The 141,972-nt window shown below is 45.7% G+C and overlaps 8 protein-coding genes across 12 annotated transcripts in view; 4 read left to right on the top strand and 4 right to left on the bottom strand.

Moving 5' to 3' along the window:
- Window positions 1-20,256: 20,256 nt before the first annotated feature.
- Window positions 20,257-34,018, top strand: LOC8025804 (protein SPT2 homolog). The gene is made up of 9 exons (XM_002399232.5): window positions 20,257-20,466; window positions 21,329-21,449; window positions 22,656-22,732; window positions 24,106-24,342; window positions 25,151-25,981; window positions 26,542-27,133; window positions 28,257-28,401; window positions 29,269-29,340; window positions 33,311-34,018. Exons 1-9 carry the CDS (start codon window positions 20,407-20,409, stop codon window positions 33,423-33,425), a joined length of 2,250 nt encoding a protein of 749 aa, XP_002399273.4. The 5' UTR covers window positions 20,257-20,406; the 3' UTR covers window positions 33,426-34,018.
- Window positions 34,019-36,345: 2,327 nt separating this feature from the next.
- LOC8025806 (ethanolamine kinase 1) lies at window positions 36,346-53,687 on the bottom strand. 4 transcript variants are annotated; one of them, XM_042286553.1, is made up of 10 exons: window positions 53,397-53,687; window positions 51,296-51,609; window positions 49,829-50,094; window positions 43,388-43,531; window positions 40,793-40,798; window positions 39,240-39,382; window positions 38,212-38,295; window positions 37,934-38,091; window positions 37,256-37,329; window positions 36,346-36,654 (listed from the first exon to the last, which is right to left on the bottom strand). In XM_042286553.1, the coding sequence occupies exons 2-10, from the start codon at window positions 51,452-51,454 to the stop codon at window positions 36,576-36,578; spliced, it is 1,113 nt and encodes a 370-aa protein (XP_042142487.1). In that variant the 5' UTR covers window positions 51,455-51,609; window positions 53,397-53,687; the 3' UTR covers window positions 36,346-36,575. The 4 variants fall into 4 exon arrangements, with proteins under 4 accessions (XP_042142487.1, XP_042142485.1, XP_029825394.3 ...); XM_042286551.1 differs by having other exon boundaries at window positions 53,407-53,687; XM_029969534.4 differs by lacking the exon at window positions 53,397-53,687 and adding an exon at window positions 51,845-52,156.
- A 238-nt stretch (window positions 53,688-53,925) lies between these two features.
- Window positions 53,926-55,671, top strand: LOC8025807 (succinate dehydrogenase assembly factor 2-A, mitochondrial). Its single transcript, XM_042286444.1, is given in 5 exon segments — window positions 53,926-54,011; window positions 54,155-54,321; window positions 55,282-55,345; window positions 55,348-55,393; window positions 55,507-55,671. Coding segments are annotated over 5 exon segments (429 nt in total). The 5' UTR covers window positions 53,926-53,969; the 3' UTR covers window positions 55,617-55,671.
- LOC8025808 (KRR1 small subunit processome component homolog) lies at window positions 55,481-66,319 on the bottom strand. Of its 2 annotated transcripts, XM_029969536.4 has the most exons (11): window positions 66,081-66,319; window positions 65,486-65,685; window positions 63,536-63,670; window positions 63,332-63,457; window positions 62,173-62,256; window positions 62,028-62,084; window positions 61,279-61,449; window positions 60,687-60,764; window positions 60,037-60,142; window positions 56,879-56,928; window positions 55,481-56,445 (listed from the first exon to the last, which is right to left on the bottom strand). In XM_029969536.4, exons 1-11 carry the CDS (start codon window positions 66,094-66,096, stop codon window positions 56,410-56,412), a joined length of 1,059 nt encoding a protein of 352 aa, XP_029825396.3. In that variant the 5' UTR covers window positions 66,097-66,319; the 3' UTR covers window positions 55,481-56,409. The 2 variants fall into 2 exon arrangements, with proteins under 2 accessions (XP_029825396.3, XP_042142377.1); XM_042286443.1 differs by having other exon boundaries at window positions 63,332-63,670; window positions 66,081-66,212.
- Window positions 66,320-66,396: 77 nt separating this feature from the next.
- Window positions 66,397-67,898, top strand: LOC8025809 (putative transferase CAF17 homolog, mitochondrial). The gene has a single exon (XM_002399237.5). The coding sequence runs from the start codon at window positions 66,523-66,525 to the stop codon at window positions 67,591-67,593; it is 1,071 nt and encodes a 356-aa protein (XP_002399278.4). The 5' UTR covers window positions 66,397-66,522; the 3' UTR covers window positions 67,594-67,898.
- LOC8025810 (N(4)-(Beta-N-acetylglucosaminyl)-L-asparaginase) lies at window positions 67,895-102,595 on the bottom strand. Its single transcript, XM_029969535.4, has 8 exons — window positions 102,171-102,595; window positions 100,988-101,144; window positions 99,887-99,999; window positions 99,305-99,417; window positions 95,211-95,401; window positions 92,396-92,503; window positions 71,880-72,013; window positions 67,895-68,289 (listed from the first exon to the last, which is right to left on the bottom strand). The coding sequence occupies exons 1-8, from the start codon at window positions 102,355-102,357 to the stop codon at window positions 68,195-68,197; spliced, it is 1,098 nt and encodes a 365-aa protein (XP_029825395.3). The 5' UTR covers window positions 102,358-102,595; the 3' UTR covers window positions 67,895-68,194.
- Window positions 102,596-103,491: 896 nt separating this feature from the next.
- Window positions 103,492-110,388, bottom strand: LOC8025811 (ATPase inhibitor A, mitochondrial). The gene is made up of 4 exons (XM_002399239.5): window positions 110,311-110,388; window positions 109,496-109,544; window positions 108,307-108,396; window positions 103,492-103,762 (listed from the first exon to the last, which is right to left on the bottom strand). Exons 1-4 carry the CDS (start codon window positions 110,370-110,372, stop codon window positions 103,631-103,633), a joined length of 333 nt encoding a protein of 110 aa, XP_002399280.1. The 5' UTR covers window positions 110,373-110,388; the 3' UTR covers window positions 103,492-103,630.
- Window positions 110,389-110,627: 239 nt separating this feature from the next.
- Window positions 110,628-141,972, top strand: part of LOC8025812 (oxysterol-binding protein-related protein 1) — a 63,891-nt gene continuing 32,546 nt past the window's right edge. Inside the window, exons 1-14 of the mRNA XM_029969497.4 lie at window positions 110,628-110,824; window positions 110,912-111,110; window positions 112,299-112,384; window positions 113,232-113,306; window positions 116,345-116,456; window positions 117,434-117,519; window positions 117,606-117,750; window positions 121,077-121,189; window positions 122,625-122,698; window positions 128,988-129,051; window positions 129,548-129,649; window positions 130,963-131,088; window positions 134,340-134,552; window positions 135,583-135,754. Coding sequence (XP_029825357.3) covers window positions 110,936-111,110; window positions 112,299-112,384; window positions 113,232-113,306; window positions 116,345-116,456; window positions 117,434-117,519; window positions 117,606-117,750; window positions 121,077-121,189; window positions 122,625-122,698; window positions 128,988-129,051; window positions 129,548-129,649; window positions 130,963-131,088; window positions 134,340-134,552; window positions 135,583-135,754 — 1,543 coding nt within the window. The 5' untranslated portion in view covers window positions 110,628-110,824; window positions 110,912-110,935. The remainder of the gene's footprint in view (window positions 110,825-110,911; window positions 111,111-112,298; window positions 112,385-113,231; window positions 113,307-116,344; window positions 116,457-117,433; window positions 117,520-117,605; window positions 117,751-121,076; window positions 121,190-122,624; window positions 122,699-128,987; window positions 129,052-129,547; window positions 129,650-130,962; window positions 131,089-134,339; window positions 134,553-135,582; window positions 135,755-141,972) is intronic.

Raw genomic sequence — 141,972 nt, 5'->3', positions numbered from 1 at the left:
GCATGAGAGGAAAGCTGCTCAGTCGAAACCGAAACTGAGTGGCCAACTAGTTCCCAGAGTGCACTGCGTGGAATTTTGCCGCGATGAGGCGCGTCGGTTTTGGAAAAAGTCTATTGAGTGCCGTCTTGTTTTTTTCGCGGCCCAGCTGCCCGAAGGTTCGTGAGTGCGTTGTTGGAGTAACGCGTGTTCGGGCATTTCGTTCTGATGGTTTTGTCGTGTTGTCGCCGTGCGCGGCTTTTTATCGCCTAAGTAAATTTCTTGTTTTCTTTTAACCCCTGCGTGCCCTCGTCTCTGTTGATTTTAACACCGGACGTGTATCTATCGCTTGTCACCAGTCCGACAATAAAATCGCATATGTGTAAACGCTCTGTTTTATAGTCCATGTGTTTTTGTTTTTACGTTGGCGGGCGAATAAAGTATGAAGTACTTGAACCATCCACTTGAAAGACAATTTGTTACTTTCATTCCTCGCTAGATGGCGCGAGCCGCCGCCCCACTCTTGCGGATATTTTTTACCGTCCACCCGTTCATGTTTTGCCCTTGCAGTGACCGCACCGAGCGCGTCGCACGGCGGGATGCTTCGCGTTCGCCTGGTAGTGCGTCATGAGGTGCACCTGCACAGTGGCGTGGCCTTGGGGGCGCCATTTTCTCGGTGCCGTGCGCGCCCCAGACGAATGTGACATAAGCCCCTCACTCACCCTCATCCTCAAGGTCACACTCACCTTCAGCCTTTCTCTCACACTCACTGAACCTCACGGCCCTTACGCACACATGGCCCTCACGCCCCTCACGCGCTCACTGCCCTCACGGCCCTCAAGCACTCATACCCCTCACGCACTCATGGCCCTCCCGCCACTCACGCACTCACCGCCCTCACGAACTCATGGCCCACACACGCCTCACGCCCCTCACGCGCTCATACCCCTCACGCACTCACCGCCCTCACGGCCCTCACGCACTCATACACCTCACGCCCCTATGACCCTCACTGCTCTCACGGCCTTTACGCACTCATACCCCTCACGCCCCTGTGGCCTTCACTGCCCTCACGGCCCTCACGCACTCATACCCCTCACGCCCCTATGGCCCTAACTGCCCTCACGGCCCTCACGCACTCATACCCCTCACGCCCCTATTGCCCTCACTGCCCTCACGGCCCTTAAGCACTCATACCCCTCACGCCCCTCACGCACTCATGGACCTCACGCCACTCAGACCCGCTTCAGACGGGGTAATTTCGCCCAGCAACTTGACGTCGCAACACCAGCAACACAGGCCGCCCGCGTTCACATGCAGCAACCAATTGCTGCAATTTGCCATCTTCATTATGAAATTTTATTTTTCTTGCACTATTTAGACACACAATTACGCGCTATAAGCGTGTTCTTATGCATTTAAATATCGTTGAGCATACTAATGCATCTTTCTGAAAAGCTTATTTCCAGAAACGATCAGTTTCAAACCAGAACCAAGCCCTTTGTTGTCATCATTACCAGCACGAGGTATCACGTGAAAATATTTCGTTCCTGATTTGCTTGCAGCCGCTTCAAACCTCTTCAAATTGCTCCGAGTTGCTCGCTTGTTTCGAGCCGGACCCGATATCAGCAATTCGTGTCGTTCTAGGGAAAGCTAGGGAACAACCCGCCGGCAACACCAAAACTGCTGAGAAACAGAGAAAGTGGCTCCGTCCGAAGCGGGCCTCAAGGCTCACGGCCTCACCGCCCTCACGCTCCTCACGCACTCATGGCCCTCACAACCCTCACGCACTCACCCCCCTCACGACCCACACGCACTCATACCCCTCACGTCCCTCACGCACTCATGGCCCTCACCCTTACACCCCTCACGCACTCACCACCCTCACAGCCCTTACACCCCTCACGCACTCATGGCACTCACGCCACTCGCAGCCCTCACGTACTCACGGCCCTCACACCCCTCACGCCCCTCACGCACTCACGGTCCTCACAGCACTCACGGCCCTCGCTCACCCTCACACTCATGAATTTTCCTAGTTCAGAAACTCACTCACCCTCACCTCACCTGTGAAGTTTGGGAAAAAAAAAAAGAAAAAAAATTTGAATAGCATCGTTACAAATTTTGCGGAAAATTTGTAACGATGCTATTCTCCCATTCTTTCGTGTGCACTGGGGGTCCACCCATGTCAAATTGCCCTCTGAGAAGGGGAAGGGGGGTCGACTTCGTTTGGGGGGCGGGGACGGCCGCCCCCGTCGCCCGCCCCCCCCCCCCCCCCCCTTGGATCCGCCCCTGCTTTACAACGAACTTCTACGATGCGTTCGTTATACACGGGTCATATCGCCAAAAATAAACAAATAAACTCGTGCCACTTACCACTCAAGAAATCCATTTATTGAATTCTTTGTGCATGCCTGCGGAGTTATCTTATCTCCTCTTCTGAATCGCTTCTCTTCGTAAGCAACCGGTTTACGCTGAATTCTTGTTTGTTCTGTGCCCCTTCGGAATTGCTTTTCTTCGCTCATTTTTGTTGCGGCTTCAGCTTTTGGAATTTTTTTTTCCTTTCCTACTTTTTGGGGGGAGGAGGGCGGGAAGGGAATGACTAGAAAACGGTTGTTCGCACATTTTTGGAAGCCTTCACGGGGAGAAAAAGTTCGATAAAGCCAATATGTTGTTCGTTACAAAAAGTACTTTTAGAGCGCAGCTCTTAGGGGCCCGTTTCCGGCTTGAGCGGCGTCGCCGTCGCCGTCGCCGTCGCCGTCGTCGTCGGCGTCGCCGTCGGCGTAACCGCGCGGTGCATCATGGGAAATGTCCCATAATGCACCGCGCGAGCCCCCCACCGGGGTCACGTGACCTCATGGGGGGTCACGTGACCCCCCGAAGTCACGTGACTCCCCTGAGGTCACGTGACCCCCTCCTTGAGGTCACGTGACCCCTGCCGATGTCGCGTGACCCCCCGATGACGTCATCGTCACTGATGACGTCACCGGCATCCACATCGTCATCGTCATCATCACTGATGACGTCATCGGCATCCACATCGTCATCGTCATCATCATCACTGATGTCGTCATCGGCATCCACATCGTCATCGTCATCATCACTGATGACGTCACCGGTATCCACATCGTCATCGTCATCATCACTGATGACGTCACCGGCATCCGCATCGTCATCGTCATCATCACTGATGACGTCACCGGCATCCACATCGTCATCGTCATCATCACTGATGACGTCACCGGCATCCACATCGTCATCGTCATCATCACTGATGACGTCACCGGCATCCACATCGTCATCGTCATCATCACTGATGACGTCACCGGCATCCATATTGTCATCGTCATCATCACTGATGACGTCATCGGCATCCACATCGTCATCGTCATCATCATTGATGACGTCACCGGCATCCACATCGTCATCGTCATCATCACTGATGACGTCACCAGCATCCACATCGTCATCGTCATCATCACTGATGACGTCACCGGCATCCACATCGTCATCGTCATCATCACTGATGACGTCACCGGCATCCGCATCGTCATCGTCATCATCACTGATGACGTTACCGACATCCGCATCGTCATCGTCATCGTCATCATCACTGATGACGTCATCAGTGACGTCACTGATGTCGTCACCGGCATCGTCATCGTCATCATCACTGATGACGTCATCAGCGACGTCACTGATGACGTCACCGACAATCGCATCGTCATCGTCATCATCACTGGTGAAGTCATCAGTGACGTCACTAATGACGTCATCGGTACCCGCATCGTCATCGTCACTGATGACGTCATCAGTGACGTCAGTGATGACATCATCGGCATTGGGGGTCACGTGACCCCCCCCTGGTTAGTTTAACCCCCCCCCCCAGTGCCCTTCCCTCCTCCTCCTCAAGAGCTGCGCTCCAATTCGGCGTTACAGGGAGTTGTAAGCGGCTTTTTTACATGCATATTTATTTTAATTTTCCGTGAGTTCGATATCGACAATAATTCGCTGTACGTGGGTTCGTTCTAAACAGGTTTCACTCTATATCTCCTGATATGAATTTAGTATATGGTTGTATAGGGTTCTTGTCCGAGACCATGATGCAACGTTGCTACCGGTTCGTAAATATCACCGGAACCCGCCGGAAGCCATGTTGGAGGCGTTCGTCGCTGTTACGTTATGTTTTGTGTGCTTTGGGGCCGTGTTCGCACTGTAGTTTGTCCGCTCATTCGAGGTTTAAAATGGTCAGCTGCGCCATAATTAATTGTTCCAGCCGTAAAAGTCGGCGACAAAACGGAGCTACGGCCAGCAGTATTAGTTTTTCTAGAATTCCGGCATTCATTAGGAACATGGACAAGGCGACGCTCGAAGCGCTCGAGCAATCGGTTCGCCTGCGTCATGAATGGGTTTGACGGATACGCCGGCAGTAGCTCGAACAGGACGGGAGCACGACGCGGCAAATCCTGGGAGCTAACATCTCCGGTCCCGAGAAAAAGAACGAGAAAAAAGGAGGCAAAAAAAAAAGAAAGCCGTTTACAACTCTCTGTAACGCTAAATTAGAGCGCAGCTCTTGAGGAGGAGGAGGGGAAAGTACTGAGGGGAAGGTATACCCTCATCCGTTTTCCTTACCTCCTCATCCTGTGTGTTATTCCTTCGTCCGAGCGGCGTCGCCGTCGCCTCATGAGGGTCACGTGACCGCACGGGAATCATGTGACGTCCCTGGGGTCACGTGACCTCACGGTAGTCACGTGACCCCTGTGAGGTCACGTGACGATGACGATGATGTCATCGTGATGACGTAATCAGTGACGTCACCAGCGACGTCACGTGTGACGTCATCAATATGGCGTCATCGTCGCTGATGTCGTCATCAGTGGCGTCCCTGATTACGTTATCATCACTGGTGACGTCATCAGTGACGATGACGCTGCGGATGCCGATGACGTCATCAGTGACGTCACTGATGACGTCATCAGTGACGATGACCATGCTGACGCCGATGACGTCATCAGTGATGTCACTGATCATGTCATCGGTGGTGATGACGATGCGGATGCCGATGACGTCACGCGTCCCATAATGCACCGCGCGGTTACGCCGACAGCGACGCCGCTCGAGCCAGAAACGGGCGCCTAAGAGCTGCGCTCTAAAAAGTCAAAGCTGTTTACAACTCCCTGTAACGCCAAACTAAAGCGCAGCTCTTGAGGAGGAGGAGGAGGGAAGGGTACTGAGGACCTGGGGGCACGTGACCTGGAGGGGTCACGTGAGCTCGGGGGAAGGGGGTCACGTGACCTCGGGGGAGGGGTCACGTGATCTCGGGGTTACGCCGACGGCGACAGCGACGCCGACGCCGCTCAAGCTGGAAATGGGCCCCTAAGAGCTGTGCTATAAAATGGAAAGAAAGAAAGCAGACGAAGGGTTAGGCGTGTTCGCTTTGCCGCGACAAGCTGAAGATGCTTGAGCTCTTGTGAACTTTATTTAATTTTGTCAATGCGCGATTCCGGTGTTTTTCTGCGAAATAAGAGAAAAAAAAGAAAGTACAAACCTTACAAGATATTTTTTTTTTTTTTTTTTTTTTTGTGCATGTTAATGCGTCGCCAGCGATATGGGCCCATCGGGACCGCTAACCACCCGCGTCTATGCCTGCTATGCCCCGCCGTTTCGAAGCGGACAAATGCATGAGACCTTTCGCACTGGATTATTATTAACTCTATGATCTCGACCGAAAAGCTTCGTACTCGAACTAAGCATTTGCGTACTGCAGTTCGTGTCAGGTCTGAAATGTGGTTATACAAAGACGGCTCTAGGAATCTACAATACTACTGCTACCGCAATGAGACGCCGAATGCCTCCAGCATTGCGCCAAGGCAGACGAACATGTTGGTTTTTATTTCGAGTCTAACCGGAATTTTTGCGAGGGTGAGCATACGTGAGATCTGCTACGGCTACTCCCAGAAGGCCTCGCGTGCACCGTCTGCTTCGGGCTGACGGTTTGCCCGATCGGCCCGATCGGAGAACTTCGTTAAAAGAAACACAATAATCCGATCGACATTCATCTGCATGAATCATATATTTAGGTACTTTACCAACCCGGGGAAACTCTCTCGGTCATCAATTTTAAAGCTTCACATTTATGTTTATTACCCTTTTAAATGGGTACTCCGGCGCTTTGTTCATATCCCCGATTTGTCTGAAAATTTGCTAAACACACCAACAAACATCGCTGAAATAGTATCCCAGATATTGAAACAAATTTTTTTTTCATAAAGTTATTGAATTTACACGTTTCGCCCTAAACGTGTTTTTTTTTTTTTTTTTTAACTGAAAGCGTTTTTTTTTTTTTTTTGGCAACAATGAAAACGTTACGCCAGCAACAGGCAGGGATTCACCCTCTGGACTGTAGAATTTGTCCCCAGCTGATTACAAGCAGTTTCATGGTGTCAAACGAAAGTTTTGAAAGCTCTTTCCAACCCCCCCTCGGCATATTCAATTTTGCAAGCCTGCCTGCCACTGACGTCACGGCACTGAAAAGTGCGGGTATATTTGAATGTTGGTTTTTGCACCATTTCACAATTTCACAATAACGATTTTGTATTTCACGCAAAGAACACGATAAAACACAAGGTGCATATAGTGTGCTTTCTTGTTTTAAAAAAATATAAATATTTTGTAATGAAACTTAAAAAAAGGTACTTGTTTTTTTTTAATAACTTTAAAAGAGTCATCGATCGCAGGAGGTACGCACAGAATAAATATAAAAAAGGACAGCCCATTATTGACGATTTAGGCGTTAGCGGATTTAGAGTAGACCAGCCACCGCTCATATTAGTCATTACGCCACCAAAGGACCCTTGCGAAACGCGGTGTCCTTGGTTTTGTCAGAGCGGCGACAACGTGTCTGCCGATTCTTATATCGCTTTACATAAACGGGGACATCGCCTCCTACCTGACGATCCGTATCTGCTCCAAGTTGACGGCCCTGGCGCACAAAGACATGTAGCTAAACAGCTCGTAATCAGAACTGAAAAAAAAAAATGAAAAAAAAAAAACGCTAACCGAAGTTTAGAATGTTGTTGGTAACACACAGACACGGCGTCTCCCGAGGGCAGGGCGCCAAGGTTTCGCCTTTCACCTTCGGAATTCGAGGTCCTCCTCATTCTCCGTGTCGAGCCTGCTTCTAGCTGGGACATCGCCGGACACAATAAACCTTTCGCAAAGCGTGCGGCGCCGTCTTCGGCGTGGAAAGGAATTCTGGGAACAGACTGTATAAAACCGGCTGAGGCAACGGAGGCCATCTTGGAACTACGCGTGATACAAACTCGTAGATATCAAAGCCGCGGTGCTGCACTGGACTTTCAGAGGCCAACTCGGAGCAGATATGACACGAGTGCTGCCTAAGACTCATGTTCTCATCGATTGGACACGATTTTCAGCCAAACGCTGACGCAACGCTCGTGTCTAATCTTTGTCCCGCGTTGACCTTCTTAGGTGACACCCAAAAATCTCAACGATATACGGCTTTGTTATGTATGGGGATGTTGGGGATACGCAGGCGAGCAACTGCGCTACCCTTCCGCTTCAGCGTCACGCGTGGTAGATGCCGCGGGGGTAAGGAGGAGCGTACAGGACGTTCCCATCATTCATTACGCGCCGCGTGCGACCTTTGTGGAAGGGATTGGTGCAAAAGGCCTGTATGGGCGTTCAAGTTTGCCTGGTCCTTGCGCTGCCCCCCGCATTTGTTTACCCCCCAAATGTACCCACGTGTCTTTGGTTTCGCCGGGCACCGACCTCAGCCAATGGCGTCGAGCGCTTGGCTGCCTCGTCATATTGCGCATGCGCGGTATTTATGTTGCCCTTTGATTGGCGGATGCCCGTCCTTGCGTTCCGGTGCGCCAAAGACGCGTTTTGGAATACTTGCTCACCGTACATTGGACACCTCGGGGTGACGTCCCCGCGAAAGCGATGCCGTTTGCGTCGATCGCGTGGGGCCAGGACGTACTCGTTCAGGGACTTTTTCTAGATATTTCCAAGTTGAAAAGGGGACAACTTTTTGTGGCATTTCAGAAATTAAGGCTGCGCGTGCACATGCTTTTATCGGAAGGGGAGTGAGCGCAATAGCATTTCCTTCATTGCCAGAGAAAGTTGTCCCCAAGTATATCAAATTTCAAACGTAAGTAAAGAATATTTTACCTCGGTTTTTCTTGATTCAAATAATTGTTCTGTCGATCATGTGCAGTGTGGAGACGCACTTTCGACCATGCCATACCTTGTCCTTACTGAAACGGCTGTCACTTTTGCTAACCATTAACACACACACAAAAAAAAAATTACTCGACCCGACAAGATCCTTAATGAATTTCTTAGGCGTTATGCGGAATGAGTTTCTAAGTACTTAACAATTATATACCAAGCGTCACTTAAGCAACAAAATGTACCCACAGACTGGATTGTGTGCCAAATTTACTACAGTTTAATAATGTGGTGATAAATATAGGGTGCTTGAAATGGTGAGGCTCGATCTAAAATGAGCCGTAAAAATCGGCGCCTGCGCGTAGCATTCTAAACATTTCGTCGGAGGTGAAATTTACACAGCGAGGTAGGGGGATTTAAACTTCAGAGCGATAAACTGGTATCCTCCCGTTCAGCAATAAACTGGTATCCCGTTCAGCGAAAAACCGGTATCCCGTTCAGCGATAAACTGGTATCCCTTTCACCAGGCAAAAGTGTCCTCCTCCTCCCCCCCCCCCCCCCCCCTGACCGCTGCCATAGCCATGTTGTACAATTTTGACCACTAGACAGCTAACCGCACCAAATCCTGAGGCTTTTACGCAAGACTGAGCCGAGATTTGTATTGCGATCGCTGTAAAAAACATGATAGACTATTTTTCAATACTGTTAGCCCCAGATATCAAAACTTAAAACAAAACGAAACCTAACTCATATCTTGTGACATCACAAGGGGGGTGCGGGGGGGGGGGGGGGGGGGGGGGGGATGACGTGTCTAGTGCTCAAAAAATGTGCAACATGGTGGCGGCCGGGCGGGTGTCACTCTCAGCTTCCAGTTTATCGCTTTAAGCCACTCTACATAGTCGATTTTACAGGTTGGTTTTACCTTGAAAAATTACAAGGCGTACCTCCCTTTCTGTAAAAAATAGGGCAAAAAAAAAACAAAAAAAAAACTTGCCAGGGTTGATGTCGGACGGCGAAGCAGACGACCGAATCGCGGCTTGCTTTAATAAAAACAAAAATAAAAAAAATAAAAAAAAATATATATATATATATATTGTAGGGTTCGGTGCTACTGCTCACCCGCAAGAAGGACCAACGAGGCAGATCTCACAGAACACACCTTTACTGTCTAGCGGCAGCCAACCGACTCCCGAGCCCCCCGAGCCTCGAGCGTGGCTCGCGCGCACGTTGCGCGCCGGGCGCGGAGCACAGGTTCTTTTGCCCGATGATGGGCCGCAAATCCTCAAACTTCCCCCCCCCCCCCCCCCTCCCGCCTTCTCTGTCCTCTGGCTCCGTGGCTGTTCTCTCTGGTTGTTAGTGGTAGAGGAGGAGGGGGTTGTCACGATGCAGGCGGCCAGATGCGGTTCGTGGAGGCCGCCTCCGGATTGGTGATGCGGTTGTTGCAGTTGCCCATGAAGTCCTTGAAGGGCGACGTACTCTCAGGATGCTTAAAGGGCCTTGCTCACTCCTTGGCAAGGTGATCCTCCATCTGCTCGATGGCACGGCCGTTCCTGTTCTTCGAAAACTTGATCTTGACGACATCGTTATACAGGCAGAGCAGATTGAAGAGCTTCTCGGTGTTCATCTTTGAGCACCATCACCGGAGACCCCTGATGCTGGTCCGCCGCTTAAGGACGAGTGGGCACGTCCGGAGCCGTCGCTGGTAACGTCGGGCTCTGGTGGACCTTCGTAGCGGTCCTGGTCTCCATTTTTTTTGTCCCGTGGCCGTCGTTGTAGCCGCTGCCGGGGCTGCTGATCTGACTCTCTCAGGTCCCGCCGTGGTCGTAGTTCTTGCGTCTGGCGGCGTAGCTAGGGCCGGTAGAGGGTCCTAGGCTGCCCACTGCGTTGCGGTGGCCCCAAAACCACGTGGCTCATCGAAGGGGTTGAGAGAACCTCCGGCAACGGTTGAGGCGGTAGCGAGACATGTCGAAGGTTCGAAAAGAACGAAAGAAAAAAAAGAATCAGCAGTTGTCTTCTGGAGAGGCTTCTACAAGAAAGCGTCGATACATTGGGCGCGGCAATAGACTGGCTAAATTTGCGAGCACACTGTCGGTGTATATCGCACAGAACTACGCGCACAATCTGTATGGTGCGGAAACTAGTTCTCAGCAAAGCCTAATGCAACGCGCATTTTCTAAGTCTTCGTCTTCGTCTTCGTCTTCGTCACCAACATCAAAAAGAGTCCTCGCAGAATTAAGTTTATGTTTAATTATAACCCGGATCGGCATCACTCTCCACCTGCGAGAGAACTTCGTCATCCGATTCATAATACCGTTTGAGGTTGGTGACATGAACGGGTCCAGCGAGTCGTCCGGACTCACAATGAACGAGCGTGTACGTGAGGCGTGAGACCTTGTCTCGCACTCGATACGGACCATCCCACCTGTTTGCCAGGGAAGCTGTGAAACCTCTGGAGGCGTCACTAAGTGGGTGTGTCCGCCGGAGTACAAGATCTCCAACTTCTAATTGCACGTCCCGGTGGCCACGATTGTACTGCTCAGCCTGCTGAAGCCGTGCGGCGTCCAAGCTCTCCCGGGCATCACGAACGATGTCCCTGAGTCTGCGTCGTAGGCTTCCTGCAAACTGACCGTATGAGCGAGCAGCGCCACGGTTGTTGGTCGCGCAAGTGTTTTCCAGCGGGAAAGTCAGCTCTTTTCCGAAATTAAGGCAAGCTGGCGTAAAACCTGTAGACCGGTTAACGGTTGTGCGTGTTGCGAACGTGAGCTCTGAGAGCTTTGCGTCCCAGTCAGGGTGACGTTCGGTGTGAGCTATTAACATTGATTTCAGGTTTCGGTTCACCCGCTCTGTGATGTTTGCCTGTGGGTGATAGGGAGACGTCCGCTTGTGTTGTATGCCCAATGCGGCACATGAGTTTCGGAACACTTTGCTGGCAAAGTAAGTAGCGTTGTCGCTAATCAATTTCGCCGGAAATCCGAAGCGTGTGAACGTCTCCATCAGACACGACCAGATTCTTTTGGACGTCAGCGACCGTAATGCAAATAGCTCCACCCACTTGCTAAAGTGATCCGTGACAACCAACAAGTACTGGTTGCCACGCGGACTGCGTGGGAAAGGGCCCATGACGTCGACAGCAACGCATTCCCATGGGGATCGACTCACGACTGGCTGCATGAGACCAGGGGGCTGACCACCGCGCGGTTTGGCTTTCTGACAAACCGGGCATGAACGAGCGTACCTCAGCACGTCCTGACGAATTCCTGGCCAAGTTGCAGTACGGCTTAACTTCTCAAAAGTCTTGCAGCCACTACTGTGACCAGCCAAAGCAGAGTCATGGTAGTATCTAATGAAGGACGTGCGAAGTCGGCGAGGTATCACGGCTCGAAATGGAGTGTCTGTGGAGCCACCCTCCTCGTCGTCGATCTGAGGTATGTACCGGAGGAGCAGACCATCTTCGGCCAGCAAGTACGAGTCAAAACCCATGTCAGCGTCTCTGTTGCCACGTCGGTCTCGTGAAGATAACCACTCAGAGACCCTGCGACAAAGTCCATCGTTCTGCTGTGCAGCACGAAGCTCATCTCGGCTAATCAAAGTACCCCAGCGCGAGCCAGCATCTATCGCAGCCACAACATTGGCATCCTCGGGCACGTGCTTTTCGCCGCGCGGAGCGCGCGATAAAGCGTCTGCAACTTTGTTTTGTGAGCCTGGCTTGTGCACAATAGTGTAGTCATATTTCTGAAGCGTTAGTGCCCAGCGTGCTAATCGTCCTGCCGGATTTTCCAGCCGCTGAAGCCAAGACAAGGCGGCATTATCCGACTGGATCACAAAGCGCGCGCCATCAAGATACATGTTGAATTTCTGCAGGGCGAATATGATGGCTAGGCACTCAAGCTCGCAAACGTTGTAATTCCGCTGAGCTGCTGTCAACGTATGGCTAGCAAACGCTACGGGTCGTAAGACACCATCAAAGTCTTGAAGCAGCACAGCGCCTAAACCGTAGCCGCTCGCATCGGTTTGCAGCACAAACGGACGGTTGAGGTCTGGGAGCTTCAAAGATGCTGTCTCAGCAATAGCTCTGGACAGTTGAAGGAAAGCATTTTGCTGTGCCTCCGTCCAACGCCATTTGACGCCTTTGCGCAGCAGTTCGTTCAGAGGCCGCGTTATCTCTGCACAGTGGGGAATAAACTGGCGGTAAAATCCAACCATGCCAAGAAATCTCTGCAAACTCTTTGCATCATGGGGGGGAGGAAACTCAGTTATGGCCCTCAGCTTGTCCTCATTAGGGCGAAGCGATCCATCGTCGATTACAAAACCGAGCAGGTTAATCTTAGATGTTGCCAGTTGCATTTTTCCCGGGTGAACTGTCAAACCAGCATTCTGCATGCGTTCGACAATAGTCCGAAGGTGCACAAGATGTTCTTCAAACGTGCGTGAAAAGACTACTACGTCATCCATATATGCCATGGCGTAGTTGTGCCGTGCGTCTCCAAGCACAATGTCCATAAGACGCTGGAATGTGGCAGGAGAGTTGCTCAAGCCGAAAGGCATGCGCACAAACTCGTACAACCCTCTGTAGCATGTGAATGCTGTTTTCTCAATGTCAGCGGGCTCGACCTCTATCTGGAGGAAACCGCGACTGCAGTCAAGAGTCGTGAAAAAACTCGCGTTTCCCAAGTTGTACATGATCGACTCAATCGAGGGGTACGGGTAGGCGTCACGAACGGTTACCGCATTCAGGCGCCGGTAGTCGACGCAAAGCCGAGCCGTTCCATCCTTCTTGGGGGCAAGGACGATCGGGAAGGCCCAAGGGCTCTGTGACTCACGTACTGCACCCGTGTCGATCATCTCTTGGAGCGCCTTGTCCAGCAGGGCTCGCTTGTGTACGCTGATTGGTCGAGGGTTGCAGCGTAGAGGCCGTGTATTCCCGGTGTCAATTGAGTGCTTTAAGACACCGGTTCTGCCGGGGTTCTCCGTGAACATCGTTGAAAACTCCTCAAGGAGTCTTTGGAGACGCCGCTTTTGCTGGTCCGTAGCAGGACACTTCTGCAAAGAATCGCTTACCGCACATGGGAGTCGCAAAGCAGGCGTTCTAACGCCAACGTTATCGACACTGACGATACAATCCTCTCGTCTGGTAAATGGAATCAGTTGCGCGTCACTACCCAACCGGTAGCCTTTGTTCGGAAAGTCCAGAACCAGGTTCTCCCCGAAAATGAAATCTCGCCCCAAAATAATCGGTACCGTGAGACCAGGTAAGCAAACGAAACGCTGACGGCGTTTTTTCTCGTTAAACCCGATCTGTAACCTCACGGCTTGACTCGCGAGCATTTCTGGTCCTGACGCTAGCTGTAAGCGCACGTTAGTCTCGCGCAGGTTGGCTTTCTGCTCTTTGCACCGTTCAATCAGGTAGTCCCCAATAAGCGACAGACTCGCACCGGTATCAATCAGCGCTGCCACAGCTATTCCGAGCACTGTAACTGTCATACGAGGCTCAATTAGCTCAAGGTCAGGCTGAATTCGACATACCGATGGAAGTTTTGCCGAGTTGTCCATGGTCATCGCGGCCGGCAGGCGTTCAGGGGTCAACGCCACCGGCCGTACTCGTTTCCCGAAGCTGCAGGGCTGTTGCGCAGTAGGTCGGGGCAGTCACGCCGGAAGTGGCCATGGCGACCGCAGCCGAAGCACCGCACCGAGTTGCGCCGGTCAGGGCCGTGCGTCTGGCTTGCCTGCGCTTGTCGTTGCGGCCCTTCTTGGTGTCCCTCGTTGGACCAGCGATCGGCGCCCCGGTTGGCATTGCGGGGGAAGGACCTTAAACGGCTTTCACCCTGCCGTAGTCTCGATCCAGCCGGGGGGGACAGACCGCGCCATCCAGGGTTTGGCACTGAGTCGGACCTCTTCTGGGCCCGGGAGCTCGCCAGGCACAGGACGGCTCAAGAGCTTCTTCAGGCGGTGGCGGAGGCCGATACTGCAGCTCGGCCAGGAGCGTCTCTTGTATGCCGTGAGCGTCCCGGGCCAGTTGCTCCAGGGTGGAGTACGTGCGGCCATGCAGGTAGGGCCGGAATCTTGGGTGGCTCTGCTGCATCACCCGAGCAACCCTGTCCGACTCCGACGTCGTTGGGCAGGCTCTTTCATAGAGCTCCTGCATCACCCGTACATATTCGACGAGGGTCTCGTCCGGGTGCTGGGTCCGGCGCTCCAGTTCTCGCTGGACTCGAGACTGGTACCCAGGTGGAAGAAACTCATCTTGAAACTTCCGCCGAAAGTCTTCCCAGGTGAGGAAGGGGGCCACGATGCGCCACCAGCGGGCGGCGCTAGCCTGGAACGCCACGGGCAGCACCCGCGCAAGGACGTACTCGTCCGAGGCTCCCGTGGCGAGCTTATAGGCCGCCAGCTCGGCCAGGAAGTCGGCCACGGACTTCCGGTCGTCGTAGCCCGTGTACAACGGAACCGGCACTTGGGGTCGTGGCCCTTGCCCTTGGTGTCCGTGGTCAGCCAGGACCAGGCGTTGCGCGACGGTGTCGCACAGGTTGGCCACCCGAGCCATCAGGTCCATGGACGTCGGGTCAGGCCCTTCTCCGGTCTCGCCTTGGTCTGCTGCGGCTCTATGGCGGGTCTGCATCGCCGTAGCAACCGCAGAAAAACAAGCAAACAGAAAAAACAGAACAAAACGAAACACAAAAGAACGGAAAAACACGCAATATACTACAATATGCACACTATTCACAACGGCCAAGCCCCGATGGCAAAGATGGCGTCCGGTGGCCGAAGCCTAGTCGAACGACCACGTAGGCCTATCGGGGATGGCGAAAGCGAGAAAACCGGGCGAACACGCCTAAAACGGGCTAAAAGCCTGCGGTCCAACCCGCGGGGGAGCAGTAGGCCCCACGTTGGGCGCCAAATAATGTAGGGTTCGGTGCTACTGCTCACCCGCAAGAAGGACCAACGAGGCAGATCTCACAGAACACACCTTTACTGTCTAGCGGCAGCCAACCGACTCCCGAGCCCCCCGAGCCTCGAGCGTGGCTCGCGCGCACGTTGCGCGCCGGGCGCGGAGCACAGGTTCTTTTGCCCGATGATGGGCCGCAAATCCCACAATATATATATATATATATATATATATATATATATATATATATATATATATATATATATATATATATATATATATATATATATATCGGGATTGCTCGCGACGACCGCGCCTTATTAAAATAGAGATGCGGACAATGATGCCAAAACTTCGAGTAACAAAAAATAAAAGAAACCGTTGTTGCGTAACGACGGCGCTTTTGCTGCGTGTCGAGTGCTTTCTTTCGCTGACCGGGTACACCTTCCGACGCTGCTCCCAACGCCATCTATCAATACGTGCGCCAAATGCGTCCCTCCGCTCGACTCGGTTGTCTGCATCGCAGTCCGCCGTTGGCCCAGGCAAGTTTTTTGGACTATTTTTTTACGGAAAGGTAGCTACGCCTTGTAATTTTACAAGATAAAACCCACCTGTTGAATACACCTTTGACTACAAGTTTACATTCCTACGTGCGGGCGCCGATTTTTACGGCCCATATGAGATCGAGCCTCGACATTTCGTTACATCACACTCATAAAAACATAACATACAAATTATCGGCCCATTTCGTTAACATGCACGAGCAGTAAACTTTGTGAACGTATAATTAAAAAAAAAAAAAAAAAGTATTTATGATTTTTGAAAAATTGTGGTATTTTTTTTTTTTTTTTGCTTTTTTTTTTTATAAAAACAGCATGAATTTTGATGTCTTTCAACGGTGACGAAGTTAACAAAAACGCTCGGGGATTTTTCTTGCTCTTTAAATGAAAGAGGGCAAATTGACTTGGTTTGTCTAGACTTATCTAAGACCTTTGATCGTGTATCTCACAATAGATTCGCAGAAAAACAAGTTGCATACGGCGTTAATAAGGACGTAGTTGAATGGATTCGAGCATACCTAACTAACAGGGCACGATGTCTGACTATCAATAGAAATGTTTCAGCTACTTGTGGCGTTCCCTCGGAAGTCCCACAAGGACCAATCACTCTTGGGCTCTGTCTTGTTTTCTTGTTATATTAAAAAAAAACACTGAACGTAAAAAAAAACAAAAAAAAAACACAAACTCATTTCTACGTGGTTAGGACAGGCATGTCTTAAAGGGATACTACAACGAAATTTCGGCGCTCATTTTCTGGTCTATATGTGTTCAAAGGAGCAGCATCACATCGAACATACCAATATCTTGTTAAAAAAGTCACGAAAAGGAATTTTAAAACGAATTAAACGATTAGCAAAGAGCACCTGGTGGATGTCGCTAACGCCTCGCTTGTAATGCCCGTCTAGGAACCTTTACAGCTAGTGACGGAGGTTGTCTCGCCTTCGGCCACGACGAGAGAAGAGGGGCAGGAGGAACTCCCCTCTTCCCGAGAATGCCTTTTGTGTGTCGCAGAAGTCGCTATTGTCCCCCTACAAGATTACAGAAGATTAACCCGTCACTCAAAAATCGTACACAAGCAGCCGCTTCGGAGGCTGGAACGACTAGGCCATCCTCTCGACGTCAGCCTCGCCGTAGCATTGCTCGTCTTGAGACGACCTACGTCACGATTGCGTTGAATGTCACGTGGTCTCCGCTGGGCCTTCTCCGAGCGCTTGCCAGAGTGGGCCGTTTATGACGAAAAATACAGCCACCAGGCTCGAAATACAAACGTGCGATTGTCATTTACGGATATTGTGGATCATATTCAACCTATTTTTGAACACGACGGGAGTATTTCAAATTTCGTTGAAGTATCCCTTTAAAATTAATGTTCGTCGAAAAAAAAAAAAAGAAGATATTTTTGCCCATTCGTTATGCTACAATACGAATTTTTCGATTTGCGGGCGAAACCCAAATTGTACCCGTGTGGGATGATGATGATATCGTTTGTACCCAACTTGTGTGCACTCTGAGTTCGCTAGACCCACGGTGGAAGAAACACATTTAGGAGATGACTCTCCGTCCGACGCGACGGCCACATAATGTTCGGGCACCGAGCGCGCTTAACTCGCGCGGGGATAGATGGCGCCCAAGTATGGGGTCCCTCCCAAACCGTATTTCTTCCACCGTGCTCCTGGCTTGACTCGCGCGGGGATAGATGGCAAAGTTAAAATAATACTTAATAACATATATAAATACACGAGTATACATCACGGAACCCAATAACATACATATATAATGCTTACCATTTAGGCAAAACAAAAGCTCCAAAAACTAATCTCACACTTCTACTCTTACTGTGCAGAAGGCGGAGAACCCATTTTGGGCGTTTACGGAAAAATGGATACGAACTCACCAACGTTTCGAGTAAAAATGACTCTAAGACACTGAGCATGATGCTCAGCGTGCAGATTTCGACCGTAAATTAATTATTTTCAAAACTCGCTGGTTCAGGGGGTTTTGGTAGTGAACGCTAGCTTGAAAGCTCATGATACCTACAAGTACTTTCTTTTTGTATTGTTAAAACAGTCGAAACTTGGAACTGGCTTCTTAAAAATGTTTTGAAAATTATGGTACAACAGAATCTGTAAAAAAATGACTGGTGGAATTGTATTACATTTTTCGTTCTTGCGTTTATGCCTCTGTTATAAAACATAATTTCCTACCTTTTTTTGTTTTAAATCATGAATTTTTTTTTATGCTACCCCACAGTCCCAAAATTTTGTCCGTCCGTGCATTTTTCGCTAATTTTTATTCATTTATTTATTACCTACTTCGCCCAGTGGGCATTACAGTAAAAGTCAAAGTGCTTGTTTACTTTACATTTACTTTGCATTACGGTAAAGTCAAAGTGCTTGTTTAGTCAAAGTGCTTGAGTGAGTCAAAGTGCTTGTTTATATATTGCAGGTGTGGCCAAACTGCGGCTCTGCGCTGGTTCAAGTGTGGCTCGCGGCTCCCGGGTGAGCTTGCCCCCTTTGTCCCCAAGACAATAAAATTTATATTACAGAATTAAAAAAAAAGCTTACAATATTGGAAACATTGTACTAAACTACGTACATACAGCGCTTTTTGACACATGGGTGTGTCCAGTGACCTTGTTTCCTTTATTGTTCTAACGGTCGTCAGGGGCGGTTGCTTGCAAGCGTACAATGCATTCATTTTTTCTTAGCGGTTAAAGAAACGTTTTGCTACCTGGTGTTATTTGTGGTAGTCGACAGTTATTCTTATCCCCTTTGGGAAGGACTGTTCCCTCCATATCGTTTCTTGTTCAAAGTAGCCCCCCTCCCCCCCCCCCCCCTTTTTTTTTTTTTCTGCTGCTCTCTGAACTTTTGTAGTTTTGTCTGCGGCTCTAACCCCATGTCACCCTGGCCACCCCTGGTTAATAGGGTCGGCTGGATTTCGGGGGGAGGGCTGAATCCCCATAGGCCCATCCTGGCTTTTCCACTGCTCTGCTCGAGCGCCATGTTGTTGGTGGTGGATAGAGATTTGCTTTCAGTGGCTGGTGAAGCCTAAATCAAAAACGATCCATAGCCACTATGGTGCCTGGAACGCGTCTCCGACTGGTGTGTTTACCGCGGCCAAAAAAGTGGTCCCTCGATTTCCGCCTGATGACGTCATAGGCTGTGTTCCAAATCTTACTCATATGAATCCGAGTTACTCCGGCGGATCGTATCACGTGACAGCACAGATTGAAAAACGCTGGACGCGGGTAGGTTTTAGAACGCCAAGGGTACAAAACCTTTACCCTGGAGTAAGATCGAGTAAATTTTGGAACACGGCCATAGAAGTGTCATGCTGTCGCCGGTTGCGACCCTGGCGGTGTCCCAACAGTTGTGGTAAGTACGGCAGACGCCTGTTCTGCTGCAAGTCGCTTTCCATTGTGACAGTTCACGGAAGCTAGGACAGCCGGAAGTTGGGACGCCTAAAGCGACGCCGTGACGACAGCGACACTCGCGTCCGCTCGTGCTTTTCGCCTGCATTTCTACGGTCAACCGCCAGGATCGCGACAGGCAACAGCATGACACTCGCGTCATTTGTTGCCACATTGGGACCACTTTTGATGTATGGGCGGGATAGGGCGCTAAACACACCAGTCGAAGACGCAATCGAGGCACCATAATAGCCACAAGGCATCCATAGCCTTGTGGCTATGGATCCAGATGCAATTCACAGCATTTGTACGTATGAAATTTACGAAATAAAAACATTCTTCTTCTTTAAGCAAATAAAGGTGTCTCTGCACAGGTCAATCAATCAATCAATCAATCAATTTTATTTACATCATCATCAAATAGTGATGTGGGCTGCAGAGGCAAAAAGTCAAAACAGTTTTGACTTGACAAGGCCTCTGCAGCCTTACAATTGGCATACGGTAACAAACAACAGCAACCGGGGAAAACAAGCAGACAGCGACATGGGGAAAAAAAAAATAAAACACTTATATACTGTATTTGCTGTTTGTCCATTTGTCCATGTCCATGAAATAAAACACTTATATACTCTATTTGCTGTTTGTCCATGAAGTTTATTCGACTTCGACCATACTTTCTGAGGTCTCTTGAAATGCCAGGCTTAATTTGACGGGCCTGTCACAAGTGCTCCGTATACAAAATTCCTAAGGCCGATATTCTGAAATGCAATTAATAACTACTTTGTCAGGGTAGGTAATGAAAGAAATGTCCTACATGTCTTTCAACACAGGTGTTCGGAAAAGGCTCGAACCCACTTTGTGGTAGCGCAGTATCTCTTTTTTTATTGGTTGTAGGCTACAAGGAACACATTTGTAGCATAAAATTAAACGAAAACGACATAAAACACCAACACAGCCGCGTGGATGTTGAAACCAAAACCAGCCAGTTTGTGCTAAGCAACCTAATGACGGTTAATGGCGGTGAGTGCGTTAGCGCCCTCTATCAGCCGGTCAGGCAACCACTCCCTCCCTGCTAAAACCGCTAAAACTTTACATTACCTCTCAAAGTCTAAACCTTGAAACAAAAACAAAAAATGAAATAACCGGTTTAGATTTTTATGATTCCTAACCAGGTCGCCCGCATACTTTCGCTCCCTAGATTACCTTTCTTTAGCTACAACGGAGTCCGGACAGTTAACGCTAGGGGGCAAATGTCGCTTCGCGCCCGCCATTGGTGCCAGTTCGGTGCGTATGTGTAAAAATCGGCTGTAAAATTTGCCATATTTCGTGGTCCAACATCCAAACCCACCCAACATCACCTTCTGCGCCAAGCGAGACAATTAACGATGAACTTTGGGCGACTGTTGAACGTCGCTGAGAAAAACAGAAATGCTTCCGCAGCCGAGGTAAGAGCTCCACGGTTCGTCGCTGTCCGTGCCTGTCGGTTTATGTAGGACGACTCGACTTCGCACGAAATATTTTATTTAATCTTGTTCGTAGGGCTAAACGTCGCAAATGAAGGGGACACGGGGCTGCCAGAAGTCGCGGAATGTAGCTGCTTCAGACTGTGCTAGCCTAAGCCAGGGCTCTATCGAAGTGGACGTAGCACCTTGTCTCAATGGGGAAATGCGAGAAAGAGAACTGCTCGCCGTTGCGAGCACATGCAAAATAAGGACTCCCCAAACTTTAAGGTCATTGCTAGAGCAATTCTAGGTGGAGTCAACATCACGATTACTTGATCGTGGCGCCGAATGAATCGACACACTCAATATAATGAGGCCGACCGTTGTCATTTTGTGTGCCTGCGTCTGTCTGTCTGTGTGTCCGTAAATTCATAACCACACGCCGCAAAACAATTCTGAAACCCTGTAAAAAAGAAAAAGCATTTTAATTTTAGGGACGCGTCTTTACCCAGCGTGGCACTAGGTATGCATTTTTTTTCGGGCGTGTATTATACATATATTATCTTTTTATTTTTATTTATTTATTAATTCTACATTATTGAAGTTGTCACTGTCAACAGATGGAATGGTAGACTAACCGTGCTAGGGTCATCACGACTAATCAAAAGAACGGGAGTGTATCCTTTTTATATATATATATATATAAACAAACATTTCCATTATCATTATTAGTCACGATGACACTGCTGCAAGACACTGCAAGAAGACAACAAAGACAGTGCACCGCGCACTGCCTTTGTTCTTTTCTTGGTGTCCCATCCGGCACCGACTTCTGACGTTTCGCCTTTGTGTTGACCCGAACCAGAAAACCGTCAAGCGCTACAGCACGGAGGTTGCGCCGGCCAAAAAGCTGCCCAAGAGCAATGTGCAGTTTGCCCAGATCCGTGCCTTCTTGCAGCGAAAGGAGCAGGAAGAGAAGCAGAAGCGTACGTACCTGCTCGGACTGTTTTTGCCTACGCTGCACCACAAAGAACTGTATACCATGCTTATTATTTATTTATTTATTTCTCTATACTGCCAGCATTCACTTCAAATGCCAAAGCAGGAAGTCCTACAAGTGTAATTGTGAACCATACGAAGGTAATCATTGATAAATAACCGGACAGGGATTTAGAAAAGCGACAAAGTATTTGTGTAGACCAATTTCCGAAATCCCAGCCCCCAGCGATGAAATTGGGAACGCGGGCTCTTGTGAAGAGAGAGGCTGTGCATAAGACAAGATTTTTGCTTTTTACAACACTCTTGGTGTCGGTGTTGTTCTTGGAGCTTTGTGAGTATGCATTTCTGACATTCATGCAGTATAATATGTGCAAAGGTTTCTAAACAACTAAATCTTGCAAAAAGCACAGCCCCCTCGTATCTCTTGGTTTAAAACAGCAAGACAAGACAAGGACAAAGTACAGACGACAGCGCTGCACTGTTGTCTGTCTCGTCTTTACTTTGTCCTTGTCGCACTGTTTTAAACCATGATGCTCATCAACCAACTAGCCCAAACATACCTTTTAACCCTCTAGTGTGTCATGGCGTAAGCAAACAAACATGGTGGCTGCCGTGGAACAGAGCAGACACTGGTCTATACTCTCTTTCCTATGATGTGGCACCGAGGATGCTACGAGCCGTCGAAGCCACTCCAAGACCGGATCAGCGACGTGCTAAGTCTTGCAATACTTTTGCGGCACTGGATTGGCTGGGTTGGCTCGTAGCATCTGCTGCGGTCCTCCGTAAGGTGAAGCTCTGTTTAACAGATGCCATTCCAGTATACTTACTCACATTGTATGTTTAGGTTGCTGACTTGCACAAGTTCCAGAGCGCTAAAAAGTCGCAAGTTGTCTGCATGCATGCTCTACTTCCACATAAAGAAGAAAAAAAGACAAAGATAGATTCTTGATTATGGAAAAAGGCGGTGAAAGACATGGAGTAAAAAAACAATTAAAGAAATTTGCGAAAGCAGAGTTAGCTCTTTAACCACACATCTCTGCTCGTCATGCTCATAGGTGACGAGCTGAGCACTTGTTCCATGTTTGGGACGCACAGTATGCAAGAAAACTTTGTTTGTTTCTGAACGTATAGTCACTTGCGGCTAGATCTGGAATGCGTGACATCTCGTCCTTCAAATTTCGGCTCTTTGGCAGAGATCGAGGAAATGCGCAAGAAAGAAAAGTTGCTGGAACTCCGGGCACAAAATTCCAAGTCTAACAAGCGGGCAAAGGTAAGTATGAATTGTTTCTTTTCTGTCCAGTTCTTTATTTAAGGCAACTTACTTGGAGAAGAACAAAACATTTTCAGAAACTTGGCTTCTTGATTGATCTTGACAAGCCTAGCTCGTCAGCGTGGAGCTGTCCCCAAACCGTTCGGGACGTCTATAGCTCGTCTGCTTTACCCTTTTTTTAATGTTTTTGCCAAGTATGAAATTATTCTTGGCACAATTGGTTTCATCTGCCAATCCCTTAGGCAGCATGAGGTACACATCGCGACACTGTTAGCGTGAACACGACATCAGCGCATTTTCGCATTTTACTTCTAAATAGTATTAGTTAGCATGAAATTTTATCACTTGCATTATAGAACAAAATGAGCTCTTTTCATAGCAATAATAACTTGGATTACATCCCTTGGTTTCAAAGAGAAAAACAGCAAAAACCGGCAATCACTTGTTCGCGCTAACAGTGTCGCGCTCTGTACAAACCTTGTTTCAATAACTCTCTCTAATGAACAGATATTTTAAAAAATTCTACACTTCCGACCTCTTAGTTCATCAAACTACTAGTAGTAGATTAGCTACCACCAGCTCACCTGTGCACTTAGTCTTTTCAGTACTAGTAGTACTTGTAACAATAAAAGGGTGAGTATTATTTGGCAGTATCTCTGAATGAAAGTCGAATAATAGAGGCCATTCATTTATATCTACAGCTACATTTACTAACCCTTTGTGCAGTTCCATCGAATACCTACTAGTCTTGAGACGAAGTGCTGCAGGTTTCATGTATTATCCCAAAGACATATTGTTTCTATCAGCGTATATAGATATCTTCTTTTCCCCAAAAGGTCCTTTGATGCGTCTTCTACAGTGATGCGCCTCGTGTCCTTTTTTTTTTTTTTTGTACGTATGGACCGTTATTGTGCAAGATCTAGACCATATTGGCATCTATGACAAAAGAAGAATGGCAGAGCACTCTCCGATGGCCTGCTCTTTCGATCCAAAGATGGTCCAAAGGGTGCCGACACAGGTGCGCGGCTGCAGTGCCGCACCGATCACAAACGAGCGCTCAAACACGGCTTGCACGTGACATCATTGCGTCGTCCTGCCAATCATTCCTACCCGTTCTTGGCAAGAAAAAAAATTTGATGGTGCAAAACGTTTGCCGTTGAAGGCACCCGTTCAGTGGCAAGGTCGCTGCAACGGCCGCCAGTGTGACTTGGGTGCAAGCAGTGTACAAACCGGAAAACGCTGCACACAAATACTATGCTGCATGTCGGCCATTCCCTTTTTTTAGCCCATTTTCGTTGGCCTCTCGCTTTTGTACGTAACAGCACGGGTCCGACTCGTCTATTTGACCGGCATGGCGCCTGGCTGCTGCGCAGGTGATGGCATCACGCACGAAGGATAACAACTTCGGCCGCATCCGGCTGACGGAGGATGAGGAGGAGGCTCGACAGAAGCGGGAGGCGGAGCTCCAGCGCAAGATGCTCACGGACAAGGTGGAGCGGATGAAGGCACGCATCAAGCTGCAGCAGGAAGAGGAGGAGCAGCCCCACAAGCGCAAGCGCAAACGACGCACCTCCGCCGGAGAGTTGGTGGGGTCAGACGATGCCGCCGCCGTAAGTGCTCCCACAAAGCTCGGTTTGTTCCTGTAGTGCTCCCGGCGCATACTTTTTGGGGAAGACTCTCGTCCGTGTGGGTCACGGAGTTGGGATTTTAGGCGTTTTAGTGCGGAACGTGCCGTAGGGCTGGGTTTTGTGGGAGAGGTGACGCGCTCGACTGATGCGGGAGGTGAGGTTATATGATGTAGCCCGTTAATAGAACTGTTTTAGGAGGAATCTTTTTTTAGATTAAGAGGAATCTTTTTTTAGATTAAGAGGAATCTTTTTTTAGATTAATTGACGATCACCAACTTTTCAGGTCGTAGGGTCGCACGAATCGATGCTCTCTATTATTCGGGTCGACCCTTTTATCGTAATTATTTTTTCTCCATTCGTAATTTTATAGCTACTCGTCGCAACCAAAACAGTTATAACACCTTGTCCAAAACACCAACAACATGTATTTTGACGTAATGTGCGTTTTCTTCCTTGCAACCTCTATGTCAGGGTGTCGCGACGTATCTATCTAGATTTCACCTGGCGGTTTTGAAAAACAGCACTTCAGTAACACAGAATTAGTCAAGAAAGAATAAAACATGAAGGACGGACAAAACAACACATCTGTTTTGTCCGTCTTTCATGTTTTCTTCTGTCTTGTATTTGACTTTATCACCAGTGCACTCAACTAAAGTACAAAATTCGTGTGTGACAAACCTGCAAGTGCCCGCTCTTCGTGAATATCCTATCTTTTCTATCTTATTTTTTTTTTTTTTTTATTCACTTGGAAAACTTTTTTTTTAACTGTTACTCAAACATGCCTGTGCAGAAACACGACCCGCACGAGCGCAAGCCACGCAAGCGCAAGTACGAGATCTACACCGGCGAGGACGAGAAATCGGAGGACGAGCGCCCGGCGCCCCGGCCGGTCTCCCGCCCCCCGCCCATGACCTTCAACTACCAGGACCTACTGCGACTTGCAAACGAGAAAAAGAACGAGCCAGTCGCGATCGAACGCCTGGCCCCGCCCTCCAAGGAAGAGTACCGGCCACTCACCAAGCAGGAGAAGGAGAGGAGGATGGAGGAGGAGCTACATCGGAAGGGCGTCAAGGTGCCGTCCAAATTCCCGCCGGCCAAGCGGAAAGACACGGCGGCACCACCTCGTAAAGAAGTGCCGGCGGCACCGAGCCGGAAGGAAGTGGCCGGTCCGTTGAAGAACGACAGCGCAAGGCCAAACGGGAAACTCCCGTCTTCCTCGGAAAAGGTGCCCGGACCGGCGGACAAGCAGCGACTGTCCGAGAAGCAGCGGGCAGTGTTGGAGCGACAGCGGCAGATGGAGGAAGAAGAGCGCGAGCTGGAGGAGTTGGAGCGCAAGCTGGCGGAGCGCAGGCTGGCGATCGCGCGGAAGCAGAAGGAGATTGAGGAGAAGGAGGCGCGGGTGACAGAGAAGAGGGCAGCCCCGCCCCCGGCCGTTGCCAAGAAGCCGGGGATTAATCGGCCCGACGCCGGGAGGAGGGAGGCACCGCGGGACTGTCTCGGGGAGAAGAGGTTGCCGACCGCGGAAGAGAGGAGGTCCAAGGGCGCGGAGGTCACAGGAAAGACAAGCTCGATCCTCAAAAAGCCGCCGGCGCCTTCGTCGGGTTCGCGGGACGTCGTTAGGGTGAGTGAAGTCGTGGTCTTTGGGGTTGTTTGTGCTTGATTTGGGGCAGGCATCCAAGAATTGAAAGCGTGGGACGTCTGAACTTGTGCTTCCGTGTGTTTGTCTGTCGTCTTCTCCGTGCGTCCCCACACTGTCAATCCCTGGAGGCTTTGGGGCAACACTGCGAGTCTTGAATTTGTGGTAAAACTTAGAGTTGGGCCGGCAACTGGCTTGCATTCCATTTGCCTTCAAAAGTGTTCGACATATTTTTGTTCCCCTTTATTATATGTTCCTCTTCGTCTCTAACAGTTTTTATTGTTCGTTTCTTTGTCTATATATACTCCCAGGCAACGAAGAGGTCGATCGGAGGTAATCTCCCTGTACAGTAGGAATGCTGTTGATGTAGTAGGCACTGGTTGAAATCTGTATTTCCCTGCTTCATTGTTGAGCGATAATGCTGTGTATCACTTTTTGTTGCGGTAGTATGTAACCTGGAAGTTTACATATAGATTGTTTGAAACTAGGTTAGATCCGTATAAGTGCCGTGGCAACTGTTAATTTTGCCGCCACATTCGTCGCAGAACGGCACGGGCGGCGGAAGCGGCAGTAGCAGTGGCAAAAAGCCCGCAGACTCCCAGCTCGGTTACGCCAGAAAGTCGACTGCGTTTAAGACGCAGCCCTCGCGGCCTCCGTCCAAGCAGGCAGAAAGGGACAGCGAGGACGAAAACGCCGACACCTTCTACGCATATTCCCAGAAACCAAAGGGCCCCAAGTCCGACCCCCCATCCTCGAGGAAAAGCACTCCGTCGTCGTCGAGCGCCCAGCCTTCCGCGAGCAAGCGGCCGTTGTCTGCAAGTGAGAAACAGTCGTCTGCTTCGTCAGCCAAGGCAGACTGTCAGGTTCGCAAGACCGCAGTGCCCAGTCGCAGCAAAGAGGAAGAGCGTCGGAAAGCGCCGCCCGACAAGCCTGCGGCGTTGGCAAGTTCGAGGATCAGCGCGGAGGAGCTGGCACGGCGGAAAGAGCACGCACTCAAGATGAAGCGCAAACTCGAGCTGGAGAAGGAGAAAGAGAGGGAGAAGGAAAAGCAGAAGTCGCAGGTTTCGGCGGCCCCGTCTGCTTCCAAGAAGTTGAGCTACGAGGAGCAGTACGAGGACCTCTACCGCCGGCTGCAGGGTGAGGCGCTCGCTCGAACTGTTTGCCAATTGTCGCTTGCCGGTTGCCCTAAAAAGTAACTGTAAACTGTAAAAGCTAGAAATTATTAAGGCTCGTTCACACATTTGTCTTTGGCTGTGATTGACTGCGCGACGACAGCTTGTGACCACTTGTGAGAAAAGAGCGCACTTGCACCTTCTAGCGGTGGTCCTGGAACTCTTCTATCTGTTTGGAACTAGACTAGGCTTTGCAGTATTTGTGCGTAACACATTAAAACCAGGAAATATGTGTAGATTGGAAATCTTCCAAAGCTTGTCATAAGCAGTCACAAACAGTGGCGATGCACTCAGTACAACTTAGATGCAAGTTCAATCCCCACCCCTTCCCGTTTAGATCTAAATGGACATTCTACCGTCGTGCGGTCGTGTATCGCTACTGCATGATGCACGTTAAAATGATACTGCACTGGCTAAATTTCCCACCTACAGCCGAGACACCAGATGCCCATTGGGGCCGACTGACTTCCGGCTGTACAAACATATATACGACGCGATTACTTGGACGCAAACATGTGAACTCGTCGTTAGGCGTTGTTGTCCCAACTCCCGAATCTTGAGAGTAGTATTCGGAAGCGGATACAGAATTTTATTTCATTCGTCCGCTTTGCAATTGAGCTTGCGCAAGGACGTGAAAAGCTACAAATGTTCTGAAGGTATTCTCTCGCTCTTTGCCGTCCGGCCGACCTAATACCGCAAGTGATCAGTCATAGTGGCGTTGAGGAAGGCTATGTGGAGCGCAAGTTTGTTTGCTTCCTGCACAGGGATTGCGATGATGTGCGAACGCCAAACTCTTATTGGCTGATAGAAAAAAAAAAAAATGGTGGGTAGACCCCAGGGCATCAAGCATTGAGGTCTACCCACTATCCCTCTAATCGGAGCTCGGCGTTGTTCTGACGTCACCGCAACCACTGCGCAAGAAGCAGACGACTTGCTCTCTGCACAAACAACTCACGAAAAACTATGCAGTTGCTCCGTTCCGTTCGTATAGCGACGAGTCTTTAGAGGAATGTACGCCGCGAGCACCATGTGGACGATAACGCAGAATTCAAAAGGTGCAGCTAACGCTTGTTTTCGTTTTGGCACAGGTAATTACATAGAGTCGGAGGAAGACGACGAAGAGTACGAGGACGAAGAAGACGACATGGATGACTTCATCGACGACACGCCGCAGTCCGCAAACCTCGACTACTCCAAGCACATACGAGAGATCTTCGGCTACGACAGGAGCAGGTTTGCTGCTCTCACATTTCTCGCGACGATGCGTTGTTAAAAAAATTCCCACACTAACGGCTTTTGGCGAAGAGTGGAATGGACGCCTTGCGACAGCCTAGTCGATGGGTTCTCAAACCACATTCTCGAGAACCCTTCCCCCAACCGTTTGGGGCAACTTGGCAGTTTTTCCCGTCAAAGCACTACTTCTGAAGATCAGAGTCACCCGCCAACACAGAACTACGAGCCAATCGCTCCCTACACTCGAAGATAACTTTTCTTGGCAATGCAGTGGAAGGTACAGGCCTGCGTTCCCTCTCCCATTTTGAGCGCTGATTAAAGCTGTGCCGCGGGCTCTCTTCCTTTTCCCGGAAAAAACCAAGAAAAGTTGTCCGCGAGTATAGTACGTGAATTAATATTCCGAGGGCCTCTAGGCTTCTGCCCTGCTTTACAGTATCAACGCTGAAACCGGAAATGGTTCCTCAAAATTGGAAAGTTTGAAAACCTACGCCCTGGTTACACGAGCCCTCTCGACTATCGTGTAGCCGAAAACGGTTGACTCGATTGCAATCGGCTGGAGTTGCGCGGCGGTGCCAACTGTTACTGGTTTGCAGAATACAGAAAAGCTTGGCGGCGCGTGGACGCTCCGACAGCACACGGCCAAAAGAGTGAAGACGCGACGGAAATGGTCACGTCACTACTTTAATCGTCATTGTGGGCAGAGTTTTGGGTGCTCTTTTGTGAAGACTGCTGCACCCTTGCTGCAGTTCGAGTTTTACGGCCAATGTAAAGGGTGCAACGAGTATTGTGGCCCACTCTGCAAACATATTTTGGACATGGAGAGGAAAGAAATGAACACAAAGTCAATCTTGATTTTCCTTCATCCAGGTTCCAAGACGACGACGACGACGAAGCAATGGAATCCAGTTATGCGGAGCAAATGAAGGAGGAGGTCAGAAGGTTGGTGAATACGCCCAAATTTTTTTTGCCTTTGGAATCCTGCGTCTATACTTCGTTTCAACTTCCGTCCGAGCGCAGCCAAAGCTACGTGTGGCCGAAGCCAATCAGACGCTGGCTATAGGTCACGCGATCTCGCCTGCACCTTTGTATCACTCCGCTGCGCCGGTGATCGTCTGCGCCGCCCGCGCTCGCCGAGTATTTCGTCTGCTACGGGTGGTATCGTCTGCTACAGGTTTAAAAAAATGTCCTTTCACGTTCTGAAATTTAGTCGCAGGGGATGTCGGTACGTAGGTTGGCCGCTGCCGTCTGTGTCGGAGCTTTCCACCCACTGATCTCTATGACAATTGCTGGATCGCGCTTCCCCGCTTGTTCGCTGCAGCGCAAGTGAAGCCACCGGGCTTCACTCGCTTGGGATATGATTTGCCGTTTTTGCTAGCCTTTGCTGCGGTTTTCCAGCGTGCTGACGACACGTTTTCTACTCGTTCGTCGTCATTCGCCGAAAAAGTTTTTTGAAGACTCTGTGTATTGTTGAGACTTGCCGTTGTGAACACGTGGAAAATTTTACGAAAGTGCAGTGTCGCAGGAAAAAGGCACAACGCGTCGAAAGGAAGGGCTGGCGGCGTGTTCAAAGCTTCCTTGGCACGCCGAAGTGCCGTGTCTCTGTGCCTTCGCACGCTTGGATACCGACCAAGAACCGACGCCGTGTGTATGTGTTCAGCGAGTGCAATGTGCGTGAAGCTGTTCGTGCCTCTGGATCAGCGTCTTTTCCCCTCGCGGTTTAGGAACGAGCTTAATCCAGCGTCCACTAGCGACGGAAGATGGGGAGAAGGTACGTCTTTTTTTCGTCCTTAGACGATTTACACGATACCGTGCACAACAGCTCCTCATCACTGATCAGTGCTGGCTTATTATCAACCTACTTAATTGCACTTGACGTTTGAGCGCGGCTCGCCTAATTGTAATTGGTCAACAGATTGCACACGACCATATCGGCCGCGCTTCAAAGATTTTCATTCTCGCCGTCTTGTACTTTTGCTTTCGAAAACCCCCCTGGCTCCACAACGTTGCCCTATTCGTGCTCCCACGGAATCTATGTCCCAAATCTATTAAAGTAGATTTGGGACATAGCCATGGTTAATATAGTACATAAGAACACGTACAGATCTCCCCCTTTTATTGATAGCAACTCACCGGAACAGCTGGACGATCCAGAACTCCGTGGGCGATATATATAAATGATCTAAAGGCATCTACGCGCGACACACGTTCAGAACTTTGGCGCGGCGTCCATTCTTGACCGGTATCCAAGCGTGCGAAGGCACAAAGATGCATCACTCGGCGTGCCAAGGAAGCTTTGATCACGCCGCGACACCGGCGACACATTTTCGACGAGTTGTACCTTTTGACACAGCTTCACGCACATTGCACTCGCTAAACACATTCACACGGCGTCGGTTCTTGGTCGGTATCCAAGCGCGCGAAGGCACAGAGACACGGCACTTCGGCGTGCCATGAAAGCTTTGAACACGCCGCCAGCCCTTCCTTTCGACGCGTTGTGCCTTTTTCCTTGCGACACTGCACTTTCGTAAAATTTTCCACGTGTTCTCAACGGCAAGTCTCAACAATACACAGAGTCTTCAAAAAACTTCTTCGGCGAATGACGACGAACGAGTAGAAAACGTGTCGTCAGCACGCTGGAAAACCGCAGCAAAGGCTAGCAAAAACGGCAAATCGTATCCCAAGCGAGTGAAGCCCGGTGGCTTCACTTGCGGGAGCGGCAAGCGCGATCCAGCAATTGTCATTGAGATCAGTGTTTCCACCTGTTCGGCATAGTTTCGAGATGTAAGTACAGGTTGCAAGGTGCCCGATGACCCGACCGTTGATGTTTCCTTGCGTTGTCTGGATATACCAGAGCTCGAGGCGCAGTCCTTTCCACCAGCTTCTCGGCGTTCAATGTGATCGGCAGGTAAAGGGGTGCCCCGAGTTCGCCACGTATCAATGAATTGTAGTGGCCTGGACGTTTTTCTTGTTTACAACGCATTCGCGGTATGATGCGGCTGGCGTCTCCTGCCGAATTTGAAAACAGACATTTGTCACGACCTCTCGCGCCTGACGTCCAAACTTGGCTTTGTGAAAGGACGTTTCGAAGCGACTCGGTGAGGAAAGCAGCAAAGCACATTATTCGACCATTACAGGAACGAAATCACACAGAAAAAATTAGCGCTGCAGCCGTGTTGTCAGCAGATGTTTGTGCTTTCACGTACATCCACTGGCAACACGGCTGCAGATTCTCGGCAGTAGATATCTGGAATATTGTGCAATGTTTACGCACAAAACAGTTTAGAAAAAAAAAAAAAACTTTTGCGGACTACTTTGTGCTGCGTAGGATTGCTCTTCTCGAAGTTGCGAACCGTCCCTCAGCCTTTGGTTGCGCTCGGACGGAAGCCGAAATGAAGTATAGTATGTTTTAGTTACATGGCACACCGGATATCCGTTTTCGAGGAAAATTGGGCCCTACATCGGCGCACTTTCAGACAACGGATTGCAGAGGGACCGAAGCTTATCAGTCACCTACCGATTTTTTAGACTTTGCTGAGACCGAAAATATGTCAGAGTAATAGAGCAGTCAGAAAAATCGAAAAGACTTGCCTTTATTATGCCTAAGCGGGCTTTAAAAAGCCTTGCTTCAGGTTATGCCTCCACTTGCACTCAGCCACTTTTTATTACATAGCTTAAAAATCACTGCCTTCTTTTCTAGTGCCATGGTTGAGTATACTTTCTGCGCTTCTTAGCGACACTTTGGGGCCATGACGTCCAAGTCAGCGTAGTCTGAAAACACGATTCGGCGAGATGAGATGAGAGGCGCCACTCCATGACTGCAGAATGGTGAATGAACAAAGCAAAATAGTAACAATGATTATGATAATAGCATGCAGCTAGAGAAAAAAAAAAAAAGCCGTAATAGTAAGCGCTGCCATACCAAGCCAATCCATGTGCAGCCAACATAGAATCTAAAATGGCGGTTTCTCGATGGTGCTTTCCACTGATCGCTCGCGACGATTTTGTTCAAAAGATTGGTCACGAATGTGTACTATATCTATCGAGTTGGTCACGGTTCCTCCTTTAGGTCTAAAATATAGAACAAGTCCGAATTACCGGCTTCCGAAAAATCGGTCGGTGACTGTATGTCAGTTTTAGGTTTGGTGCAATGCCATTTCCAAATGGGCACTACAAATATTCCGGGCCTACTCTTGGTTAAACTGCGCTGCTTTGTGAGCCCACCTGTGCTTCAGCTAGTATTTGGAGCATTCAGACAATTAGAATGTTTTCCCCCAGAAATTCAGATCAATTTGGACGTTGCGAAGAACTTTCGAATGGCAAGTATTTGAAATGGGCTTGCTTATACCAGCAAGGTACATTCTGAGACTTCATTGAAAGGGGAATGGAAGAGAGAGGGGGGGTTTAGGGACTGATGTTGCAGGCAGTGTGCATTTTGTGTTTCAGCATTCACCTTTTTAGTACAAACCTTCTAGGCTAAAACTGCGTCCTTGCACAATTGGTGGAACCTTTGACAGGTATATCCTCAACATGGCTAAATATTAACACTGGCATTCTTTTTTTAATTTTTGCATTGTCAAAATGCACAGAGCAGAAAAACAGTTCCAGTTTCCAAGTATTAAAATGGCTACACAATACAAAAAACAGACAGCATTACAGTGCGAGACTGCAAACATCATCCGCGCTCGATAAACGCACTAGAATGTCCCAAACAGCAGGCAGTGCGGCAAACACACGCCGAAATGAAAAATACACACTGCCTTTTTGGAACCAGTCATTTCGGCTAAGATCTCAAGTATTTTGCCTTCTTTCCTATATAAACTAGCAAATAGTACAGAACGCATCACAGTTAAAGGAGTCGGCTCTCGCGTCACTAATCTATCTCATCCGCTTTTCTTTCTGGACACCACAGCGCAAGGATCGGTCTGAAGGAGGACATCGAGGACATGAAGAGAGAGGAGGAAGAGCTGCGTCAGAAGCAGATGAGAAAGCTGGAAATGATGCGGAAGATGCGCCGCAAAATATAGCCGTTTACGTGACACCAGCCGCGAGCTTGCATCGACGCGGCAGCCTTGTAAACATTTTTCCCCATTTCAGAAAAGACTGCAAAACGAAATCGCTTCCATTGTTTGCAGGCGCAGGAGCCAAGTTCTTTGCCCCGCGCCACACGGCGTCACTGGCGCGAACGGGGCAGCCACTTCCCGTAAAACTGCCCCTTCAGGCGTTCCTTCGCCTGGCATTTCAATCTTTGTTTCTGGTCCTATATCCACCAATGCATGCCAGAATGTCTTTCCTGACAACTTGGTTGTCTCTTTCTCATCGACCTTTTTTTTTTTTCTTTTGTACAGCCAAATTTTTTCTTTTGTTTTCTGTGTTGAGTGTGGCGTGGTGTGTTAGTGCGAATTGCAATCTGAAAGTGGTGTAACGGTTTGCAAGTGCGACCGCTACGAATGTTGTGTGCATGTGCGTGCTCTTTGGGGTAGTGCGGGGAGGGGAAGCATCCGAGAAACACCGACTGTTTGTTGCAAACGTGGGACAGTGCCGCTCCTAAATATATGGCAAGTTGCAATGTACCTTGAGGATAATTATGCTCGAGAAATAAAACTATTTTGACACTTTACGCATTCTCCTGTCGGAAGGTTTGTTCGAAGCACTCGTGTCCTCGCAGAGACTACCAAGGTTCAGAATATTGCACCACTTTATTTCAACAAAAGTGCAGTGGTTCCAGATCACTGCCAACATCTTTGGGAAAGAGAAAACAAAGTTGCACAAATAAAACTTTGGGGAAAAAGAGAAGTGGCATGAGAGTTTCACACTCGAAAATACTGCATAATCGTGTAGACAACAAGTTTTGTAATAAAATGCTCGCTTTGGTGCCTTTCGGCACCAGTTTGAAGTCGCTAGAGCACGAGAAACGTATAAATAGGAACCAAGATCCTATTGCACACTTTGGCTTTGCCTGCCTGTGAGCATGCACTCATTCGTCCGGCCAAGGCTCGTTTCAAGGCTAGGTACTCGGCCCCGAGTGTACCAGCACCACAGAAGGGTGAAAATAAAATGCAGAAAGCTACGACCATATGCTCGCAGCCATGACAAGCGCCAACAAGCCATACGCCTCCCTTCTGGCCAGGCTAGTCTTTGGGTTGATCGTTCCGGCAATACCTTGAGGCAGCCAAAAGTTTAAATGCAACATTTGTCCAGGGACCCGGAAAGCTATTGCACGCTTTGCCGCATACTTCGAGTATGAAACTTTGCCACACTGTTACCAATGGGACGGCTTACATTTTGGGACTGTTCGGTTGAGCGTATCCCCTTCTGTAAGCTCGCGACCGAAAAGCCATCTGTAAATTGCGTCATACTTCCGGAAACAAATAGAAATTTTGTTGAAATCCGATTAAGGGTGCGTGTATCGCCGACTCTGCCGAAGAAGAACATGGAATGCCGACTCGTTTAAGGATCACATAAGTAACTTGCACATGCCCACCGCTTCACAAACACAGGCTCGAAGAGTCACCACGTGTAAGGCGGAAAAGAAACCCGAATGTGAAAGCTATCGTCCTTCAATCTCACTTGGTCAAGCTCGTTCCTCGATAGAGCTACGGAACAACACTACCATGCCTCGTTTCACTCCAAGTCCGAGTGCAACCAACCCTACAGGCTGGCGGGACCAATTGAGCAGCGTCAAAAGTGCAACGTTGCACTTGCATTGTCTCTCTGGGTGCACGCCCCGACCGGCTTAACCAAACGAGCGCATTGAATGCGCCACAATTTTGTGAGGCTAGTGCTCGTCTGCATTTGTTTGTCGTGCAGCCTTAGTCTGTGCTCCGACTTGTATGGTGAAATGAAGCGTGGCGACACTTGTACAGACACACTTGTTTTCTCTGCAAAAACTTCAAAGGATGAAGTACATCACACTATAAAGTGTTTCAACTTAAAAACTCGAAAACAATAAAAATAAAGGAATATGGGTGCAATGTATATATATCTATGTAAAACAGTTTAAACAAACAAAACTAGAGCGAAAGTACTTTGCAAACGAAAACGAGTTTAAATGTGAGGTCTTTTTGTGCACGGGACAGCGTGCTATACAACTCGCCCTCCTCCATTCGATTCAGTCTTTTTCGCTAAAAAAATTAACAGAAAAAAAAAAAGATGTAACAAACTTTTTTGCGGCTGGTTTGCACGCTGCTCAAATTCCAAAATCCCGTTAGAAAAATATGACTGGCAGCGGCCCATACTCTTGCACAAAACAGTCCCCTTTCGCACCGAGAGTGTATCGAACATTGGGATTTCTGAATATTTGATGTCTTCATTCGACGCAACATGTTCATACAGAACTCTGCACTGTACAAGAAACTCCAACTTTCACGACGTCGCATGTCCTGTGTGACAATATGGGCTTCTATAGTCTGTGTCGGGGAAACAGCCCGGAAAAGCTTGGTCCGTACTATATCACATTTCATGGGGACCTTGGGCTCAAACAACTTTACTTTTATTTATTTTTTCTTTGACTGTTTTCGAATTTTTAATTTCAAGCTCTTAAATGTGTTTCTGGCACACAGTGTCATGTAGCAATGTCCCTCCGGACGTGTGACAATCCAGTCGGATTGAATCGGGAACACTGCTGACTTTGCACGAGGGTTCGATCTTCTGGATTGAACAGGACGCGTTTAAGTCGAGAAGCGCCACCCTAGGCGCGGTAGCGACAAATTAAAATTAAAACGCACCACTGGGACTTTACGTTGGGGGACAGATGGAAATGCGACAATGCTAAATGGCGACGGGAAAAACCCGACGGTGAAGTTTGCGTCGACCTCCTAAAAAATGCGGTAGGTAAGGCACTGTGGCCGAGACCCGTCACTCCAACTTTCAAGTCCGAGCAAAAATCTCTATGTTCCTTTGCCAGTACTTTTTTAGGGGTAGGAAATCCGAAGGTATGTGGACAATGCTTACGGGCAGTGGTCCCATAAAAGACTAATATACTGCCGCCGAGGTACACTGTTGAAACGGCACACACGTACTATGTAAATAAGAAGAGAACAACAATTGGCCGTTCCGGTCACGTAGTCAATAGTTCTGCGTGACGGCGAGGTATGAAATCTTGCCCCGACAGTTCCTAGAAGAAGTAGGTAATCTCGCCCCTTTGTTTTCGCTTCGCCGGCTTCACCGCGAGGCTTTTAGGACCTCGGACGAATTTCCAGCTCCATGAATTCAGTCTTCCGCTTGTTGTACAGGTCCAGTCGTTCGACAGCAAACCTGCATTTTTGTTTTGAAAGAAAAGCACATGCTTGTCATTTGTGAAGATGCGTTAAAGTGTGCAATGGGGAAAAAAAGAAAAAAAGCTAATTTTGTTTGTATATATGTAGGGCCTGATCTAGGGGGCATAAAAGAGGAGGGACATTCTTGAACGAGGACACACGGAGGACAACAAGGACACGGCCATCGGAAAAAGATAAAACCTAGCAAACATTAAAATAATCGTTCACAAAAAAAAAAAAAAACTATATATATATATATATGTGAAAGTACAGTTATACTGAACGCAAACTTTAATCCAAAATACCTTCCCCAATTGTGCCCGACGACACGAAGCCCACATGCGTGATGATGGTAGGCATCATTGAACAGTTGGTATCGGAACCTTCTCTAGGTACGGAGGCAGAAAGAAATCCTAATGCGCACCCCACATGTAACAAGCATCGAGAATTCCTTATGAACAGTGCATTTAGCAAAAGGCATAAAATCATTGCGAGGCTTTATTAACTTTAACGGCAGGGTAGTTTCGGCTTGTGCCGACTGCGCGCGAGTTTGCATAAGCCCATGCATTACGGCCAGCAAGTTGCAAAGTGAAACCTACTGGAGGAAGTCAAACTTGATCGTGGAATGTGCAGCCTGAATCAGAGCCCAGAGACTCCAAAACATGCAGGAAGCCTGGAAAGAGAAGTGGCGCGATTGTTAGAGCCACTCCGAGAATTCGGAATAAAATGTGGCGGAGGCAGACGGGAAAAATTTAACGCGCAGACGATGTACAGGTTGAAACCAGTGTTGTTCACACGAATCCGCTCGAAATGTGTGGGCAGCCAAAAGTTGACTTCAGAATTTCATTCGAGCCTTCAAACCGCAGTCGCAAACCGAGTCCCCAACTACAGCTCACTACAACCGTAGTCTTAATTGACGCAGGTAATGGTTTCTTATCGTATATTTCCTTCTTTTCTCTGTCGCACATCCTTTTTTTTTTTATCTTGAAAACTCTATGACAATGTAATCAACGACCATATATTTCGTAGACGGCAAGTACAATCGATCTCGCAAATGCCGAGAAACCTTCGCTCTAGTGAAATGCGGTGTCGGGGTCACCTCGTAGATAGTGCCAGCACGCTAGTGTCGTGTTCTCGCATCCTAAGAGATTGCATTTTAACTCGATCTCACGCAAACTTGAGCGTGTGAACGACCGATGGAGCCCTCGTAGTTTGCACCATGTCGCCGTATGGCCGGTGCGACATGAAATCTCGAAGGAGGAGGCGGCGGAACTCACCAGAGCAAACTTGTTGACCTGAACATAGAGCAGCTGGACGTCGTCGTCCGTCACTCGGCCCCGGCCCACAAGACCGTACCACTCTTCGAGGTAATGCCTCAGCCAGGAGAGCTGGAACTCGCGAGCGGGGTACAACGACGTGTCGAACTTTGCCACGCCTTGTCGACCCAAGATCGATGCAAAGAAAACGAGACAAACGATAACGTGATTAGCGATCACAATCAGACATGACAAGGCAATTGGACGCGGATGCAGAGAGCGAAAAAGTCAAAACTCACCTCCGAATTCGCAGAAGTGATTCCCGATATCCAGGGCTTGGTAGTTGTTGTCGGCGTACTCAAAGTCTATGAAGATCACCTTGTCTGAAAGGAAATTTAAGTTTGGAAGTTCTTAAAGGAAAACAATGTGTGCCATGTACCGTAAAATCTCGTAAGGGTGCCCACCCCCGACAGGTCGCCCGTCCCCTTTTTCTGGCTAAATATCGGTAACGTAAAAATTCCGAAACTTCGCCCCCCCCGATTCCTACGCCGCCTACCCCTGAACGAGCGGTTGATGTGACTCTCGTCGAACATTCCTTGATGTCCAAGGGGAACTGCATCAACCGCATGGTCTGCGGTACCAGTACATCTGACAAGCGAGCTTGCAGCAGGCTCCTGCGCTTTTGTCCGCAATCTGTGCGTGCAACATCGGTTCCCGCGACACGCGAGTTCGTAGAGAGTTTTTGTGTTTTTGTCCGCAATTGGCGCACGCGATATCGGTTGTTTGTAGCCGGATTCCGCGTCTTCGTCGCACCATGAAACACGAATCTGCTGCATCTGCAGTCTGCAGTATCTTTTCTCGCTCGTTTTTTGCGTTGTGAAACCCAAATTTGCTGTGACTGCGATCTGCGGTATCAGTTCTCGTGTCATATGGTTTGTAGAGGGTGCCCCTGTGTTCATCATAATTTTTTTATGATTTTGCCGTCTCGTCCCCAAAGATAGCCCTTATGTTTTTCACCATTTATCTCTTCATTTTGGATGGGTGCCCTTACAGGATTTTATATGGTACAGATTTTCTATCGTCGCTCGGATTTCTCAAATACACACATTCGCAATCTGTGACACTGTTCTTAAGTCATCCTCATTTATTCCCCACTAATACCCAGCTTTTTTAAAGTGCAGTCCCTCCCAATATTGAACACTTCTAAGAAACAATTCACCGCTGATCGCACGACACTAAACGACTAGTATTTGACAATTCTATCACTTATTTCCTCCTACCCACCGATCTCGGCCAATCGAAAAACAGTGCAACTGCCGAGACACACCTTCCGTCTCCTGGTAGATAATGTTCTTGACGAGCAGGTCGTTGTGGCAGAACACGACGGGCGAGCCCAACCCCGAAAGGTGCTCCTCCAAGATCCGAACCTCCCGCTCAAGCTCCAACTTGCTCGGGATGCAGGACATGAACCTTCAAGAGAGGGTGCCACTTGTCGCACTGGGGGCTTCAAACCAGGGTAGGTAGTATGTCTCGTCTTAACACAAACCGCGGCGACGGCAATTTAAGTGCAAGCTACTCGCTTGTGATCGCAGACACTCTGGATGCCAAAGCACTAGCCAAAGCTGCCTGCTCATGCTTGTAGCCTTTGCAGCGGTCCACGTTAAAGGAACACTGAACTCCCGAGAAGCTAATTTTTGACAAAATAAACTTACGAAGAAAAAAAAGGTTAATTTTGCTTAACATTTAAGTTCCAAGACACATTTTAAAAAGCTGAACTTGAACCAATTAGGAAATGTGCTTCTCTTTCGAGATGTTGGCTTTGAGTCACTCCCAACTCAAAATTAGCCTCGCAACATTAATGTATGCACTAAAAAAATTTATTTCACAGATATTTGCTTTGTGACAGGTGTCCAATCTAAGCATTTATAAAAAAAAAAATTTTTTTTTTTACTTCAGTGTTTTTTTAACGTGAGACAGAGGGAAAAGTAAGAAAATTGGTGACAGTCGAATGTAACCCAAGGGACAAAGACAAAAAGAGGCCAGTGCACAAGCGGTCTTGATCTTGCAGTTGGAACCACATTTGTGTTGGTCCATTTGCTGATTCTTTTAGAGTCCTAAGATTAGGGTTTGGCATAAAGGGCAGTTCTTTCCACTACGGTTGCTTGACTCCCCAACTTTGGGGAAATAATGCTTCAACCGTAACAAAAACTTTTTTTTTTTTTTTACTTTTTGAACACAGTTATGCATCCCTCATTTTAGAACCTCAGTAAAGTTCACAAACTGTTATGCTGATGGTGAGTTTCACATGACCCTAGACATTGTAAACTTTAGCATTAATAAAAATTGCCAATATGCAAAACTTGTGTTAAGTTTGCCAACTAAGTTCTGGAAGCTACACAAAAGTACCGAAAGAGTATGTAAAAGGCTACTATAACATATATTACATTCAGGCTATACTAAAACTTAAAAGGAGCAAAATATATAGATGGGGACTCAATGCACCAGTACATACCATACCATTAACAAGATACATACAATATCAGCATGATATGTACAGATCAGTAGAACAACTGAACAATGCACTGACTTTTTACCACTCCCAGCTCCTTGCATAGGCCCTCGGAGACGAACAAACTAACTGGAGCGTTGTACTGCAGTGACTAGAGCCGACTATGGCTCACTCTCGGAAGCGCAAAAGGGCACGAGGTAAAGGGTAAAAGCAGAAGTGGTAGCCCAAAGGAAAGGAATGTCATCATTGCAGAGATCCTCCACCACAGGCAGACTGCGAAAAGAGGATCCAAAAGAACAGCCAGTAGTAAAAAGGAAGCAGTAGGGTGCAGAAAGATTGTTCCAGGAATTCACGATGACCGTCGCACTCACCTCTCTCTACTCGACAGGCCGCAGGGGAATGGGCAGATCGGCAGGCGCAAACAAAACATTTGTTTGTCCAGAAAAAAGCAAACGAAGCAAACACAAATAAATAAAACATAATGCCGTAGACAACTGAAGAAGCGCAAAACAAAATTAAAGGCAGCACCTCTTTTTTAAAATTGTATGTACGATATCAGCTCGACTTAACAACAGCAGTTTTAACGAGCTGCGAGCGCCGTGCTCCGTTTTTACAGACACCTCTTCTCGACAACTGATCATGGTGAGTTAATTAAATGCTACTTTAAAGGGACACTGACACCCCCCAAATTTTTTTTTTAATTTTTTGCCAGGCGCTTTATTATGGTGTCATAGGACTACCCAATTAATATTTTGCAACAGAGTCGCGTATTTTTTTAATAAAGCCAAAAGACGCAACTGCTCGAAACCGAAACCGAAACCCGACGGAGGTCGGAGAAGTGGAGAAAAGAGAGTGAGTGGCGGAAGTCACGTGGCTACACCCGACCGTGTTTTTTTTTTTTTTTTTTTCCTTTTTCCCGTTGCAGACGACATGCGGCGTACGGGAACTGTTCGCCGTGGGATTCTTTTGCAGTTATGTATGTTCCGCTCGTTGTTCTGTACTCCAAGATGAGTCGTTTTGTACATTGAGGAGTTGGAGATGAGTAGTGAGTGCCCGTGGTGAATTTTGATGGGCTCCGAAAAGAATACACCCAAGATGTTGCGTGAAGAGCTAGCTCACATGTCCTGCGTCCGAAACAGAAGTGGCATTGTGCGACAGGGTTTCCGATAGATCAACGGGATCGGGACCAATGGCTGGCTGCAATTCCTGTAGAACATTTACGGGCACATCGGAAAGCGGACGCTACCTGATTTATATGCTCCTTGCATTTTGTGAAAAGTGATTACATTGAGTTCGCAGGTGTCAAAAAGGAAATCCCATACCATTTAATTCAGCGACGTGTCGTCCACATTTGTTTTATTTTTGTGTTTTTTGTTTCTTCAGCAATAATTGTAAAAAAAAAAAGAAATGGAGACATCAGAAAATATTTTATATAAAAAAAAAAAGAGGGTTTCACGGGGGATCGAGCCCAGTCCTACCGCGTGTGACGCGGACGTCTTTCCCACTGAGCTACTGGGGCGCATAGAAACTGGGAGATCTTTTTCCGTAGTAACGATTCAGCCGATAAACTGTAAGTTGGAAAGTTTGCTGCCGATTTTCCTGTAGCAAAAGCACTCCCGGGTCGAAGTCGGGATGCACCACGCATTGGCGACATTCTCACCTAGTAAAGAAATCGTACGCGTGCATATTCAACTCGAAGTAGACACGTCGCGCTTGACGTTTGCGCGAGCGATGTCTTCAGCCACAAGAAGGGAGCGACGGCTCGGCGACGTCTTCGTGCAAATCGGCTTGGTGGTCGGGCGTGTCGTACGGGATGAATACCAATTCTTTTGACCAGTCCCAAATTTCTCTTTTAAAGGTAGACAAAATTCGCCGGTACCGCGAACGACAGTTCGTCGTCCGCTGCCATCGCCGTCCCTGCGAGTCCCACGATACGCGAAACGACGCACGCACAGAATGCTTCCGGTTGTCTGTGGAACTTTTTTTTCAATCAACGTATTTGCAGCTTTTTAGAAGCCACAAAGAATGGGTTTAATATTTTTTTCTGTTTTTAATATTGAGTGTGCGCCTTCAGTGACCCACGACTTTGATTAAATTTGGTGGTCGCATCGATACCTTAGAAAATGGCCCGTGACCGCGGAAAAGAGAGTGAGCGAGACTCGAACCGGCCAGTTCTTGATCGGCGGTTTTCGGGCGGAAAGAAACCGAATTTCGAGCCGCAAATTCTGTTCTAGGTAGTTGAGCTCTCATATGTCACGTACAACTAAACACTTCAGCGAGCATAAATACCCTGTCAGTGTCCCTTTAAGCTTCTTCTTTTTTTTTTTTACTCATCAGTGCTCATTAAAAAAGAAACCAACTCATAATTATGACACCTACTTTATCTCTCGTTATTAATCCCACTAGCATGTCTTGTAGAGTAAGAATGCCACTCAGTTAGGATTGGACAGACAGCTAACAGGAAGGGTATTTTAATCAACTGAAAAATCCAGCAAGTGCTATCAAAGCACCTTAAAACCTTCCCCTGGACACAACGAAAAGCAGATGAGATCACAAAAAAATCTTTCAACTGAAAACAAAATCTTGAACTGATCAAGAAGAAACAAAACTGACAGGAAGACCAACTTTAAAGTAATAATCATAATAAAAAAAAAAAAAAATAATAATAATAAATTTGCTTGCCAAAACTGTGGTACGCAAGGGTATAACAATAACACACATAATATAACACCTCTTTCCACAAGATAAGAGTGCTTGCAATGTTCGGGGGAAAAAGGTGTCAATACAAAGCCCACTTGTCAAAGTCACAAACCTCCAGCTTAACGAAAAATCTTTGCCTGTCACGAAAACTAAAAAAAAAGAGCCTACCTCCACAGTCAAACGCAAAAGAAAACCAACAGGATGACACTAAATGCCCCCGTCCGCATCCAGATACTCAATGAGGCACCTAAAAAGCAAAAAGTCACCTTTCATTCTTCGCCAGGTCTGCAAACTCTGTGGGAATGAGGCTGAGGTACTTCCGCATGGTGGGAAACAGGGAGGGTACAGCCTTGCGGCCCCCCTTGCACAGCTTCAGCGAGTGCATCCGAGCCAGGGTCTGCGCTATCAACCTGCGTAGAGTGGAGGCATGCACACAGAGGTCAACTATGGCACGGGTTCTTCTGGCACACCTTTAGTGTTTAAAGTATTCTAGAGTTCTTTGAAAATTCGAAAATTATGAACGACGTCTTCAAAATTCGCTCTAGCGTTCCGGCGTCAAGCTTCACTCCTTCGCGCCGGTGGTCGCGTGTCAAGCTTCCCTGCTTTGCATTGCCATACTAAGAAAACGGCTGAAAGCCTTGGAGCCATTTGGTTGGCTCGATGGGCTCGGGAATTCGGCACACTATTGTAGGACAGCCACCAATGGTTATGATAACAGTTTGATCCCAATTTCATAAACAATGCTAAAAAAAACAAAGATTTTTTTTTTTTTTTTTTGGGGGGGGGGGGGTGGGGGGGGATTTGTAACTTTTTTTCTATTTTATTAGTATGGGTCATTCATCTTCATATTTTCGATTCTTTAAATTAAAGGGAAGCTGAAGAGGTTCTTAGAAAAAAACGAGTTAGAGGTGAATTCTAGAGTATTCTTTATCCTGTGAATCCGAATATCACGTCTGTTCTCCCCGAAAATGCAACCGTATGCGAGAAAACAAAAAATCTCCGGAAAGTCGTTATGTCATACCCAGATCTTTCGGCCGCCAAGGGTGTGTTGCTCGTGTGGGCAGCGCGTGCAACGCAAGCTAGCCAAGTATTTTCCCCCGCACCGACACCACTCGTGACTTCTTTTTCCAACCTTTTTGAACATGGCAGGAGAGCATGTGCATAGCTTTGATAGGGGCTGAAAATGTGCGAGAGTGGAGATTCTGAAAACTCTGGATATGACATCACACTCCGGGAAGGAGTGGCTTGAGTGGTACTTTGAAAATGATTTTCTGCAAGCCTCCGTGCACCAAATTGAAAAATAATCTCGATGTTTGTAATCCAGGAGGCCAAATGAAGACGATTTAAGTGTTTTTCCTGAAAGACAGAACCGTTTCAATTTCTCTTTAAATAGCGTAGTCATTCCTTTGCCTATCATGTTATATCATGTTTGACCTGACTCATCTAATCATTGCCTTTTTTCTTTCTTAATACCAGTATGTGGAATTCTTTTCATGCAACAAAACTGTTCCTTTTCATATGTATGTTCCCTAAAATGTAAAACATTCAAAAATATTTTAATATGATTTGCAATCTAATTTCAAAATTCAAATTTGATTTCCAGTCAGAAATTCGATGTTCAGACATGTCTATTGCCCTCATTTGTTTCAGTGAAGAACATGAGTTGCAGAGAGAGAATCAAAGCAAAAACTTGTTGTTCCATGGTTCCTTAAAGTATGTGTGGGAGAGAGTGAACATAAAATCAGAAAGAAGTTACCCAAATGGCAGAAATTATTTCACGGCTGCTTTAACTATGATTGGAAGACAGAGTTAATCGAAGCAAAAGTATTGTCGCATAATTTCCCCCCCCCCCCTCAAACCCCCCCACCCTAAATATATATATATATTTTTTTTTTTTTAAATTGAAGTGTTAGATACCGAATGCCCCAAGATAAGCTTTCAATGAAAAAAATTGAACAATTTCTAGCACAATATAAATGTTGCAAGACTCATTCTGAGTTAGCGAGCGATTCTGAAACATACTTCTACATCAAGACATTGACCCTGAAATATAAACATGTTTTGGAATCACTTCTAGCTAGTCATGTGCGAATAGTGGATTTTGAGTTTGAAGCGAATAGAGGTTTTGACCGAATAATTTCTAATCAAATATTGAATGATTTCTCCAAGCCTTTCACTACCGTGCATCATGCTTAAACGAATTCAGCTGAACTCGTGAAGGCTGTTCCCAACCTTCTGTTTGTCCACTTCTAAGCTCAGTTAATTCTAATGTAGATATATTTATTGACTGCGGCATGTGAAGAACAGAATTGTCGCAGATATCCTAATCGAGGGGATTTATAGATCTGCTCGCTATATATGCAAATATCATTTCTTCAATTTCAAATTTGACAAAAAGAAACAACTAAACAAGCACGAATGATGAGAGCAGGTTGTCAAGACATTGCCGCCTAACAGTGGCATAATCGCTGTGGGCTAGCCCCGTTGAGTGCGCTTCCCACCGAGCACCTATGTGCTGTGGGAAACAATACCCAAAAAGCCCATGAGCTCTGTCGCGGGTATTGCTTCCCCGCAGTGCACAGGTGCTCGGTGAGAAGCACACTCAACGGGGCTAACTCGCCGCAGAGCCATTTATAGAGAGAGCTTGGTCAATGCGTGCACCAGACGCAGGTAGAGGACTTGACATGCTCTCTTGGCCAACCAGAAGCCGAAACTAATACCCTTTGTGATGGTAGCGAGAAACAGTTTGAAGAAGTATGTAAGAGTTGAATGTAGTAACTCTTCATGGATGAAAATACGGTGCACCTGATGTTTCGCCTATGATCATGTAAAAAGATGTAAGAAACTAATGTGCCGCTCGAACTCTGTTTTGTTGGACAGAACTTGACCCCTCGGACGGCAGATACCCGGCCCTCGGTGCCTGGCGTACGAATTATGTTGATCGTTCTGGTAGTCGCGCACGCTTTTTATATCTTCTATATATATTTATATGTGTTCCACTATGATTTTGGATGAGTGTGGATCGAAACATTACGTGCACCATATTTTCAGTCACTGAGAGATCCTCCGACGCATTTATTAATTTTCCTTCTAGTGACCACCACCAGAGTAATATTTGCAGCTTCTGGTTGGCCACTATTAAATTTCCGAAGACGCCCTGGAACATGCCCACCCCGTTTTTGGCCAATGGCACCTCATCAATTGCCTCCTACACTTCCCAATGAATGGCCAAACTCTCTCTACATACAGCTCTGACTTGCCGCGATCAACACTTTGAAAAGTCTGAATATTGCAGTTCCTCTCAAAGCGAATTTCAAATAGCGCATTATTCGAAACTACTATTTAAAAATTCTAATATTCGCACGGCACTACTCCTATCTGAAAATGGGTCTTGCAACATAAATATTGTGCTAGAGTTTTTTCTTCAGTTAAGGTTGTTGAGACATGCATATCTCCTATTTAGGCACTTGGAAAATCTTTTGGGGGGAGGGGAGTTCACTGTTCTTTCAACTATGATCAGAACAGAATCACGGAGAGGTAGCCAAACCAAGAAACGATTCTACGCTTCCATCAACCACCATTGGGAGGGAGTGCGCAGATAGCCGCATGCCTGCAGGCCATTGGTACCGTCAGGCGACTGTTACGCCTTTTGTACCCTTAGACCTACCAAGGAAAGTTCCTTCTTGCCTTGGGAAAAGGAAATAAACAAGACTGGATAGAGTGTTGAACTTGGCGAGTTGGTAATAGTTTAACATGACAGCAGGGGTGGAAGAGAGCTTCTGCCTTTTGCAGAAAGTCTGGGAGCAGTAATAGCTCCTTTGGAACAGTTTAGGAACCACAAAAGTAGAGTTTTGTAGCAGTACAAGTAAATATTGCATCTGGTCACCCAGGTTAAAGATGTGGCTATAACTTCAGATGTGTTTTTATAAATACAAAAGTAGCACAGCGCAAAAGGCATCTCCATATGACGTCCCAGAACCATTTCCAAACATACCTTTTCCTTAAATACAATCCAGCTCATAGCATCAAAAGCAAGCAGCTTGATTGTAATTCGTGTGAACGGCAGCTATTGAGAACTGTCCTGCTAGAAGTTGTACCTATTTAACAACCCAAATCACAACTTCCATAAGTCTACTGAAAACAAAACCATATCAAGAGGCAATAATATGGTTTGAAATAAAGCCCCATCCTTACCGACTACTTTTCATCGATAGACAATACAAATGTTATAAGTGACCTGTTTTGCCAACATAAATTAATTCCAATACCCAAGTTAACAGAGTATGATTCTACTCTCTATGATAAAAGTACAAATGCAAAATATTAAAAACTTTATAATAGCATCCCTGCCCCTACATACGCTGCTTAAAGGGATGCTGAACCGAAATCTGGATTCCCCAAAACACGCGGCCAAAACGTGCAACGGGATGCTACAAACACCAAAACATCACTCATACAGCGATATCTCGAACGGATGAGCGTATTTCTCAAAAAAAAGGGGCGCATTTGGCAGGAATGTTGACGTCATGTTTCTCTGAGAAGGAGAGGGAACGGCCTCGCGTCTTCTCCGCCTCCCGGCCTTGAGGGAGCGAAGCGAACAGAGGAGGAAACTAGGTAGCTTGACGTCACGCGCCTCGTCGGCCTGGTTTAATCTCAACTTTCTTTTCCAAGAATACGGCCGTCCATTTGAGACATCGCCTTACTAGTAGTGTTGTAGGGATTGTAGCGTCCCGCCTACATCTCCAGCATTGTTTTTTTGAAATCCAAATTACGGTTCACCATCCCTTTAAGCCCATACTGGAACAAGCATGACTCACTACAATAAAGGAGCTCGCTTAGAGGTTTGATAAAATCTGATGGACAAAACTAGCAAGTAAGACCACAAGACAAGGTTTTCCTCACGAGTAAGTCGCTTGGATGCATTCTAGCACAATAGTTTAGAGTTTGCGTCATTCAGCAGGATATTCCCACTGTTCACCTTGGCCTTCAGTTGGCTTGTGTTTGATGGCCAGAGCATGTATTTGCCTTGTATGTCATTTACAAGAAAGAAAGTTTACAGAGGAGACATGCCAATAATTGCTTTTAGTGTTACGTTTACAACAAGGATAAGGAGCACAGAAGCGGTCCCAGCAACGGCAAACACCCTAAACATGCAAAAAGAGCAAAAATATGTCTAATCTCGTAAAGTAGTTGCCGCTTTCCCGAGATATTAGATGATAGGTGACCACGTGCCAGCACGCTTTTAGGTATGATGATTTATATACATGCCATTGAATGTGTACAGTATTTCGAATATACGCGACCAAGTTTGGTGCCACTCTGCCAAAAAATATAACAAGTAAATAACAAACTGATGCCCAAGTACTTCTAACAAAGTCACCAATGCATGTTCCATTTTTGGAGATCAGACACCTACACGTTGTTGTTGTTGGCTGAGCTGTGGCACTGACAGCACAAAGCAAAGTGCCCAAACAAGTGCTTCAAAGGCACTGGTACGGGCAAAAGAAATAAACACACTTTTACTGTGTGCTGCTCATATATTCGTTTTAATACAGTATAGTATATTTCTGAAAAATAATCAAAGAATTTACTTTTCCCCTCATGCTGCTGGCACTTGACAGCCCATCAACACGAGACCATGAAACAAAATGGAACACTGCGTATAGTTACCTGGTCCGGAATAAATCATGGTCATTCTCCTTAGAAGAAAATAGGTGCTTGGCTCCTGTTTTCAACAAACAAAGTCGCCTGCTTTAATGCTGACACAATCACATCGGTATGGTGCATTCTTTTTGCCCGGTTTAGAATTATATAACAAACACAACTCGGTAAACCACTGTGGCCAGTAAACAAAAATACTTCCATAAATTTAGCAATAAAAATAAATTATTTTGGCAGTTTTGGTGCAGCGTTTGCTCTTGGGAGCCGGATGGCACAGCGAAAATGGATTGGCGCACAATGGCACAGCGCTTTCACCCCTGCGTGACAGGAATAAGAGCTACAAAAAATAATGACCATGAAAGGAACACATGCGATGGGACAACAGCTGTGCTTTAACTGGAGACACAGAGAGAAGACTATGCACAAAATTATTGAGACCTTGTTTATTTTGTGCCTAGGCACAAGATCTGTCAGCAAGCTGTCGGTGGCTCCCTCTGACAAAGGAATACCTTTCTTTTGCCCAACCATGAGCGGCACAAGTAGTGTCCAGTAATCCCCCCTTGACGATATGGGCCACGTGTAGGGCCTTTTGTTGTGTGCACACCACGTAATTTGATGGAGACATGTTATGTGTTTTCTTCCTTCTTTCCTTCCGAGTAATAAAGTTCAGTTGCGAGTACAGCTGTTGTCCTGTAGCAAGTGTTCCTTTCATGGTCCTCGTTTTTTGCAGCTGTTATTTCTATCACGTTCGAAAATATTGACTGATTGATTAGGGGTTCACTTGGAGACATGTGGGCAGCATACAATTTTTTGATTGGGCTCACTTGGAGACGTGAGGGCAGCAAACGATTGATTGATTGACTGGGGGCTCACTTGGGGCGACCTGTGGGTGGCAGATAACTGATTGATCAATTGATTGGGGGCTCACTGAGAGACATGTGGGTGGCAGACGAGTGATTGACCAATTGGGGGCTCACTTGGAGGTGTGTGAACGGCAGACGATTGACTGACTTGTTGGTTGATTGATCGATTGGTTGGGGGCTCACTTGGAGATATGCGGGTGGCAGACGAGGGCGGTGTCCCCAACGCGCCCTGTGTTGTAGCCGTAGCACAAGCCGTTGCGGAAGGCGCAGTGCAGGGGCGCGGCAAGGCCGTGTGCGTGCAGGAGCAGCATGTTGGTGACCTCGGCCGACCGGTCGATGAACAGCTCCGTCTTCTGGCCGTAGATGCGCAGCAGCACCGCATCCTCCCCCAGGGTGCCCCCGCCTTCCCAGCAGCCCACCAGCTGGTTTGTAATTCCGTCTGTAAACGTCTGTAAGCGTGTGATTGTCATCGACATTAATAAAGGTGAGCTCCCGCGAAATCTTAATAGCCACCATACTCCACTTCATTCTTAGTATACAGCACTGTCAAAGCTACTGGCATGTGAGCGTGGTTTCATCTGTGGTTTAATTTGCACGAGAATTCATGCAAATGATCTGCAAGATCAAACACTGCATTCATGCACTCAGCTTTGACGGCGTTGAACCCTAAGTATGATACAGAGTATAATATTTGACTCGAAATCGGTTCCACACATTAATACACAGATCTAAGTTAGTAACAAGTCGCAATTAATTTTTTTTTTGCAAAGTTATTCCGTTAGTTGTTTCGTTAACTGTCACATGCCTCGACATTTCAATCCTGGTTCTCGAGAGAAGGTGTGCCTGATCAGCCGCATGCAAGTGTCTCTTGATGCCATTTAACCCAAATAAGTCTTTAGATGCTTCTACAAAGTATGTGCATTTTAAATGCAAAAACATCAGGCTTCGATTTACTTTTTTATTAACTATGTTGTTTTTCTATGAGCGTGCTGCGCAAGTAGCATAATCGCAGACGTGCCTCATATCGGGAGTTAGGTCTTTCTGAGGTACGGAATAACAAAAAAGCATCATTATATTTTATTATTATGATTATTATTGAAGTTTCAAGTTTGGTTCGAGAGGCCGAGAGCCTTTCCTGCCAACACTGAAAAACATGACATCAAATGTAGCATACAGGGGAGGGGGGAGGGGGGGGGGGGGGGGCAGTACAGCTTGTTCTTGACGGGCTACAAAAAGTGTGATGTTAAATAAATGCTGGGGAAGCTTGTGCCAGCAAGGTGGAAACAACATGCAAAATACTGCACTTTTAGTGGACCGCCTACTCCACTTGTAAGTTACGCAACATGTGACATCACGTTACTAGAGTGTGCGGGAAACTTTGAGCGTTCGTTTTGGCATCACCTTCATTTTTCATGTTCTCATAGCTATTTTTAATTTAAATATAACGAACAGCATTCTGGAAGTAGTAAAACCTGGGCTTTCCGAAAATGTGTTTAGATTGGGTAGCTTAAAAAACTGCCGGAGCTTCGGAAGCGAAGTCGAGATGTGTGTAGCGTCACCCTACCCAGTCTGTGTGAGTGTACATTTCCAGGCAAGTGGCACTAGTGTTTCCGAAAAAGCTGGATTGGGGGATGGATGAAGAAATCCTACCTTAAAGCAGACATTGTCCAAGTCCCAATCCGGTCGCACATGTCGAAGCACCTTCAGTGCACCGCAGCGGAGCGATTCCTCCGACGAGCCATCGACAAACACGTCCACAACCCTGAGGTTCTCGTGCTCCTCCCCAGCCCCGTTCTGCAGCTGAAACATGGTGCCGCCGTCTGCTCAGTGCCTTGTGCGTCGTCTGCTCATGCCGTTGCCTGCTAGTTTGCGGACGACGCTATCTCAGTAGTGGGGCCCCCGCACTCAAAACCCGAGACCCCCAACACAATCTCCTTGTTGATCCGTGCCTTCCCCGCAGCTTGCTGAAAGAAAAGACAACAGCGATAAGGGAAAGACGCCCACATTTCTGTCTTTTACCGGGAACGAGAGCCGTTTCTGCATCTTCCCCGCTATCTTTAAAAGCTTCAGGCAAACAAACCACTACATATGTGCTTCTGAAAGTGTGTCAGGCAACTGTTAGAACTTTTCGATGCAACCTTATTGGAGTACATATTTTTGTTATAAGCATTATAGTGGAAAAACAAACATAATGAATACCAATTATTTTTTTTCTCTAAGCCACCAATGTCAGACCACGCAACTGTGCTGTTCTAAATGAAACCAAGCACACAGATACAATTGGCGGCACCTAGCTATTATAAAATAGTATACAACAAAATGCAGGAGCTTCAATGGAGCAGAACTATCTCTGCAAGCTATCTGAAAGGGTTAGAAGAGGTGCTTCAAACCAAGTAGTGATTGTGCTATCTCTCTAAGAGTTGATAAAATTACAAAGAAAAGCTGTGACCTTATTATGAACCTATCTCATATCTGCTCTTTGCTTGAACCACTGAGAAAAGTAACAGTTTGTTTAAGGAAACTTAATTCTTTGCCACAAAAATATTTTTAAAAAAATACAAGCACTTTGATTAAACCAGTTATATATAGTATGAGCGATGCAAGTTCCTCATGCTGCTACAAACGCAAAAATTGGACTGGCTGTCTGCTCCGAGCAAACGATTCTAGGGCCAGACTTGCAGTCGACAAAGCAAACAACCTGATGCCAAAACCAGTTCTCTTAATGACAGCAGATGCAAGAGAAAAAAAAAAGCAAATGGCTCTGTTGCCTAAGTATCGCAATAATGGATTCAATGTGCCCAGAGGAAAATGTCAGATTTCCGATTGTGTGGCAACCGCTTTCCAACAAGACATGCAGTGAAAGACAGTTAACGCTGACATTTAACATCCATCCTTTTTATCATTTCAGAATATGCATATTGCCATAGTTATGTGAAATGCACATCTAAAAATTCTATACAATAATATTGTTTGTGTAAATAAATAAAATAAATGATTAAATTGAAAACAAGGGGTACTATAGTGTACAGTGGTCACTTGGCATGTGCCGATTTATCTCGAGCACATGTGTATATAGATATAATTTTTGTGTTGGTGGGGAGCATATCAGTGGCATAGACAGGAATATTTTTTTGGGAGGGAGGGAGGGGGGGGGGGGGGGGGTGCATAGGAGTAATTATTTCGTGAGTGCTGAAAAGACACAAACAAATAATACTAATGAGCTGGTGAGGCCAGAAATCATGTTTGCAGTAGCAGACTTTTTATAATAAAATTAATTTCATCCTGGCTTTTTTTTTTAATTTTTTTGTAATAACTTGTGTACATACGTGATTCGATCAACAGTTGTAATCACTTTTAAAGGGTCAGCCGGTCAGCCACACCGTGCTAACGATAGAAAACTACCTGTTAGAGCAGAACCAAAATCAGTATATATGTTAAAAAAGAAACGCACTAAATATATTGCTATAAGAGCAGTGCAGCATGTTTTCGTGTTAAAAGCCGTAAAAACCAGACCAACCAGAAACACCACCTGTGCACGCACTAACGTATTGATGTTTGTATCGAACCGGCGGATTCGGATATAGCGCGTCAAATGTTCGCAATACGGGATTATACATTTAATTTGTACTTTATTGGTAAGCAATTCGTTGGGGGCAGTGTTTCAGCCGGTTTACTATTTACGTTTGAGCGGTGCACCCGTACGTAAGGTGTTTGTTTTTGGCAGAACATGCGCCTCATGTGTCGCCCATACATTGGAATACCTGACGCTCTTTGGGCTCCGCTATGATGACCGTGTAGCTTCGGTTTCTCCGGAATCGAAACCTCGGGGACGCTATCGCTGGGAGTCGAAGTCGCCGCCGCACGTGGATTAAAATCTGCTGGCGCCGCAGTGGACAAGTTTCACATCGCCAAACTGTTGATTCGTGTTTCTGGCCACACCGGCGGACAAACGCGCACGACCGCTTAATGAACGTTGAGCCAAATATAGAAGATGAAAACACGACAACAAACGAAGAAACTGCAAGAAACGACCGACGCACCCTCTGTTGAGGCACTTTAATGTTCCCTTTAAATCACGTGACAACGTGTAAAAGCATCCGAGCAATCGAGCGCACGCCGAGCCGCTTCGATTATTCAAACGTCGAACAAAGTTGACTTTGAGCGAATATGACGTCTTCTACATCGGTTTCTTGTGCGCTCGTGGTGTTTGAGTGGATACAAGTTGCGTAGAGCACACGCCGTGACCACACAACGCGACCGCACTCCACCCTCGCCATCGTCCGTCCGTCTGCTTTTACACGCACCGTTGTCTGCTGCCGAGAAAATGCTACGCACTGCGTTCGCGCGTGCACGATGCTATGCATTTGTAAGTGAAAACTTGCCTTCGATGTAGGGCTTCGGCAGTGGAAGAACTCTAGGCGAAACGACGAACCTTTTAGACAGTTGAAACCACAACTAGCGACATGGTATGGGTTGTAACTGTGGCGCACTTTCCATTCAAATCCCCAGGCTCTCCCAAGAAGCACGGCCGCGCGATCACACGGCAAATGTGCGATGTCCGGCGCCACAGCAACTGGCTGCATCGAAAGACCAAACGAAACCACAGAAATACGACGGGCGAGGCTCTTGTACCAGAGCCGTAAAAGAGGCATGCTTGAAAACGATCTCGTGTTAAGGTATTTATAAATTCCCAGCGTGATCCCCCCCCCCCCCCCCCCCCAAAAAAAAAAAAAAATGCAATGGTCGCCGTTACATCGTTCAAAAGTTGCGATTTCCGGGAATTTCCAATGGAAATTCGATGGTGCCCGCCCCCAGGTAGCCGACCATGCATTCGTGGATTTTGTCGGCTGCAATTTGCTCATGAAAAATTTCCGAAAATTGTTTACGACTTTTGAATGGGATAGAAGCAAGCCCTGCAACGACTGGCCTCTGATTCAGACCACTACACTTGGTTTCAGCTCAAGTGCAGAAGCAGTCGACGCTACGAGCTGGTGGGACTAATCAGACAGCTTCAAAAGCACACCATGTTTCTCAGATGTTTTTGCAGGTGTTCCATCATCGCCGAATCAATCAAACAGAAAAGGCCCAATGACTTGCACTTTTGATGGTGCCTGATTGGTCCCATTAGCTCATAGCGTAAGCTGTGGCTGGACCTGAGCTGAAACGAAGTACAGTGCTACGTTTGGGCATGACTACCGTATTTTCCGGACTAGTATACACCCAGTGCATAGTCCGCAGGGGCAAATTTGCGGTCAAAAATAAGTTTTTGCTGAGATAGTCCACACCTAGTGCCCAGTCCCAACGTAAAAATTAGCACACCTTGACAATAGCCTGGCGCATTAACTCTCGGAGAAGCTTATATTATGCGTAAATCAACATCAATATAGTCTGTTATTCATCAAATCCTTTGCACCTTGTCAGAGTGAATGATCAAGGAAAAAAACAACAACAAAGCCTTGTATAATTCACACTTGTAGATAGTTCGCATCAGGTACAATTTCCTTTAAACATGTGTAGTCCGCTGATCATGCACCAAGAAATATGGTACTGGGTGTTCAACAATGCAAATCTTCTTTCGCAAAAAAAAAAAAAACTATTTTTTTTTTATACTTTGCAAACATCAATTTGTTTTACAGCACGTTTGCCGCCAAATACCTGGACAAGTTCACGGAAGACCAGCTTCTCCAGTACGACAGATTGTGATCAATTTGCCGTCGAACGACTGGGATATTTATTACTGGGCAACAGGCAAGTTCATCAGTGGTACATGGGCATCACGATGGTTTGCGTGATCACGTACAGCCGAACTGACAGAAACAGTAACGCCCTTGTGGCTCTGGATTTTTTTCTTTTATTTTCAGGAGCCAGGGAAACTCCCGTCGAGTTTGAGAACGAGGTGATGGCACTCCTCAGGGAGCACGTCAGAAACGACGACCGGGAGACGAGATACAAGCAGCCGGACCTTCCTTAGACCCGGAACTTGTAGATTCTTTCTATGTACAGTAGACAGCGTATCCCCCCCCCCCCCCCCCCCAGAAAAAGAAGAAAATATTTAGTTTTTTCATTTCTAAAATAAACTATGCATTGCCAAATGCTCTATCTCCTCCCAAACAAAGATATTGTTTGCATGATCCCAGTGTTTTGCAATTTTTAGCGTTTTCCTTTTTCTTCTTTCTTTTTGGGATTGCTGTAGTTGTATTTTCAGTGCCCCTTTTTCTTTTACCTTATCTTGCTTGTCAGATGTGGCTATGTGTTCCATGTTTGTTTTGTGAGTTATTTTTGGGATAGCTATGTTTTCTCTGTGCTTATACTTTTTATCTTGTCAGCATTTGCTGTGTACCACACAAAAGGCCCTGTGCTGTTTGTGGACACATAAAAATAAAAACTATTATTATTATTATTATAGTGGTAGCGGTTTGGACCAGACAACAAAGTTTGGGAGCTAACCGTCATCTTATTCAAAAGTTGCGAGTGATTTTCTGAGACATTCAATGGGAAAATGCGGCCAGTTCCGGGCAGTTTGCGCCATTCGGTCCCATGTGTTCGCGGGCTCCGCCGGCTACCATTGTCTCGTTAAAAAATTTCCCAAAATCGATTGTGAACTTTGGAATAAGATAACGGTTCGTTTTGAAGCTTTGCCAGCTAGTTCGGACTGCTAGCGTTACATTTGGGCAGGGACTGAGCGTTCGGCAATGCCCAGTTTATTTTTGCGACTAAAAAAATGCCAATTTTTTGGGGAGGGAGACACCATGTAGATACCAAATTCAGCTCTGCCATTGGATCTTCTTTTCGGGCTTTTTCTGCAAAGAGAAGACGTAAAATTTGAGATTTGCATCACGAGCGGGGATGCGAGATAGGAACGGGTACATCCGTGACGAGATTTTATCAACGGTGCCGACAATTTTACGCGACGCCTCGAGCCGCAGAATTGCTTTTGAAAGTGGCAAATCTAGTTTCATGTGTGATTCAATGACGTCCCATTTCTGTAACTGGAAAACAAAATGTGCTCGATTTGCTTTGGCAAGCTTCATTGTTTTTGCAGCTGGTCACCTGTCTCTCACCCTGGCTACGACTATCGCTGCATCGCTCGCACTTTCATAGAAGATAACCATCAGATTGAGAATTTCACGGCCGGCCAAGCCGACCAAAAACTAAAAACCGCATCACTGTCATTTGCACGCAACACTGTAGGACCACAAACAATGTAGTATATATAGGAATAAACGAAGTTACCTTGGCTGCCTTGACTTTCTTCTTGAGAGCTTCAATGTCAACTGCAGACTCTGTGGAAACGTAAAACGAGGCAGGGAATTTGCCAGCGTGACGCTTGTGGTCTAGCAACACTAGTGCAACATTTGCACATTAAATTCTAACGGTTATCAGAAAACTATGCGTGTGAAGAATAGCTGCAGCATGGCTGCATTTTTGTCAGTCTAGAAGAAGTGCGCCAGCACAAGGTTCCTTGTATAGTGCGTACAACTGCGAAATAAAATCTCAAACTGGTTGGAGCTGCCAAACTGGGTGCAGAGCATGAAAAAAAAGGGGTGGCTGGCACTGTCGGATTACACCAGCAGGTGGCGGAAGTGCTTCCTTCCAGCTGCAGCCTGAGCATTCCATTTACAGTGATGGAAGGGCTGTGCCAATTGCAACATGAACGAAAATCTGCTACATCTTGTGCCAAAATGCCAATTTTGGTGAAAATTTATGCACCCCAAAAAAATTTTTTGGGGTGCATATGTGGTGTTGGGAGACTACTCAATCAATTTTTTTGCTGCCGAGTCACATATATTTTTAATAAGGACAACGAAACTCAACTGCTCGAAACCAAAGCCGAAACACTCGCGGCTTGATATTGCGTAACTACACCCGAACACGTTTCTTTTTCTTCTCTCCTTCTTCGGCGTGTGAGGCAAATGACGACAATGACAAACTTGCATTCACGTTTTGTCATGCGATTGTTTTGCACTTAATATCCCTTCCGCTCAATGATTGATTGGCCGGTGTCACAAACGACAGCTCCGAAGTAGTGGCCCCACGTCCGTCGCAACGTTGGTCCGTCTTGCGGTGCCATCGCGGCGTCCAGCGCGCAGTACATTGCCATATTGCGTATGGCGTGTATCTTTACTTTCTGTGATCTGTGCACCATTTTTTTTTTTTTTCCTTTCGATCAACTTGCAGTTTTTTGGAGGCCACAAAAATGCGGTTCATATTATTTTCTATTTGTAATATTGAAGGTGTGCCTTAGATGACCCATGACTTCGAATATATTTGGTACACATAGTTTGAGCACCCCGTGATCATGGAAAAACCGGCCGATTCTCTACCTGCTGTTTTCAAGTGGAAAGAAAACGAATTTTGAGCCGCAAACTGTGTTCTGGGTAGGTGGGCTCTTAAAGGTCAAGTTCAAATAAAAACCTCGGCAAGCATAAAAATTTCGTCAATATCTATTTAAGCAAAAAAATAAAGCTTATTATTAGTTGATATTAATATTCAGAAAAGTAGGAGAAAAGGAAAACGGTACAAATATGTATTTCTCAGTGCCTCTAGTAACCGTATAGTTTGTTTTATCTTAGGTCACAGCACGGCCGAAGGCTTTAACACATACAACCACAAACACACACTAAAAGTGCAACTAATGGGGTATTCGCTGTACTTGATTGGTTTAGTCGATAAAAGAACACGTACAGGAAGATGGACAAATGTCCTGATGTCCCGCTTAGACAATGTTTGGTTGGTCCCATTTGCTCGTAGCGTTGGCTGCACTTTGAAATTGAAGTGAAACGATGTGTAGAAATTGCTCGTCAACCGCACTGCTGGTTGTTGCACTGGCAAGTTGACCGCCGACATCATCTGCATTTCCAGATGACGTCAGCGATGTCGGGAGCTAAAAGTTGCGAGAAAACACTGCAAAATAGTAGGACAGCGGCTGATGAGATAGAACGAGAGAAGATCATTTGATCATCGTGTCTGCTGCATGCCGCCTTTCACCAGCGCAGGCGTCAAGCTTCACCGCTTTGCACCGGAGTGCAAGGAGCAGCGGCTGACGTGGGTGAGTGCCTGGGTTAGTGCAATAGGCTCGGAAATTATGCTCAGAACTACGTATACCTTCTTTGGTTGATTCTAGGTCGATCTCCGACTTTAAAAGAAACTGCGCCGAGGAAGAGAAAAAAAGTGTCTATTTTTGAGTAAGTATGGTAGTCAAGGTAATTCTCATGCAGCTGTTGATCAAAAGAGCAGCAAGCTTTGACGTTTCTCTGGTTCCTATGCCGCGAAAGAGCATGGTCAAGTTTAAAGCACGAGTGTAGACATTTATAATATTTGTGGGTAGTTGTTTTTGCAGTTTATAATATTAGTCTGAAGTTTGGTAGGTTCATAAAACTGTGTGTGTGTGTGTGTGGGGGGGGGGGGGGGGGGGGCATTTTTATTGCTAGACATACTTTAGTGGATGTCAGCAGTCATTTTACAAAAATTATATTTACATGCTAAAGAAACTACCGGGTGTAAAAGTGGGAGGGGAGAGAGGCTTTATCCTAACTGAAGTGCTGTACTGCGATTAATTTTTCAACCATTTTTTTAAGTACCCAATTGTAAATGGAACCTACTTTGACTAGAACCTTATTTCTAAAAAGAAGGTGCAGTGTTTCTTTCTTTCCCTATCTATTCTTATTACAAAAGGTAATAAGTAATATATTCCAGTATCAAAGAGGACCCCTCAACCAAGATCAAGCGTGAACATATTTACCGATGCAAAACACTTTGCCATTTTCGAGTGATGATGTAACAGATGTTGGCACCCTCTACAAAAGCGTCAGTGGCTGCTCCAAACCAGTATTTTGCCCACTACAGAACCTGCCACAAATGGTCACGAGTAGCTTCCAGCACTGCATCTAAAAGTTGCACACATTGTATGCGCAACCTAATGCTGTTGCTTCTCTGCAGTGCAGCGATGCATGCAGGAAGAGCACTGGCTCAGCGCCTACACTTTGCTTCGACTTGGAAATGAGCATACACTAAAAACCAACGGGAACGGTCGACCAGCACTGCAAGCAAAATGCCCGAACTTCAGTCATCTTTCTGCGCACGTATCGCAGCCGTCCGAGCGTGTACAGAAAGTGGGGTTAAGTATGCCTTTAGTCTGCGTACGTGCTGGCCTTGTCTGTGCTGCGACTATAGCTTGTTCACCCCTAGGCTGACAGTGCAGTGGAACCGACAAGCTGGTAGCACCTATCGCACTGTCAGCTTGTGGATGAACAAAGTATAGGGTGAAACAAAGTACAGAAAAACTACTCCACTAAAAACAACATAAATAATAAAAAAAAGCCGCTACACAAAGGAGGCGGGAAAAAGCCACCCGTGGCAGTCATCTCCGTTGCCGCCACAGTTCCGCTTACCTGCTTCTGCGGGACGCTTTTTGCTGACGTACTTGGGCTCTTCGGGCGGCTCAAAGGGCTTGTTTCTCCGCTCTTGTCGCCTCACCTCGGCCTCCACCTTTTTCTCCTGGGAGAACGGAGAAGGACACCGACTCGTGTCGTTCACGAAGAAAGTGCATAGTGGGAGAGGTTGGGAAAACTAGCGGTCCCGCACGAATCCCCAGTATAGTCGAAGTGACGACTGTGACACCACAATGCGCCCTCGCGTATCTGGCACCTTGTGTGGAGGAACCGCCGCCGACGCCTGCTCAGAGAGTGACGCATTAATTTAGTTAATGCGCGCGGAAGCCCTCGGATGGACGCGACACGTTGCGGCGCCGCCATAACTGGGGTCGTCTGGCAAGCGCCGCGCAAGACTCGCGTCGTTGACACGCGCGGTTTATTAGGCGGCGGGTCCGGGCAGCTGGCGCGGCTCCGTCGCAGTGCGCTTGCTTCGCAATCGGCGGACGAGGGATCGAATCCCGAGACAACTCCGGTGGTTTCTCGGGATTCTCTTTTTCAAACGTTTTGCGATGTTCACGCCCTGCGATGCCCTACGTCGACATTGTTTCGAATGGGAGGGGAAGCCCGTAACGGCCGTCGCCGTAAAAGAAGTTGCACGAAACACTCACATTCTTTTGCTGCATCTTCTTGTCCTTCTTCTCCCTCTCCTTGAGGAAGTACTCTCCTGATGCCAGTTCCTTGTCCATCTGCAAAAAACGATTTCTCACGAGTGAACTCAAGTAACGAAACGATGGGATCTTTTCAAACGGCAAAGATGCAAATGGGTTCGATTCGTCTGCAAACCAGCCCGTTGTAGTAGTGTCCCGACTTGACTGAAACTGATCTAATACGGAACACTCCAAGTACTCTGTCACGTTATGGCTAACTAATGGACAAACTGCTTTTTTTGTAAAAAATTTTTATGACGCAGCTTGAACGGACGAGCAAATTATTTCTAATTTTGTTTCGCTCGAGTGAAAGAGAGATGGAACAAGCCGTTCCTTAAATGTATAGTTTCAAGTGATTCGATCCTCGGTTTTTGCCACTTACTTGAGATTTGCTCAAAAATGTCTATTTGAGGGAATCGTATCAATGCATTTTTCCCGGGAAAACTCGAGGCTATAGTTTTTGACTTTGATGTCGACACACGAAAAGCTCTGTCGTGAACATGGCTGCCATGGGCCATGAAAAGTTCCCACAGATAATGCGCCGGATACAAACCTTGCTCTCGGGCTGCTCGGGCGGGAAGGGAGTGTACTCTCCCTTGGTGCGGCGCTTCTTGGGCTTCTTGCGCTTGGAGAGCGTCTTGGACTTGAACTTGGGCAAGAAACGCTCCCAGTTCTCGTCCTTCAGCTTGGGGTCCTTGGCCAGCTCCCGCTTGATCATCAGCGCCTGGACAGCAACGGGGCCGGCACAATGTTGAAGACGAGACACCGACGGCGGTAACAGACGACGACGGGAGACAAACAAGCCGGCGAGAACGGCAGTGACCTCGAAACTAAACCTTGTCTGGTGATGTCCTCGTGAACATGTCCCACCAGACTAGCAAATGCAGATTCCGGTCCGCCGAATACCGCGTGTGTCGACGGCTCCAGAGGAGTTCGGAAACCGACACAGACCGAGAATGAGCACAACAAACAAAGTGCCGAATCGAGAAAATTGGAGTTTCTACTGGAACGGCAATAATCGGGTCCCTTCTTCAGCACAGGTCCTTCTTCAGCACAGGTGTTTTGGCACTTATCTTTTTTTAAAAAGCTAATTACATCCTGATGCGCCAGCCAGTTTGCATTCTTGCCTTTGTAAATTGTCACTTCAAAGTCTGCATACAGAGCGAACAAAGCTCATCACTTACAGAAGCAGCGAGATCTCATTGCTCAACCGCGAGAGGACATCTCGTTGCTCGGCACGTAGCCAAAGTAAAGAAAAAAAGAGCAACAGCGCTGAAGACTGGCACGATGCTGGCCACTCACCTTGATGTTGTAAATCGGGTGGATGTTCTTCATGGTCTCCTCTGCAATCTTACGCACCTGCAAGACGGCGGAAACATGTTTAATCAATGCAACTGGCACGAGTAGCGGGCGTTAAATTTATAAGTCACAAAAACAAGTCACTGACATGTTGCAATCCCTTATAAGGACCCAGGGCAGCGACCGTGTTTCCTTGCACCAACACGTAACAGTTGGTGAGCAACTCGATAGCCTGAAAACAAAGAAAGAAAAAGACTGTGCTATTTGCCATAACCCAAAAACAAACAAACAAATTTTCCAGAGCAAAAATTTGTGTCTGGCCTGGCCCCATCTTTTGGTGGGGTACTGTCAATGGAATAGCAAGTGCCTATTTCCCTATCAATCTTGTACAGAGCAGTCCATCGAGTGATTGCGGGCAAAAGTGAATCATGCCTTTTCCACCACCTAAATTGTTCAGAATCGGTGCAATGTGCAATCAGCTGGAGTAGGACGCCGAAGTTCCAGAAATGAAAGCTACCCCTTTCCGAAGTTGGCGATAATCTCTAGGAAGAGTGTGTGAGAAGAGAATATCTATGAGGAGAGCAAGTAGTCTGCTTCTTGCGCAGGGGTTGCGGGGACGTCAGAAGGACGCAGAGTTCTGGTTGGCTTTGACTAGAAGGATAGTGGGTAGACCTCAATGCTAGATGCCTTGAGGTCTACCCACTATTTTTTTTCAATCAGTCAATAAGAGCTCGGCATTCTGATGTCATCGCAACTCCTGTACAAGAAGCAGATGAACTCATGTTCTGCATTGCCAGGAGATGCAATTAGTTTGCCTGTGGTATTCACAAGCTGCACTGGGAGCCGTTTTTCTACACAACCTTTTGAAAAAAACCATGTCCAGCTTTTGAACTAAGCATGTTAAAGTTTCGTCACTTGAGTAACTCGCACCGTGGTTCGAGCTCGCTACAGTGCTTAGCTTATCCACCTGAAGCAAAAAATGCCGTCACCTGTTCTCACAAACACCCAACACGTGGTCTCCTCTATATCTCACTTTGGGACCTAGAACCTGTTGCAGTTTTAAGCAATAGTTTAGAAGATTCGAGCCGTTTAGTGATACATAACGGTGTTCCAGACACTCAACAGTACTATGTGCATTATCAATTACAAGGTCTGTAGGTTTTGCACTTCTTTGTTGCGTCAACGCCAACATCAGGAGGGGTTTCTCGGCTGTAGGTCGAAAAGGACGGTAGTACCCCGAGATCATAAAGTTTGACGACCCCACAGGACTGTAGATTTGAAACTCCTGGTCTGCACAAACGTGTTACCTTGAGTGTGGTCCCGTTGGGACCCACGAGCCTCTGGCGGCGCTTGACGAAGCGCTCCCTGTTACGCACCATGCTGCCTATCTTGATGATGTCACACCCGACGTCGTCCTCCAGCACCCTAATCGCCTGGAAGCACAAAAAATTGGCAGCCGAACTACGGTTCCAGGTGGCGGAGCCACGACCATGCAGAAGGTAGGTGCCTACCTGCTCATAGGGCACACTTCGGGAGAGCAGCTTGATCATGTCGCGGGCCTTCAGGATGATGTAAGGGTCCCACATCTTTTTGGTGGTCGAGACTGTCATGCTCCCCTCGATGACGTCCAGCTCCCCGTTGACTCCCTGGCATAACGACGGTCGTCGTGTGTCAGGCTAGTTTTTCAGACTGTGGTCGCCTGATCCAAAGGGCTCTGTCCCCACGGTCCAATTCTATCCAATTCAATACAGTGATTCCGGAGCTACAGCAGGCTCCGAGACCACATGTCGGTCTATAGATGGGGGTGGGGTTTATAGATGGCTAGAATGTGATGCCGCTGCACTGTACCAATGATCATTACTACTTGATCTGCTGAAACAAAAAATAATAAATGCAGTAATGCGAAATATCTGTTGCAGAAGGTACACACGCGCCCAGCAGCAAGGTCCTTTAGAGTTGCCGTCTGTGCAAGCCACATACAGGGACACTGAACTGAGAATCCAGGTCAAAGTTAGTGACTGTGATGTCTAATGTGGCGTATGTATGTCCCATTTGAGAAGTATGGACACCAAAAGCTAGTAACAACTGCCACACTCCTGCTCTGTGGCTGTATTCATGTACAAACTTCGGTCCTGTGGTGCCCTCTAGGTGAGTCACTTTAGTATTAGTTGCGCCACACTGCACCCTACGCAATGTTCCTATATCTACAAAACCACAACCCAGCGTGCACTATGTTTGCCACTTTGGAATGCTATTAATAAACTACAAGTTAGGGTCCCACATTGCAGTGCATCTACTTTTCAATGTCTCCTTCTTACCCAAACCTCCATTGATTGGAATTGCCTTCCCGCAGTCATAGTTCGAGTTACTAATTGCAATTGCAATTGAAGAATTGCAATTACTAATTTGTTAAATTATGTTACGTACTACATTTGTATTTTTGCCTTTTTATTGTTTTTTATTTTTATTTTTGTGTTTATCTTACAGTGCTCACTGCTCTCTGCAATGGCTTCGGGCCCCGAAAGAAAAAAAACGAAATGAAACGAAATCACATGCTCTATGCTGAAAACGGCACCGGACACAAAAGTCCTTTCCTGGTACGGTCAGTACACCAATTCACGTTTCCCCACTTCAATTCAAGACGGTGATGACAGCCGTGAAACGAAGTGTGCACAGACAAGCTTTTCCCAGAAACAGGGTTCCCGCACATGCGCAGAGCCTGCAACTCCCGCAGTAGGCGGACGAACCTGCTTACAAGCAATTGATTGCCGTGTAAACGTCCGTTCACATACTTCACATTACGACCGAATTCCTGTGATCTCTCACGACAAGAGAACACGCTAGGACGCTGGCACCACCTATGAGGTGACCCCGGAACTGCATTTCACTAGAGCAAAGGCTTTTGCAGTACTCGCGCGATCAACATTGCATGCACCATCATAAGAAATGGTTGTTTATAACATTGTCAAAAGCTTTTCAAGCCAAAAAAAAAAGGAATTATGCAGAAGTGCCAAGTATTCCATGGCTATCCAATGTGGAGCGCAAGTTTGTCTGCTCCTACCAATCAGAATACCTGATTGGTATTCTGATTGGTAGGAGCAGACAAACTATTTTTCAATCAGAATACCTGACTGAAAAATAGTGGGTAGACCTCAAGGCAGTTTTATTTGAGGTCTACTCACTATTCTCCAATCAGAGCCAATCAGAGGTCGGCGTCGTTCTGACGTCACTGCAACTCCTGCAGAAGAAGCAGACGAACTTGCGCTCCACATAGATGGACAGATTTCTGTCCCGGATGTTTTTGTGCTGGTACGTTCTTCCGTCGTAAGGGATTTTAAGGACTTTTATGGCACGCGGTCCTAACGAGTCGCAACATGTGTGATGGCCGCCCTAAGTCAAGGAAGTTTTGAGAAAGGAAAGGTCTGGCCAAGCGAACGCGTTTAGACAGCCCGTGTACGCACGTGTTCCGACAGCGTCTTCTTGACCAGGGGCCAGCATTCCCTCAGGTACTTCTCGCGGTACTTGGGGAAGAGTGTTGCGAAGGCGCTCTCGCAGAGGACGCCATGCGGGTTGTCGTCTTTGGTGAACGCCGGGAGCTTCATTGACCACGCGCTCGCGCTCTCCTGAGACGACGCGCTGGCCTGAGCTTCGTCATCATCGGCTGCGTGGCAATCATGCCGTGAAGAGATGTCATATAGATCAGCACAAACGCCAAAGGCACCGATTGAATGAGTCGTCAATGGCTTTAAAGCTCTGAATAATAATCTTTATTGGCTCGGGAGAGCCGCAGCACCGCAGAAAGGCAACAGACCGTACCATGGAGGCCCGCAGTGCCGCGTCAAGTTTTTATAGTCTGGCTTTCTGGTAATCCGATCCCGTCACTGCTGTCAAGAGACGTTATCGGTCAACACAGGCGTCAAATGTTCCGATTTACTGAGTCGTCTGTCGTTTGGATCTGCCCGTTCGAACTTGGTTTTACGAGAGAAGGGTGTATGGCCTAGTTGTGCTGTAAAATACATTAGCGTTGTGGATTGTACAGAGTTAAGGTGCACTCACCTTTCCCGCCAGGCATTTTTCAGGACGATCACTACGACTGGCCTTTTCTTATGTGATCAGAGATCTCAGGTAATCGCTTGCACGCACGTTTTCAACCAGAGCCCATGTAAACAATTTCGAGCTCAGGCCTGTTGCTATCCTTGTTATTAGTTTATAGTTTTAGATATATTTACACAAATTAAGTATAATTAAAATAAAATATATTTTAATTCAGCGTCATAGTTTTTTTTTTTTTAAGTGCTACTGTCAGTAGTTAATACGTAATTATTAAAACGGTTACCGCTGACACCTACCCGCCAAAAGCGCAAACATGTATGTTGTGCTAGGCCTGAATCTCTCGGAGGGTCAAGAACGTCTGCTACGGGCGCTACGGGTGTTTGCGCGATGCTTCTACTCCGATCTCAGTAGCCTTCACCCGAATTCTCCTCTTACTCCAACCAAAATGCTGCTCAACTTGGCGCATCCGACGACAACCAAACTGCGAAGCCTCTTCGCTCCATCGATCCGGCACCTGTGCAGCAAAGCCGACCACCAGAAGCGAGTCGTCTGCGAACAGCTCCGCTCTCGCAAGCTGATCAGACTCCGAGGCAAGGACTGCCTACCGTTCCTTCAGGGAATGATCACCAACGATACGCGACACCTGAGCGTGGATCCCCAGCCGAGCGTGAGTACCTCTTGCATGTACGCTATGATGCTCAACGCCGCCGGTCGCGTCCTGTACGACTTCCTACTCTACAAACCGGACCCGCGACACGACGACGAAGTCCTGCTGGAATGCGACGCCGACGCAAGGTCGACCGTCCTCAAGCTCTTCAACTTGTACAAACTCCGGAAGGACGTCAGACTCGAACCGTGCGACGAGCTGAGCGTCTGGGCCGCGTTCCACCCGTTCTGTGGCACCGTCGACGAACCCCTACCGGCCGAGATTCCCATTACGGTCGCCGGCGACGCTACCGTCAACGTTCGCGACCCAAGACTGCATCTCTTAGGGCATCGCGTGCTCCTCGACTCCACGCAAGATCTCGTCGCCTCGAATCCGACCTTCCAAGCCGCCCCCCAGGACTCATCGGAAAGCAGTTATACGAAGTTGAGGTATCAGCTCGGAGTCAGCGAGGGTCTTGGCGATCTCCCTAGCGCAAACTGCTTTCCATTGGAATACAACGCGGACTACATGAGTGGCGTCAGCTTCCACAAGGGATGCTACATCGGACAGGAACTGACCGCTAGGACGCATCACACTGGGGTGATTCGGAAACGGATCATGCCCGTTGTGCTGCTCGATCGCGTCGACGGTGGAGGCGTCGCCTCGGACACGGTGGTTAAGGATGGCAACGACAAGGCTGTGGGCAAGTTTAGGGTTCATCGGGGGCAGGTCGGCCTTGCGTTGCTGCGTGTGGATGAAGCGCTGAGTGCTGCAGAACTTTCCGTGGGTTCGGTGCGCTTGAGTACGGTCAAGCCGGGCTGGTGGCCACCCGTAGTTTCGAAGAGACAGATTGAGGGTCAACGTTCTTAGGCCCGTCTTGAATGCATGCTGCTTCTTTCGGTGTGGCCACTTCATAAGTGGAGGGTGTGGAGTCAAAAGGTGTCGCTGCTGTTGAGGCAACGTTTCGTGTCAGTTGTAAAGTCAAAAATGGCAGGGAAAAAGCATTTAAGTGGGTGTGTTTAGACTTATGAATTGAAATGTGCTAGTCAAATTCACATTCATTGTGTTCAGTTGATCAGGTCGCACTTCGGAAATCAGGCCGCCTTGAAGGGTTCAACATGAGACGTACTAGTTGCAGTGCTTGTCGAACAAAATAAAGTCTGGTCTTTGGTGTATTTGTGTAATAATTATTTATTCGAGACTAACAATATTCTTCCACACTCTTAGATGTTCTTAAAGAAGCAATCACAATGCTCCTTATTGTACAAGCACACAAGCAAGAAAAATAACACAAGCTATAGTATAGTGTCCTCTCCTAAACTGTCCTCTCACTGTTGAGCTGTAACAAATGACACTGCAATTGTTGCGTCCTTCAAGAGCTTTCAAACGCTCGGATGGTCTATCATGGTCTAAAGACCGCCGGCTAGCACATCTTGTCGTGTTAGTTGTGTCAGCGCAGCTGGCCTGCCATTCAGTTGGTGCACTTGATACGTTCCACCACAGCCGTCCCATGAGATGGACTGGCCACGGAGAAGGGAAAACTTTCGATGCCGTGGCACGCAGCGCCTGAAACATTCCAATCGGGGCTGTTATGGATCTGGTAAAGTTCCTTGGCAATGCTATGTAGTACTTGATTACCCTATTTTACGGTCTAGAAGTCGCAGTTTTCACAAGAAAGCTAGTATACGAGTTTCACCTACGTATAAGTCGCCCATCCTTGATGAGTCAGCATAGCATGTGTATTCTGATCACGATATATGCGCAAGCGGAAGCCACTTATAATATTCTCGCCAACAAATCAAAAGCAGTTGGTTCACCATGATCTGGAGGACTTAAAAGTAAAAAAAAAACACGGACAAGGAAGAGACACATACAACATGGACTGGCGCTACCCTGCTATGTTCTGCTACATTTTTCGGCAATGTGAGGAAAATGTGCCAACATTGCTCTAAACTTTATTTAGCTTTATTGTTACTCAGAATATAATAGCGCAGATCCCGTTGCATTGTGGGATCAATGAGGTAAGCTTCTCCGAATGTTCGGAGCTTTCCAACGATCGCCTCAAGTAATGTATTGCTCAATTTTATCTCTCTGTCGAACACCAACAGTACTCGGAAGTGTTGCAATATTTCTCGCGTTCGCAGTCTGTTTGGCGAGCTAGTAAGCTTTGTTGAGAGCGCTTCTTGCAGCGCACCGGCGTACTGCAGCGAAGAGACGACCGCAAAATAGGCACCACAAGTTTGCATGCCTTGCTTCGCCGCAGTGCACCTGCATACTAAGGCGGAACCGCTCCTACAGAGCTGGAAATCACAAATGCAACCACTAAATACATAAAAAAGAACAAATTGGTGAGCATAGATGTAACAATTTTACTTTGCAGTAATATTCCTAAATAAGACGGACCGGTATGTAAGATAAACTGCAATAATCTCACAATATTTTTTTTGTAAGAGCAAAGGTAACTCGGCATTGCCAGATTTATGCGAACTAATCTATTCGCTCTTCCTCGCATGGGTTAAAACGTGGTGGTCCCGGCATGCAAATAACCCCTCAAGCACCTCTGGTTCTAAACTAGACGGCGGGCTCTGCAGTATTTGCGAGATTGAATCTACACACCTTCTTCGGGAAATGGCCACTTATAGCGCCGACAGACGTAATTCAATCCCACCGTAAAAGAATGACGAGTAAAAAGATTAGAAAATATATGCGAACTGGAAGTGTGGAAGTGTGCCGAGACTACCCAATAGATGGCGCCACCAAGCTTGTGGCCAAACAAAAAGGGGTGAATAGGTTTACATTTTTACAGCGGAGCTGTTAAGGGCTAGTAATGAAGATACCGAGCTCTGGAAACCTACCGCCAGGGCCATAACCAGGGGGGGGGTTAGGGGGTTCTGAACCCCCCCGAAATCTTTTTCTGTGTACGGCCCTGGTCGGTGCACTTGCAGCCAGCCGATTTAAATCTCCACCTCTGCGCACGCGCAGTGGCGCCGGTCGGCTACCGGGTACCAAACCGGGACCGGTTCTCCGGTTTGCTGCAACTCTCCATTATATGCCACTGATGCACATGATTCATAGGCGAAAATAAGACAATATACACTTTCAAAATGGCCGCCGTTGTCCCCGAAAACCCCCCCCGAAATATTTTTCTGGGTACGGCCCTGCCTACCGCCATCTATGGGCGACGGCGACAAGCCACGTATCTGGTTGCCGTCGTCGCTCATAGATGGCAGCAGCCTTTCCATTCTGGCTTCCCGACTTGCGGCCGGCCATTACTTTCCGTTGTACAGCTCCGCTGGTCTTCCTTCTTCACCAGAGTGGAAAGGCTGAAAGTTTTTATGTCAGCTCTGTCATTTAGTTACCACCCTTATATTGGTTCCATCCGTTTGATGGCATGGTCAATGCAGCCAATTAAACGCAAATTAGCTCAAGAAGTGGATCGTTTTTCAGAAGGCATATATTTTTTGTTCGCACGCCGGTTTTTATTATCGTGAAGCTCTACTTATAAAACGTCATTTATGTTCATAATCAATAGAAAAAACCTTTATTTTTTCTTTTATATGACTTCAGAACTGTAGTTTTATGAGCTTCAAGTGTCCCGCCTCCAGCAAAGCACGGCAGGAGGCACAGAGTGTGCGCAGGAGGACGGGCATTCTAAGGACGTGTCCAGCTGGTCTCACTTTGTTAGGGACTATATATTTGATTTACCTTGGATTTCATAGCTAAAATAGCCACACACAGCAGTTCATGCTATGTCCTTCATCACTCAGCATCTTGTTACCATCCTTGGTGCTTCCACACATAACTAGACAGCCAGTTCCGAGTTTGAGGGAAGCAAAACTGCTGCGCACCAAACACTAACAAAATTCTGCACAGAAGTGGGAAAGCAAAGTAAACATTTTCTTTTAGTTGAACAGGTTTTAACCACACATGAATATGAACATAATATTCGTTGCAATATTAATGAGATTAAAGTGTGCACTTATGTATGAAAAGTTATTTTTGCTGCTCCAAAATGAATGCTCGGCTGGTTCAAGATGACTCGGACAAATCGCATCACTGCAGACGAGAAATATGACCCCTCTGGCAAATTTCCACAGTTAAAGTCCATACTTATAAAAACAAAGACGCATATAAGTCACATCCTTGTGTATAGACCGGAAGATGTAGCTAGTTCAGAGTTCGAGGGAATCAAACCTGCCACGCAACTGACACTAACAAAACGTTGCACAGAAGGGGAAAGTAAATTAGACATTGTCTTTTAGCTTAACAGTTGAACAGGCCTGTAGTGTTCTTGATTTAAAGAAATCCACTATACACGGGTGGCATCATTGTGGTGTTGGGGTTTTTAGGGATTATACTTGGCTTGAGGATTGCAGCGTGGGTATTGAACAGTCGCACCTCAGTGGCAGGGCCCTCAGTGCCTGCGACGCAAGGAAGCCCCCTTCGTCGACGCTATTTCGTCAGGAACTGCAAGCCACTCCGGCATCTTGCTGACTTTGCAATGTAATCCCTTTTAATTCTTTGTGAAGAAGAGTGAACTCAGAGTGCAAAATGAAAGAACTCATCTTGGCAAGCATTCAGCTGAACATCTACATCACTTCATATAATCAATTTAGTTTCGTTAATAATAACCACGCTGCAATCCTTAACCAAGTAATCCCTAAAATCCCCAATACCACAAAGCCAACACATGAATATGAACATAATATTCGCTGCAATATGAATGAAATTGAAGTGTTAGCTTATGCCCCGAGAAAGTTATTTCTATTGCTCCAAAATGAAGTGTCATCTGCTCCAAAACGACTCGGACCAATCGCATCACTGCAAACGAGAAATATAACGCCTGTGGCAAATTTCCACAGTTCAGGTTCATAGTTTAAAAAAAAAAATGCATATGAGTAGCGTCCTCACATGCAGACTGGAAAATATTGCGACAGTTTTGCCCTTCCATTTTCTGCATTGACACACGATCTACCGCGCTCAGAAACGGAAGCTTAGCGATGACGGCAAAGCAGGCAATGTGTCTTCACCACAAACAAAACGCTTCCAAATATTAGCCATGCATCCATTTCAAGCCTGCATTTCTACATCCTAAAAGTTTTCAGGAAAGGCGAGCGCAACCTACACAGAGCGACGACAGACACGAAGGCACCCACCGTAGGTGCCGTCGATGGCAACAGCGACGAGGGCCCCCACAAACTGCGGGTGATGCCGCACAATCCTGTGCAGGGCGTCCCTGCAGGCGGACGTGGGATCCGTGCCGTGCCTCATGCTCTCCACTGCCTGGTAACTGGAGGGGGGGGGGGGGGGGGAGGCCAACAAATGCAAGAAACAACAGTATGAACCTCACTATAACAGACCTTGATAGTGATTAATATTTTGGTCCGTTGTAAAAGGAGTATGTAGAACGCAGATATTCATTATTACAGCACTGTGTACTTCGGGTCGTACGAGGCCTGCTAGGCACCGAGGGTGATGACAGCAATTAGCAATATATAGATGCCACCGCTAACCTACCAAAGCCCCGTAATGTCTGAAATAATGACTGCTGTCGAAGAGTCTGCTGCTATAATGGAATGGTGAACTGCTTACAAACTCCCTAATATGGTCCATTATATCTGAATGTATGTTATAACGGAATCTGTAACAAGCAACAAATTAGTATACTATAACCTAATGTCTGCTGTGACCAGATCTGTAGTAACGAAGTTAAACTGAACATCATCCGTCCATTTGTTTTACATGTCAAGAGGGGCAACACTGCTTTTAGACCTTTTTCGTGTAACTTGTGATCCAATTCAAATGAAATTTACATAGGTTATCTGACGTCACTTTCCGACTACAAATATGTACTGGGTTTTGATGTAGCCTAATCAGTGTTGGGCAGGGTGTCGAACCGGAACCGAACCGAACCGAAAACCAGAACAGAACCGTTATTTTTAGCCGAACCGGAACTGAACCGGACCGAAATCGTCGCCGCCATCTTGGAACTGAACCAGAACTGAACCCTAAAAAAAAATATAATGGTAACCGGTTCAAAACGGTTCAAGGTAATTTAATATTTTATTTTTTTGCTAGTATCACAAATAGAACATATGGGAATAAAAAATTGGCGGCTGTATTTCTATTGATCGAATTGTCCTATACAGAATTGCAACGTATGGTAAATTGTGGGTTTTCGTGGCTCTTTTGTATTGGCACTATGATTAAGCATCTGTCACGTTGTCACGTGACGTCATGGCGTGAATACATGCTGTCAAGTAATGTCCCGTGACCTCGTGGCGTCACGTGACTCACTGCGTCAACTCGATTTAATTTGAGGAAGTCACTACATGCATTAGCCTTGTTGACAGCGTGACGTAACATGACATCACGATTTTGCACCGAGTCACGTGACACCATGACGTAAGCGGTTTTCATAACACCTAGTCGAGTGCACGGGTTCTTGACAGTCAGCATCGTCAAACATTCGGGTAACGGCTCATGTCCATTAAATATGATAATAGCCCATCTCTAAAAATATCTGAAGCTCAGCCCAAGCTTTTTCGTTCCAAATCCTAGCCACCTAGGGCATGACTATGATGAACACTGACGGTATATAATTAGCGTCAGGTCACGCGGCCGCTTGTTCAAATTGCGAGTTGAGGAGGGGACAGCTGTCTTTTTCCTTTATTTTTTCTGCATCTGCTATTGCGCGAAGAGTAAAACTAATGCATATTTTTGCAAGCTATAAACGTCAGGGGTTACTTGTTAGCAGTATTTATTGAAAGTACAAAAAAATGTTGCAAGACCAATTTTACATCATTGAGGCACCCAAACATTTTTTCGTTGCTGCTGAACTGCATCCGAAAGATGTCGCCGAGAATAGAAGTATTGAAATGACTAAATGCGACTTATTAATATGACGTTCGATAGAACTACATGTTTATACGAAAGAAATACTTTAAAAAAATATTTTAGTGACCTCAGAGGGACAGCCGAACCATGGCAGTCGCTGTAAGTCTCACACGAGCGATCTTTCTCAAGTTATTGCTCAAGTTTCGACCCCCTCTGTATTTCTCTTAAAAAAGCTATAAAAAGATTCCTATACATCACTAAACTCTACTCAGGATCACTCCCTAACGTTAATAACTGGATAAACTTGGCTTTGCTTTTTTTTTTTTTTTAGCTAGGCAATGGCAGTTGCCAAAAAGTGAGAGAAATATGAGCATCGTTCATCCCCTCAACTCGGAGCCAGAAGCGGCCACGTGGCCTGGTGCCTGTCTTATTCCGCCAACGTTAATCATACCCCCGCGCTGGGGTTGGAAAGGAAGAAAACGCGTGCTGAGCTCCAGGCATTGTTAGAGTTCTCATTACCGCAGTGGTTGGACACGAGCCACTACCCCAAGTGTCCACCGAGGCATTGCTTGTTACGAGCCGATGTATGTACAGTGCTCACGCAGCTCTCCTGTTCAATCCATGAGCCGCGCTCGACTGTCGTGAGGCGGGTGGGTTTGATCCCACAATTACGTCATCAATCTTTGCGAAGGCAAGACTAAAAGAAATAGTCTCATTTTTGGCCTCACAATTTCACCGCGACAAAGAAGCTTCTGAATCAGTGGCGGCCTTTGTGAGTATACTTGGGTCAGAGTAGGACCAGTACGCCTCTGCAAAGTCATGAACAATCCAACCCGATATCGTTTTATGACCCCTTTAAACTTCACGGGGTGCAAAATAAGAGCAGTGAAGGGTTGCTGTTAACAAGTGAAAACTAAAATTGTCGAATTAGCACACGCGAACGGAGGAGACAATTTCTGGGAATACCATCAGCCTTTCCACTCCGGTGAAGAAGGAAGACCAGCGAAGCTGTACTATGGTGGAAATGAAGTAACTGCCGGCCGCAAGTCGGCAAGCCAGAGTGCAAAGGCTGGAGAGGTTGCCGCCATCTATGCGCGACGGCGGCAACCAGATAACCGGCAAGCCGGTTGTCTGGTTGCTGTCGTCACTTATAGATGTCGGTAGCTGTCCAGAATTTACTGTCGTCATTTGTTTGCTGACGGACACAATACTGGGGCAACTAGCCCTTAATAGCTCCGCTGTAAAAAGAAGTGTGTGTGTGTGTGTGTGCGCGCGTGCGTGTGTGTGGGGGAGAGGGGGGTTGATTTTAAAATCCTACTGTGTGGTAAAGGTTCCTCTTCCCCGCATCTTTGGCGCAGACCAAAAAGCGCTAGCCCGGAAACTACTTTGTGTGCAAAAGGCTCTTGCCAAATAGCAGGTTTTTGTCTTTGCAGACGCTCAAGCCGTTCCTCACGACGATCCGCTAAGAATAGTAATACGTTATTTTAAAATACTTGGCTTTCACTGAGCTTGAACGTTGTGCAGCATGCATTTTGCGTTATCGAATTCGATTTTCTGAGCAGGAAGAAATCACAATGACTACCAGCCTATAGTGTGATGACGTCACTTGCATACCATGTTAAGCAGTTAAGCTTTCTGGTGAAATGTGATGTTTGCAAAACTAGCAATACATGTCCCAATTGTAAATTTGTGCAATTTTTATAGCAGTCTCGCGATGATATATGGCAGCCTAGAGAAATGTTAGCGCGCATGGCTGTTCAAGCATAGGGTTCTAAAGTGAGGGCCAAAACAAGTGCAGGTAAAACCGAATGTAACATTAGCCTCCCGAGGCAGTATTTGGCGAAGTTTCGAGAGCTCATGGAAGCTGATAAAATGTGATTTATAATTATATTTTAAGAATCTTTGTCTGTCGTTCGCCCTATTTATGTAAAATTATAAATTTCATTGCGTGCATTTTTACGCTATCTTTTCGCAGTAGGGCGTCAAGTAAGGGATTGTTTAGAAAAATTACATTAATTATCTCTCTATTTTTGAACATTTCATGTATTTGACTTCCAATCTATTATGTGAGCACAGCCCTTTTCGGCGTACCCTGCAACCCGATTTTTCACACTGCCAATCAGAAAAAAGAAAAACACTTTTATGCAGACTCCACAGCTCGCGTAGTTTCGAGTATCGTCCTTCCGCGTCGGTCTCAAGTGGTTATGGGAACTTTATAAAGGAAAATTTATTGATCGTTATAATAATATATTTAATTACTAATTGAATATTTGACAACATAAATAAGTGGCCGACCACCCTAAAGCAATGCCCCTCAAATTATCTGAAAATTGTTCTGCCAATCTTTTCCGTCGTTTCTATCCTCGACAGCCACGTTGTAAGTGATATGGGACAGCCTTACACACATTCCTGATTTTGAAGCTAATTTAAATAACTATGTGTTCCTCACACATATAACTTCTCAAGCATATAGAAGTCTGTTATTGCTCTTTTATGTGGGGAACATTACTTTTATGGGTGTCTGTGGGCTGGACAAAAACAAAGTAAACAAGGGCGCACGGCGGAACTATGACGATTACGCACGCCAACCGTCAGAAAGTGTCCAATTAAGGCTGCGGTCCCACGGCAGCCATCTTGAACAAGGCGTTAGTTCAACCAATAGATGGCGACACGCACCCGTGGGGTGGCCGAAACATTGGTTCACAGTGGGATGGCTCGAGCACCATCACGTTCCCCTCGTGGCCTCGCTCGCGCCGCTGCCAGCTGTGCTCAGCTAGCTCAAGTAGCGTGGCCCATCAAACGGATGTATGCTGGCTGGCTGGGTATAAATTGTTCTCTGATATAGGGACATACGGTTCGGCGGTTGTAACGGGCTTTCGAAATAAATCTTACCAAGAAAGAATCAAATGTTGATTGATGTGTCAATATTCTATCAATGAAAATTTCCTCTGCAGGAATGCATGCTCAGTAGACTCAACCAGTGGAAGCGGACGTCAAGTAAACTGCTTCGCGATTTACGGTACTTACCTCACCATTTTAACGACGACTAAAATAACGTCACGAAATATTGTGTTTCACGGGGTCCGGAAGATGCTGTAAAGGTTGTTACATTATAGTTCCCGGAAAACAAACGCCGTTGCAATATTTTCGGAAGTACCGACACACATAATGTTGTAACTGTACAGCTTATGAAAACCATCAGAAGAAATAGGAAGACGTTTATTTGCAATGAAGACACTATGAATGAACGACGTTTAGCGACGGCAAGTTATGAGCGTTCGGGAATTTATAACTTGACGTGATTGCTAACTATGAACATGCGAACAATGAAGACCAGTTTTGTCGGGAGATGGTGTTGCGGTGATGACCTGATATCGGACGACTCATGGCAGACGAACAAGCAAGTTTCTTCTCAGCGAATGGTAAGTGTCCAGTGTCAAGCACAACACGTGGCTACCGACGTTGTCGACGTTTCGAACACTTACCGCTTTCGACAAAAATCCTGGCACCTGGGCTAACTTTGTGGAAAGACTCGAAGTCTTTCTTGAGTCCAACGCCATCATGAACAGTAACTGAAAACGATCCACTATTCAGTCGGTGGGTGGCGAAACGTATCCGCATCTACGGAGTCATGGGCGATGCGTGCTCTAAGTGGCTGGAAGTTTACACGATGCCTGCCACGACGTCTAAACACGTCATTGACGTTCTACGGTCTCTTTTACCTACTTTTGCCCTACCGAAAATACTTTTCTCTAATAACGCGCAAAATTTTGCTTCAAATAAAATAAACAAGTTTTTGAAGAAAAAAAAAACGGCATGAGGCATCACATCAGTGCACCATACCATCCTGCAACTAACGGGCAAGCAAGAGATCAGTGGGCAAGCAGAACAGATGATGTGCGAAACGAAAAAAAGCCCTTTTGAAGCTTACGGAAGAAGCAGTTCAGTGAAGAATCGCCACGTTCTTGTTCCGGCAGCACGCGACGGTCTCATCTTACACGAAAAAAAAACCCGCCGAAGCAATATTCGGCGGACGAAGAGCCCCATCCCTCGATCTCATGATACTGTGGCCCACGAACAAAGATGGAGAGATTCCGTAATGGCAGTTTAATCGGTCGGACAACTCGTCTACGTGAGGAATTTCAGGGGAAGTGGGGCCTTCCATGTAAAACTTGAGTAGAAAAGGCTCTATGTTGGTTGACCAGGAGGTGTCATCTCTCTGAATACGTTGGATATAAATGCCCTTCAGTGTAAATAAATGTAAATGGGTGATTTCAGATAAGATCGACCAAAGGGTGGCTGGTCGACATTTTTAAATCAACTGATGTTTTTATATGACATTGTCTAGTGTCTGGTATAAACGAATCCACAATTAGTTTTGACCAGAAAAAAAATTTGGAGACAAGAAAAATCGTAAGGCAGGGAGAGGTGGACAGTTGCAATAACGCGCACTGATGGAGAGGGCAAGTTTGAAAGTGAATAATTAAAACAATAAAAATAGGAGAATTTTAAACCTTTTTACAAACAAACTATGGGTACAATTTGCTTGTAATATAAAGTAATAATATTTATTAAAAATTTATTTAGTTTTCTAAAAATTGCCACACATGCCTGCTCGAACGACAAATGGCAAACTTTGGAAATCTGTATCTCATGAAATAATTTAATCATTATTACATAACTTGCAGACATTATTTTACTAATATATGGCTATTATTGAAAAAATAAATAAGGTATCTGAGTGACACAATAGTTACAATATATTTAGGCAAACATGGGAAAAAAATCAAACAAAGAAAAATTCCAATGCGAATAAAAAAAAACACCACCTTCGATTTTTTTTAAATTTGGGTACCCTGTTATACTCTATTTCGGCATTCATTTCTATTAAAAACATGTTGCATCATTGCACTGAAAGAAGAAACAACTCCCCAAAGTAGGGTCCTTTTTCAAAGCCTACACTTAGCAGTGTCCTATACAAGAAGTGACTCTGAGTTCCAGTTTCATGAAACTTGCACAAATCTTTTATATACATTTATTCAGATGAGGTCATTGATAAAAAGAGCGATCGGTCACACAGTAAAAGGGAGGAGAAACTATATACAGCATTTTACATAAGCGTACAAAGTGGTATCATATTAGAGACTAATGATTTGAGAAAAGATGATGCAGTGTGAAGTTGTACCTTCCGGTATATTTTACATCTAGAGTAAAATAAATAACTTTACTTCCACACACAAAAACAAAGATATAATAGTAAGATATTTAGGTTGGCTGTGTATTTACGATTACAAACAATTTCAGGTGACGGATGCCATAGTGCCTAACTGGAGCAGCTTCGATGCTCTCGGTGTATGAATGAATCGTGGCAAGCCGATATATTTTATCCTGCTCGAGGATAACATTTGGGGATTTTTTTTTATAGTGATCAGATAAAAATTATTAGTAACCACCAACAAAAACAGTAGGTTAAATACCCCGTGAAGAAAAATGTGATAAATAAGAAGTCCCTGCATTCAAAATGAGCAGTCCTTGGAAAATCAAATTCGGCACTTTACGCTAAGGTTTTCCTCGCTGTACCCATTTAATAAAGTTGCTTCCAGGCAGATCCGACTGTCCGTGCTACATATACGTCACAGGTCCCTTCTGTTGATGACTTGCTGAGCCGCCACGCGTGCCAAGACTGAATGCCAGGGAAGGCGCGCACCGTCAGCCACTCTTCTTTTTTTTGTTCACGATACCGAACAACCTCATTTTCGTCCAGATATACAAGGTGCACGCCTTTCAGTTTCTTTGAGAGAACGCTCACCATTGTCCTGGCCGTCTGAATTGCGCTTACTGAACGTTCTCTCAGGTTGTTCAGCGTGGCCTGGTGCTTCACGAGTCCGCCAACTCCGTCACATGCATTTTTCCCATGTCCAGATGCAGAAAATAACCACTGGGCTTGTGGGCAATCGTCCTTTGCAAATTGGTGAAGCTGGTAGCGATTCTTGAAATGACTGGCGGCGCCGTCACTTACGTACGTCACGTACGAGTATACCGCAACGTTGTCTTCAACCCACTCCTTCACTTTTTCTAGAGCCGAGCAAGCGTGAGCGGCGTCGTGACACAGGTCCTCACTGATGATGGCAAAGCTGTTTGTAGATTTTCTTGTCGTCACTACACATGTAAATATCGAAACTTGCTTTTTTTTCCAGTGATATGCTTGCACTTCGTCAGGAAGCACGATGGTCCAGTTTTCAGCAAAGTCAAAATGAAAGACAATGCTCCCGCGTTGCATGCACTGTTTTTCATCGTAAATCGCTTTACCTTGCGTTTGCCGGATATGGTTGTGAAGTACCCAACTTCCAACCGTCACTTGGATGACTTTTAGGAAAGTCTCAGGTTCCAAAGTTTTTTTCACAAGGTCGCCGGACTCCCATGTTGCAAGCACAATCTCGTCATCCTCCGGGATATCAAGTTCCTGGAGTGTAAGAAACTGGCCTTTTGGGCAGTGATCACAGTCTCCTTGAAGGCACAGTTCTGTTGCTGGGTCGCACAGAAATGCCGAGTTCATTTCACCAGTGTTGAATGTTGAGCCTGTAACGTTCTCTAGAGCGGCAATACAAAGATAATAATTGGCGCAGCGCACACAAACGCACACTTCCTGGCAGGGCCGTACCCAGAAAAAAATTTCGGGGGGGGGGGTTTTCGGGGACAACGGCGGCCATTTTGAAAGTGTCTGTTGTCTTATTTTCGCCTATGAATCATGTGCATCGGTGGCATATAATGTAGAGTTACAGCAAACCGGAGAACCGGTCCCGGTTTGGTACCCGGTAGCCGACCGGCGCCACTGCGCGTGTGCAGAGGTGGAGATTAAAATCGGCTGGCTGCCTGTGCACCGACCAGGGCCGTACCCAGAAAAAAATTTCGGGGGGGGGTCAGAACCCCCTATCCCCCCCCCTGGTTACGGCCCTGCTTCCTGGTGTGGAATACATTGGACCCATCTAGGGCGCAACGAATAAAATTTCGTTAGCCCAACGCCGGAATCGGGATGCTTGTCTTTGTATATACGGAAGGCCTCTCGTATTGAGCGTGTCATGAAGCGCTTTGGCACGAACGTTTTCTCTCCGTTGAGCATGACAGAGATGACGTCCTTCTGGTTGGGACTTTGGCGCGAACATTGTAGCTCGTCTTTCGTGAAGTACTCTAGGGCAGCAGACAGGTTCTCAGGGTTCACCTTGCACCTCATGTAAGGATCCGGCTCATACCACACGCCATGCTTTTCCTTGAGTTTTCGGGATTTACTGATGAGGTCCATTGAGGCCTGTGGAATCATCTTTTGAACCTCATTCTTCGTCAGTGTTGACGGCAGGAGTGTAAGTAGTTGACAACGTTCCCGGAGAGAGGTGGCGGTTTTAAAGGCCTGCCGAATGTTGTTCACCCACTCAGTGCATGTGGAGCATGTTGGTTCGGACGACCCCGATGGTGCGTCCCTGTCGTACGCAATACGTAGCCTTGAGCGTATATTCTTGACAGCAACCTGCTCCAGTTCTGACTGCTTTCTCTTGACATAGGCAGGCCTGTCCCGACTTCTTACGACGCTTGGTTGTCTCAGCGGCGACACATCTGTAGGTAGTATGCTGCGATTTAGATCTTCAATTGCTTCTTCAGCTGGCACAAATATGTCAGGGCACTGCTCTGAGCTTCGCATCGAGATCTCCTTAGTGATGTGCATGAAGCAATGGTAGCACAGGTAGTCCGTCGCACTCACTTTGGTGGAACAGTCAGGCGGAAGAATTTGCTTCAACGAGTTTAGGTCCAACTCGCCAACACTTCGAAAATTCCGCTGCTTTGGTATAGTCTTTTTGTGTTTGCAAAAGTAATCTGCACAAAACACTCGTTCGGAGCTCCAGGACGTCTTCATAATGTATACATAAATAATAGAAATTAAACCCCAACTGATGGCATATAATTGCCAAGTGAAAGAACTACTGGGTGCACAAGTGACAAGTCCGAGGCTGAGGAGCTCACTCACTGCAAACGTACATTTGAAAAGAGAGGTCACAACTGAGGCTGTCGGCAAAGCTTGATCCACGTCAAAGGAAGAAAGAGGGAAAGTCTCCAGACAAAAAATTGTGGTCAGCGGCCTTCGAAAAAGACTTTCCGGAATCGCACTGTCGTCCCTCCACGCGCTGATATGAAAGCACCCGAGCTTCTACCACGTGGTTCATGACACAGCCTGAGCCATGTCGGCGACCGGTTCGCGAGGGGTTGGCGGTGGGGTTACGTTGATGGTCACTCGGATTAGCCCTTGCTGTACTGAGCTACCGCCTGCAGTGCCTTATCGCCGGCTGGTGTCAACAACGAGAACACACACACCCTGTCTACACCAAAACTACAAGCGTTCACCGCACACGCGTCGCCGCCGCTTTTAAGCTTTTGTGAAATTGCTTTCTTTTGCCGCGGAGAACCGCCTTATCTTAACTACGCGCCTGAAATCCTTCCAGGCGGGCGTACACAATATCAAGCGTTTCGAGAAATGCCCGTGGAGTAGAACTATGGGAAAATTCGGAGCCCGCGATGTCGATATCGTCGCCGTTGTGTTAGTACGCCGTCGCGTACTGCAGTCCCCCGTTGGGGGAGGGGGGAGGGGGGGCGGTCTTACTACGATAACATGGCGACAGCGTTTACACTCTATGTATTTACGCGAGGCTCGAGTATTTGGGGATAATGCTGCCGGTTGGTGTGCCCCTTTGTGCCTGATATTATCGCCCGTGACGCCAGCGAGTGAGATGGCGATAGGCATGACTGCTCAGTAAACAGGCGTCGGCGGCCATGTTTTGCTGGTTGAAGCGAACCCCCTTGTCCATGACAGCGAGCGGGGAAATGCGAAAAAAAGATTGTATCGGCCGTTTTGCCAGAACTAGCGACGAGTGTCGTCTGCGGTTTCCGGCAACTATTTTGCCATAATCGTGAGCTTAGCGAGGAAATGATTTTTGCTAGCCACAGAACACTACCACGCAGAAAGGGAATGCTTGAACATGTTTTTGTTCTATATATCAGGGATATATATGAGAGAGAGAGAGAGAGATGAAGGTAGAGCGGAAGAGGGAATAGCATATAGTGTCGCAGGAGAATAAAGTAAACAAAGTTCCTAGTGGCCGATGGCTGCATGATCTTTTCTCGGATCACTAGTCCGTAATATGATACCTCTTTGTACACAGTAGTTTCTCCTTAATTTAAGTGTGTGAACGATTTCTTTAGTTATCATTGGCCTCATCTGAATAAAAATATATAAAAGATGTGTGTTGGTTTCATGAAACTGGAACTCAGAGTCAGTTCTTGTATAAAACACTGCTAAGTGTAGGCTTTGAAAAAGGACCCTACTTTGGGGAGTTGTATCTTCTTTCTCAATAAAATGATGCAACATGTTTTAATGGAAATGAATGCCGAAATAGAGTATAACAGGTTACCTAAATTTAAAAAAAAATCGAGGGTGGTGTTTTTTTTTTTTATGCGCATCGGAATTTTTCTTTGTTTGATTTTTTTTCCATGTTTGACTAAATATATCCTAACTATTGTATCACACAGATACCTTAGTTATTTTTTAAATATTAGCTATATATTAGTAGAATAATATCTGCAAATTATATCATAATGATTAAACTATTTCATGAGATACAGACCTCCAAAGTTTGCCATTTGTCGTTCGAGCAGGCATGTTTGTCAATTTTTAGAAAAATAAATAAATTTTAAATAAATATAATTACTTTATATTACAAGCAAGCTATACCCATAGTTTGCGCCTAAAACGTATTAGAGTTCTCCTAATGTTATCGCTTTAGTTATTCACTCTCAAACTGGCCCCCTCCATCAGTGCGCGTTAATGCAACTGTCCACCACCTCATGCCTTACGATTTTTCCTGTCCCCAAGTATTTTTTCTAGTCAAAACTAAGTTTGGATTCGTTCATACCAGACACTAGACAATAACATATAAAAACATCAGTTGATTTGAAAATGTCGACTAGCCATCCTTTGGTCGATCTTATCTGAAATCACCCAACTAAATCACAAAACTCTGTATTGTGTAACTGCCCTTGTATTTGATAGTAGAAGCTATGGTGGTAATTTGGACCTTTCACACCAGGCTCCTTTTTCTTATTTTTCGCCTCATACTCCTTTGCGGTTTAAGTATGCTTCAAGAATCTTTTGGAACGGGGACACTTTACGTCAACGAGGCCATTTGTTCCAAGTAGTCAATCAGGGAATGCTGCTAGAAATCCGTCCCTCATATTCACGAATAAGCCGCACTTCTGCACAGTGCAGTTTTCCTGTTCAACGTACAGTTGTAAAGCAGCATCTTCATTGATTCTACCTTATACTGTTGCGGGTGAAGAAAATCTTTGGGTACACTATACTTGAAACAAGTCTGGCACTGTACGTTGTGGTTCGATACCCACGAAGGTCGTCGTCCTTATGGAGCCTCATCAATTAATAATTACCTCGTCATCTCATAGTGCTCTTCATCAACAGTAAGTACAATAGGCTACCGCCATATTACAATCCAAGAATTGAAAAATTTAGTCGTTCAGTCCTTCAACAAGTTTATTATTTACAAATTGTTATTACGTTACATTACCTCGAGACGATCGACGTCCATCGTCGATCTTCAAATACTTATACCTGTATATAAATTAGACGCACAAGGGGGGGGGGGGGGGGGGGGGAAGGGGGGGGGGGTCGGTGGCCGAGTGCATGGTCTAGCGCACACCAGCTCGGAGCACTTGGAGCGAAAGCTCGCGCTGCAGAACCCACCCCGCCCCTGCCCGTTTCGATCTGGAAGAGCAGCGTACCGGCGTGCGGTCGTGTATCACTACAGCGTGGTGCATGTTAAAGGCCCCAGGTTTGCGGCTGTACCGCACTGGCTAAATTGTTCATCTACAGCTGAGACACCAGACGCCCACTAAGGCAGACTAACTTTCGGCTGTATAAACATACACACAACAATTTGCAATTAGACGCATAATAACAAAGAACGCAGCGTGCCGCATCTTTTCTTTGGATGCCTCTTTTTTTTTTTTAAACCAGCGCAAGCTCGTGCGTTCTCTGTTTTGAGACGGTTAGAACGGTCGCACATAAAACCCGCGTTTTTCCTACCTGCCCGCTTCCTCCTCTCATTATGTGTATTTTGTTATAACTAAATAAGCTATAATAATGGTGTATTATTCATATTTACTTTCAGTTTCAGTCAGGGAAAAGGAGTTTCGCGGGAACTAGAGCCAATAAATGAGTTGCGCTTAGAGTTTCGGCACTCTCTTCCCCGTCAGTGTTGTGAACGCCGCCATTTTGTTGCTTGTGCAGAGCAGGCGCAACTGCCGATCGTCATGATTCAGAAGTGCGACATCCTCAGCATTAGATTCGGTGTTAGGAAGCTCATGTAATTTTGCTTTGCTTTGTCGAAAACTGTTTAAAGTGTAGGACGGAAAATCGTTTCTTGTGATTTCAGACAAAGCTTCAAATAACTGGCAACCATGATTTTAAGCCACAATAAGGCCAAGTGTCGCTACTCTGAAGCGTAGCTTATTTAATGACACTATTCATGCTCTTGTTCAAGAGGCTTGTAATACCTGGAGGGGCCATGACGTAAGCCCCGTGGATTCCACAAGCTAGTGCCACTAAATAAGCTATGCTTCAGAGTAACGACACTCCGCCATATTGTGTCTTAAAATCATAGTTGCCAATTATCTGAAGCTTTATCTGAAATCACAGGAAACGTTTTTCTGCCCTCCACAAATGGTTAAACAGTTCGCTACGGAGAGAATCAATATTACATGAGCTTCCTAACACCGAATCTAGTGCTGAGGAAGTCGCACCTTTGAATCATGACGATCGGCAATTGCGTCTGCTCTGCGCAAGCCCCAATATGGCGGCGCCCACAACAATGTCGGGGAACAGAGTGCCGATACTCTAAGCGCAGCTCATTTAGTGGCTCTACCACAAGCCACTACCTTTTGACACCTGCCTCTTCTTCATTGTTCCCGCTTGTGCCAGTAAATTAGCTGCGGTTCCGAGTAACGACACTTGGCTTAAAATTGTGGCTTAAAATCATGGTTGCCAGTTATATGGAGCTTTATCTAAAATCACAGGAAACGCTTTTCCGTCCCTCACAAATGTTTAAACACAAATGTTTAAACAATATTGCATCAGCTTCCTAGCACCGCATCTAATGCTGAGGAAGTCGTACTTTTGGATCATGATGATCGGCAGTTGCGTTTGCTCTGAGCAAGACTCAAAATGGCGGCGCCCAAACCAATTTTGGGGAACTGAGTGCCGATACTTTAAAGCTCATGTAGTGACTCTAGGCATAAAGTGAACTCGAGTGTATTATTTTCCTCTTCGTCTTTATTGTTTATTGATTTCGATCATATTGAATAATGAACGCATTATATCACGCTACGCTTGTGTAATTATTTGTCTTAGATTTATTAGCCTGACCCAGTACTTAAACCATTCATTTATCGATAGTAAATCTTCCAATATATTTTTTAAATGTGACGGTAAAAAGACACGGAGATTGATGATGATACAGACGCCAACGCCGCCCTCGGAAATTTTTTGAACACTAGAAATCAGCAGTTTGTCTGCCATCCGACAGGTAGCGCAACAAAACACCCAAACAGTTTTTAATTGTTTTTAAAATTAGCTAAGCTCTACACCTATTAACAAACCAAAGCAAGATCATAGTGAAAATTTAATACATCGCAATGTATATCTATTCCAAACAATAAATATTATTAAATGCCAATAAATCTGTTTGATGTACAAAACAGATATGCGTCTAAAACAGGTAAGTTTGAAGGGCTCCTGGAGCGTTATGACTTTGAAAATGAAAAAAAGCCATCGTCCACCTCTTGGGCAACCATTGTAGCTCTAAATGTTATAAAATATTTTATCATAGTTTAATTATTTCTTCAGTGGCATTTGAACTACCATGACTCGAAGCACAAGAAAGTGCCACGTTTGATATAAAATATCTAAACAAAAAAATTTTACACAACATTAAATTTTTGTCTGCGTATTACCAATTACAAGCACTACATCTGTAGCTAATTCCATTGCCCTAGCGCTTGTCATTAAAAACATATCTGTGCTGAAAAATGTCAATTTTAGGGCAATATTTGGAGGGATGAAAAAAACAAAGTATTGCAAATACCAAAAAAGTGTATCGTTAGATTCTGCTCCGACATCATCTTAACAAAACTGCTATATTGGAACCGTGCTATCTTTAATGGATCGTTCATAAAACATGAACTAGCGGAGCAAGTGAGGGTCCGCGCCATCATATTCGCAACGCTACAAATGCACATGAGCAGTAAAAACCAACACATACATATTATCAAATGAAAGAGGATCGCATTGCCTTTCGAATGACATCAATCCCACAAAACAGTATTTAAAAGGAGATGAGTAATGGCCTGCCAAAAAGTACCTAAACTGCCACATTCATTGGGACCGTGGCCTTAAGTAGCTGCCATGTCGAGTAGAACGTGAAATACTATTTCGTTTTACTTAACAAAAAAGAATCTTGGAGGACGCTTAAGCTTCGCCTTTAAAAGTGGAACGCAATAGCCTTAACAGGTCTCGTTTGCATCGCACTCTCATTTGCCACGAAAGCGTGACTCGCGTGGCCTAGTCAAAAGCGTCTGACTCGCAACCGAAGGGTCGTGGGTTCGTATCCCACCTAAAATTCTTAATTTTTTTCTTTAAGGCAAAGTAATTACTTTAAAAAGTAAAATCATTTAAGACATACGGCGAACTTTAATTCGCATTACATGTCATGTTTTAATCACTCTCATTACACGCGTGATGTTACGTTTCACATGAGCATTGTGGGTTGTTTGAAATTCTTGCGTGAGGACATGTAGCTCTGACGTCATCAGCCTATCGACCAACCAAGATTTTCTAGTCACGCCACCGACATTGGGTTTTCTGCGACATGAGCTCCTTAACACTACCGCGTTAAAGTCATCAATTAGCAAGGGTGATTCTCATTTGCTAATTAAATTGAGCGGCATCTTGTCAAGAACAAACCTCAACAGCCAGGCTATGCCAGCTTCTCCTGTATAAGAAAATGTTAATTTGGACAAGCGCCATTTTGGGCCAGATTCGATCGGAGTGCGAAAGTGCGTATAGATTAGGGTGAAAAATTGCGGTTACTCCTTGCTGCATGATTAGTCGCATGCATACGGTACTGAGTGTAAACAGTGTTTGGTTAGAACAACAAGCAGTTTGATTGCCGCTCGGTGTTCCTATTAAAAATGTCCGAAAGGAATTATTCTAAAACTGATGTGACATTTTGAAAATTGCATTGCTTTTAGCTAAGTTGTGTCGTCATCTTATACATACCGTATTTACTCGCAGAATGAACGCACTTTTTTTCCGAAAAATCGATGCAAAGTTAGGGGGGGCGTTCATTACGCGAAGTAAAATTTTTGTGTCCCTATTTACTCGCATAATGAACGGACCTTTTATCCTGAAAAATCGAAGCAACTTCTTATCTCTTTTCGCGCGGCGCCCGACCCCGTAACCAAACTAAGCTGTGCAAAAAAAGAAAACTCCTCTTTGTTTTCTTTTTCTGCTAGTCCCTCAGTTTTTTTTTTTTTCCGTTTTTGTTAAGCTGATTTGTTTGCTTGGGCGAGGACTCTCCGCTAATCTTTCTTATCTCCTTGCGAGCGGCGCGCGGCGCACGACCCCCCCCCCCCCCCCCCCCCCCCGTAACCAAACTGCGCTGTGCGAAAAAAAAAAGAAGCTTCTCTTTTTCTTTTGTTTTTTTCTCAGTTCCGTGGGTTGTTCTTTTTTTTTTTTTCTGCCGCCTTTCGCAAGCTGCTTCGTTTGCTTAAGCGCGATCCAAACCAACGCTTCTTTTTGCGCCTGTAGGTCGTGCGGCTGCGGATGTGACGCATTTCGTGGCGTTTTTGCTGTTTCCGGGCGCGCTTTCTGAGTCAGAACCGTGCGCTTTGGTTTGGACGGGCGAAACTTCGGGCGAGCGCGCACGCGCGCACGCAGGCACGAGCGCACAAGCAAGGTGCAACTGCGACAGACTGGCCGGCCAGACGGCGAGAGAAAGAGAGAGAGAGAGATCGCGTTGTCATGTTGGAAGAGAATAAAAGGGGGGGAGGAGAGGGCAGCCAGACGGCGAGAAACGCGGAGCCGGAACTAGCTTGCCCTCCACCGATTGGCCGGGACACAGGAGCGTCCTACTACGTCACCGCGCGTTTTTGTGCGCGTTGAGAAAGAAGTTGGAATCAACCAACTTTCTTGTGCGCGCCCGGAAGGAGCGAAGAAGCGGCGCGACGTCACGAAAATGCGTCACATCCGCAGCCGCACGACCTACAGGCGCAAAAAAGAAGCGTTGGTTTGGATCGCGCTTTAGAGGGCTTCTCCGCTCCTCTTTCTTACCTCCTTGCGCGCGGCGCGCGACCCCCGTAACCAAACTGCGCTGTGCAAAAAAAAAGAAAAAAAAGCTCCTCTTTGTTTTTGTTTTCTCTTAGTTCCGCGGGTTTTTTTTTTTCTTTTTGCCGCTTTTCGCAAGCTTTTTCGTTCGCTTAGAGCGCTTCTCCGCTTCTCTTTCTTACCTCCTTGCGCGCGGCGGCGCGCGAACCCGAAGTCCAGACTGCGCTGTGCAAAAGAAAAAAGCTTCTCCATGTTTTTTTTTTCTTGCTTCCGTTGGATCTTTGCGAATTTTTTTAACGCCTTTTGCAAAGCGCTTTGTTCGCACACGCTGCCCATGCATTCGCGACCTCGCTGCACCAGGATAGAAAAGTGCGTTCATTTCGCGCGCGTGGGGGGAGGGGGTCAAAATTTTGACGTCCAAGTTGGGGGTGCGTTTATTACGCGAGTGAAAAAAAAGTCGAAATTTTGAGAGCCGACTTGGGGGGTGCGTTCATTACGCGAGTGCGTTCATTGTGCGAGTAAATACGGTATATATTGTGAAGTGTATTTCGTAAACAATATCTGGTAATATATATGGCCACGAGGTGCTCATTTTATAATTTTATGTGATATATTTAATTCCTTGGTTCAAAGACACAATCACAATTTCACTTTTAATACTGCGACATAAAGTTGTATCAATCACGGGTATTTTAGGCGACCTACCACACTTCGCGACAATATTTTATACCGTGTAAATAAATCCCATTGAACTTTAGAATTCTACTTAAACACGAAGAAAGGACAAAAAAATGCAGAATAGTTCTAAATTTCAAGCCGATCTATTTCCACATGTACCAACAAGCTCACCTCTTCACTCTTGTACTTAAGCATTTTGATTCAGGTAAAATATGTGTTACTGGTAAACAAAGGGATGTCGAGTCGTATGAACACGACGTTATGTGCGTTAATGTAGATTTTCTTCTACTCTTGCGTCAAAATTAAATAACCAAATTTCATATTTTGGTACCTAAAAACAAAAGTAAATTGCACGGACGATCGAAGAATCTCAAGATTTAACCCTTTTACGGCGTAAATACTCTATATGGCCAGAACAACGTGGAAAACATATTCTCAATTTAGCGGTTCAAACCGGTTCGAACCGGTTTGAACCGTTATTTTTGGCTCCCCGGAACTGAACCGGAACCGAACCGAAAGCCGTGAACCCGAACCGTAACCGAACAGATAAAAATTTCGGTTCGACACTCTGGTGTTGGGAAGTACTTTAAGTACATTGTACTTAAATTACTACTTCGAGTAGGTTTAGAAAACTTGTACTTTACTTTAAGTACATTCTATGAGTAATCTACTTGTACTTTACTCAAAGTTTTTTTTGTTTTTTTTCTGGTACTTTTTGAGGAAAGTAAAACTCCTGACTTCAAAGTAAAGCACCCAAACTTGGTGTTAAATTTGTTTGACAAAATGATGCTCTGTCAACTTACTGGGAGAGATATCCTACTCTCACTAGAAACAGGAGTATACGACACATAGCTCATCTAGTCCTTTCTCTGAGGAAATTAATGATGGCTCTAAGACTGATACAAACAAGTGCCATATAAGCTTATTGTGTGAAACAGCCTGCCAGCGAGAGTAAAACAACTACCCTGTGGAAATTTGACATTATCTAATATTCGCCTCCATTTCCAAAAATAACTGATGGACAACTGATTACCCCTGGGTCAATGCATACCAGTTTAAAAAATAGGAGAATAAAGGTGTACCATGAAACATTGTGTAAAAAAAGTACTTGTACTTTACTTTGAAAAGTACACTGTATTTAGAGTATTTTACTTCAAGTACATTGCACCCGGTGTACTTACTACTTTACTTAAAGTATGTGACCTCTCACTCACTTTGTACTTTACTTCAAGTACTTTGTAGGTGCACTTTACCCAACACTGAGTCTAATTAGTTTTGTTTACTATGCAAAGATTTATGAGAAGGTTTGAGACAAATTGAAATGTACTGAAATCAGAAAATAAACATATATCTCAGTAAACTGAAGGGTCTGTGAAGTACAGTAAGCTATAAATGAAAGCTCTAGGATGACTTTTGAGTTTTTACTAAACTTTTCAATTTTCCAGTTTTAAGATTATTTGTTGCAGGAAGTATAAAAGGCATCTAAAAGAAACCCAATGTCATATATATTTATACCCCTTATTGCATATCTCGCACATACACCTAACAGAGAAAGTAAAAAATGACTAAGGTTGGATGTGTGCAAGTGGAGACCCATGGCTTCCATAAAACAGCAAACTGTATAAATAGTTCATTCTGAATTGATAGCAAAAAGCATACACAAATCCTTTTTTATGTATTCAAGTCAATATTTTAAGGTAAAAGTTATTTCACGAAACTACTCCAGGGCAAGGTGAGAAGTGCCTGTCAATCTTCAAAAACACAATTTCAAGAATGCATTGTTTTTTATTGTATTTTTTGCCTCAAAGAGCAGCATCTCCCCTTAAACATTCAGAAAGAGATACCATTTTCTACCGTAAAATACTGAGCACATGCATCCACGTCGCAAAAGGTGCCCACCATCTACTTTCTGAGATGTCTGAAAATATACCTAGGCAAAAGACATATCAAGCGCCCACTGCACCAAACTTCTGAGCCCGCTGAGCTGAGGTGCTCCTCTGTGCCAGCTGCTCCACCGTGAAGCCAGTGCAAAGAGCGTCATTTATTGGAAAGGCGCGGAACACTTCCAGTTTCTGTATTGTACTTCCTTTTTGTTTTGCACATTCTTCTTTGTTTTTTAGTCGCAAAAATTCTTTGAATGTTATAAAACGACCATTCCTCATAGATGGTATGTATGTATCATTCCACGAGTACCGCAAAACCTTTGCTCTAGTGAAATGCAGTTCCAAGGTCAGCTCATAGATGGTGCCACCGCATTGTCTCGTCATAAGAGATCGCATGAACTCGGTCCTAAGCAAGTGCAGGCATGTGAGCGGTCCTTTACGCAGATGCGTCAGCGCGATGCGGTAAAACTCGACGGGAGGCGCTGGCACAAAGTGGGCTAAAAAAGAAAGGTGCAGCTGTTCTAAAAATGAGGGTTCTACCACATTCCTGTACTGCTCCCATACCATCCCGTCAGATCAAACAAAGGCTTGCACTACCGTGCACCCCTTCTGTTTTTTTGCTTTCAGACCCAACAGGCGTCCATCCCCTTTCTTTGGGGCGGATCATCTCCAACTCTTGCGCAGGTGCTTGCTCAGTATTTTCGGTAACCGACATCCTTCGAAGGGCAATCCCGAAAGCTAATGTTTCCAAACACCTCGCGTATTGTTGCCGCCACAGTTAAATGCCCCAGAACCGCGGCAATCTATGGAAATAAAAAAAGAGATTGTTGATGCTTGCCTTGGAAGGAAGCGCATGAGGATGTCGCCATCGCCCGTTGCGGCGGCACCACCCACTTCCTGGTCGGCGTAAGCGCCGGCACCGGGGATTGGGGAGTCGCCGACACGCCTGCAAACCGGTGAGGCTTCCTTGGTGACATCTCTTGTAGATAGCACCATTGACAGCACTTTCACATAAGCATTGTAAATAGGCTCGTTGCATAAGACACATAATATAGAATTTCGAGGTGTTGTAACTTATCCCAAGCTTCAGGACGGCTTTCATGCCACCTTTCACATCTATGGCATGTTTAGGAGTACTTTTCTGTCATGAAATACCGTATTTACTCGAGTAATAGCCACACTATTTGTGAACAAGGCCCTTGCATCTACTTTACCGCAGAACACATATACAGCCAATCATTGCGTTGCGCGTAAATAACATAGCGAATAACCAAATAGAGAACACGATTCTCCATACAAATCTTTGCGCGAAGACATTATCTCTGTCCTGTAAGCCGCTGGAATCATGCTGCCGGTCGTGGTGATTGGCAAGCCGCGTGCTCCGCAGAAAAGCGAACCCTCAGGTTTTCTTCATAAACAGTGCGGCTATAACTCAAGTAAATACAGTAGGTCTCGTATTTAAGGGGCCAAAATAGTCTCGTTTAAAGTTCTTGCAGAGTAAAGGCATTGTGATGTAAAAGGTGCACCAGGCCAAAACCACGACATCCCTCGTAAGGCAAGTAAGCCAAAGAAAATGGTTTATTAATGCAGGGTGCTTCCGGAAAAGCGTGTCAAATCGCTCCTGCAAAAACTTTGCATCGCACAGAAAAAGAGGTTGATGCCGTAGTGGCGTGTGTCAAAGGGCCCATTATGGAAAATTATTAGCTTTCAGCATAATTGGGTAATTAATTAATTTTGGGTAATTAAATTGTTCATTATTGATTTTAAGGGCACAGTTTCAATTAGAATCTTGCTGGGCATCATCGAAAACTACTGAATACACCCATGTCACAATTATAATAGGCATGCGCAGCATTTTACGGCATTCCGAAAAGATGCTCAATTTGGACACATTTCTGGGTTTCGGTTTCTTATCGGAGCGCTTCTCTGTGCAAGCGATCCCGCTCCCCGTGGATAAAACGTGCAACAATCGTGCTATGCCACGGATCGCACGTAGAGGAGGCTAGATGAGAAAGCCTCCAGACAGTCAGATGAGGCTTGCCTTTTTGTTGTTGGTGTCAGGGTGCAGATGCACCTTTACATGCGATCCGTGTCAGAGCACACTCGTTGCGCATTTTAGACATGGGGGCGGGATTGGCCATACGGAGATTTGCTCCAATAAACAAACCAAAACCTAGAAATGCGTCCGTTAACTCCTTCCTGACCACGGGAAAAAAAGCAATTTTCAAAGGATCCGTGCCAACGCTTTTATTTTGCTAGGTAACTTGCGTATGGAGCAATATGACACATCGAAATGTGACCAATTAGTTGTTCTTTCAAGAGAAACAAAGGTTGGTAAAATCTGTGAAAGAGATTTTCAAATTTTATTTCTGGAAAATATAATCGGTGTGCAGACAGCATTAAACGCCGAAAGTTCTACAGATATGTGAAACTAAACGACAAATAAGAAAAATCTGAATACAGAAAATGTGCCCCACGTCCATGGCTATTACTTCTGAAAGTTAGTGTACCCTAACTGAAATTGTCTATTTTCTGTTCGTCAATAAGTTAGCCTACCTAACACGTGTGCTTTTCAACAGAGGAATGCTTGTATTGGTGAAACAAAGATAGGACACCTCACATCCCCAGCAGAATGCTTTCTTAGTGTTCTACCTTGGTTTTGTCATAGTCTTGATTGCAGTTCCCTCATATTTAGCATTTTAGTGCGCCTTGTTGGGAACATAAATCATGCACATCGGCTTAAGACAGCACTGGAAATTATAGTGATGCTCACCGACAACCACCTGTTAAACGACACCTATAACATAAGTTAAAGTGTCCACAGAGCTCTTGAGATCTAAAAAATATGCTGCAATACAGTTGAATTACGTAAATAATGCCATCTTTGTTACAAAGACTGATGCAAGCAGTTAGCCATATTGGACAAGTGCAACCACGGTTCCCAAGACTGTTTGTGACAGCCCACCAGCTTGTGATAAAGCTTAAACCTATGTTAAAACCGAAACTAGAGTTCTTCGGCTATCCACGAGATTGTGGAACATAATTCTCCGCACTATATTTAATTTCTTGATGGCGCTTGGTAACCATCGATTACCGGTGATCGATGGCCTATGGGCGCGGTCAGGAAAGAGTTAAGCATTTTCTTTGGAACACCGTAAAATGCTGAGCGTGCCTTATATCGTTGTAATGTGGCTGCATTTAGTAGCTTTCAATGAAGCCCAGCAAGATCTAATTGAAACCATGCCTTTAATATTAATAATTAACAATTTAATTATTCAAAATTAATGAATTACCTAATAACACTGAATGCTAATAATTTTTCTTAATGGGTCCTTTGGCACAAGCCACTACAGCATTAACCTTCTTCTCTGTGCCTTGTGTAGCTCTCGCAGGTGCGATTTGGCTAGCATTTCCGGAAACGCCCTGTATAGTAGCACTTTGCTAGGGCCACCCCGAAAACAATCTCGGTAATTTGGTTCAATTGCTTAACTTCAAAAGACATTACCCATACAATTCAGCTATATTGAGTTCATGCCTTAAATACCACAATCTGTGGCAAGTTTTATCTTGTCCCACCTACGCCAAATACGGTAATTTTTTCAAAAATATGGTAATGAGCAAAACAAAAGCTGTAAGCAGTGACTCAACCATACCCAGGTATCTTGTGGTTCATTCCGTTGGTGGATGTGCCGGCAGAAAGGCGTCCCGCCGCGTCAATGACAACCATGCCAATTGTGTCGTGGTTCGAGGCGTCTGCCAACGTTGCTCGGCTGCCGGTCGAAACCACCCGTCTCGGTCGTGGCCGGTACGGACCACAGTCTGTGGTCGAGTCTGGAACGACGTTCTAGAACAAGATTTCAAGTAAGGTTTGAGTAAGCTACTGCTGACGGAAGCGCCGTTGAAAGCAGACAAATACTAGGATCAAAATTTAGATAATCCCGTGAGCCTGACTTCAAATAATGTCTGCTCACAGCTCCGAAACTGACTGGGCCAAATTGATTATGCACATATAAACCCTGCAGTAGCATAAGCATAACTACTCTAATAATAATACTAATAGTAATAATAATATTGTGTATTTTATGTGCCCCAAAACAACCATGCAGGTCTTCGGATTGGCGCACACAAGAAGATAAAAACAATTTTCAGCCTTCCCACTCCGGTGAAGAAGGAAGAGCAGCAGAGCTGTACTATGTGCCGCCATCTGTGAGCGGCAGCAGCAACCAGACAACCGGCAGGCCGGTTGTTTGGTGGCCGCCGTCGCTCATTGATGGCAGTAGCTATCCAGAGGGTTGTATCGAGATTTATTTGTCCACGAACGAGAAATTGGGGTAACTAGCCCTTAATAGCTCCACTGTAAAAGAAGAAACATAATACACGCACAGCATCAAATGTACAAAATTAACCCAACTACAAATAGTGGACACACTTCACACAAAATGTAGTACAGTATCAACTTTCAACTAGACTCTCCAAGCCCCGGTAAAAAACTGAGGGATGCATGAAAATGTCCAAGCTAGAGGATGCGATTCTATTAAATGAATTTTGCATATGGGACAGTGGTGAGAGCTAACCTAGTCATGGATTGAACGTAAAAGACAGTCAAATTTCTAATAACGCGACAAGGAACATGAAAATCAACAGAATTCAGAAGTAGGTTTGCATCAATCCTACCATTTTTCACCCTATGCAAAAAATTAAATCATGCTCGAATCTTCAATGTGACAAAGACCTAAGTAAAACACTAGTAAGAAGAAATTCATAATCATAATAAAAGTGATGTTGGAAGTGTCCGTCATATACAATGCGTATCATTCTTTTTTGCACCGATTAAATGCTTAGAGACTGTGTATGTGATAGAGAATTCCAAACCACTAAGGGTAATTCAAGCTGTGAACAAACTAAAGCACAAAATAAACTAATCATACAAGCAAGGTGTCTGAAGTTTTGAGCTATACGAGATATAATACCTAAAGTTTTCATTGCACGGCCAACAATAAAAGAAACATGAGCATTAAATAACAATGAACTATCAAGCTACACACCGAGATCTCTCATTACAGCCATGCATTCTATTGGAGTTCCTCCAAAAAAGTAAGTAAAATGCACAACAGCGTGTCGTCTGCTCAAAGAAAGAACATTAGTTTTGGTAGGATGTAGGAGCAAATTATTCGCCAAAGACCATTGCAAAACGTTATTCACGTTGTGCTGAAGAGCACGACGTGAACTCTTGTTGGTGACAGGTTAAGAACTTGGTAGATGCACCGCATTGAGCACAAGCTTTCTGCCTTTGATAACACTTCGTTGCACGGGCAGTCAAAACCAGGTGGAAGGCAACGAATACGACACAACCACATCTTTCAGCTAGCAACGGACATATAGGAATTCCAAAAGTGAGCAACCGATTAAATGCGGGAAAATCAAGGGAAGGGAAAGTAACTAAGAAGAGAGAAAAGAGGAGAGAGACGATAAGAAAATACAAAGTTAGGTAAAACCTAACTTTGCATTTTATCTTACCTAGCTTTGCCAATTTACCTTATTGTCTCTCTCCCCCTCTCTCTCTTCTTAGTTACTCTTCCTTCCCTTGATCTTCTCGCATTTTAATCGGTTGCTTGCTTTTGGAATTTCTATATGTCCGTTGCTAGTTCAAAGATGTGGTTGTGTCGTCTTTGTCCTACATGTTTATTCTTTCTTCAACCTTGACCCAAACCAACATGCTCTTCGTCCATTAATAATGGGTTCTTAACTTGTCGTGGTCTAGATCAGGGTTCTCCAGTTTTCCGACCAACCCGTGGCTGGCCGCGATCCTTCCAATGAAGCCCGACCCGCGGCCCGCTTCCAACAGACCCGCTGCTACTGGTGTGAAATGAAGTGCACACAAAGAAACGGCGCTGCAACACGCTCTGAATGCGCAAACGAAGATACCAAGAAGTATGAGAGAAACTGCATTATAATCTGGGTCCTCTCACCATAAAATTTATTGAGCGTTGTCATCAGCGTCACCATTTTTAGTCCCTTGCTTCATGTCTCTGTAACTATGTTCATATTTTTTTGCGTTCTCATGTACGTTCTGCTTAGCGTCCTTTGTCACAACTGTTGCCTGTTGTCGGCATTAGTATTATCATTCTCATTAGTCTTTTGCAAGGGGCAAATGTGCAAAATTTCCCATGTGCTTTGATTTATGACTGGTGAAGTTTCTTGGTCACAATATATACGCATTCATTCACCCCCTAGCAGCATATTTCCCCGGCTCATACTTGGGCCAGTTTGGTGCAAGCTTGGGCCATGTTTATGCCAAGTGGGCTCTATAGTCAGTTAAAGGTTAAGAAACATTTTCGAGGGAAAGGTGGGCTGGGGAGGAAGAAGCAAACGGAATGCTGGAGAAGAGAGAAGGAAACCTCCTGCTCTCTCAAACACTCCGTCTGCTCCCTCCTCCCCAGCCTTCCTTTCCCTCGAAACCTATTCTTAACCTGTAACTGGATATAGCTCGCGGCAGTCTGGCCCAAGCCTCGGCTGAGGAAGTGCGCTGCTTGGGCCTTAGGATACTGTTCTTCATACTTCCTTTAACAATAATTTTTGTGTTAAAATGCTTACCTAGGTTTGTTTATTTAGTTTCTCTTCTTTTAATAATTACAAATTTTTCCGGCCCTCGAGACTGTGACAGACCCCTAAACCGGCTCCTTATCTAAAAAGTTTGGAGACCCTGTATAAATATTGGTGAAAAAAGGAAATTTGCTCATAGTATATCGCAGAATGGTAAAACGACTTCTGTGCCACGGGGCTACACAAAAAGCAGCTACGGGCTCGCACAGTTCGCCATAGCCGCACGTTTCTTCCAGCTGCGATCGAGGCCTTCCTCGCAGCACTCCTGGATGTGCGCTTCCCCATCCCAGAAGACCGGGCGAGATCCGCGCCTCTGTGCCGGGCCTTTTCGCGAGCGCGGAATTGATTGTGTAAGGGAGTTGCGTTCGGGCCGGGATTACGGGGTGCGCGTGGCCCTCGACTGTTGCCGTGAAGGGAGGGGGTCCTGTCGCGGGGGGTTGATTGGGATCGGGAGACCTGGCTTGCCCTCCCGAAGTGTTGGGCCTTTTTCGGTCTCTCCCTCCTGGCAGGGCCCCCCGCCGCAGCGGTGGGAGTCGTGCGCGCTTCGCGATTTTGGTTTGGACGCCCTCTGAAGACACTCGGGCCGTGCTAGGGCCTCGTAAACGCGACCAATTGCGTAGCCCCTCCCCCCTCCCCCTTCATTTATTATTTTTTTTCTTTTTTTTATATTACGTGTTTTTTTTTGTTATGTTATGTTCAACTTTGTTTTCGTTTCCTGGGGGTTGGGCCAACAGACGCACCAGCGTATGGGCTTCCGCCTTTCTGTTTCGCCTCGCACGCCCCCAGGAAATCACCTGTTTGTGCAAATAAAGATTATTATTATTATTATTATTATATTTTTTCTGCTATGGGTGCCTTGTCGATTTATTTCTGGTACTAATTTTGGGACCCACAATTTGCATTATTTCAATGTGAGCTCGTCAAATTTCATAAACTCAAGCTACATCAGATCTAAAACAATTAGCGATGCTCAGCAGACAACTAATCAGATGGTGACTGTATTACGGTACTCGTAAAATTCTGTGGAAAAATAAAAACAATTATGCCTTTTAGCTCCTCTTGCAAAAATTAATGCATAATACATTGTAAAAGTGTTTTGTGAGACTTCCTAAATGTATGAGCCAGAAGTATGGATGACATTCACCTTCCAGTAGTTAGGTTGACACTTGTTGTGCTTCCAATCTTCCCACATCTTTTTCGAGTGCTTCGTAGCCAGCGACTCCTCCTGAAAGCCCATGCTCACTGCAAACTGGGTGGCTGCACAGAGAATTAACAATCACATTTTCAAAGGACAGTCAAAAACCAACTCCATCAAGTAATTGTTCCTCCCCAACATGTAACAACTACCCGAGGTGGAACTGTGAATAGTATTTGATAATATGCCTTCGATTTTCCCAAAACTTTCCATTTTATTCCCACTGGGGCAACAAACACCGATTTCTGTCCATCAACAAGGCGAAAAATAAGCTTTCTTGCAACCCTAGCTAGCATTTGCACACATGTCCTTTCGTGGCTATATTTGGTGACGCTCACTCATTAAAAAGTTGCCAACCTGACATGTCTACAAACGGTGTTTGCTTTTCTGTTGTACTAGTGGGGATGCTAGTGCGTCTTGAAGAGCCAACGGGTTCCTACAGGTTTAGAAACTTTACCATGGGCTCAAGTTTGTTTCTTTAGTTCAATTACTTATGAGAAGAGAGCGCACAAAGAAACCCGTGCAACTTGCCTTGGTCTCCCACTAGGAACGTATGCTGGCTGTGCTCCATAACTTTGCGTGCCACGGAGATGGCATTCTTGATTCTGCGCAGCGCACCCACCGCACCCATGGAGTAGGTAGGCCTGAAAAACACATATTCGCTTCAGTTTACGATGCACCAAAAATTAACATGCCATGTCACTGCATTCTTCTCGTCTCTGTCCCAGACGGAACTATGAATAGGTGCACCGTGACACTGCATTTTCCATGGGCTCACGTGAGCCGCATTGAAGTTTGGTTCTGCCCCGCAAGTCGAATGCATCGTTGGGCTTTTGAAGGAGCTGCAAAAATCGGTTCCCCAAAGCATTGCGCTAAGATTTTGTACAGAAGCGGCTGGAGATAGTGCGTTCTGAGCATCAAAATTTTAAAGAGCGAGCTTACTTGTGTAGAGAGCTACCTTGTTGGTAGAGAGTAACAAATCAAGAACCTGATTTCACTACCTACGGCGTCCGTCTGCTAAGAGGCGTCCAACTGATGCAACAGCCGACAGATGAAGGCAAAGAAGAGCGAAGGCGCAGACACCAATTACCGATAGCAGAAGACACCTTCGAGCCAAAGTGTGGTGCAAGATTTTATTGTGTAGCACATTATTTTGTTATTTTTACTAATAAAACAGACAGAGTCGGCACAGAACCAACAAGAAAAATTCTACGTCAGGCTATTTTGGCAAAATGTCAGAAGCTGTTGCAGCCCCGTATGAAATCTTGGCTCGACCTGTTAAGAAACTAACGTACCCTTTTCTAAAATGCCCGCCATCCAATAGCTGCTACACGAATGATCAGAGTATGCCACAGTTCGATCGCATAATCTGAGCACGTAATCAACATGAGGGCTGCGTCGGCTTTCGGCGTGAACTCTGCTCAGCCCGTATAGGGCCACGAGTGCTGCGTGGACATTCGGCAAGGGCTCAGATCCAATCGCATGCTTCATTTCCGAGAAATGGCGACCGCCGACGTTGCCCGACGGAGTTTTGAAAAGGGCCTATTCGTACGGTCCCTTCAAAGGGCCAACGCTCCATTTGACTTGTGCGGTAGTTCACGGGAATAGGAACTGGAGGGCACCGACATTTACCCGTCAATGATGAGTGCGTCCAGCGTAGTTTCCCCGTCCTCGTCGGGACTCCCGCCGAAACCAACGGTGCCGTCACACTGGTCTCTTTCGCACTGCATGCACCCTTCCTCCACAGCATCCAGGGCGGTACCATTCTTTTCCATCAGCACGGTCCAGGCTGGGTGTGGGGACGGCGATTGCAGGGTACAGCGAACACTTTCCAACTCGGACCACTGTCAGACTCGGGGCGGTGGGTTATACAGTGTGTTCTCAAGAGCTAGTCAGTCGTAAAAAAAGCACCATAAATAAGCCAATGAATGGTGTGCAACTAGGCATTTTACAAAAAGTGTCTTTAGGTGGTGCATCTGTCATACTCAAATTTAGTGAGTGTATGTCTCTGTAAAAAATCATGAGAAAATAGAAACACGTTGCTCCGATATGCGCAGAAAGAAGAACGGTACTAAATCGTCTGGTTGACGCCGCTACTCGCAGATGGCACCACATGACTTCACATCTGCCTTGGCGGCATCTGTGAGGGGCAACACCAACCAGAAGTTTGTTCCCGTTTTCCTCTCTGTGCCTAAGGAATAACACTTTTTTTTTTCTTTGCATGTAAAACCTGTAGATAAAATTTCAGTACGATAAATGCACCACCTAAAGACACCTCTGTGCGTTTATCATGGAACATGGTCAACTCGGTGGTCCCACTCTAGGAGGTTTCCGAGTTAAGGAGTGCTTGACTTTCGGAAATTCCACTTTTTTTTTATTTCCTGTCAGCGCTCAAAACTGGACACACTGATACACTATTAAAAGGAGTTCCAATCTGGAGCATACGTTCCATAGCCTACAATGACTTCGTAAAATATGTACACAACACCTGTCGCAGCTAGAGCCATTAACAGTGGCTCCATATAGCTAATTGCAACACAGAGGAAGCAGAAACTGGAAAGACCTGGAAAGCTCTCTACTCTCCATGATATGCGAATTGCTTCTCCGACTCTCCCTCTCTCCAGCGTTTGGTCTGTTAAAGTGGAAAGGGGGTGGGACTTTGTGGGAGGAGTCTATTCTGCTAAATCGGTTTTATTTGTCTGTTAGCAGGGGTAGCCCTCACCAAACATAACATATATCGAAAAGCCGGGCTTCTGCCTGGTGACTATTTTTACGTCCTGGTAGACCTGACCTAGCACGACATGGGAATGATCACCTCGGAGCGTCGCATTGGAGAAACCCCAAGTGTTCACGACAAGTGGCAGTCGGTCGTGTTCCCTGCTGCCGAACGATGACACCATATAAAAGGGCAAGAGGAGCGCTGCAGCGCTCACAGCCAGCAAGCTCTTCATCCTGGCACGACTCGCTCGATACGGACAACGTAACAACTGTTTCCAAGCCATCGGGACGATAGGAATATCTATATCTATTATAATCGCTTCGCAGAACTTGCCATTATTTGTTCTGTTCTCTACGCGCGATAAAGGCGAGCGATCGCTTCGCTTCGCGACGGGTCGTCAATGTTTACATAAGGCATAATGTAACTTTGAAATATGAAATATGGACTTGTTTAACTTTTGGCTTTGTTTCTGTTTACTGACTCATTTCATATGGTTGGCATTGGTTGCACTACGATGGTTAAGGCCCGTTCACACAGTAGCGTTCGGAGCGACCACTATGCTTACGAACGAATGCAACCGCTTGGAACGACGAGTTGCCATGGCAACGGAGCGCCAAGCGGTCGTTTCGTTCGTGTTCGTTCGCAACGCAAGGAGTTGAACGGAGCTCATTACGATCGGAACACTTGCACAAAATCGCGCGCCATGACGGTTCGTGACGTCATGTGACGATGCGTTCGGTATTCAGATTTTTGCCGCATCAGAGTAATCAGAGTAACGCTTGATGGTAAAAAAAAATAAAGCAATGGAGGCAAGCATTGAAAATACGTATAGATATATCAATTTAACAAAGGCATCCAAGTTGGGTGGCAACTTGCGACACCTAGCAGTAGGTTTTAATTTAAACTTTTGCTTTAAAATTTTATTGGGAACAGTACAGGTGTTACAGGTCTAAAATATCGAACCCATCAGACAAAAACGCCTGTTAACTAATTACATTTTTTTTCTTTTTAAAGAATGTACCAAAAGGCTTGTCAGCTATAAAAAAATATGCGTGCTCGGCCATCCCACCCTTTTCTCCTAAACGCTCTGCTCAGCGACAACCTTCCAATATCCAGCTCTACAAACCTTTATTCACAACACTCCTATCCTAGCCTCAAAGTACAAAATATCTCCACGTAGAACTGCAATACAAACCTTTACTGTAGTGATGCATGTCCTTCACTGCCAAGTATTGATTTGGCAGGCCTCATTACAGAATTGGAACTTTTCCAAGGTGAAACACATCCGTTACAGCCCAAAACCAAATTTTCTTAATCACAGCTCGATTATAGTTCCGTGGAAGGTCACAACAGGCTGCTTTTTTCAAAGGCCAAGCCTGCTATGAAAAAAAGAATGACATACAATGCACCCAGGAAGCAAAGTTCAGACACTCAGGCTTTACTTATCCCTAACTACAAACACGCTGCATTCTCAAGACCTTTTGCCAGTAACGTAGAACAAAAAAAAGTCGAAGAAAGAGAAATACAAAAGGACTGCTTCGATGACTGGTCTTCTTTCAGTGCTCCTTGAGATCACGGATCTTCTTCTTGTGCCTCTCAATCTCTTCCTGATGTTGCCTGATGAGCTTCTCGTGCTGACTTATCTCCTCTTCCAGGTGGTCCTTCAGCTTGCTGAACTGCTCAGCTTGCTGAAGAAATAAGCAAACATAGGCAAGCCTTGAAAAAAACACTACAGTCATTGTCTCCAAAACAGTTACTTGGGGCATCTTTAGGCTGGTTTGCACACTTGTGTTTAATTACAACAGAGTGCATTGTGCAGCCTTGTGATGAGAGAACAGAATGGCGCGCTGGCGACATCTGTGAGACAACCCTGGAACTGCATTTAACTAGAGTAAAGGTTTTGCAGTATATGCAAGATCCAATGTATGCACCATCCATGAGAAATGCTTGTTTATAGCATTGTCAAATGCTTTTGAAACTTATGGCAAAGAAATGATGCACAACAAAATGAGGAGATATACGCAAATCGCAAGTGTTCCACCAGGGATATCCGACAGATTGTGCCCGTGGCTCTTCTCGTGTCGGAAGCAATCAAAAGGAGCCCAAGGCTGCACAGTGCACTCGGCTGCAACGAAACGCAATGTGTGGACCAGCCTTATTGCTCTGCCAAGTGGCTAACTGTTATTCTTTGCGGTTATGCTACAAGCTTAAGTGCATGCTCTTCTACAGTACAAACATCCTTCCGAACCCCCTTTGCCCCCCTCCCCAGCTGAAATAGGTGACTATGATGCAACTATTGCTGTATAAAGCAAGAACAAGTCACTCTAAAGTAGTTTACAGGTGACAGCAGTCATTGAAAGCATGAATGGTACCAAACACTCACCATATGCTTATTCTGATAATAGGGACATGACCAGGGTAAGACGGTCATAGCAAAAAATTTTAAACGGAGACACGACAGCATGTGATGCAGTTGAGTGACCATGTCTCCCATGTCAATGCAAGAAGTTACTGATTACGGATTGGTTAGACACATCTTGTTTAATTGCACATGCACTGCACACCGAAATTGCTGCGATTGAGATACAGTATTAAGTGAGACCAAATCCTGTCAACATTTTCGAGCCCCAGTTTCAGCTCAAGAAACGAAGTGCGCAGGCGAGCGAGCTGGTGGATGTTGATCCTGATGTAAATTGCACGAGACTGTGGCAAAAGAAGGGAACTTGGTGGAAGAAGAGTGACAGAGGAAGAGGAACGTCTCAAACACAGTTACTAGATTTATTTCCTCAAAGCCTTATATTAGTGATGGACCGAATCTTTGCCAAACCTCACATTCGGCAAAGTTCGGCAAATGCCAAACTTTTGAAGGAAAGTTCGGCAAAGATTCGACAAATATCTGCGCACGCGCGAGAACACGACGGTCCCATGGATATCAAATGGACACCGTGCAGTCGTGTGGTTACCATCGTGCAATTATGGAGGCTAGTGAACTGTAGTACAACCAGCGGTTACGGCAAGGTGTGGAGTAGGCAACACGGTAACTGTGCGTTTGTGATCGAGTGTGGTTCTCTTCAATATTTTCTGCCTCAAGAACAGAAGATCGACCAGTAATTTATGCAGTCCACTGCGCAAGTGATAAATGATGCGGTACATTCGGGATAACGTGATTTTCATTTGACATTTCCAGTGATGCAACGAGGTAGTTGAAACATTGACTGACAATTACTTTAAGGGCACAGGGTAAGTCCTATACTCCCCATGCATTTGAGGCCATGTTGAGGAACATTTTTCTCGGTGACTATTAGGAGTATTCCTGTCATGTAAATATCATTTTGTTCGAAATATTGTGTTTTATCCACTGAACTAGAATTATTTGAACCAATGTAACATAAGTTTTTTTTTCTATTTTTTTATTCTAGTACTGAAATTTTAGTTGTTTTCATCTATTAAAAACTTCGTAACTCAAAAACTGCTAGGTGCACATTTTTAATTTTAGTTCAGTATTTTTGAACACCCATGTATGTGGTAGGAATAAAAAATCAACCCTTTATAATGTCAGGTTAAGGAAAAAATGGTACCTATGTACTAAAAAACACTGTTTTGAGATAATTGAGTTTAAAGTAAAAAAACTGGTGAATAACGAATTTCTATTGGCACCAACAGCCTTACAGTCATTTTTTCAATAGCCGCCAGCTTGAAAGGCATTGCTAAAGTCATGCCTTCGCCTTTAGGCTTATTGCCTTGCTTGCCGGGCCTCTTTTGTGACCTGCCATGTCGCTTGGTCCGTAAAGTATATTCGAGTGACGTCAACTTCCCTCAGCCCCTTGATGGCTTTCCAAACAGGGTTCCATCCACAAAACTTCAAAACATTGGCTTGTGCAATGCTGCCACCATTGAATAAAGGAACAGCATTCAATGGCGCCATTTTGTCGTTATGAAAACACAAACACTTGAATGTACACACGTTACACACCTGGGAAAAACGTGCACAGCGTCTCGTCATTGTCTTGGTTGAAAAAAAGCTATGCAATAGTTGCGAAATCATTTTTTGAGATTATCTGTTACTGGACAAGCTTTTAGGTCTTGTGTTGATTTTGTTTTGTTGGAGAATTCATCGATAAACAGGGAGTGTATCCCAAAAGGAGGCGTGGTCACCTGCTACTTGCTTTCGGAAGAAGTGATTTTCAGCCCGAAATATAGCTTTCTAAAAACACTGGGACAATGGAAAATGTGCAGAAAGAACTAAACTTTTCAAATTGCGAAAAAAACTAAAATCGAATTTTTTTTTCAATTTTACCTTACCCTGTGCCCTTAAAGTAATTGCCAGTCAACGTTCTCGCAATTATAACAATTCTATTTCGGCTCAAAAGTAATGTGCGCCAAAACAAAATAATATTGCTTTTTCAATTAGCGTTATTTCGCTATTTTCATATATATGCATCAAACTAAACACAGAACTATAATGCTCGACGTTTCACATCCAACATTCCTAACTCTCCCTATTTTCCTAAACGTTTGTGTGCGTCCTAACACCAGAAACTGGTATTTTAAAGGTTAAAAACGAGACATTGCGAATGTGTGATGCACACTTTAATGCAAAGCTTACGTCAAGCGACTCAAATCGAAAAACATGCATATTTACAGTAATATTACTCTCTCCTGGTGAAGGCTCAGCAACCATTGCATTCGTTTTCGAGCACAAAACAGTGACTCCCAGAGAAACCAAGAACGCAGCATTATTGCCTTCATTCTAACAATGTACACACACGTGCAGGCTTGCACTGATAATGCCTCAAAACCGAAACTCTTGCAGCGTGATTTGTGACTGCGCCACGCCTGCTACAAACCTCGTTGTCACGCCCCTTCTGCAAGCAGTCCCTAAAATTGCCAGTAAACACACAAAAATGGCACCCATACAATTACCTTCAGCGAGAACTGTGCCAATATGCATTACATGGTGCATTTAAGTTAAGAAAAAAAAACATAAAACCTCTTTTCGCCTGAAAAAAACTAAATATTGACATTAAGTCTGGTAACAATGTATTTTTGCCGAATCTTTTAAGACGTTCGGCTAAAGTTTGGCCTTGCCGAATCTCAAGATTCGGCGCCAAACTTCTGATTCAGCAAAAGTTTGGCCCATCACTACCTTACTTAGCCACAAGCTGTTCACCAACCACCAACGTCACATTGCTAACTTTTGTTATACATTCCAACCCACACTGATCTTCACTTGAACCGTAAACAGTGACCTAAATTCCAAACTGGGAACTAGTGTTTCTAGATCAAAGCACCCCCCGCCCTCCCGACCCCTTTTCTTTCCAGCCGGAGTCTGAAAAGGCTGTGCCTTATGTAAGCGAGGACTGAGAAGTCCTCATTTAGACAGGAGGCTCATAAGAGAGACAATTGTATCAAATCCATAAGTAACTGCATCAGCCAGGCTTCGATGCATCTCGGAAGTAGTTCCAAAAAGTTTCTGTTAATAATTTTTTTTTTGTTTTTTTGTAAGTTGTAGGTAAAACAGCAATGAGTCATTTTGAGGGCAAGGATTCAGTGGGGGGACTTGTCAGTGCTCGTTTAGATAAGGCACAGCCTTTTCAGACTCTGGCTGGAAAGAAAGGGGGTCGGTGGGGTGCTTCGTTCAAAAAACCCTAGTTTCCAGCTTGGAATTGAGGTCACTGTTTACAATTCAAGTGAAGATCAGAGTGGGTTGGAATGTATGACAAAGGGTGAAATTGTGACGTCAGTGGTCGGTGAATAGCTTGTGGCTATATAAGGCTCTGAGCAAATAAACGCACTAGCTGAGTTTAGGACATTCTTTTTCTGCCATTTTTTTTTCCACCAAGTTCCCTTCATTTATTAAAGTCTCGGGTAATCTACGTCATGATCAGTTTCAGCCGTTTGTTTTTTTCTCTTCATACTGATGCAATTAAAAGCTCTTCCTTTGCCTAAAAAAAAAAAAAAAGAAGAAAAGCCGTTTACAACTTTCTCTAACGCCGAATTAGAGCGCAGCTCTTGAGGAGGAGGAGGAGGGAAAGGTACTGAGGGTCATGTGTTCTCGGGGGGGGGGGGGGGGGGGGGGACATGTGACCTTGGGGTGTTACATGACCTTGGGGGGAGGGGGGGTCATGTGACCTCACGATTACGCCGACGCCGCTCAAGCCGGAAATGGGTGCCTAAGAGCTGCACTCTAAAAAAATACCCAGCATGTCATGTCCAATCATCCGGAGCTTACAAGCTTGCGGAAGTACTCCTCTTCGCGAGCAGCCTCCATCTTGCCGAAGGTTCCTCCTGCGTCACGGATGCTGCCGCCGCTGCCACCGCCCTGTCGAAGGCACAGAGACCGAGTGAGGCGTGACAATACGGATGACAAGACACCACGAGAACTTGAATCACTAAAGATGTTCAAACTTTCCCCTGCACTATAACGAGAACTTGAATCCCTAAAGATGTTGAAACTTTCCCCTGCACTACATTCATTCTTAGGAAAGTAACCCAGACACTGAACCCACTTTTGTGCTGCAGCAACACAGGAAAGATTCGTAGGAAAGACTGGTTGGAGACATTGGCGAAACAAGACAAAGTGACAGAAAATGTTTTTAACATAGATCAGTGTCCTTCAAGGTGGTTGAGCAAAGACGTTTTTCGTTGGTTGGATAGTGGAGCAGCGTGATCTGATGCAGGCACATGTGAAGTTGAACGAGGTTTGAACTGAACTATGTATACCACTCTGGAAGAGGTGGACTTAGGATTTTGCCACCCAGGCAGCCTTTAACAGTGCTGCCCACCTCCCCTACCAGGGGGGGGAGTAGCTAAGTATGGAGTTAAATTTTTTAAAAGTAGCTGGATTTGGAAGTAGAATTCCAAAAAATCGCTAAATTCAAAGCTTGATAAAGAAAAGAAAAAGCAAATTAGTTTGGGGGCAGCCACAAACTGGCCGCCCACAAAATTCTACCACGCTAAGCAGTTGGCCACTCTACCTATTGGTAAGTCCGCCCTTGCACTCTGGCAAGCATGGTACTTGTCGGATGCTGACAAGATATCCAAAGCTACGGTCCATCTCAAAGGTCCCATGCCGCATTGAGCTATTGCTTTAGAAACAGGTTTTTTGGCTCAAGTGCCTATGTAATCGAAGTATTCTTGTTAAGACATGTTCGGGTGCCTTCACCTGTGATAGCGCTGCAAAGCATTTGCAAGACGAAGTGTAACATATAGAACACAGGGTCTGAGTACCGATTTCCGTGATTTCACAAGGTGAAACGTTAAGCAAGGCCGAGAAAAATGTCACCACGGCCATCAACCAATCGTGTTCTATGTTTGACCTTACACTGAGGTCAAAAACATATCACGCGTTCAACATTAACGCCTCTGTCCTGAAAGTCGTTCTGTTCACATGACTGGACATTTAAGAAACGGGGGCTTGCCTTGCCGGATCCACTGCCCCATTCTCCAGATCCGCTGAAGCGCACTCCACTGAAACAAAAAAATCAACTTCTGTGCAACTTCGAACTGAACGCTATTTCACCAAAAATGATCTTGAGGTACAATAAAGAGATTTCACATACAACGCGTACTCAGGGGCTAAGATCAACGTTCCCAGCACGTGGACTGCGAGTGCAACGGCGCTTTCTCAGTGATCGAAGGGATTTGAAGGTGGTCGCTCAACGCAGATAGACGACGAACGGAAGCGACGTTGCGCACTTGTTGCTGTTCGTTGGACCTCGACGGCTCGTAGCCGTCGAGGTGTGAGGATAGCTTGCATGCATCAGGAGCAACATACTTTACCGCCAAAGATGCCAAGCATGAGTTGCTAAGACCCAGCTCTGAGGAAAAGGTTAAAACACCCAGCTCGAAAGGAAAGCCACTTTATCGCTTAGCTTAGCTAGTGAAAACCGACGCAAGTGGCGCAGGTGTCGGAAGTTCGAGGCGTTCCACACGGGCATAACACGTTTTGCTTTGCGTCGTGCGTTTTATCTTTTTTTTTTTTTTCTTTCGCCGTCTTCGGTTTAACAAGTGCGTTTTTTTCGTGCGTTCTTATGGGTGCTTTCTGCGATTCGGAACGACTACGTCGAATAGCCGGGATGACCCTTTGCAGCAGAGGAGGTCGTCTAGGGCTAAAAAGCCAAGTCCCCTAGCAAGATTAGTGAAGTCAAGAAAACGTATATTCATAAAAAGCGCGAATCCCATCATAGTTTGGCCTTTGCGTAACAATTCTACTCAGAAATAAAAAAAGATTCACCTCAAATTAGGAAGAAACTTGGCCAGACTTTTCGCTGCACGACTACCTTGCTGCAACGCCATTTTGAAAGTTTTTTTTTTTTTTTTTATGAATAGGGCCGCAGTAACTTGGAATACTCAAGATAGCTTTGCACATTTTCATAAAAATTACGGTAGCAAACAAAATAATTAATCAATTATTTATTTTAAATAAAAATAACTACTATATAAAATATATTGTTGATAAAATAAAACAAGTCACTGCGAGGCGGTTTTACAGAAACAAACAAACTAAAAAAAAAAAGAACTACAACCTACAACAACAAAAAATTACAAGGGGGCTGGCGCGCTTGCACGTGACGTTTGTTGTGTCATTTCGCATTTGGTCAGGTTAGCAAGGGTTTTATCTGAAGTCTCTTTAAAGGTGTCTCGCTCAGACAATAGGCGGAGGTGCCACCCGTAGAGCCTGGAACGGCTCGCAACAATCCATTTGTGGTGTCTTTACAACGCTTACGCACATTTGTGGTGTCTCTCGGGTAAGTTCAATGTATAACTCGAAAAATTTGTTTCGAACCTGCAAACAACCACCTCGATTTTACTGTATTTCTTTTTCTATTATTTAGGGGAAATCTGCCGAGCGAGCCCTGATGACGATCATGAACATCGTCTCAGACGACGAAGACAACACCAAGCCGTCGGACTTGCCTCCCGAAGAACTCTTACTGCAAGCAGCGCGATCGGGTGCCTACACAACCGTCAAAGGGCTTCTCAACGGTAGCTGCTGCACTTCCAACGGCGCTGCGCTCAACGTCGACTGCAAAGGTCGGTTTATTCGACTCCGGACGAGCGAGGGGCTTGTTGTCGACCGGTAGTACGGTACTACGGTGGGGCGGACTTCCAGAGTTTGCCTATGTCCACCCATTGGCAGTGCAACGCCGAGACTGTCGCCTGGAGTTTTTGTTTGTTTTACCCGTCAGTTGGTTTTTGCGCCAGACAAGCTTGGCAGTGTCTGACGTGCGCTCTGGGCTAGTCACTCTATGATCAAGCTGGTCATCCTATGATCAAGGCTGTGCGCATTGAGAGAGCTCAACGATATGGGCTCACAAAAGTAGGCGTGCTTATACTTCGGTCTTTTGTCGAGCTTTTTTTTTCTTCTTATTTTTGCGTGTGAAGCATTACGTTTGAACGACTCAAGAGTCATAACATTTTATAATTATTATATATATATATATAAAAGAAAGTGTTGATTGCCTGAACATGATTTGTCCGGCATATATATCTAGGCGTGACGAAGGACCTACCAGGTTCTTGTACGTCCTTCCTGATTCTGCATGATCGCCACAGAACCCTCGAACCATCTAAGGACAATAGTGTTTTGACATGCTATATGCTTTTATATACTATTTGAGCATATAGCACATCTAAACATTACAGAATTAAGAAAGTGGCAGGTGTTGCTGATTTACTTTTGCGGGCAGGAGTGGCGGCTTCACACTGTTGGTCTTATCTGTCTTTATGTGGGACTAAGATACAATCATAAGTTTGTCTTCCAAATCTTGCTCGAGTGTATCCAAGTTGCTCTCGCAAAATTGTGTCACGTGACAGCAGAGATAGAGACCGTGTTCCGAAATTTACTCTATCTTACTCTAGGTTAAGGCTTTTGTACCTTGGCGTTACAAAACTACCCGCGTCCAGCATTTTTGAATCTGTGTTGTCACGTGACACGACCCACCGGAGTAACTCGGATCCATTTGGTTAAGATTTGGAACACGGCCAGAGCAACCCTAAGTGCAAGTGTGGATGGATAGATGAATGCTAGTGGCTGTACCCTTTATAACGGGCGATAGCTTGCGCCACCTTGCCTAGAAACCAAAAGTATGATTCATCCCTTCTAAGCGAATTTGCACCCCTCTGCAGCTCGTTCGAATGCCAAGGTATGCAACCTTCATTTCGGAGTGCGATTGGGCGTATCTTGGAACGTGGCCAATCACTGTAGGATCTGTCTTGCAGGGAAGCAGAAGGCGAACCTGGGTTGGACGCCATTACACCTTGCATCCTACTTTGGCCATTTTGATGTGGCTGAGATTCTCTTGGAGGTGGGTGCTTTCTTTTTCTTAGTTTTTCTTTATGCAGAATTTTTGACGCCAGTATAAAAAACATTTTTCAGGTTGTGGAAGCACGAGACGCTTGCCCGGCGCAATAGTTTTTTTTTGTTTTGTTTGCAAAGCGCATTTCGAAAATTGGGTCACTGTTGTGGAGTCCATGCAAAGACCTTGAATGATTCAAACTGTACAACAAAGGTTGGGCGAAATATGTAACGAAGAATGGCGCTGCGACATCAGTTGTCGGAGCCAGGTTTGTGGCGGATTTGAGGAAAGAAACACAGTAGTCGAGTTTGAGACATACCTTTTCCTGAATCCTTTTTCTTCTACCAAGTTTCCCGTCATTCACCACAGTTTCAGGTACTTTGCAACACAGTCGACATCCACCAGCTCGTAGGGTTTTAGGTGTTGCCCCGGCGCTCTCACCTTGTCTGTGACTATAGTTGAGATTCATGCTAGAAGCTCCGATATTTGAGATCACGATAGCGAAAATAATTCCGAATGCTTTGCACCGCTTTCAGTGGAATGCCGAGTCGGCAGTCCCGCAGAGAAACCACTCTGGTCTCCTGCCTCGTCCAGGATAACCAACGAGGGGGGTTTATTTATTTTATTTATTTATTTATCCAATACCTGCAGCGCCTTTCGGCATTACATTGGGGGGGTTACATATGCCAAACATTACTTGAATACACACAAGCAGGCTTCTTGTGAAGTAAAGTTGGGTTAAATGACGGCAATAGTACTTGTATACATGGAAGCGCATCACAACATGCTCGGCCTCCTTTCCGTGTCGGGTTTGGGATGGCGAAATGTGACCAAGTGGCACTTTTTCGTTTTCTAGCACAAGGCGTACGTCGACGTCGTGAATCGTGAGGGCGACACCCCGCTCCACAAGGCAGCCTACACCGGACGAGAGGTGAGTCTCCGTTTCGTGCAGCTGCGCTGTCAAGATCTAGGGTGCAACGCTTTTGATAGGGAACCCAAGAAAGGCGGCCACTTCTAAAATGTTTAAAACAGTGTTTTGAGAGTGTGAAAATAGAATACAGTGCAATCCACTTATAACGATAATAAGAAAACCCAAAATTTAATTCTTTTTAAGCGATTATCGTTGTATCTGGGCTAGAAACTGATTGTTCCTAGTCTACAAACTCTAGAAACTGATAGTTATCAGCGATGCATCGTAATGTGTGGCACCATTGTAAATGAATTACACAATACTTAATTTTTAAAAAAATATTAAGTGTTTAAGTAGTACACACATAAAACAATATGTACTTCTTAGAAGAAAAAAAAAAGAATAGAGTGCAGTATTTAGATCGTGAGACTCTTTTAGAGTTAGGAGTGATTAAAAAAAATTAGAGACGATTCAGACTGCTTACATGTAGGAATGTGAAAGCATAAAGACCTCTTCACACATGCATCGGGGCATTACAAGCATAGCGCTAACCTTGCGCTAATTGCATGCTGACGGGAGCGTTCATTAGCTTAGTATCGCATTGTCAGAGCCGGAGGCAGTGCACCACGTCTTCCTTTTGCACGTGCCGCTCCGGCGGTGACATCACGCTTCCCCACTGCGCAGGCACGGCGTCCCTGCCAACTTCTGTGACGAAGCATCTGCGTTGCTGTGCTTTTCTTTGTGTTTTATTTCTGAGGTGCGTCTGCTTTGACCTTGAGCGGCGCACTGGCCTCACGGCTTCGGGGACGAAGCATCTCCGTTGCTGCGCTTTTCTTTGTATTTTATTTGTGAGACGCAACCGCTTTGACTTTGAGTGGCACATGGTGCGTCGCAGCCAATGGGAATTTATTGCTCGTTTCGGTGCTACAGACAACACCTTCTTCGCTCCATAGGACAGTTGATGCTTTCGCATTAAAAATGCGCTTCTGTTTCAAGATGTCGACTCTTAGAGACATCCGTGTTTCTGTAACACTACATGTGTCCTATCCAAGCACAAAAAAAAGAAATGTTTTTCTGGGCTTTTGATGTCTTCCTTAAAGGGCAACTCCGCTCAATTCCGAAAAATTTAGGCTTCCATGTGATTCACATTCACAAAGTAATACTCAACAACTCTACGTCTTCGGATTCGCGAAATGTGGAATAATATTTGTGTAATCCTAATTTAAACGTCAGCAGATACCGAAACCGAAACTTCGGTTGCGTCAGGCAACATCGGTCTCGGGTCGTCAAAGGCATGCGCGTCACGTCGAACCACGTGGTCTTGTGACGTTCGGGAGGGAGCGAGAAACAGAACAAGCGACGCAAGCAGGTTTTTTTTTTTTTTTTTTTTTTGTTTTTTTGTTTGTTTTTTTTATCGGACGCGGGAAGGTCGCTTCGCGTGGCGTGGACGGTGATGGCCTGGGTGAGAGGGGGAAGGGAAAAGACGAAAGAGAAGGGGGGGGGGGGGGGGGGGGGGGGGGAGTAGCGCATCCGTGTTACGGTGATCACGTGAACGCCCGGTCAGCCAACACCGGGAGAAGAAACTCATGACGTCATCGTTGCATTTCGCTCTGAGAAATAAAAACAAGCAAAACGTGAGAATGACGTACATGCCTCTGACGTAGTGGCTCAACGTTGGCCGCTCCAACTCCGTGGCATTGACTGCGCTGATGATTGCGCCTCGCGCCGCACGCTGGAGTTGGCAGATTTCGGCGACTTGGCTCGCTTGAAGGTTTGCCGGCCAGTTTATTAAATAAATAAACGGAATTAGATCGTAATATTTGACGTGGGGTCTTCCTATATGGTACTGAAGAGGGCTACATAGTTTTCTAAATATCAAAAATGAAGCGGAGTTGCCCTTTAAAGGGGCACTGACACATCAAAATCATATTTTTTTTTTTTATTATCCGAAACGATTGAAAACGATGCCGGGACATTACCCTCAAAATTCGAAATTTGGGAATTCAGTATTTGTGAAGTAAAAAAAAACAATTTCCAATTGCCGAATTCGAAGTTCCAGCGCTATTCGCGCTGGTTCGTGTACGTCAAATATTGCGGAGTCCTGAGAGTCCACTTTCTTTCACGACTCCCTGCTGTTGCCATGGCGACCCAAAGCAAGGAGGAAAGGAGCGAGCGCCGGCGGACCGGTTTTGAGCGGTGTCGCCTGTTTTCCGTGGGAGGATACAAATCCAGGAGGCGGCACCACAATGAACTTCCGATTTTGGTATTTCAAAAAAGAGGGCCGTAGTGCGTTCGCAATTGCGTTAAAAAACATCTTTTAGGATTGCCGTTATTAAATGTTATAGAGATGTCGCCTACAAAGCTTCTAAATTTCATGATTCTTGACGTCACGAATCAAAAGAAGCGAGGAGGCGAGAGGCGGCAGAATCAAACGCCAAAAATAAAAAGGCGCACGCACGCACAAGAAAATTATTTTTTGTGATGCGTTTTTTTTTTTTTTTGCGTGTCTATGACTGCAACTTGCATAGTTTTAGACAATAAAAAAAATATGACCTTTGGGGTGTCAGTGGCCCTTTAAAGGCCGACACACATCCTCGGTCTTCTGGAGGGAAGATAATCTTATTAGCGCCCTCTTCTCCTAAACTGCGAGGGAAGCTGCGTTGGGGCAAGCTGAAAGGTGGAGAGGATATGGGAAAGGAGGTAGTGGGGAAAAGTTGAAAGCGTGAAGTGTATGTTAGTCTTTAAAGGCCGACCAACAAACAGAAAGAAGGAAACTCTCCCTTAGTTCCTCCGTTCCATTTGAGAAAGAGGGAGACCCCCCTCCTCTCTACCGGGAGTAGTTCAGAGATTCGCTCCTGTGTGGAGAGGAGGGGAAAAGTGGGCGAGTGGGAATAAAGAGAAGGAAACTGGGAACCGGTTTTTTTCCTCGGTAGAAGACGATTCTGTAAGTCGGACTTTAAGGGACGCTTGCAACAATCCCAAAATATAGTGTGTTGATAAGGGGAAAATGTATAAGCTGCATTTTATTCTGTTAAAGTGTGTTTGTTGTCTGGTTACAGGGGCTAGTAATGCTACTTCTGAAGTACAACGCAGATGTGTTCATCATCAACTGTGAAGGGCAGTCGCCAAAGCAGGTGGCTGAGAACACCGACATCAAGAACATTTTGGCAGGTGGGAAGGCTTTCTGCAGTTTTATTTGTCATGTTTGGAGTGGTACTTTCATGGGGATGATGGTATAGAAAGTGTGATTCACCTCCCTCCACTATACCATACGTTACAGCTCAAGGAAGTAGAGCAAGGGAAAGGAAGGCTGGGGAGGAAAAAGCAGATGGAACGCTGGAGAGGAAAGGGGGATACATCCTTCTCTCTTTAGCGTTCCGTCTGCTTCCTTCTCCCCGGCCTTCCTTAATTTCGCCCTACCTTCTTGAGTTGCAACGGACTATATTGAGGTTACAGGGCTTACTAAGGAGTGGGAAGTGGTTGGCAACAATGCTGATAGAAAACACATTTGGTTTGTAAACTGCACGTTTAGTGTATTGTTGATTCGGTCCCACAGTGGCCCAGTGTTCCAATATCTGCGGTGAATGTGCTTTAAAAAATGTGCATGCAATAACTTTCCCACTGAACGTGCATATAACCAGCATCCAGGGTTCCGTAATTTTGAATTTACTTTTTTGGGGATTCAATGTGGCTTTTTTTGTGTGTTTTGTAGTGCATCAACCTTTAAATTGTTTGCTAGAGGTTTCTGGTCCCAAAGTTCTCACACCGATTCCAAAGCTGCTTGGCTTCTCAGTTTACGTTTTTCAGACTTCCAAAGAAACAGACTGTTTGGCGATGAAAACCAAACAAAGGTACATGCACATCCAGGGTGCGACATTGTTACCATCAATGAGTGGTTGTCACTTTTTTTTTTTTCTTTCTCATAAGATTGAAAGGCTGTCATCAGAATTACCAGTAGCGTAATTAGAAGTGCTCTTTCAGGACACTAACCTAACGGACAATATGATATGCTCGCGAGTGCCCCGTCACAGTAAAATGAAAAAAGCACCAATGTCGTGCTCGTACCAAGTGTGTCACATTCTCTATAACACAGTAAAGAAAAGAATCGAGCAGGTGATTGTTAACCTCAGCGTTTCCCTAACTTTCAGCGGCCGAGTCGGCCGATGAGAAGAAAAAGGCGGATCAGTTCTTTGCGGCTGTGAAGGAAGGGAATGTGGATGCCGTCCAGAACCTGGTAATGTCCACGCTCGCCATATGATGATGCAGAGAAAGTTGTTTTCTTTTCCTCAATTTTCTTTTTTTCATTTTGTTCCTTGCTAGCTGCGGGCGCGGAAACCACCCAACATCAACTGCAAGGACGGGTTCGGCAACACCGCGCTCCACTCTGCGGCTTACCGCGACCGCAAGCAGATTGCCGTGCTGTTACTCCAGTGCGGCATCGACTCCACCTTGCGCAATGCCAGAGGTACCTTGCTCTGGCGATTTGTGAAGCATCTGTAGAGACTGGTGGTCGGGCATGCGCCACTTCCGTACGGCGAAATCCATTATTTTAGCTTAAAGGGATACTTCAATGAAATTCGAAATATACCTGTCGTGTTAAAGAATAGCTTGAATATGAACCACAAAAATTCGTAAATGATAATCGCACGTTTGTATTTTCAACCTGATGGTTGTATTTTTCGTTATAAACGGCCCACCCCGGCAAGTGCTCGGAGATCAGCCAGCGGAGAGCATGTGACATCAGCCTCAATGATGACGTAGTTCGTCTTGAGACGAGCAAAGCTGCGGCAAGGCTGACGTCGAAAGGGATGTCCAAGTTGTTCCAGCCTCCGAAGCGGCTGCTTTTGTACAAATTTTCAGTGACGCGTTAATCTTTTATAATCTTGTAGGGGGCAATAGCAACTTCTGGGACACACAAAAGAGATTCTCGGGGAGGGAAAGGAGTTCCTCCTTCTCTTTTTCTCTCGGGGTGGCCGCCGGAGGTGAGACAGTTATCGTCACTATCTTTTAAGGTTCCTAGACGGGCATTACAAAAACGAGGCATGAGCAACATCCACCAGGTGCTCTTTGCTAATCGTTTAATTTGTTTTAAAGTTCCTTTTCATGTCTTTTTTAACAAGATATTGGTGTGTGCAATGTGGTACTGCTCCTTTGAACACATATAGACCAAAAAATAACTGTTGAGTAGTATTCCTTTAAGGGGGGACACTACCCAGAAAAGATAATTTCTGCAAAATAAGTTGATTTTGAAAAATGTCATATTTTCATCCACCAACATCTAGAAAATATTCCCAGAAAGTTTCGTTAGTTTACACTGCATAGTTACTTTTTATAAATTATTTTTGGTCCACCTATGCCAAAGAAAAGGCAGGAGTCGCAACACTTTGGACGCATTTTTCTCTGTTCCACTTTTTAGCATAAATTTCACTTTAGGAAAACTATTGTTTTGTTATTATGTAACTTGGATTCATTTTTATGAGTTTTTCTAGAGTGAAATTTTAAGGGTAAGATAGCTATGAGCTTGAATTTTTTATTTTTGTCCAAAAAATCAAAATTTTGGACAAAGAATGGAAATCTAAAAAACAGTATTTGAGTTTATGTAGCTTTTTTATCATGAAAGATGGTATAATATAGAAATATGGCTATCTGCTCTGAGCTGTCCTAAAGCAATATAACACATGAAAACAACAAATTTAAGTAATTTTGAAACAATAGTTTTTCTATGCAGACACGCCCACTTTCATCTTTAAACATTTGCAATTTTTTTTGTAATTCACCCTGGTTAGCACAATTTGGCACAAATGTTCTCAACACGAACAGAAACAAGCCCCGTAAATGTAATTTAAATCGGACAAGTGGTTCAGAAGTTCCCTTTTTTGGGTAGTGTCCCCCCTTAAAGGGATACACAACAAAATTTTGGCGCTTATTTGTTTGTTTTTATATGTTCAGGGGAGCAGTATCACATCAGACAAACCAATCTCTTGTTGAAAAAGACACGAAAAGGAATTTTAAAACAAATTAAATGATTAGCAAAAATCACTTGGTGGACGTCGCTAACACCGGATTTGTAATGCCGTCTAGGAACCTTGATAGGTAGTGACGATAACTGCCTCATTTCCGGCTACCACGGGAGAAGAGGGGAAGGAGGAACTCCCCTCTCCCTGAGACTTTTCTTTTTTTGTGTCCCAGACGTCGCTATTGTCCATCCCTCTTCAAGATTATAAAAAATTAACCCGTCACTCAAAATTCGTACAAAAGCAGCTTTGGGATCAGTTGCAATGGCCCAATCGCTGGAGTGCTTCGGTCGCTTCGGCGGCTGGAACAACTAGGACATCTTCTCGACTTCAGCCTTGCCACAGCTTTGCTCGTCCCGAGACAATCTACATCACGATTGGGGCGAATGTCACATGCTCTCCGCTGGCTGCTCTCCGAGCGCTTGCCAGAGTGGGCCGTTTATAACAAAAAGTACAGCCATCAGGCTCAAAATACAAACATGCGATTATAACTTACGGATATTGTGGATCATTGTCAGCCAATTTAAAAATTCATTGAAGTAGGATGTTTCGGTGACATCTGGAGGTTGTCTAGTTTTTGCGCTAGTTACATAAAGAGGGCAGGGCCTAAGTATAGTGATATGTCATGTTTATTTTATTAAGACTCCCCAATATTGACTTATTCCCGGTTTCGATCATTGTGCTTGATGGTGAGCTCACAAAGATTTTTATCGAAGAATTGAGCTTCCCTTAATGACGTAAATCTTGTCTTTCTTAGAACGAGGTTATTTTGCTGGGACAGCAGTCAAGAGCTGAGGTGGCTTCTTATGCCTGATGTTACGTCAGAGCTTCCGCTGTTGCCGACGAAAACACTGTGTGTGTTTTCGTCGGCAAGTTGTTTTCTGAAAGACAAAATTTTACCAAACAATCCGTTTAATCTTCTCTGATTTGAGGAAAACGTGGATGACTGTTGGTGCTATTGAGCACAAATGAGTCAACAGACTGGGGTGACGTTGATTGCAACGTTTTGTGGACGCGGAGCGTTTCTTCAGAACCTGTGGTTCTGATGGTGTGTGCAAGATTAGGCGTCTGAACATAACCTTGTTTGCGGCAGTGGTTGGGCTTTTAGAAATGCAGTCTACATTTCGCAGTCATTGGGTTGCAATTAAATGGTTGACAAGCTTCCTCTTTTTCGCATCTTGAGAGCTTCTGAATTGATTCTTTTGCAAGGCTTGTCAACCAATGCTGAATAGTTTCTGACTGGCCTGACAGAAATGTTGTAAGCGTACTGTTCAATCGAGAAGGAACCTCCGGAAGCCATTAAGTCCTGGCAGTACTATATATGTGTAAAAACGAAATGAAAAAGTGGACAAAAACATGTTAAGAAGGTCTACATTTACTGACTTGTTAAGCCAAAGTGTACTTTTACTTTATTTTTTTTTTTTTGTCTGTCAGCCTCTGTCAGCCCATTACGAGGCTTTCACAGGAGTGTAAAGGTGTTTAAACACAACAATCATCTACACAGTGTTCACACAAGGCCTGAACAATGAAGATAATTACTTACAATTGATCTGCCACTTAACAATGCCATTGATGAGAGCAAGCATAAAACAAAACGGTTGGAAAACTCAGTAATTTTTTTTTCTTACCCTCTTGACCAGAGATTGTCCTCTCTTTCGGTTCCTTCTTTCCCTTCTTTGTTTGCACCTTAGTCTAGGATAGGGGGACTCTAAGAAGACTAACTTCCTCAAGTTGGCGTTAGGAACTGTGTCACAGCCCTGACTGTTGGGGGCTGCAGGGCAGCTGGCGGCAGACTTGGCTCACACGGACGAGATGCGGCAGATTCTGCACGTGGCACCAATCCGGCAGCTTCGCAAGAACGCCTCCAGGCACGAAGGTCCCCTCCTGAGGGTGGGTGTCCGCCGGACAATCATTCAGTCACTAGCTGGGATCGGAGTAGAGGAAGGGGCTGAGGATGCAAGTAAGCTTGGCCGTTGTTTGGCACAAGGTTGATTAGGAACGGATGGAATGAGGGTGATTAGAAATGAGCGATTCAAAAGTACTGCATTTTATTGCTAATGTTCCCATGACACTCATGATGAACCATTATTTTTTAGTCGTAATATCATGAAAGTCGCCAGTGTCTGTGACTGTGGGTGAGGAGATGAACCATAGGGGGCGCACTTTCATTATCATCATCATCACCGCAAACAATCGCTGTGTGGCAAACAACTATGACGCTAGCACTTCCCTAGCGTACGCCACATTGTTTCCACGCTTGCTGCATATTTGTTTGTAGTGACATGGTGCGCACTTGCTACGTACCGCAGTGCTTAAAGCATGCTTTTGAACTGGGTATATGCAGCGTGGAGGACTGCAGCGCGTACACCACGAGGCGGACACTGTCCTGCCCTTTATGACATGATCGTAATTGAGCACGTCCTCTCTTTCAACAAGATACCTGTAATCATGGACGACATCGGCTTTCACTAATGTTGTTCATGATTGTCGCAAGGAAGGTAACTGAGAAGTGAAGTGTGTGCCGACCACACGCGGTCCAGCGCGCGCGGTCGACACGACGCGGCTGGCCCATCACGCGCGTGCGTGACCACACATGAGCTTGTTTTGCCTTCTAAGAGTACTTATATGACATTGAACACAAGAGGGAACCAGATTACCTCTATCTAGAAGCGTTTAGAAGAAATGAATAGTGTTCCATACCTTTCACGATCCTTGCGTCGTCTCTTATGGCAGCTGTAGTCGGAGGGTTTGTTTGCCACACATTTCCATGCTAATTATGCACTTCAATCCCTTGTTCATAACTTGCTTACATTGCTTAACAACTTCATCTTCGACCAGATTGATATTCATTGTTAAAGCACATTTTTTGTTTAGGTAATACCGTAGAATACCATGCATCCGCCCATTCCACATTAAGCGCCCATTACCGGACAAGCGCCCATCCCCCATTTTTACGCGATTATCTCCGAAGTTTGAGTGGGCGCTTGCCCGGTATTTTAGATAGTGTTGTTTGATTTTATTATTGTGTTCCATACCTGGTGTGACACCGGACCTAGTCAAGCTTTCAATTGGAAACTTTTTGTCTGGTGTCCTCAACACAAATATTTTCCAATGAAGTGCTCAAAGAAACTGGTTTTGCATGTCGAACGCAAATTTTGGTCTGGCACAGAAAAACTATAGCATGCTTTGTGAAGTATAGCATTTACTTGTCAGAGGCCCACCGATCTATAAGCTCAAAGTGAGTGTTTTGTCTTGAGAGTACAGGATTTTGAAGGGCTTGCAAGATTTATTAGAAAATTTTCAAATATTTTTTGTTTTTCTTCAGAGGAAACGGTTCCTTGGTTCTGTCCGCGTCTGGGCCGTTCTCGACAGGGGCGTCCTCTCCTTCTTTCGCTCGCGGTGAGTAGACTGCGTTGCAGTTTGTTTAGGCCAGCTCTTGCCTTTGAAACGTTAGTCATTGAAGCTTTTGCATGTCACATCCCTGTCCTCATCACTAAATGTTTGTGTGTCTACCAAGTCAGTTAGTATTTGCAAGTGCACGTTTCAGCTCTTCGTTGGGAAGTTACAAACATGCTTTTTTTTTTTGCTGTAGAAGCCTACAACTGGTTTTGCCTAGCAAAAGTTTATGAAATATTGAATGAGATTAGAAGGCTAGGAAGTGTCCGAGGGTCTTTCGCACAACTCTGTCGTGTTCTGCATGGGACCACCTTCGTGAAAATGAAAGTTTGGAGCTGCTGGAACTATATACCGGGTGTCTCAGCAAAGACTTTAAAATTCCTACCAATAAGATAGTTGAATCTTTCCTGACTACGGGAAAACTAGCAATTTTCAAAGGATCCGTGCAAGAGCTTTTATTTTTCTAACTAATTTGCATGTGGAGCAATATGTTGCATCAAACTGTGGCCAATTCATTGTTCTTTCAAAAGATACTGAGGGTAGTATACCGCAAGAAAAAAAAAGTTTTAAAACTTTATTTCTTGAAAATGCAATGTATCTGCAGGAGGCGTATAAATGCCGACACTTCTACAGCTATTCAAAGTAAATAACAAATAAAAGAAAAATTTAGAATATACAAAATGTGCCCCACACCCAAGGCTATTACTTTTCCTGAAAGTTAGTGTACTTTAACTGGCGTTGTCTATTCTTTTGTTCGTTGAAGAGTTAGCCTTCGTAGCATGTGCACTTTTCAACAAAGGAATGCTTATGTTGGTGAAACACAGATGACGCACCTCACATCCCCAGCAGAATGCTTTCTTTGTTTTCTACCTCGGTTTTGTCATATCCTGGATTGCAGTTAATTCATATTTAGCATTTTTGTTCCACTTGTTGGGAACATAAAACATGCATGCCGGCTCAGGACAGCATCGGAAACTATAGTCATAATTATCAACAGCCACCTGTCAAGCAATGCCTAAAACATAATTTAAAGCGGTTCCAGGGCTCTTAAGGTCTAAAAAATATGCCACAATACAGCTGAATCATGGAAATAATGCCATCTTTGTTACAAAGACTGATGAAAGCAGTTAGCAATATTAGACGAGTGCAAGCATCGTTCCCAAGACTATTTTCGACAGCCCTCCAGCTTGCGATAAAGCTCAAACATGCGTTGAAATTTAAACTACAGTTCTTCGGCTATCCACAAGATTATGGAGCGTAATTCTCTGCACTAATCTTAGTTTCTTGACGGCGCTTGGAAACCATTGTTCGGCAATCGATGGCCCATGGGCGCGGTCAGGAAAGAGTTGAGAATTTTTTTGGAACACCATAAAATGCTGCGTGTGCCTAATATAATCGTAATGCGTGTATTTAGTAGTTTTCGACGAAGCCCAGCAAGATTTTGATCGAAACCATACCTTTAAAATCAGAAATTAGTAATTTAATTACTCAAAATTAACTAATTACCTAATTATACTGAACGCTAATAATTTTTCTTAGTGGGCCCTTTGGCACTACCCACTACAACATTAACCTTTTTTTCTGTGCATTGCATAGTTTTCGCTGGAGCGATTTGGCCCGTGTTTCCAGAAACTGTTTGTATAACAGCACTTTGCTAGGGCCACCCCAATAACAATCTCTGTGACTTGGTTCAGTTGCTTAACTTCAGAAGACATTACCCATACAATCCAGCTATATTGAGTTGCTTGCCTTAAATACTACATTCTGTGGCAAGTTTTATCCCACCCACGCCAAATACGGCGATTTTAATGCGAAAGCATTAACTGTCTCATGGAGCGAGCTGACGTCATCAGTCTGAAGCACGAAAACGACAGATAGTTTCCTTCGGTTCCATTGGCTGGCGCGCGTCGATGGGGCTCCCATTGGCCGCTGCGCTCGTCAGTTTCCACAACCGCTCACTCCATGGCGCTGCACGTCCATCAGAGCGGAGGGTCCAAGGTTACCAGGGGAGCACACGCGCCGACCGGCGACGAAAAGTATGCAGCAGACGACAAAGGGAGCGGACGAGCGGCTTGCATGCTTTCCTATTTACAACTCATAAGGAATGCTTAGGCATACCTCAATCTTTTTTTTTTAATTCGGGAATGAGCAAAACAAGAACTTTAAGCCCTGTAGAGCCATGCACGGATAGCAGTTTGATCATCCGCATCTGATCTGAATCTGAAGACTTCTTATTCGCGTCCGAACCGCATCCGACTCTCAATCCGTGCATTCATTTTACATAATAAATGCAAGCATAAATAAACATTAAAAAAAACATCTGGAGGTATCCTATAAGCCGTCTGCTTACCTTCCTACAAAGAACTCTTCGTGTAAGAATACGGTGAAAGTCGTTTTATCGGATCTTGTTTTATCATATTTATAAAATAAGCAATGTTCCTTCAAGAGACGCTTTGCATCGCTCGAAAGGTGATCGCAGTTATTAGATCAACTTGGGAGTCTTTGACACTGACACTCTGTCCAGCATATGTGCTCAAAAGCAAGAAAATTTATATATATTTTTTTTTTGCTTGGTAAAACGCACTTCAAGCAAATGCATATTTTATAAACATGAAAATTGTCAAAGGACAGGCTAATAAAAGTGTATCATTTTCTTTAGGCCAAATAGTAAAAAAGTGGGAGAAAAAAGGCGCTCACTCGCAGCAGCAAAATACTCGTGTATATGTGGTAAGGCGGAATTACACCACTGGGAACATATCACAATATTCAAGAATGGCAACACCTCCTATTGGTTACAGTTGTAAACACGAACCCTCATCTGCATGCTCAGAACCATATACTTAAAAACAAATTAATGCCAACTGTCAAGAAAAAAAAAAAAAAGGCCGCATCTCCACGTGGTGAATGATGTTGATTGGGGCGAAGCTCTGGTGGTGCTGATGATACCGATTTTATTGTTCATAGGTAATGCTGAGTGCTGAGTTCCGGGTTGCGTTTCGACTTCATTATTACTGCTTTATGGTCGGTGAAATGCAGAGCCAGTGGTTCTTCTAGCGGATCAGCTTGGATCCGCTAGAAGCCGTGGGAACGCATCTCCACCGCCTAAGTCAACGGTCCATGTCAGAAAGAGAATGTGTGGTATGGATCGTGGTTATATACGCAGTTAAGCATTTAACCACAGCTCCCTCTTATCTATAAACGTTGAGCCAACGCATGCAAAATTTAACGCAATTATATACGCATTTGACCGCAGCGCCTTCTCCTGTATAGATGTTACATGCAACGTTGGAGTGTAGCGTAAAGGTTAAGACGTCTGCCTTGTAAGCAAGCGGTCCTGAGTTCGAACCCCCGTGCAGCGTACATTTTTTTATTAAAGTGGGCCGATCCCGGAGGCAGTGCAATCGATGTGAGCACGGACGCCAGACGGGTGGAAAAGGCTAGACCCTAAGGAGCTTCGCCCCTAAAACGCATACGCACGCAATGTATCACTTGTCGAAGTTGTGTAGAAGACACAGAATATCATCAACTTGGACGGATTTAGACTGGTTCACCTCTCAATACCCGCTAATGAGAAGTCTCTCTTTTTTGGTGCTGGGATGGTATGCACACGCTGCGCTACACGAATGAGGTTCGGAAACTCGTGCTGCTGCAAGTTCCACCACTCTAGAGGATCGAATTCAGTTTCTTCAATATATACTTGTAGGCGAAGAACCCACTTGCAGGCTTTTTCTACTCTCTTGTGGCTTGAGCGTTTTAGGTTTCCTTTGCACGAAGAAAGTTTTCCGCTCTTTCCCTGCCAAACAAGAACACGTTTCCGGGAGGAACTGATAGTTCTGCATTGTTTACTTTTTCTAGGAACACTATTTTTTGGCAAGATAGAACGCTCTAAAGCAATTTTTAGTGATAATCGAATCTTTCTTGGCGTAAAGAACAATTTTCTCCCCGATTGACACCTTTTATCTAAAAGAGTAGTTTGCTTCTGCAATATGTTTATTCGATGATGCACTTCATAGTATCACTCACTTATACACTTCACACTGTATGGTTGCACATGTTTATGGGTTGCCTCGACAAAAACAAATCCGGACCCACGGATATCCAATCCGCATCTGCAGCCCCTGGTGTCCGATCCACCAGTTTACTACGGATATCCATGGATGATCCGTGGGTAATCGGCAGATATGCAGGGCTCTAGGTATCTTGTGGCTCATTCCGTTAATGGATGTGCCGGCAGAAAGGCGTCCCGCCGTGTCAGTGTCAACCGTGCCAATTGTGTCGTGGTTCCAGGCGCTCATCAACATAACTCGGCTGCTGGTAGGCCATTTCGGTCGTGGACGGTACGGACCACAGCCTGTGGTTGAGTCTGGAAAGACATTCTAGAACATGATTTCAAGTAATGTTTGTGGAAGCTACTGTTGACGGAAACGCCGTCAAAAGCAGACCAATACGAGGATCAACATTTAGATAATCCTGTGAGCCCGACTTCAAATAATGTCCGCTCACAGCTCCGAGGTTGGCTGGGCCAGAGTGATTATGCACATATCACACCCAGCAGTAGCATAAGCATAACTACTACTGTAATAATAATAATAATATTGTTTATTTTATGTGCCCAAAAACAGCCATGCTGGTCTTCAGATTGGTGCAGACAAGAAGATAAAAAGAAGAAAAACAACGCACGCACAGCATTAAATGCACAAATTATCCCGACTACAAATAGTGGGCGCACTTTCCACAAAATGTAGCACAGTTTCAACCAACGTTACTAGAACACTCTGTTGGGAAACTCGCCGTTGAAACCTGAGCCGCTGGCGTCCACCGAGACCGAGCTAAATATGACAACAGCGCCACTCTTTATCATTTGTCTTTACTGCTGTCACCCTGAGATTTTAGAAAGCATGTTTTTGCATAAAAACCAACGGAAAACAACTCTTTTAGAGCGCGAGCGGAAAAATTTCCCCGCTAAATCTAGCGGAAAACGTTTCCCCACTAAATCTAGCGGAAAAAGTTTCCCTGCTAAATCTAGCGGAAAAATTGCCCCGCTAAATCTAGCGGAACAATTTCCCCGCTAAATCTAGCGGAAACTTTTCCCCGCTAAATTTAGGGGGAAATTTCCCCTAAATGGGAGGCGAGGAGGAGGGTCATAGCCTCCTCTCCATACCTTCCCCTCCTCCTCCTCAAGTGCTGCGCTCTAATTCGGCGTTAAGGGAGTTGTAAACGGCTTTCATTTTTTTGTAGTAACTTTTATTGGAGTTTAGTTCAAAATAAAGGGCGCGTGATGTTTTCTAAAGTGTTTAGTTTGCAAGGTTTTGCGTCACAATTAATATTGTTTTTATACAACCATGCCTCAGCGGCGATTTCAGGTAGCGCGTCCCGACCTAGGGGCATTCTAACTTCGGTAGTAATCCGCGGCGCGTCCGCTTGGGAGACGGGTCTGGCACCCTTGGAACCCCTTCCACCGTGTCTGTTTCGGCGCCAAAATGGCCGATTGAAGCCGAAATAGAAGTCACGTGCAGTTCCTGAGTGGCCGCTGCGGGAGAAATGGCGGCGTTGTGTTTGCCATTAGCTCGGTTTTGGAGTATGGATCGGTGCCACATTTTCAGAGCAGGCTCTATGGCAGTTTCCCAACTGAGTGGTGTAGTAACGTTGGTGTAGTAACTGGACTCTCCAAGTCCCAGCGAAGAACTGAGGGATCCGTCAAAATGTCCAGGCTAGAGGATGCGATTCTATCAAATGAAATTTGCATACTGGACAGTGGTGAGAGTTTAGACATAGATTGTACGTAAAGGACAGTAAAATTTCTGGTAACTCGACAAGGACATTTCGGGAGCGATTACTTAGCCACGTCAAACGTCGGGGTTGGCAAAAGACATATTCATTAGCGAAAATACACGTATGGTTCCAGTTAGAATCTTGCCCAGCGTCATTGAAAACACCTAAATAGGTCAACTTTAGAAACATTTAAAGTGTGTGCGAAGCTAGAGATTGCACTGAAGTTACCACTCATGCAGCAGGCGCAAGACTGGCAGTGCAAAAACACAAATAATAATTTTAAAAAATCTTATTTCAAAAGTTGGCTAAATATTTAACTAATCAGCATTTTTTTTTTCTTCAATTTTTGATGTTTCTTGTGGCAATCAATTTGTTCCTGGAAAGTGCTTCTTTTTTTCTTTTTCTCAACCATGCTGTTGGTACGAATTTTCAACAGTAATTGCTGAAACACCAATAATTAGACTAAGACACATAAAATAAATGTTTTATTGTTGTTTTTTGGTTTTTTATTACATGTTAGCGGAGATGCAGCTTCAGGCACGCGACGCAAGCGATTCCACTACCTGGATATGGCACGTGTCGAGGTGAGACGGCGTCACAATCTGGGTGACATCCTGAATTCGGCGGACTGTTGGAATTATGGTAACATTTAGACTTTTCGCCAAGGTTCTTAGTTACTGGTTTCGTGGGGGTTGCATTTTTATTTTACTCTTAAGTAGCGTGTATGGCGTAGCTAAACGTAAAACGTGGTTCTTAACACGGCAACATACAAGGAATGATTACTTATTGCCCTTATTGCATTCGTTTTGGCTTGGCGGCTTCGGTTTCGACTGCCGGAAGCCCCGGTTTTTGGATGTCTTCGCAGACCAGGGAGTGGGGGGCAGCTGAAACCTAAACCACTGTGTAGTAATGCATTGCTATAATTAATTGTTTGCAGCCTCTTAGCACATTCTACATTCTGTTTCGTAAATATTTATTCTATATGTGTTATATAAAAAAATGTAACCCGAAAGTTTTATTTATTTTGCGCTTCAAAGTGTGCAGCTTGTTTGTGAACTTTTGGTCTCCGTCTTCCGCCAGTGCGACCCGACGGACGAGGCGGGCTTCGTCGTGTTGTTCCCAGACGATCCGCCCGAGCGATTGACGGTGCCACCGGACGACAACGATCGGGTCGATCGTATGGTGAGCACGTTCTTCTGTTGTTGGTCGAACCCAAAGGGGACTGTTCAGAAACCATATGGTGTCTTTCCTCGCAGCAGTTGGCTTGTGCTGGCCGAGAATTCATACTGTACAGAAGGTTTAAAGATTTTGGTTTGAGATTTGTGTGGATACACCTAGAGCAGTGGAACCACTGCTCTAGGTGTTTTCTAGAGCAGCGGTTCTCAACCGCGGGTGTTTTTGGGTATATCCTTGGGGACCGCCAGAGCGATGGGGACCCCTTGCCAGCAGGGAGAGGGGGGGCTAAACTAAGACAACTAATTGCAGTGTGAAAAGGTATCCTTTACTGATGCAGACAGGAGAATTACGAACCATCAAATAAATGGAGGAACGTATGAATAGATTGTAATGGCTGCACCCTTTATAACGGGCGGTAGCTTGTGCTACCTAACCAAAGTCAACAAAAACAGTTTTTTTTTTTTTTTTTTTCAGGTAGGATAGGGAGAGGGTTCTTTAGGCGAAAACTTTGTGGACCCCAAAAATGGCTTTGTGGAACCCTATTTGAGAACCACTGCCCTAAGGTATCATCCTCAAATGGTTTTCCATCAGTATGAGTGCTATTTTTGCTGGTCTGAGCCACCCATTGCTGTGCAACTATAAAAACATTCTGTACTGTATGTGTTAATGCTGAGAAAGTCTGTAGTCTTCTTTGCTGCTTTATTGCATCTGTGCTGAAAAACTTGAGAACCGCTGTGGTATTGAATTGTAGCTTGAAATAGGGAAAGGCCAGTTGAAGTATGCTAATATCACGGCCAGCCATTAGTCTGTCGTTTGTTCCCCAACTGCCTTTGGTGTGACATAGAAAAAACGTTGGACGTTGGTGAGTCTGTTTTTGTCCAGCTGTCTGAAAAGGTGCATCGCTGTAACACCGGTTTCATCTCGAGTTCTTTGGGGCAGACGTCACAGGCACTGGAAAGTGAATTTCAGGTGCCTGAAATGGGTGCCAGATAAATTAAAATTGGGACGTATGAGCACAATCAACAGTTACCGATAGCGGGCTACGGAAAATGTCGGGGATTTCGGGACGGGACGACCAATCGAGTGTGAGGAATGTACTCGAAAAAATAGCATTCTCTCCACTTTTTCGCCGACAGTAGTTCTCAGAAATTGCAGTGACCTAAAGTAGGTCATCGCACTCCTTGGGTACTGCCCGTAAATGTCTGCCGATTTACTTTGGCCGCGTCCAACTTTTGGGACGTCCTCAGAGCGCCCAATCCTCGTATTACTGGAGCATCTGGCTGCTGTGGATCACGGTGACTTTTGTTTGTTTGTTTCAGCGCTGGGTGGGCAAGCTGAAGGAACACATAGAGTTCAGCAGGCACTACACCCACCAGGGCATGTCTGCATCGGACAGTGATGAAGAAGACCTGCTGCCCCTGGGATCCATCCAGGACGTGCTGGCGGTGAGAGACGTCCATGTACCGCAGTTCTTCACAAGGGTCCGCGAACCCCTTCGTCTGGATAGCACAATAGGCGATTGCCACTTTTTTTCTGTTCTTTTCTTAGAATCTGAAGGCAGTCACCAAAACTACTACAGTCGCCGACCGATCTTTTGGATGCCGATGATTCAAACTTGTTCAATATTTCGGACCTTAAAGAGGAATTGTGCCCTACGCGATAGAAGTAGCGCATATCCACTGCCAACGTTTTAAAGTCTGAAAGTTTGATTTTTCGGACAAAATCGTCGCGAGCGATCAGCAGGAAACGCCACCGAGAAGCAACCACTTTAGATTTTATCTTGGCTTCACGTGGATTGGCTTGGTTTGGCAGCAGTACTTGACTACTGCTAAGTTTTACCGCTAGGTGACACTATGCTACGGCTTTTTTTTTTTTACAGCGGAGCTGTTAAGGGCTAGTTAAGGGCTTGACAGAAAGGCCAATGCCAAACAAATGTTTGGTATTAGCCTCCTAAATGGCGGCAACCTTTCCAGCCTTTCCGTCAAGGTGCGTGATGGTCCAGTGGTTGCCATCGGGTACGTCCCCTCCGTGACGCCCAAGAGAGACATTGAAGCATTCATGATGGGCATCTTCGACTGGGTCATGCTCGGCGACGACATGCCTGCCGTAGTGACGGGTGACTTTAAGGGGGGACATGGGCCTAAATTTCAAGTATTTTTGAAAAAATTCATTTTTCAGTTTGAGGTTTTTGGTTTTAGAAACTAGTTATACACCCTTACACCAAATTTGATAACCATAAGCCAAATAGTTGCGTTGATATAAAATATTTTCAACACATTGTGAGGCAGTAACAAAGTAGAGGAGTTCAATGTTTGATTACATTTTTCTCAGTTCCACTTTTTGCTGCAAATTTCATACGAAGGAATCTTTTGTTCTAAGGTAAAAATATTCTGACACCACAATCAAAATGTTTCTGAACTGAAATTTACTGGGGGAATCGGGCTATCTACTTTATTTCGTTTTAGGTGGAAGTCCTCAGTGATAAAAAACTAAGTTTTCAAAACTTGACACAGGGCAGAAAATGCTTTTTATTTTTTGAGGTAATAACTCTTCCTGAAATATTTACATTTAAGTTATTTAAACTAGATAGCCCGAAGTCCCATATCCCCCACTTTATATTCTAGCAGTCAAAATGGTGCTTAATAGCTTCATTTGCATACCATAGATTTCTTAACAAAAAGTGACACATCATCTTATGCAGGTATGTAAGTTTGACCTAGAGAGCTGAAAGTTTGCACAGTACACCTACGTCTGAAGTTAAATCTCCCCTGCAAATTTCATTCTAATCACTTCAGTAGTTCAGAAGTTTGACCTCTAGCCAATGTCCCCCCTTAACGTTGACATTGCACGCCGGGAGGGAAAGTGGTTCACTTCGTTTATGTTCGAGCGCTTCGAGCTTGCGTGTGTGAACGAACCTGCGGTGCCCAAGATTAGGCATCGGACGTGTATAGACCTCGTCTTCACGTAGAACGTGCCTGCTGTCAGCATACACCCTATGGCGGTGTATCACAGCGATCACAAGGCCATGGTCACTGTAGTTACAAAATAAATAACAACCCCAGATCGTTATATATATGTCTGATTTTTAATCGTTCAAATAAACAATTGCCCAATCACACCTTAATCCCTACATTTATAAATACTTCATTCCCACCATATGCAGCTTTGCTGGTCTTCTTCACCAGAGTGGAAAGGCTGACAGTTTTTCTTTAGCTGTTCGTCATTATCATCAACATTGTTACCATTTTGCTTTGTTCATTCCCCATTCTGCAGTTGTGGACTTGCGCCTCTCCTCTTATCTCGGTGAATTGTGTTTTCATACTACGCTGGTTTAGACGTCGAGGCACCATCTGTTGTTCCGCTGCCACGGAGTGTCACTAAGAAAGCGGAAAGTACTCGACCATAACGCTAGACGTAATAAAGGCAAGTTTTTAATCTGCTGATTTTTTGGATTGCTCTGTTCCGACGTTTTTTTATGTTCCTTGCAAAGTTCCAAAAATCGGTCGGTGGCTGTAGTGTGCTGGAAAGTGCTCATGTGGGGCACCAACCCAGACGATAAAGTTTGGTTCCCGCCACTCGCCTTTCAAAGAATAATGCGAAAAAGCACGGAACTCGCATTCACGCTAACAGTGTCGTGCACCGTGCACTCCGTGAAGCTTTGTGCGAACCAGCAATTTTCGTTTTTTTTCTGTTTTAGAGTGCAGCTCTTAGTCGCCCGTTTCCAGCTTGAGCGGTGTCGGTGTCACCGTCGGCGTAACCGTGACCCCCGTGAGGTCACAAGGGTCACGCGAGGTCATGAGGGTCACGTGACGTCACGAGGGTCAAGTGACCTCACAGTTACGCCGACGGCGACGCCGCTCGGAGGGAGGAGTAGCAGGCGGGATGAGGAGGGAGGAGGGGTATACCCTCCCCTCAGTACCCTTCCCCCCTCCTCCTCAAGAGCTGCGCTCTAATTCGGCCTAATCCGCCTTTTGGCGGTGCCGCAGTAAAGCAGAAGCCTACATACTTTGTCTGCGATAACACCCACACTACAGAACGTCTGGCAGATATGTTGAGTCATTGGTTTCAAGTACGCCTCCTCCCTTTCCGCTACTTTTCTCGTGTCTTTCCTGCATTCTTCCTGTTTCCATTCCCGCACTGCGAGGGGAGCCGAAAATATCGACGACCCTCACGGTAGTGTGGGATCACGAGTCCAAACGGTGGTGCGGAAAATATATTTTATCTTTGCATTTTTGCAATGCCGGCCTTGTGCCTGCCGCACGAGTGGGAACTTCAGTGCACCCCATGCTTCTTGCTTGCTTCAGTGGTCCTGAAATTGACCGATTTAGGGGCTTTTAGTGACGCTCAGAAAGTTTCTAATTAGAACCATATGTTTATTTCACTATTAAAGAAGTTCATTTGCGAAATTTAGGTGGTAGTTTTTAATTAGTATGTTTGGTAGTGCAATTTCTGACATCTGTTGTGACTGACAATTTGTACCCAAAAAAGTTTTTTTTTTTTTTTTCTAATAGACTTTAGTTTTAGGGATGTTTACGATTTTTTACTGAAACACCCGGTATTTTGTAGTAATTGCAGAGCCCCTTTCAATGCATAATCAGTACAGGACATGAAACGCACTGCTCAGAAACACATCCTGTGCATCATGGTAGAGCAGAGCAGACGGTGATGCATCAGCGCATGTGGCACTCTCTCACAGACGGCGCAGGCACAGCAGCAGCTCCTGGAGCGCGGGGTGGACCGGGCAACCGCAATGCACGCGGACCTCGTGCAAGTCCTAGACGCTCACCAGCTCAGCTGTGTGGGACCCTGTCAGGACCTGCTGTCCCAGTGGAAGGAGCTCCTTCTACTCTCCCGGGCCGTGTCCTCTAGCCTTGGCAGTTGCACCCTCCTCCTCAAACAGCAGGAAGAGGTGCGTTCAAACGGCCGCCGTTTCCGACCTGTCCGAGAGCAGAGCCCATGAGTTAGCTCTCCCGTAGGGCATGCAGGGAGCCAATTGCGCCATTTACGGACGGAAAGCGAAGGATGACATCTGTATCGTACTGCCACGGAGAGTTATTAATGATAGCAATAATTTCCTTCTGCAGAAATGTTGGAGAAAAAGGGGAGGAAAAAAGAATCTTCAGCATGATGCCTGACAAGCCCTCAACCACATTGGCAGTTATACGGCTAGCAAGTGTTCCAAAATGCGTCTTCGGCGCGTCAGAATGCGAGCAAGAGCACGGCAATCAAAGGGCAACATAGAGAATGCTCAGGGAACGCACGATGACAAAGCACACAAAGCAGCCAAGTGCGCGCCGTCATTGGTTGAGGTTGGGGGAGGGGACAAAAACACGTAGGGCCTCTTTAGGGGTAATTAAACGCACACGGAGCAGAGGAACTTGCAAGCCGTATAGCTACGCAATTTGTGCCTTTCGCGAAAATATTGTGGGCAGTTTTTTTCCTTTGATACTAATCGCATCCCCATGACCCGTCCTCTCTGCTTAGCGAATTTCTTATAGATCCCATCGATATTCATTATTTAATGAGCAGATTATTATGTGCTTATCTTTTTTGATTAATTGTATCTAATATTTTAGTCATGCCATTTTTTGTGTGCTCCAAAGGTCATTCAGTTGTCTTCAGTAAATGGCGGCGGTTTGCTCTTTGCACGTCGAACAGATAAGTGGGCTCACAAGTTTTGTGCACGAAACGGTTTTCTTATTTTTCAGTAGGTATGAGATACAGCCTTCATGGCCATCTGCCAAGTCTAAGTTGCAACAAGCACCCTGCCGACGAGCTCATGTGACAATGCAATAGATGTAATGCGGTTTCAGCGAGAAAACGCTGTGTGGTTGTATTCATTCGTTGGTGCGTGCTTGAAATTTTCTTGTGAACCGTTAAAGTTGGCGTATCGGCCGAGGTTTCGTGACGCAGGCATCTCTGTGGTCGTTGTTTGTCAGGCTCGATCTGCACGCCTGGACCAGGAGCGGGAGCGCTCGAGAGTCCTGCAGGAGTCATTGAGCGTGCTTGCCCGTGAGCACCATCACCTAGAGTGCACCCTAAGCAACACCGGAGTCGAGGAGGAAGCTCCGCTGCATTCGGACGACGAGTTCTTTGATGCCTTCGAAGGAGGTCAGTGGCTTTTTCTTTTTTTTTTTTGGCTAAGGTCATTGAAAAAAAGGGATGAGCACAGCTATTTGTTTAATCGTACCGACCGGGCAATGAAGTTCGGTTGGACAGGTTGCGCCATCTCGTGCGGAGTTTTTGCAACTCTAAAGGGGTGTCCAAACAGGACACTACAAAACACACGACTCCGACAAATCGTAAAAATTGAAGCGGACGCGCCCGCTTCGCGCCCGCTTCAATTTTCACGATTTGTCGGAGTCGTGCATTTTGTAGTGTCCTGTTCGGACACCCCTTTAGACGGTTTGGAGCCGCATTTGTTGAACCCGATCTTGAGCTTGATTGTCCGTCCGCCCTGCCGAACTCTGATGCAGTGCCTGTGTCCAATCGTTCAATGGTATGGCTTTCCAAAGTCGCCCCTTTTAACTCAGAATATGTTATATTGTTGCAGATGGAAAAGGGTTGACAAGCTTTAAACTGAAAATAAAGGTTTAATTGGCGAACTTGTGCCACAAACAAAAGAACTAGCGTCACTAAAGCAGCAGCGGCGAGTGTCGAGGTGTCGGCGTGACGGCCAGCACTAGAGTCTGTCGTCTGGAGAGTGCGTCAGCAAGGCCACGTTGGGCTCCTTATCTACTTCACTGGGTGCAAGAGTAAACATGAATTCTGCAGAAAAACGGAGAAGCGTTCCATCTCAGCCATGCATGCGGCAATATGGCTTGGCACCTAATCATTTCTGGTACCCAGCCAGGGATGGAAGTTGATAAACCGAGTATGAGCCGAACGATGACTCGGTGCTCGTCTCCTCGTTGATTGAACACCAGTACCAGCCAGAAGTCTTCCTCGAGTGCATTTGTTTTGCTCTCGGTGGCATTCTACTGCGTGAAACTAGCGCTCCGGGTTTCCACGGAGAAAGAGCACAGAAAAACCAGACGCTCCATTAGATGAGCTTACATTGCGAGAACAATAGCAACAAGTAAAGGTAGTATGTTAGAGCATTTGGTTATTTTTTGCTGTGAGATTGTGTCAGAGCTCTGCTCGGCTCTGCCACATTTGTTCTACCGCGTCTCAGGCTCCGAGAAAGTCGCGTTTACATTGCCATCGCAGAAATGGCTCCCAGCTACCATCTGCACCATCCAATCTCCATGTGTTTACGCAGTTTCTTCACACTAACCAGTGTTGGGTAAAGTGCATCTTAAAAGTATTTGAGGTACAAAGTAGACGAGAGGTCATGTACTCCAAGTAAAGTAGTAGGTTGACTGGGTGCAGTGTACTTGAAGTGAAGTACTATACATAAAATTTACTGTCGAAGTAAAGCACAACTACTTTTTAACACAGTCTTTCAGGCTGAAGAGAGCGTGGCTAGGAGAGTGCATGACGTCAGCCCCGTAGCTTCCGCGAGCAATCCTCTCGTGGAGGAGTGTTCTCTCCTAATAATTTTAACCTCCCCTCTTGCGCTAGTCGAGCGAGAAGTAGCGAGAGTTTGAACTGCCGCTGGAAAGCCGCTCCCAGTACAAACGGAGCGATGCGTCATCTGCTCATGTTTCTAGTGAGAGTAGAATGTCCCTCGCAGTATTTTTAACAGCGAAGCTGTTAAGGGCTAGTTTCCCAGTTTCGTGTCTGGTACCAAACAAATGTCAGCACAAAACTACACAAAACTCTGGACAGCTACCGCCATCTAGTATGAGCGACGGCGGGAACCAGACAAGCAATCTCGTTGCCGTCGTCGCTCATAGATGGCGGCAAACTTTCCAGCCTTTCCGTCAAGGTGCACGATGGTCCGGTGGTCGCCGTCATGTATGTTCCCCCCACGACGCCCAAGAGACATTGAAGCATTCATGGAGGACGTCTTTGGCTAGGTGATGCTCGACGACGACATGTCTGCGTAGTGATAGGTGACTTTAACATTAACATTGCACACCAGGAGGAAATGTGGTTCACTTCGTTTTTGATCAAGCGCTTCGGGCTTGCGTGTGTGAACAAACCTACGGTGCCCATGACCAGGCATCGGACGTGTATATACTTGATCTTCACGAAGAATGTGCCTGCTGTTAGCATACACCCTATGGCAGTGTACCACAACAATCACAAGGCCCTCACGAAAATGGTTATGAAATTATAACAACATTGGATCGTTATATTTATGTCTGATCCTTTAATCGTTCAAAGAACCAATTACCCAATCACAACTTAATCTTTACCTTTATAAATACTTCATTCCCACCATAGTGCAGCTTCGCTGGTCTTCCTTCTTCACCAAAATAAAAGTGCTGACTTTAATTTTTTTTTTTTTTTTTCAGTTGACAAAGTATAATTTTTTTTTAAACAAATTTAACAAAAACAAATTTGGGGAATGTACTTTGAAGTTGGGAGTTGTACTTACTTTGCAAAGCACCAGAAAAAAATACTGTTAAGTAAAGTACATACCCAGAGAACATACTTCAAGTAAACTACAAGGTTTTTAAACCTACTTGTAACGGCACTTTGAATACAATGTACTTAAAGTACAGTGTGGCCCGAAACAAATTTACAGGGTTTTCTTTCACCGCAAAAATGAACTAGGCATCGCCGAACGCTCATTCTCCGCCCGAAGGTAGCGCTAGAGGTCACAACCAGATGCCGAAGTTTCAGCGCGAACTGATATTTTATTCAAAATTTATAAATTAATTTCTGAAAATGTCACTGGGAAAATGGTGGCCGACAGAACTCTGGAATGCATGGCGCTGTATGGCAGCAAAAACCGAAATCGGACAAAATGGGCCCCATTTTCCCATTGAAATTATCAGAAAATTACTTATAACTTTTGATTAAAATATTGTTTTGTGCTAAAACTTGGGCATCTGGCTAGAACCTTTAGTGCTACCTTTCGGCAGAGAATGAGCGTTCTGCCATGCATAGTTTATTTTTGCGATAAAAAGAAAACCTGCAAATTTTTTTTTGGAACACCCTTTACTTCCCAACAATGACACTAGCATAATCGTTCTGTGCTACCACTGCCTGTGCCACACTAGTACGATGAAGGGGCGACTTTGTTTTACCACCATCTGGTGCGGACTAGCGATTGAACGGGGTACCTTCTGTTCACCTCCCCGGGGCTACAGGTGGTAATGACCTTCTAGTTGGTCATTTTGCATTCAGTTCTTCTGTGTATTTGTGCCTTTGTTCTAGGAAATGGGAACGATACACAATCTTCTAGGTCGTGTACTAGGGGACGAGTGTAAGCATCCTGAAAGTGAATAGCACAAGCTAAAAGACCTTTTTGTAACCGCTGCACAGTTCAGTCTTGCCCACAGTTTTCATTTGCTGTTTTCTGCTTTTGTTTGCATTTCTTTCTTGCATGCATTTGCTGTTTTTGCAGTGAATGGTGTGTGTAACCAGCTCCATTCGCTGCGAAGGGGCATGGTGACGTAGCCGTGCATTGAAAGAGGGTACTCCTCTCATCTTCGGAGCTACAGCTCACCTGGGCGACTATGACCATCAAACAATATTGAAGTCGTCCCTGTGATGTCATCTGGTTGTTGCAGCCCATAGTTCATCCCCCTAGTCTTTTTGTTGCTTCACAGTTTACAACTAAAAAGAAAAAAGGTCAAGTTTTTTCAGTGGCCAAATGTGTTTAATGCACCGCTGCTCAGCAGCATGTTGGGCATAAGCTCACACTGCTGTCTTGGGTGTCAGGAGTTCACCCCTCAGTTCCGTGGGTTTTTATATTAATTTTTGTACTGGCATGCATTTATGTGACAACTACTTCATAATGCACATTCTGACATAATAATAACACTTCATCAGGGGATGTAAAACAAAATAAAAACAGACACCGGGAAGGTGGAGAGATTGCCAGTCTGGTGGAGCAAGCCGAGGAAAGGGTTCTTATCCTTTAGAGGGTAATCAGTAATCAATTGCACCGAAACCTTATTGTAAGTAGCGTCACTGGGGGTCGAGCGTCCTAATTAGCGTCAATGCCCGCACCTAGGTGGCGCAAGCCGCCTCCCGTTTCGGTCGATCGGTCATCCGATCTATTCACGATGCCACACATTCTTTGACATCACCTCCGATTCGTCACCTTTTTATTTCGTCACATCCGGTGCTGTGTTGCCCGCGTCATTCTTCGTTGTCGTTCGCGTTTCACGGCCGCTCGGACCGTTTGCGGCCTTTCTCAAGTCGTGAGCCTTTCGATCCCTTTGACATCCCGGGTCCAAACTCGCAAACGCGATCCTTGGCTCCTTCCGCAGAAGTGCCGTGGTGACCGAAGCGCTTGCGTTTCGCAACAACTTGGCAGCCGACTGCCGCATCCTACCGGAGCCAGCGTCTCTTTCCGTCTGCTAGCTTCGTCCGTCTCCCGAAGTTGCGCGTCTGCAAATGTGTCGCCTGCTGCAATCCTTCTTTTGATGTGTCGGCAGTGAACGTTTCGACGAAGCCGCTCCAGCATTTCGCGGCCGAGTGCCGCATCGTCCGCGAACCTTTAGGGGCCGAAGTGAAGTGTCGTGCTCATGCTCGCGTCTATTGCGGAATACCTGTACTCGTACGGCGGTGGTGGTCGCTATGAGAGCTCCACAACAGCGGCCAGCTGTAGCCAGGGTAGGTTTTTTGGCTCGTGCTTGAACTTTGCGATGGTCTGCTTGGTCCGTCTTTGCTGTCAGCATAACGTTGGTTCGTTGGGGGGTAGTGACAACGATCGCGCAGTATTTTTTATCTTTTTTATTCCCGTGCCTGACGGCTTCGTGGGGTTCGTTCGTGCGCGTCAGCTTGATCGGACTGCGTCTAGTCTCCTGTTTTGTGTTTTCTTCTGAGCTCTCGTTGAAAAGCCAGACAGTGGAGACATTAGATTTTTGTTTTGTTTATTTCTATGCTTTTTTTTCAAAGGTCGTCGAGTTTGGAGTTAGGAAATACAAGAATAGGGAAAGGGAATTGCGGTAAAATAAGAATATCGAGGACGTTAAAAAAAGACTGCTTTTTTTTTTTTTGGGGGGGGGGGGGGGGTGCACAAGGAAACCAAGGCTGAGTTCCAGTTGCGTTATTTTATCCCTCCTTGAGAGCGCGGCGTCAATTGCGAAGGGGAAACTTTTTTTTTTGGCACGCGCGCTTTTTATTTGACGCTTTGTGATTTCTTTCTTTTTTTGTCTTTTTCTTTCGCTGACGCTTGAATTTCTTCCTAGAGCCATTTCCTTATCGGAGATTTCACGACTTCGCCAGCTAAGCTTGCAGACGCTGTTCAGCGTAATGCTTATCGCGCACATGCTAAGCGTCTAATATTGCTTCCCCCTTTTTTTTTTTATCTGAAGTCTCTTGTTGATAAGGCACATCGCGGTCACCAAGGCCCACCGTAATGACGCTACATCGCATAAGTATACTGCATCTTAAGGTGTATCTCTGTTAAAGGAAATTTGGGGGAGGGGGGGGGGGGGCGGAAGAGGGCAGTTGCAAGTAACAAGATGTTTTCTAATTGTCTAAAATAATTCAGTTGTAATGCTATACAACCACAAACTATTTAAGGTCTGCTTCAAAAGGTAAACATGGAAATCTTACATGATGCTTTTTTTTTAATAAATGGGAAAGCAGTGTTCTCTAGATATCGTTCTGGAACTGTTTAGGAGCTGCTCATTAGACTGATTTTAGATTGACGGCAGTTTTTAAGTTACACAAAGACATAAACAAAGGATTTATTGTCAATCTGCAAACAGGACGGTGTTGATGTCAGTTTACAGCGCTGGGGCTTTACTAGTTGCCGTAAACACGGCCAGACGTGACTGTGACTTTAGTGTCATTTTGGAGCGCAGATACTGGTTTCGACCCTGACTTTCTTCGCTTGGGTGCCCAAGCGACAAATTGGTGTATCTGGGTTTCCGGGGTGCCATTGTGCAGCAATCAAACTGATTACCGTTCAGGGAAATGAAGCGCGAGTTCTGACCTCTTTCTGGCTCACAGTTCCTGCTTCTTTCTTTTCTTAATAATAAGTCTTACTTGCTGTCAGCTTGGAGCTTTGCCCACTCTGTATTTTGTCTTATTTGGAATTGTGGATTTTTTTTTTTTTTTTTTACTTTGGGAGGGGGCATGTCAGGAAGGGGGAAATTTGCACGCTTACTCGGTTGTGTATAATTTGATTTTAGTACACCTTGCATTGAGGGCTATTATCTTGCGTGGGCATTCATACAACTTGTCCAGTTTCCTAAACTATGCATGTGCCCACTCATTTTTCCGGAGATGACTCAATGTGAAGTAGTGGATCGTTA

The sequence above is a fragment of the Ixodes scapularis genome, unplaced genomic scaffold (assembly GCF_016920785.2).
Source record: "Ixodes scapularis isolate PalLabHiFi unplaced genomic scaffold, ASM1692078v2 PGA_scaffold7__128_contigs__length_106722199, whole genome shotgun sequence".
Taxonomy (NCBI): Eukaryota; Metazoa; Arthropoda; class Arachnida; order Ixodida; family Ixodidae; genus Ixodes; species Ixodes scapularis.
Note: the sequence above shows the minus strand (reverse complement) of the source record. Positions and strands in the feature narration are given on the sequence as shown.

Bases quoted from the DNA above. Each gene is read 5' to 3' on its own strand.
- LOC8025804 (XM_002399232.5), top strand. From the start codon at position 20,407: ATGAACTTTGGGCGACTGTTGAACGTCGCTGAGAAAAACAGAAATGCT. The intron at 24,343-25,150 runs GTAAGTGCTCCC...ATGCCTGTGCAG, and splicing joins GGTCAGACGATGCCGCCGCC to AAACACGACCCGCACGAGCG. The intron at 25,982-26,541 runs GTGAGTGAAGTC...CATTCGTCGCAG, and splicing joins GTTCGCGGGACGTCGTTAGG to AACGGCACGGGCGGCGGAAG.
- LOC8025811 (XM_002399239.5), bottom strand. From the start codon at position 110,372: ATGGCGTTGCAGCAAGGTAGTCGTGCAGCGAAAAGTCTGGCCAAGTTT. The intron at 109,545-110,310 runs GTGAATCTTTTT...TTTTTGTTTCAG, and splicing joins AAGTTTCTTCCTAATTTGAG to TGGAGTGCGCTTCAGCGGAT. The intron at 103,763-108,306 runs GTAAGCTCCGGA...TTATTTCTTCAG, and splicing joins AGGAGTACTTCCGCAAGCTT to CAAGCTGAGCAGTTCAGCAA.
- LOC8025809 (XM_002399237.5), top strand. From the start codon at position 66,523: ATGCTGCTCAACTTGGCGCATCCGACGACAACCAAACTGCGAAGCCTC.
- LOC8025808 (XM_042286443.1), bottom strand. The intron at 63,671-65,485 runs GTGCGTACACGG...TCGTTATGCCAG, and splicing joins AGAAGACGCTGTCGGAACAC to GGAGTCAACGGGGAGCTGGA. The intron at 62,257-63,331 runs GTAACACGTTTG...CTTTGTTTTCAG, and splicing joins CCAACGGGACCACACTCAAG to GCTATCGAGTTGCTCACCAA.
- LOC8025810 (XM_029969535.4), bottom strand. From the start codon at position 102,357: ATGGCTTGGAAACAGTTGTTACGTTGTCCGTATCGAGCGAGTCGTGCC. The intron at 99,418-99,886 runs GCAAGTTGCACG...TTCTCTGTGCAG, and splicing joins GTTCCTAGTGGGAGACCAAG to CCACCCAGTTTGCAGTGAGC. The intron at 92,504-95,210 runs GTATGGTTGAGT...ACCGGTTTGCAG, and splicing joins ATGAACCACAAGATACCTGG to GCGTGTCGGCGACTCCCCAA.
- LOC8025806 (XM_042286553.1), bottom strand. From the start codon at position 51,454: ATGTTTCAGCTGCAGAACGGGGCTGGGGAGGAGCACGAGAACCTCAGG. The intron at 43,532-49,828 runs GTGAGCCCCCAA...CACTCTACGCAG, and splicing joins TGCCACCCGCATATCTCCAA to GTTGATAGCGCAGACCCTGG. The intron at 38,296-39,239 runs GTGTGTCTCGGC...ATTTCCTTTCAG, and splicing joins TATCTACCAGGAGACGGAAG to ACAAGGTGATCTTCATAGAC.